The sequence below is a fragment of the Aplidium turbinatum genome, chromosome 7, assembly GCF_918807975.1.
Source record: "Aplidium turbinatum chromosome 7, kaAplTurb1.1, whole genome shotgun sequence".
Classification (NCBI taxonomy): Eukaryota; Metazoa; Chordata; class Ascidiacea; order Aplousobranchia; family Polyclinidae; genus Aplidium; species Aplidium turbinatum.
The window spans coordinates 8,668,387-8,812,565 of record NC_137478.1 but is presented as its reverse complement, the minus strand read 5'-3'; the positions used below and the strand labels follow the sequence as shown (position 1 = coordinate 8,812,565).

At 37.8% G+C, this 144,179-nt stretch overlaps 6 protein-coding genes across 6 annotated transcripts; 3 read left to right on the top strand and 3 right to left on the bottom strand.

Moving 5' to 3' along the window:
• Positions 1–1,990: 1,990 nt before the first annotated feature.
• LOC145774760 (uncharacterized) lies at positions 1,991–8,533 on the bottom strand. Its single transcript, XM_082586065.1, has 9 exons — positions 8,393–8,533; positions 8,100–8,213; positions 7,868–7,999; positions 6,879–7,010; positions 6,465–6,599; positions 4,943–5,053; positions 3,520–3,720; positions 3,264–3,353; positions 1,991–2,102 (listed from the first exon to the last, which is right to left on the bottom strand). The coding sequence occupies exons 1-9, from the start codon at positions 8,424–8,426 to the stop codon at positions 2,098–2,100; spliced, it is 954 nt and encodes a 317-aa protein (XP_082442191.1). The 5' UTR covers positions 8,427–8,533; the 3' UTR covers positions 1,991–2,097.
• Positions 8,534–16,802: 8,269 nt separating this feature from the next.
• LOC145774612 (organic solute transporter subunit alpha-like) lies at positions 16,803–34,775 on the bottom strand. The gene is made up of 8 exons (XM_082585888.1): positions 34,541–34,775; positions 31,954–32,120; positions 31,355–31,584; positions 30,040–30,151; positions 27,801–27,903; positions 27,329–27,481; positions 22,179–22,245; positions 16,803–17,586 (listed from the first exon to the last, which is right to left on the bottom strand). The coding sequence occupies exons 1-8, from the start codon at positions 34,614–34,616 to the stop codon at positions 17,367–17,369; spliced, it is 1,128 nt and encodes a 375-aa protein (XP_082442014.1). The 5' UTR covers positions 34,617–34,775; the 3' UTR covers positions 16,803–17,366.
• A 10,009-nt stretch (positions 34,776–44,784) lies between these two features.
• Positions 44,785–63,701, top strand: LOC145773724 (carbonic anhydrase-like). Its single transcript, XM_082584859.1, has 7 exons — positions 44,785–44,857; positions 52,557–52,721; positions 55,077–55,141; positions 55,522–55,698; positions 58,816–58,970; positions 63,041–63,122; positions 63,573–63,701. The coding sequence occupies exons 1-7, from the start codon at positions 44,785–44,787 to the stop codon at positions 63,699–63,701; spliced, it is 846 nt and encodes a 281-aa protein (XP_082440985.1).
• A 12,207-nt stretch (positions 63,702–75,908) lies between these two features.
• Positions 75,909–76,295, top strand: LOC145773723 (uncharacterized). The gene has a single exon (XM_082584858.1). It carries the CDS (start codon positions 75,909–75,911, stop codon positions 76,293–76,295), a length of 387 nt encoding a protein of 128 aa, XP_082440984.1.
• Positions 76,296–76,606: 311 nt separating this feature from the next.
• Positions 76,607–119,555, top strand: LOC145773722 (transmembrane protein 143-like). The gene is made up of 8 exons (XM_082584857.1): positions 76,607–76,714; positions 97,535–97,682; positions 99,297–99,613; positions 104,542–104,663; positions 115,139–115,255; positions 116,319–116,474; positions 118,779–118,960; positions 119,302–119,555. The coding sequence occupies exons 1-8, from the start codon at positions 76,607–76,609 to the stop codon at positions 119,553–119,555; spliced, it is 1,404 nt and encodes a 467-aa protein (XP_082440983.1).
• Positions 119,556–141,656: 22,101 nt separating this feature from the next.
• On the bottom strand, positions 141,657–142,163 carry LOC145773721 (uncharacterized). Its single transcript, XM_082584856.1, has 2 exons — positions 141,912–142,163; positions 141,657–141,797 (listed from the first exon to the last, which is right to left on the bottom strand). The coding sequence occupies exons 1-2, from the start codon at positions 142,161–142,163 to the stop codon at positions 141,657–141,659; spliced, it is 393 nt and encodes a 130-aa protein (XP_082440982.1).
• Between the last annotated feature and the right edge of the window lie 2,016 nt (positions 142,164–144,179).

Below are 144,179 nucleotides of genomic sequence, written 5' to 3'. Positions count from 1 at the left end.
TAAAGTTGAATGAGTTTCGCTATTAGCAGCATGATCGTTGCTTACTTCACAGTGTAGATTCAAACGATCTATTATAGCCTGATGCTGCGGGTTCTTTTTGGCAATATCAAATTACACTAGCTTTCGGAACACAGTTCCCTAGTCATGTGCTATGAATGCTAAACCAAAGAGCCACTTTAAAGAACCACTCACTGACTTCAACACCATTCGTCATAGCACATGACTAGGGAACTGTGTTCCGAAAGCTAGTGTAATTTGATATTGCCAAAAAGAATCCGCAGCATCAGGCTATAATAGATCGTTTGAATCTACACTGTGAAGTAAACGGTTTATAAACTTTAAACAAGACAGAAAAATTTTGACTTTATTGACTTTTGGTTGCCCTAGTGATTACTGTTATACATATCAATACTGGTGAATGGAACAGACATTTTGTACCACCCAAAAAAACTTTTTTATCAAAAAGTTCGAAAAACTTCCCAAAATCACTAAAAACTGTTTTTCTATTATTCTGCAAGACAAAGACTTATAATCTTTACATAACAGCTCCATATAAGATAAACGGTCAAGTAGGTGGCAGTGGCAAGCTGGTGCGATTTTTATTTTTCGAGTTACGGGGGATGGCTCAACTTACCCACTGGCTCAACTTACCTCACCTTCCCCTAATATGAACTGTTGTGTTACTTGTGTAATATGAACCCCTTGCTATTTTAACAAAACAGAAAAAAAACGTTATTTGACTTTTTTTGGTCATTCAACCATAAATTTGTTTGGTGAAACTTTTTGCTGTTTGAGAGTCATGGGCAAGACTGTATCGTCGGAATTGGAGTTGTGGAGTCGAAGGGTTTTTTACGTGTTTGAAATCGGAGTTGGAGTCGGCTATTTGTAATCGTGGAGTCGGAGTCGTATAATTTTTGTTCGATTCCACAGCTCTGTTAGGGTTATGGAGTCGAAATTGGATTTGTAGGGATCTTGGCGTGTCCGGAGTCAGAGTGGTATGTTTTTTGCCGGACTCCACATCCCTGGTTATGAGGTTATGAGGGTTTGAAGCTAGTTTGGTATTATTTTGAATATGAAAAAATTGTTGTTTTTTTATCAATATGTGAATGAATTTTTAATTTCTTGAATGATATATAATTAAATACACTTTATTATGAGCATCACAACAAGTTTTATTTTAAAAATCATTTATTTGGTTGATTATTATTATTTGCATTTTAGTTAAAACAACCACATGTGTGTTAGAAGAACTCCTACTAAATGCTTGAAGTGTTTTATAATGGTGTGATAAGTTTTTCTTGAACATAACTAGATAAAATTGTTATTGATAAAATTGAAAAAATTAATATAAACCATGTTGGTCAATTAATAAAACTAAAACAACTTTTTTATTGCACAGTAGTGGCAGATTGCATATAGTAATTAATTAATGGGAAATAGCGAAAAGATATACGTATTAGCATGCTGTCAGCTGCTGTATAAATCAACAGCCTCGTGAAATTGTAGAAGCATAGAACGAGCACATGCTTTATCAGATGTAAAGTTTATCTCCTTTTTTGCGCTACCCAAACAACATAATATTGCATAGAATCTGTAGGAAAATATAGGCTACTTGCATTCAATACTAAGAAAAACCTTGTTCGGTTGCTTTGAATGAATTGACCAAGTTTACATAATTTGATGTTTTGTAGTTGTTTTAATCAACTTTATGATAAGCATTTTCTTTTCAAAAAACGCTGTTTGGGAATGCCCCCTTTCAAGAAAAGCCTGCCTACGTCACTAAACTAAGAAGAGAATTCGGCTGAGAAAGTGTAAATTTCAATGTAAACCTCTTACTACCTTCAAATACAAAGCAGGAAACATATCATGGCTGATTGTCCGATAAGTAGCATAAAACTTTAAAACTCCACACGTGCTCTGTGTTTTTTTAACAAATGTGTGAAGAATATCTTTTGTTAGCAAAATAACTACACAAATCACGTTACAAAGCTCGTAGGATGATCAATTTTATTGTACAAATTGTTTGATTAAACTGACACAAAAATTTGAAGTAGGATGGTGACAATATTGATGGCATCTTCATGCATTTCCTCCACCTTACCCTAAAACAAAAAAAGCACGCAATGATTTATTTGCTGATAGGCATAAGTAAAAAACATTTTTTTACTGTAGAGTAAGTAAGTAACACCTTGGAAAAGAGCAAATTACCAAGTGCCATTTACTCGTTATCGACTTGAGTCGCATTTACCACTCTACCACCAAGAAAGATCACTTTAGGATAGTTCTCTCGGCCACTTTTCTTTCAACAACTAGTTCTACCTAATTTATGACATCCTGGGTAGCTGGGAGGTCTGTTTTTCAACCATCAGCTATCAGTCGAGAATGGGACAAGAATCACATGATTGGAAAGTAAGTGCCTCATCTGTTGTGGCATTCCTATTATACAGTTAGTCATAACTTCTATTTAAAAACGCTGTCAAGTCGTTTTTTTGCTGAGCAGCTTCTACAGCAGTTCGACAACATGTGGTTTGGGTTGCTTCTACATTGTCCAACTGCTGCCCAATAATTGCAACTTCTATGGCGGTTTTGACAGCTACCACCGGCAGTTTGAGACCCTGTTCAAGTAGTTCAATATAATATATACTACTGTAACTGTCTTAATTTAAAAAATAAATAATAAAAAAATAAAACTATTTAGGATCAACATTTAATATGTTTACCATTAAGATATGTGTATTTACTATAGTGGGACAATTGTTTTAACAGAAATGTTAACGTTTCAATTTACTTAGAAAACATTTTACTCTTGTTTAGACTTGCTATTAGCCTTTACAGGTAAATTGGTCCAATACTTGATTCCAAGCTTTGGATGATAAAAAGATGTTATCATTGCACTAAGAATACTAAATTATAATAATATACCATAGAATGTATATAATAATATGCTAAACAATAAATATTGTTAATACTACAAAAAGTGCTCAATACCAAGCAAAAACAAAGCAGAGCGAGTTACATCAAATATAGTTATTACTCTCTAACACGGCTACAGCATGTTTCACTACAAAAGGAAGATCATCAGAAGATCCTTATTCAAATAGAATTATATAAAAATATATGGAATCAAATTCTATTTGAATAAGGACCTTCTGATGCTCCTCCTTTTGGGGTGAAACAGGCTGTAGAGATGTTAGAGAGAAAAAACTATATATGATGCAATGATATGCTAATATGATTACACTTATTCACAAAAACTTTTTTACCTCTTGTACCGGTAGCAGTTGCAGTGCCGGTCCCAATCTCAGTTTTGATTGTAGGAAAACTTCCGGGTCTAGCACTGGCTCTTGTACGAGCTGGTTTTCCAGCAAACAAACAAAAAAATTATATTTTAAACACTAAAAATAAGACATTTCCACATAAATCTATGACATAATTTTCATTTTTTTCGTTTGATAGAGCCGTTTGAAAACAAAGAAACAATCATACAAGGTATTTTAAGAAACAGTGAGCATTCAGTACTTGTTGTTGCTTGGCAACTGTTGCAGCAGTCTGGCGTCAAGTGGGGAGGGATCTGTGTGCACGCTCCTTTTCTCCATAAGGGTTCACAAATTCTGTTTTGATCTTCACAAGAAATTTTTCCAGTTCTTGTAACGGTGTTGGTCACAATTTTAATTCCGTTATTAGTGGGTCTAAGACCAGTGACTTCAACACCTGTACCACCTAGTTTTCCAGCAAACAAACAAAAAAATTATGTTTTAGATACTGAAAATTAAATATTTTTTACCTAGATCTATTACATAATTTTCCTCTTTTTTGTTTGATAAAACCGTTTGAAAACAAAAGGAACGATCATGCGAGAGTACTTTAATAAACAGTGAGCATTCATTAGCCTACTTGTTGTTGCTTTGCAACTTTTGCAGCAGATTAAGCACATATTGCGAAGGGTCTGTGTGCACCCTCAGCTCCTCACGAAGGAGTAATAACTTCTGTGTTTATCTTCACAAGACGATTTTCCAGTCCTTGTACCGGTACCAGTTCCAGTGCCGGTTCCAGGTGAGTAAAGGTTCAGATAATTTGTCAGGACCCCAAAAAATCAAATTCCATGTTCCCTTACCAGCATGTCTTCATAGGTCTTACCAAAGACAAAGTTGCGTGCTCTTGGCTTATGTGGACCAGATATTTGATTTTCGACGACGATACTTGATTTCGACGTCACAAGGCACACGTTTCATGTCAAGTATCAGAATTAGTAACCAACAGGCTGTGTAACATTTTATTCCACTTTACAATTAAGAGGATCAAAATTTGGAAAAACTGTTTTGATGTGATGTTTTTTGCAGTTCCGCTTAAAATTTTCAATCATCACATAGAAATTGTTTTAGTCTTGATAAAGGATTTTTTTGTTGAATTGTGAACGAATTTTGGTGATTTGTGTTTCGATAAAACTCTGAGTAGCTTTCATGAAAGTTATAACATGATATCTTTCCCTCTTTACCTTGATTATGATTGGTTAAGGTTAATTTAATTCTTAACTCTGTGATGAACTTTTTAAATTAAAATTTTAGCCTACATTCTTTAGGTTTTGAAATGTAAGTAACCAAATGCCATTTTCCGTCCCTTTTTCCCCCTTCATCGCCTTGAGACTCACTTTCCCCTTATACCATTAAGATAGATGTATTTAGTATGGTGGGACAATTTGTTTTAACAGAATTGTTAAACTTTTTGAATTTACTTTGAAAATGTTTTATTTGTTTATACCAGCTGTTAGACATTACAGGTAAAACTGGTCTAATACTTGATTCCAAGCTTTTGAGGATAGAAAATGTTATCATTGCAATAAGAATATTACATTATAATAAAATACAATATAATGTACATAATAATATACTAATATGCTAATATGATTATACTTATTCACAAGAGCATTTTCTATTTCTTGTACCAGTAGAAGTTGCAGTGTTGGTCCCAATCTCAGTTTTGATCTGTTCGCCATTGCGCCATTCCATTGTCCAACTTCCGGGTCTTTGACCAGTGGGTTCAGCACTTGTACGAGCTGGATTTCCAGTAAACAAAAAACATCATTTTTCACGTAGATCTATTACATAATTTTCATCTTTTTCGTTTGATAAAACCGTTTAAAAACAAATGGAATGATCATGCGAGAGTACTTTAATAAACAGTGAGCATTCATTAGCCTACTTGTTGTTGCTTTGCAACTTTTGCAGCAGATTGAGCACATATTGCGAGGGGTCTGTGTGCACCCTCAGCTCCTCACGAAGGAGTAATAACTTCTGTGTTTATATTCACAAGACGATTTTCCAGTTCTTGTACCAGTTCCAGTGCCGGTCCCAGGTGATTAAAGGTTCAAATAATTCGTCAGGACACCAAAAAATCAACTTTCATGTCCCCTTGCAAACGTGGCTTCATAGGTCTTTCCAAAGACAAAGTTGCGTGCTCTTGGCGTATGTGGACCAGGCTCTGTTTCGACCACGGCATAAGCTCACTTACCACTGCGCCATCCAGCGGACGTTTATGAAGTGGTATACATCTTGAAACTAACATTGTATTTTTGAACAAAGCTTTTAAAAGAAGAAGGTAAGATATATTTTATTGATTTCTAGGTTGTAGAATTCGATACTTAACTTCGACGTCACAAGGGCACACGTTTCATGTCAAGCATCAGAATTAGTAACCAACAGGCTGTGTAACATTTTATTCCACTTTACAATGAAGAGGATCAAAATTTGGAAAAACCGTTTTGATGTGATGTTTTTTGCAGTTCCGCTTAAAATTTTCAATCATCACATAGAAATTGTTTTTATCCTGATAAAGGAATTTTTTGTTGAATTGTGAACGAATTTTGGTGATTTGTGTTTCGATAAAACTCTGAGTAGCTTTCATGAAAATTATAACATGATATCTTTCCACTTTACCTTGATTATGATTGGTTAAGGTTAATTTAATTCTTAACTCTGTGATGAACTTTTTGACTAAAAATTTTTAGCCTATACGTTTTAGGTTTTGAAATGTAAGTAACCAAATGCCATTTTCCCTCTCTTTCTCACCCTTCAGCGACTTGACTCACATTCCCCTTATACCATTAAGATAGGTGTATTTAGTATAGTGGGACAATTGTTTTAAGAGAAAAGTTAACAATTTTTCAATTTACTTTGAAAAAATTTTACTCTTGTTTACAGTATATCCGCTATCAGCCATTGCAGGTGAAACTGGTCTAATATTTCGTTCGAGACTCTGTTTAAGTAGTTCAACATTATAAGCTACTAACTTTCTTAAATCCAAAAAAGAAACTAAACAATACAATTATTTAGTATTAACATGTACATTTCTTTAAACATTTACCTAAGAGTAAAAGTAGAAATTCTGTTGGCTATATCAACTAAGTGTGTTCAAATATATATACAGTACATAAGGGACAGAACAGTATATTTTTATAATTTTATTACCTTGTCCCGATCGACAACTCATGCAACAAGTTCTCCTCATGGATTGAGAATATCGTGTGCAAAACCCAATGCTTGCTTGGTATTGGCAAAATTCTCTACTTTCGTCTCTACATGAACGATCTCTTCTCCTCTGAGCTAATTTATAGCAAACACAACACTGTTATGCTTTAAATATTGAAAATAAAAAGTTTTTCTCGTAGGATCATAAGCTATACATAATTTTGACTGTATTTGTTTAATGAAACGTTAGAAGACAAAGGAACAATCATGAGAGGGTAGGCTACTTGACAAAAGATTCAATAAATTGATTAAGTAGAAAATCAATAAATGTTTGCACAGGGATATCTAGAACAATGTGTTTGCAAAGTCAACAACTGAGTTTTCAAATCATTGGTTTGAAAATTACGGACTTACCTTTTAATGCTGCATATAGGGCTTTCATGGGTGAAAGCCCACGTTTACTTCTAATTTTGTCATGATGGTCTAAGTTTCTTCGTAGCATCTTTTCAACCTCATTTGTAAGAACGACATCAGCCTCAAAGAGTCCTACATGTATAGTTCAAATTGCCATTTCAAGTAATTACGTTTGTCAAGTTAGCCTAATCACCTTCAAAGTTTTACAATTTCAAAGGTTTGTGCATGGACTTCTAAATAGTAGTATCTGGACTGGAAACGCAGTGACCAACATGTGGCCAAACAGTTGGTACAACAGTTGGCCAACAGTGGGCCAACAGGGTTAGTTACTTGGCTGTTGGCCCACTGTTGGCCCACTGTTGTACCAACTGTTTGGCCACATGTTGGTCACTGCGTTTCCAGTCCAGATACTACTATTTAGAAGTCCATGGTTTGTGATTGTAATAGCATCAACAAAATTTTGATTTGCTACGTCGTGTTCCTCTTAAAAAAAGATACAATTTATTCCAGAAATTAAATGACAACTCTAGGCTATACTACACATTTTCAAATAAGGTAAAACAGGGATCTCTAACCACTGGGTCGCCACCCAGTACCTAGTCGGAAAAAAGTTGCTACCCAGTCGCGAGAGCTGTGCGTAGGGCGCTGTTTATAGCAGTGTCGATATTCTGGCAGTGAGCACTACGGCACCAGACAGGTGCACAGTACTCTGCTGAAGAGTAGACAAGAGCGAGGACCGCCATTCGCAAAGTGTCAGCCTCCTCCTGCCAGGCGATTGAATAGCGCAGCGCGGGATGTGGTAAGCTATGCAGACAGAATTTGATAAACCAGTAAAGTATAAGAAAGCAAGAAAAGATATTGAAGGATGGCGTACGTCAACAAAAATGTTAGAATTTCAAAACCTTTTTAAAAGAAGTCTGAGTCTATGATGAGAATTTCAAACAAGTCGGTCAGTCAAGAAAGTAAAACTAAACCATTTTATACTCTACCCTCGTTCCCGTCTGAAGCACAATCACAGGTTGTACAACCATATAGATCCTTGGCAAAGCCAAACAAGCATTCTCTTCCATTGCAGGAGACATCAGGACAGTTTGCAGCTTGTAATTCATTGTTTGCTGTACCTGAAGCAGATGAAAAACAACCAAACATAAATTGTACTACAATAATGCGTTGTACAGGAATCTATCGAGAAAATAATTACAACATAATCATACAGTTTACCTGCTGCACATGCCTTGATAAGAAAGAGCGAGTATTTCTGTGCATTGCCGTTTTGAATATCGGTACATACATCAACCTGATAAGAAGAATGAACGACACTCAGTAGAAAAATACCTGCATGGAAGAAAATGAGTCAATAAAGCATTATTACATGACGTACAGTATTTTGGTAGAAAAATGATTGTGCAGTTAGTTTTACGTATCTTGATGCTATTTTTACTTAACTTAAATGTTGTTTAATTGGCCAATGTTTCCGTTTATTTCGTAAGCATACCTATAAATACTGTACTCACATTGCAACCATTGCAAAGCTTTTTCAGTCTTCATTTCTTGTATTCAAGGTGTCGGTGCTTTAAAGTAGACTAAACACTTATTTGATCCGATTTTCTAAACGAACCAACTTCAAATAAAAATGTTGCTTTTTCCACCGTTACTCAGGCTATCTAATCTCTATGTTTGATTTAATGAATAACGTATTTGCAAGTAACAGATTTTTATTGAATTGGCAACAACTGCGGAAGCTTCCGTGCAACTCAAGTAAGTCTATTGAAAACAGAATGTTGATATGAGATGTACACCCCACATTGCAAGTCAGGGAAAAGTGATTTCAAAAATATTGATTTGACGTATACAAATGTTAGCCGACTTTGAATGTTTGAATGGTGATTTAAACAACACTTTGTATTTCAAATAAAACTTGTTTTTATACATTCGCTAATTTTGACTGCGTTAGCCATTTTAACAGTTTACTTGAATAGCCAAAGGTATTCTATTGAGTAATGCTTTCAACTGACATGGCCGGACGTTCGTTATTTTGCACACGCTTCTTGCAAGTCATAAAATATTCGAAAACATAAACAACAAATATCATTTATTGATTTACCGATTTGTTGGACCAACACTTTTAACAAGGTTCATGTAGTAAGCAATCTCCATTTCCTTGCAAGCCCACACATTCCTTGAAATGGAATTTGATTGAAATGAATTTGATTGAAATCAACACATGGTAGCCTATACATCAATGCCGGTTTTAGGGTATTTCGGGCCCTGTGCAGAATATCTTTTGCGGGCCCCAATGACAATGATCCAATTCAGTAGCGTAGCTAGGTATTTTTAAAGGAAGGGGGGGTTGACGGCCGGCGGGCAAGAATTTTGAAAGATTACATTGTATTTGTTGCATTCTGAGAGCATGTTCAACAAAAAATTGAGTATGAATATTACTGTAAAATGGTGCTGTCCCTGTTCGGTGGCATAACAAAACGATAAGATCACGTTTTCTTTGGCATTTTTCGGAAATACAGCTGAAGCCGCAACTGACTTTAAGGATACCGGTACTTGCTTGTGAATCGAATTGAATTTTTTCCATTGGAGATGACAAAAATTACTACATTTTCTGAGTAAATTGCGGGCCCCTTAATTTGCGGGCCCTGTGCGATCGCACGGTTTGCACACCCCAAAGACCGGCACTGCCTACATGTTACATATGCAGTAGATTAGACTACAAAGAGATCGTTTCTTAAAATAAAAATAAACTAGAGTAAATCAATTTGCAAATGAATTACATCATCTTTACAGTATATGCATCATCAAAAGTTCAAAGCTTTTTATTTTAGTGTTGACATAGCTGGAAGGGTTACCAAATTGGCATTTTAATGCTAAATTTGACATTTTTTTAAAACGTTTGGAAGGTTATTTTTGGTTTGGCTTGTTGGCATTTTATGGCGTTTTTTTGAATTTCTAATTTAGCTTTTAAGTTTAAGTCTGGAAAAAAAACATTTATCTATTTGCAGTGTTTGTAAAAAATCAAGCAGTAAATCTCAACCTCTCTTCTTTCATTTAGATCAGAGGTTCCCAACCTTTTTTACACCGTGGCCTCCTTTGAAAACTCAATGGCCCCCTCTGGCCCCTATTTTTTTCAACCTTTTGAAAAAATTAAGAAACATCATTTCAATTGGGAAAAATGAACAAAAGTCATTTAATCAAGAAAACGTCATTTCATTTAATTTAAGAAACGTCATTTAATTTAAGAAACGTCATTTATTTTGGCAAAATTTGTCATTTTGTGCAAAATGTAGGCTACTAGTATTTTTATTAAACTTTAATTTATTTCTTTTGTTATATGGTGTTGGAGTAGACTTGAAATGATCAATTAAAAAAATTATTATTTTTTAAATTTTTCCATGCCCCCCTTGAAAAAGGCTCATGGCCCACTAGGGGGCCATGGCCCCTAGGTTGGGAACCCCTGATTTTGATAATGCTTTCCATAGTCCTATTCCTATTGTATTTTCAACAGATTTTCTCAAAAGCGTTTGCCATTTTCTCGCTGATTTTCTTTGTAAGCTCATGTTGGTTGGAGGCGTGTAGCAAGAACTGATAACAGCCAACATACATGCCAACACATCAGCACATGTTTCCCTATATCAACAGGGAAAAGTTAAAAGATAGTGTAGGATATAAGGATATAAGTCCACATGAAAACGTCTCAAACGCTCGAAAAGACGTTATTTCAACATCGCTTCAGAGCAAGCGATTGTGTTCTGAAAAGATACTGAATGGCATACTAAAATAATAAGAACATCTGACTCGATCACTTTATCGGTGTTGCCAGGGCTGGCGAGTCCATTAGGCAAGCCATAGGTAGTCGCTTAGGGGGCAGCTTGCAAAGAGGCGCAGAACTTGCGTTTTATTTTGCCAGTTTCGTAACTTTTTGGAAATTCTTTTTTTAATAAAAACATTTTGTTTTTTAAATGTTAAATCTTTTATCTAATCATCCAAATTGCAAACACAAAGTTGATTTTCAGTATCTGGAATCTTTTATTCTGCTTGGATTGTGCAAACGTAGGCCTACCAAATAATATGCTTCAAATTTTTTTCCAATTTTCTAATGTTTTCTACACGATGCAAAAATTTTGCAATATTACTTTTCAGCTTAAATCAAGGATAGTTCCAAGCGACATGTCTCAGGTGGAATTTGTATCAAGCCTTTCAGTCAATGGTTCTGTGGCCACTGGCTGCGGCCCAAATCTGGGGAGTAGAGAAATTGAATTGGGACACCAAAGCCATTGCTTACAGTGTAATTGAAAGGGAACTTAAACCGAAGTAAATGAGTTTTATATGCATCGACGAAAAACGCTTAAGACGAGTTACGTGAAAAGTTGTGATTAACAGCATCGCTAAAAGAATCCCAAAAATTATGCTACCTCACGATTTGCTGTTATTTCTCGTGCAACAAAATATACAACGTGTCAAATGTTTTAATTGCTTTATGAATTCTAAGTTACGACAAGCACTGAGCAAAAATTTTATTGTTGAAACTTATCAAAACGTCTGTACATCAATGTGTCGGGATGGGCGGGAATGCGGGATGACTTAGACACGACATCTGTTTAGTCGTCTACATTAATCTACATTAATTTAGAAGTTTGTGCAGATTCCCGCAAAACTCATGGTGCAACAATTGAAACTTGCCTAGGGTGAAAAAGAACCTTTCGCCGCCTTGGTTGTAGCCCTATAGACCTTTGTAACTTATAAATGTTTCTCGACAGCCAAATTTAACAAGAATTGACAGAGATGCAAGATTTTTCGCTCATGAGGCTTGACTCATCACCGGTTGAGAGCTCTGTGGCATGAATTAGTGGTGCGGTACTAATAAGCCAAGTTGCATCATAGGCGAAACATGTGTGTTTCGCTCTCCATTTTTGCTGCACTTGACTGCCGAGAAACATTTTGTTGCTGAGAAAAGTTTTCATGGCTATCGTGGAGGCAACATTGGCATGGTTAGCACCGGGACATTGATTACGGGACGGAGAACTAAAAAACATACGGAGTTTTCCGCGGCAGAATCAGGTTGACTTTGCCACTCTAAAAGACAGTCACAAGCACGTTTTGTGCTGTACTGGACGGTGTCTTGTTTTTAGCGCTTGTTTGTAGCATTTAAGCAGGGGAAACATAATAGTTTCAGTTTATGTAAAATAATGTGAAATAAAAATGTTTTCTTTAGGGTAGTAACATCCAAGTTGAGAGTAATTTATAAACATTAGAAAAGCATTAGACCTAGATGTCTGAACAATCTAATATTTAAGAATTGGATGAGGCTGTTCACTATAGGCATTTAGTTAAATAACATGATGCGTTCTACTGGTGCAAATTAAGCTGAACTATCACAAGATGTATAAGGTGACAATGTGCTTTTATTTAGACGTTTCGTCAATCAGACACGACTGACTTCTTCAGGAGGCTAGACCAGTTATAGTGACTACCTGTCTAGCATAGCAAAACACAGGACCATGTTGCCGAAATCAACTAAACATGCATGTTGTTGATTTTAGCGACATGGTTTTACTTTATGATTTTATGCTCAATTTCAAGAATATCTGTAACAACTTTGCTAAAGAATCTTCTAGTAAATGGAAATTTTTGTGTTGCTCAGTTTGATTACATTGTGCATTTATATATCTTGGAACAAGACAAAACTTTCAAGGTGGCATGTGACTTGAAAAAAAAATCATTAAAAAGAAGCTTTAAGATCAAGCGGCGCTGATTCGACTCTCTGGATATGCGCTTCAGCAAACCGCGTTAAGGACTGCTATCCATTCAGCGGCATCTAATGGATGGAATAATTTCCCGACAACAACACTTCAATAATCGGAAACTTCACTCTGCCAATCTCAGTGGCCTCTGGGGTTCAAAGCTTCTACAAGTAGGCGAAACTTCCAGGATTAAGCTCTCAAAGAAGCTTTCCGTCCGGAGATAAAGACTCAGTCGATTTGAAAAAATGTGTCAAGTAAGCCCCCTCACTACTATTATTATTAAGCTTCAAAGAAAAATTATAATTTTGAATAATCAAAAATTGACTTTCTTTTCAGAAAAGAGAAGTCGAGTCTGAATTGTTCAGTCAAGAAACTGCAGTCAATGGGTTTTCATTTATCTCAATTTAGACAAGTGCTAAGTGACTATGGCGACCACTCAATGCTGATGAATAATATTGCATTGCCAAGATAACACAACCAGCTGCAAGATTTGGTGAACAGGTGAAGTGTAGTGAAAAGAAATTTCAAATTTGGAAGCAAATGAAAGATAATTTAACCATCAAATGGAGAAATGGCTATTTTTCAATCTCGTTTTGACAATTTGGGTGGGAAGACGGTGCAGCGAATAAGGGGTTGGCTTTCCAATAATGCAAACCTGCTTGGACACCAGCTTAAGTTAGTTGTTCATAAGCATCGCTCACCTCTACCCAGCAGGGTGCAAAAATATGGATGGGGGTAGGCCTAATTGCTGAGGGAAAGGTTCTAGTCACCCTATTCTTGTTGGTGCAGAAGACTTAAAAAGAAAAAGGATTACCATACTTTAGGCCTACTATATTTTCATCGCCTAAAAAGAGGACACGATTCTCCAGCAAGAAGAATTTTACGCTTGAAGAATCTTTTTACATGTGTTTAGATCATTACAGTAGGCCTAGGCCTACACAGCAAAAGTTACCAAAAAATAAACAAGAAAAAAGATTGACTGAACGTTAAACTTATTTTTTCGCATTTCTAGTGCTTACTTAAGACAACAAATGATTTTATATTTTTAAGAGTCAGCATAAAGTGAAAAAATAACCTAATTTTTAGACAGTATTAGTCAGACAGCAATGATCGCAAAAATCTGCAAAATGTGACAAATCAGGCACGACCTCCAGGTCAAGTCTTAATTTTTTTCAACAAGGAAGGGTTAGCCTTAACGAAATTGTTAAATTATTTTGCAAGAAATATAACTAAAACACTAGGCTGCACAGTGCACATAAGCTAACCGTTAAGGTGCTAAAAACGGTGTGAACTAAAAAGCTTTTCCTTTCCTTGCAAAGCTGTAGACCTATCCATGCCACGATTTCTTTTGCTGAAGGTTAGGTGTTATACACATTGCACTTTTAGATATTCGTTTCGATTTGTTTCAAGTAACAAACGAACCAAACTGAGTTGGTAATCAACAACGTCTACAAGCGTTGTATCAATATAAAACGTATGTGGGTAAAATAATATTTTTTTGTGAAAGTGTGAGCATGGCCTTTGAAATGTCATTTAATATCTTGCAGTGAACCAGCCAATGAAGGTTTAACAACAGTTCTATAAAATGCGCCAATTTCTTGTAGAATTTATAAATCAGCATGTTACATTGGTATATAAAATGTTTAGAAAACAAATAGCCTACAAGCCGTCACTGAAACGTCATCAAGCAATATAATCCCGTTGAAAATATAAGCATGATAACCCAAACTGTCAAAAAAGAGGATATTTGAGCATTTTTTAGTGTCCTCGGAGGACAACTCATTTTTCTTAAAAAAAGAGGACATATCCTCTTAAGAGAGGACGTATGGTAGCCCTACCATCTTCTTCTTTTATTGTCGCACTTGATTCCAAGTTCTGAAGTTGTAACAGCCATTATTATTTGGATAGAACTTGTAGTGAGAACAAATAATGTGATACTAAGCTTATAACACGGGCAGCAAAACTTACCAACTTTTCAACTGAAAATATATTATTTAATTTCACGCCGAACTGGCATATCGCTGAAAGTGCCAATCTTCACTAATGGTACAACTGAGTTTAACCGAACTGGGTTTGAAGCTAAGTTCAACCGAACGTATGTCAGCTGCAATGTTTGATTCTGTAGCTTACCAGGGTACGCTCAAGCGAGTCATGCTCCACTATGCACATTAATAGAATAAAATCTCGTGGGTGATTATGCCAGTTGGCATCCAACTGGAATTCTAACTGGCACAAACGGGTTTCTCAAAGTCGGTTGCACGAAACCTTTTGAGGTCGAATGTAAAGTTTTATAAGTGGAACGTAGTTAGACTCATGTCATGGGCAGCATAGGAGTACCAGCCATGATTCCAGGGGATTTCCTTACAGTAAAATCTGTCATTTTTCAACGAACCAGTACGAACCATGAGGGTAGGGGGGATAATTATCACTCCTGTAATCAAACATGTTGCAAGTTAGGGCAAAGTTGCTGAACAAAACGCCGCAAAATTGCGTCAATTAGAAAAATTGCAAGTTGTAGAAATGTGTACAGGGGAATTTTCATTTGTCACACTCATATTGATGTATTATTTCTTTTGAATAGTAACAAAAAAATCTCAATATTCTTTTTTAGTTTTAACTGAAAGTGCATCATCTTGATTTGGTCAGTCATAAAATATAAAATTGTTTTGAATCTGAGCAATTTGTTAATTTAAAGTTGACCAAATCAATATAATGTAGTTGTCTCAAAACCACATTCTTCATTTTTCATTTCCATGACTGTATCAAGTTGAATGCGAGAGAGGCTTATTTTGTATAATTGTTCGGTTGTATTCTAAATGATGGATCTTTGTATAACCTTTCATTGCCAATAAAATTGAAAAATCAGAGACCGAGAATGAGAGACATCAACGTCTACCTAATTAGAAATAACTTTATATACCAAACAATTTCTACAATAGTACACAATAAGCTTACATCACAATAACATACAATTGTTAACATCCACACAACATCAAATTATTAGTCAGTTGTCAATCCGTTCACGCAACTGTTCAAAGCAACAGAACGAGGTTGTCCATTTTATTGATCATGTTATGTTGTTTGAATAACTGCAAAATGGAGATTAGTTTGACATCTGATAAAACATGTTCTCGTTCAATAATTCTACAATTTTATAAGAGGTTATTAATTTGTGCAGACACCTATGCGAAATTATTTGGTAACCCTCATGCCTCTGCATAAAATACTGTAGCAGTTATACAAAAAACAGTACGGTTAGAAATTTCACTACTTCATGTTTCGTACAAAAATCACGCTCTTGTTTAAGAAGAATGAGAACAAATATCAACTTCTATATGAAACAGGAACGCTTATATGCTTTAATCGTACTCAATACTAAATTCATCATCATCGTCAGCCAGTCATGCCACTCCTGGCAGATGGCCTCCACATATGTCTCCACAACATTCTGTCTTTCGCTGTTCTCATCCACGTGATGTCAATCTTTTCTTCAATGTCATCTCGCCACCTTCTTTTCGGCCTCCTTCTAGTTCTTTTTGCATATCTTGGTATCCTTTCTGTGGCTATTTAGGCCCATCTGTTGTTTGTCATTCTTGCTACATGTCAGCCCATAGCCACTTGATTTGTTTCAATTTCAATGAAGTCTTTGATATGTGTTTTCCTTCTGATAATTTCATTTCTCATCTTGTTTTTTCTATGTATGTTTAGTTTTATTCTTTCTATGTTTCTTTGCGCTGCTGCCAGTTTTCTTGTTTGCTGTTTTGTGAGTGACCACGTTTCCGCTCCATATGTTAATGTTGGTAATAGGCTATTACTCTGTCCATAATTTTTCGTTTTAAGCTAATTGGAATGTTTTTACTCTTTAAAAGTGCTAAATTGACGAAATCTTTTCCAACCTGATATCTTTCGAGTCAGGGTCAATATTAAATATCTTCTGTGAATAAAACTACATTAGCTATAGTTGATAAAACTACCATTCAACGTTTTATAGGCAGAGAAAACTTTTTCTCAAACCATTCAAAATTTCATGATTAGATCATTGATCATGATTGAAATTTTCTATGGTTTGAGAAAAAGTTTTCTCTGTCTATAAAACGTTGAATGGTAGTTTTATCAACTATTTCTGGAAACTTCCTTGGTTTCGTATTATATTAGCTATGTATGTTGTTTACTCTTTGGGAAAGCAACATAGAAGAGAAACACGTTTTTTATTTATTGCATGTGAAATTACAATTTTATTTGAATAAGATTATGTACTGACGAAGCCACACTTGTGTGATGAAAGCTCTATAATAAACCTAAATTCGCCGATTTAATGTGGTACTCTCTATTTATTAATGGCCATATATTTGGTTTTGGCCCTTTTCTGAAACACTTTGATTTATCAAAAACTGTACTGTATACTTTATATAACTGCATACTCGGCAAATGTTTTAAGTGTTCAATAACTCGTCGTGTATCCACAACAAGCACCATTTTAGACAATCGGAGTAAAATTACGATGACTGGTACATGATGAAGAAAATGTCAAGTGAATATTTACTATATTGAGCAGTGCCGGATCCAGGAAGAACGATTGGGGAGGATCGCCCCCTCTCCCCTTAAATGTAAAAAGTAACTGTATTTACGGTGGTTTTGCAAGGTTGGATAAATGTGGACCTATGTTTCATTGTGTTTTGTTGAAATCGTCTCCTCCCTAAAACTACTTACTGAATCCGCCCCTGACAATGAGAAAGTACTAGGTAGATGTTGAACTTGTATTGTCATGATGACTCTCAGGTTTAGGGTCACCCAAATCTGCACAGCCTACAATAGTGGTTCCCGTTCCATTATAAGTGCGTGATTGTTGCTGGTGCTCTTGCTGGTAAGCATCTACTGCTGTATAAACATTCTGTTCTCCCGGTTGAAGAATAATTTCATCAGTCAAAGTCGCTTGACGTTGAATATCTGCACTGCGCCTAAAATAGAAAAATGTTTGAAATGTTTTCACAAATAGAAAGTACACCAATGATAACCACAAATAGAAAATGTTATTTAGTGACCATTAGGCTATACTAAAAATATGAATAGGCTTGATTTATTTTCCATTATGTAGCAAAGCTACACGCAAAAATAATCCAAGCAAACGTTGCCTTTTTACTGTAGGGGGGAGAGACCGGGGCAAGTTGAGCCACCGGGGCAACTTGATCTACCCTCTTTACAAGAAAACGGAGTAGATTGTTAACTCAATAGCGCCACCAATATATTCGCACGTTTATTACCAAGTTTCTGAAACTTGGTTTTCGCGTTCATTTTCGATTTAACAGCTGGAACTAGTGAAGGAAGTTTTTATGAAAATGAGGCCTTTTTGAAAAATTCTTTGAAAATATTTTTGCCATGCATTTAAGATGTATATAAGTAGCTGGTCAATGTACTTCCATCGAATAGTTAGGTGATACTTATGATAATAATTTTCCGTGGTAGCATCAGAACAGCTTAGTGCTTTTATAATAAATTATACTAAATACAAAAAGTGGCGGTAGTGGGGCAAGTTGAGCCACCTTGACTCCTTGTGGATCAACTTGCCCTGGTAAAATAGTGTGGGCTTTACAAGCATATATTAGAATAGGAAAAAGGAGGAAAGAGCGAATAAAACAAGAAAAGCCTTGCACAAACAAAAACGTCCGACAATTGCAGCAACCATCAAGTTCTGGTGACGTGAAACTTTACCAGCTGTTTTTTCGTTGTTTGATGACCACTGCTAATAATGCAAACACCTTATTGTTGATTGTGTCAATGCAAAAATAAACTGGTATGTTCACAATGCAATGTCTTTATTTTGATATTTTTAATAGAAATGGTATGTGGCTCAATTTACCCTAGTTCTTCTCTCGTGTTGTCGCTATATGTCAGAGCATCCGTTGGTTAGCCACTACCTGGTGTCGTCATCGATAGAAACTAGGCCTTCCATACCATGAGGTGGTCTGTATAGCCGGCAATCCTTGATAATGTGGGCTGCCGTCTGCATTTCACCACACTCACAAGCAGCACTTTCTGCCAAGCCCCAGCGCAACATGTCTACGCCATAGCGTCCAACACCAGTGAGCAAACGGTTACGCCTTGATGAGGCAAGTCTAGAGAGGCCATGGCCCAGCTGGTTCTCGGGCGGGGATCTGAATACTTGGCGAAGCGGGGATGTGCTGCTTGACCATTGTTCACACCATGCCGCGTGGCACCACTGTTTGCTTGGGCTTCCACCAGAGGCTGCCAGAAGGTATTGTGCAGCGCGTACAAATGGCTTTCTTGATTTTAACCGCTGCTTTGGTGGATATCTCAGCGTGGTTGCGTATAGCAGATGGCCGGGGTTTAGGGCTTTACGACTCAGGGAAAGAACAGCACGTTGGCGCCGTAGTGCAGCTGGCTCAATGTTTGCGAGGACAGGCAAGCAGTCAGTTGGAGTTGGAAGGAGGCAACCTGTGACAGTTCGCAGGCAATTGTTGATTGGCACATCGACAAGGTCAGTATGAGCGCTTCTGCACCAAGTAGCAGCACAGTATTCAGCAGGGGCGTAGACTAAGGCTAAACCACTTATTCTCAGCACTGAGGAGCTAGCACCCCACCTTGTACCAGCAAGACGTTTCAAGAGAGCAGAGCGAGCTGTCACTTTTCCGTGTAAGTGTTCTAGGTGTTTGCGGTATGTAAGAGACCGATCAAGTCGAACCCCAAAGTATGTGGGTGTGGCTTCAAAAGGAAGTGTCCGGCCGTTATTTTGGATGTTAATTTCCCTGTTTGAGTCTCTATTGCATAGGTGGAAGGCAGAAGTCACGGTCTTCGCTTCACTCAACTTGAGGCGCTATTGGTGCAGATAGGAAGATAGAATGTCCATATCTATAGTCAAGGTGTTCTGCACTGTTTCCCATTTGCGGTGAGAATAAAGAATAGCAAGGTCATCTGCGTATGCGTATTTATTAGAGGAAGTATTTGGAACGTCATAAATGTAGATGTTGAACAACATTGGGGAGAGAACAGATCCCTGCGGAACTCCATTTCTTAAACGCCTTTGTCGGTTTTTCTTTCCGTCGCTGGTTTTGAGGATGAAGCTGCGTTTGGAGATGAGTTCGACAATAAACTTAACCATGTGTCTATCTGGGATTATCTGCAGCAGTTTGTAAGTGAGGCCCCTGTGCCAAACCGTATCATATGCCGCAGTAAGGTCGAGGAAGACCGCTTCCGACTTCAAGTTGGCCTCAAACCCATCTTCGATGTTTTGTGTGAGCAACGTTACTTGGTGGACTGTTGATCTTCCTCTCCTAAACCCCGCATGTTCTTGTGGGAGTTTGGGGTCAACAACGCGTTCCATTCGTCGGTGTAAGACGCGCTCCAGTAGTTTGAATGGCACGCACAATAGGGAGATGGGACGATAGCTCTTTGGGTCAGTTACCGGTTTGTTTGGTTTTGGGACTGCAACAATCAATGCTTTCCGCCAGAGTTTAGGGATCTTTAGGGTTCGCATGCAATGAGAATAAAAGTTTCGTAGCCAATTAATTGTTTCCTTTCCTAAGTTTTGTATGAATTCGGGGTGAATCAGGTCTGGACCTGGAGCCTTCCCTGCTTTCAGTAACTTTATGGCTTCAGTCATTTCTTCGGTCGAAAAGTCTTCAGTTAGTTCGTTGTTATGCATGTCACCTTTCCACATTTCTGATGTGAGGCTTGAGATTCTACGTTGAAATTTGCTGTTTATATTTTGTTGGGCCAAAGTTACCCAAAAGTTGGGCCAAAGTTACCCTATAGCTGAGCCGAAGTTACAAAAAAATTTAAGTGAATTTTTAAGTAATATTTGTAAGTAAATATAGAAAGGCTTTGGCTAAAATTAAAGCCAAAAGATTTAGCATTATTTTGATCTAAGTTCAAACATTCTACAGAAAAAACATTTTGCAGTGGGTAAGTAGGCTATATATATCCTAAGTGGCTCAACCTGCCCCGGTCTCCCCCTACTGTACATTCAATCTTTTTGAAAAGATTGTAGCTAATGTACAAAATGTTAAACAAACTGATAGATAAGCTACACTACAGTCAGGGATATTAGACTAGAATCGCTTAAAATGATATTCCTGACTACAGTAGTGATGGAATTCTTAATAAAGGTACACTTAGCAATGAACTTCCTTAATAATGCAGTCTATATAATTAATAGTGTAGGCTAAGATAATGACATAAAGTAAGTTAAAGTAGTGAAAGATATAGTTCAGCTAATTAGTTTTTGACAGAGCTTATTATTTATGTTATTAGTTATGTAATGTGCATATTTTTCAGGGCAGACCTGTCACTAATAGAATTAGGTTAGGTTACTAATATCATTATAATAATATAATGATAATGTAACATATGATTAGAATACGATATGATATGATAATAATGTGATATGACAATAATATGATATGGTAGCAATATGATAATAATATGATATATTGATAATGTGATATGATCATAATGATGAGAATATGATGTTGGTGTGATGATGATGAGAATATGATGATAGTGTGAAGATGATGATATGACAATCTTCGTCCAGCTGCATAGGTAGTCTACAATTCTAACTTTTGCGTTTTTAAATTTGTGATAATTTTTGTTGTAGAAACCAGGATAGAAGGCCACATTGTTTATACACTCTTGAGTACACGCTCAGCTCCGAAAGCTCAGTTGGTTAGCGCGTGGCTTCGCGAACGAAAAATTTTCAAGATCAAGCAGCGCTGGTTCGACTCTCGGGTTGTGCACTTGAGCAACGCATTCCTAAGGACTGCTCTCCATTCAGCGGCACCTGATGGATGGAATAATTCCCCGGCAACAACACTTCAACAATGGGAAACTTCACTCTGTCAATCTCGGTAACCGGCCCTGCGTCAAAAGCCTCTACAAGTATGCGAAGCTACCAGGAATAACCTATCAAGGCTTTGTCAGTCTGAGGATAAAGATTTAAAACCAAAAAAACTAACGGCATCGGTCCAATTGTGCCTTTGCATATTTTTTATAGAATTAATGTAAAAATAGGAAATAATTTTTATTTTTGAAGGAATACTTTTTTGTTATAACAAAAGAATAAAAAGCACTTTAGGCTACTTACAATTTCAACGATAATTTAGCAAGCTATTTTATTCATTTTCACAAATAACACACGTTATCTTTGCATGTAGCCTAAATGTTTGTCGCAAACAGGTTGAACGTAAACCACACAGCTTTACTAGTTTTATGTTATTTCCGGTCTGGCCAGACATAGCAACTGCCAACAATCATAACAAAATATGTCTAGTGTATTGAAACGTTTGGACTACTGAAAACCATACAGAAAGTAGCCTACACCTACGTTGATTTTTATGCAACATATCTCATCTGAAGATACAATTGTACCTACGACGTCTGTTAGCGTTGTAAAATTATGCCGCCGGACGAATGTAGCAAATCTAATAATATGCTTAAGTTATTCTGAAGACTATAAGTAAGCTAGGCAATCCCTTGTTTGGCATGCTTGTGTTTATGCTACTTTCTGGGGCTATGCTATTTAAAATGAACGTACCTGAAATAGTATCTTGCCATGATGCCAAGAAAAAACATTTGCAATACCACTGCGTAGTTGAAAATCACTGAAACACAATTAAAAATACTAACTAAAAAGCATGGGCGAAACAAAAACATTCACTAGAAAAGATGATTTATCGATTGATTGTGAGAATATTTATTTTTGGACTGAGAAAATCTATTATTTAGGAGCAAGAATCACAGCAGTTATAGGCTACTTGTAAAGGCTAGCTTAAACCGTTTGAGCCACAGACAGTTTTATCGAGATTAACAGAATGAAATTTCTTTTAATGCACTGTCGTTGTCTGCAAATTACTGCATCCACACCCTAGGTGCGCTGAATGGAAAGCTGTCTTTGATTTCCGTTGCACAAACGCACACTCTGATCGTTAAACTAAAATAGATATCTTTTAAACGCTTGCACGGTTTAAAAAACCGAGGTTGACAGTAGAAAGTCTTCTAGCGATACCCAATTCTAAGGCGCAATGACAGCCATTTTGTGCAGTGATAAACCAAAATGCGCGGTTAGGGGCAGTAGATTACCGGGACGCGCAACTCCGTTGTTCCGCCAACATTAGAAGGGTAAATTGCCAATTTGACATTTTTTTTACGCTTTGCTGCTGGCTTGCTTTCAACTAAAAACTTTAAATTGCTTCAAAACCAACTTCACTCTTTTTATATAACCCATAAAAAATACATTATTTTGTAAATAAATAAAAAAATTACCCTTCTAATGTTGCGGATGAACGAAAAGCGGATGTAGTTACGCATCCCGGTAATCTACTGTCCCTATGCGCGGTGATAAAATAAGTAAGTTTTGGCCGAATAATAAACAGCGCAAACAAAACACAAAGCAGATTTTTTTTATGTTGTCAGTTTCTTTGTTTTAAAAAAGCAATCAGTGTAAAATAAATTTCGTTTAAATCGTCTGATCTATGATGTAATAATGTCAGAGATGGGCACGATCTTGAAGATCATGTTTATTTTGGTGATCTTGATTTAAGATCACTTTTCTGTGTAATATTGATCTTGAAAAAATATTAAATATGAAAACATATTTTTTTTGTATAGCTTTTGTATTTTTGTTTGAAGCGGTTTACATCTAAACGAATTTGATACCGGTAGCGGACAATAACTAAGTAGGCTATCAAGGTTGCCAGATAGGTAAATGGTGCAATAAACATTAATATAAAGATTCCAATTTGAACCAGACAAAACTTAGTAAAATATGATGCAGTTCAAAGTTTATTTTTTAATAAAAAGCATAAAACTAATTGCAAATTTTGTGACTTTTTCAGGAGGGAAAGGAAGGTGGTTTGATACACTTTTGACGTTATGACTTCTTATATGCAAATCGCTGGGCGGATAAATCTTCTTTTAGGTTTCAAAAAAAAGTAGGCTTTTTGGCAAGTTCGTGAGTAAGTTTCAATGTTCTATCTCGATTACTTTTTGTCATATTAATAGTTAAAATCTGTTATATAAATGTATCAAAAGGTGATTTGATAGAGGTAGGCTATAATCGAAGTCACCTTGATTGCCAGCGTTTGGAGCAATTTGGAGGAATTCTCCTCTTGTTCTTGTTGCCATGGTAATGAAAAAATGTATTGCCAAACTATCGGAACGCAAAAATAATGAAAAAGGCAATATAACGCAAGAGAACAACTGCACGCCCAGCAAGCTGATGCAAGAGAGAGGCCCAATTACGGATCCATAGGATGCACTGCCAAATAATTATAAATTCAAGACAAATGTACGACTAGTCCAATTGATGTCAAGTTATCTTGTTGTGTATCGCGATTTCGAATAATAAATTCTCTTCAGCACAACTTTATAACAGGCATAGTAAAATCTTCAGTAGGTCAGTTTAAGAATGCAGCAGTTAAGTTTAGAAAGAAATCAACAATAGTGTTTTTCGGTTGCTAAGAAACAAATAAATTTAGTCTGCGAGCAGTAGTGACAATATTATGTAAATTATGAAGGGAATTAAGTCATACATTAGTAAAACGGAGTGACAACGCCAGGGAGGGATTCTGGGAAGGCAAGCCATCCTCGCACAAAAGTGACACAAAATTGCCCTATAACGGATCAAATTGATACAGTCAATTATTCGTATATTGTAACGTATATCATAACATTATCATATCATAACAATTATATAACAATTATAACATATCATAACAATTATATCGTAACATTCGTATATCGGAACGCACTTTGAAATTTAGGTGCAAATCGGTGTTGCGACTGATCGATGAAACGACCCATTGCATTTACAAGCGCGTCGCGCCAGTCAGCAAATCAGTTCTTTTTTACATAGAATCAACCTATTCAGATGACATAAGTACAGTAGGCATGGTAATTTTTAGCAATGTACAATTTAGACCAGTGTTTCCTAAACTTTTTTTAATAGCGCCCCCCTGGACAACAAACATAATACCAAACGCCTCCTTCGACAAAAAAAGTAAAACCAAGTTATTTTCCATTCATCACAACTTAAAGTCCAACTCCATTGAGACAGATGAGGTTGGTGCAATGCCATCAGCCTATTGATATCGGATTTCAGTTTGGATAGGAACAATCTTAAGTCTCCCCGTCTAACTATGTCAAGAGTCAAGACAGTTTCTTTTGTTATCCAGAAGCGTTGTCATGGCACTGAAAGCACACTCCACCAAATATGAGCTGGGAAAGGCAATGATAAAAGTTTTACCCGATTCCACACGTGAGGTAAATTCTCTTTGATTTGGTTCTGTAGCCAGAACGATTGGTACGAGATACTGAACTTCGGTTTGAGTGCAAAATCGCTTTGCAATGTTATCAGTTCCTCCTCAAGAATCCATGTTCGGAAATATCACAGGATGGGTCGATTATCCAGTCATGGATTTCTAACCGGAATACATCCTTGAATCGAACTCCCATGTCTTTGTGTACTTCTTGAATATGATTGCTGTACGTCTCTACATCAACAGTAGCCTATTCCTCTGTCACTTGTATCAAATTGAAGCAAGCTTGAGAATTGGAAAAATTCTCGTCTAGCTAAATTTCACTGATACAACACGAGATTTCGTTAACCTGAAGGGATAATTTCAATTCATTAAATTTTTAAAATATGTCTGACAAGTAGACGATATCATTTCTCATAACCAGGACGTCATTCGCAAGGTCAGGGTCACAACTCTGTAGAAATTCCACGATAGTTTTAAACAGCGAATAAAATCGTGCAAGGCAATTTCTCTTGGAAAGCCATCGTACTTCGGTGTGGAGTAGTAAGCGCTCAAAAGCTTCATCATTCTCATTGCACAATCGTTTGAATAAGCGTGTATTCAGAGCGTGCGCTTTAATTTTATTCACTGCTTTGATGACAGTCTTCAAAGATAGATTTTAAGACGAACCCTCGATCAAAATACTCTCGGATTGTAAAATTGGATTTGCGTAATCGCAGTGCTTCAAATTGTCATGCGTTACGACCTCAACTAACATGGCTGAGGCAATATCTGCCACAGAGCTCTTACAGTCATCGACTCTTCTTTTGTAGGCTATTTCTTTGAAGCGAAACATGACAAAAATGCTTTGCAATCCTCTTCTTGTAACTGCCCCGATTTACTATCAGCGCCCCCCAATTGCCCACTTTATGGCCAGCGCCCCCTTCATGGTCGCAAACGCCTCCAAGGGGGCGCTGGCGCCCACTTTGGGAACCACTGATTTAGACCATACAACAACAAACTAAGGCAGATTTAGGCATATGCTGTCAGTAACACCGCATTAAACAGAAAACACGATGAGTTCCGACGTTTATTGACAATTTAGCTTGCAATAAGCAACAATATATACATATACGAAAGTTTTCTAACAACCATACATTTTATGATTTATGTTTTTGTTAAAAAAGGTGATTTGATACAATGTACCAAATGATACGATGTATCAAATCACCTTCTCCAAGATGTATCAAATCCCCTTCTCCGAAATTTTTATGGAAAATCGGTGTTTCTGCGCTGAAACACACATTTGCAAAAATTAACCTACGTAACGTTACAGCACTTACATCACACTAACAACAGACCACATTTCCATTTTTCAGAAACTTTCCTTGGTTTGTCTGGACGACGACAAAAAAACTCTAACAAATTTACAAAAATCTCCAAAAACTAAGCTTACGCCATTTTCAAAGTTTTGTGAAAAACTGAGATTCTTAAAGGTAACCCGGATGTAGTTATTTTGATCTGTCTATCAGTTAGTGGCGGTACGCCAAAAGCAGGAAAGCAAGAGTGGTTTCCAAAGGTTTTTCATAATAATGACAAAGGTGTGGTTTCAAACGAAACAAAAACAATAAATTTTAAGAAAGTTAATTTCCGCTTTTCTGCGTAAGATAACATAATGTACATTGACAGGACATCGGTTTCTTGATAACCAACCGACATATTGTATAGCTCCTATGTGCTATAAACTTCCTTTGTGTTGTTCAGAGTTGTTTTTGATGTGACATTACATCAAAAGCGGTTTTAATTAAAGCAATCAAGCCTTTAAAATGGCTTAAAAAAATTTGGAGTATGTTTTAATATTTTTCGTTTGTTTTACTTTTACGGTACTTATCAAAACGCAACTTGATTGGTTATCGCCTCTCCTCAATTTCCTAAAAAAAAATGAGATTTTACACAAATGAAACTTTGATGCATAGCAAGCAAAACCAAGAGCAAAGTCACCGGAAAAGCCGCTTTTGCTTTAGTTTGTAATTTCATAGTTTTCATGCCATATGATATGATGTAGCTGTTTTCTAAGAAAATGTGCAGTGATAAAAATTTCTTAGAATTAGGTGTGCTTCTAGCGACAGTTTGTTGAAGTACTATACTTCCTGTAAGCGACTCTATCCACTGTAAGTCACTGAATAGAAAACTGTTTGTGAAATCACCAGTCAAATTCACACTCTTAGAAGTTTACGGTACTTGCTTGACCTTGAGGTATTCCCTTCGCTTATCTTTGCGCGTTTGTTCAGCGAGTTATAGTGGATTCATTAAAGCAAAAGCATGCAGCCAATGTTATGCTTCAGTGTATTTTTATCTGTCAAACATTAGTCTATTTCGATCTCAAATACAAACCCAATAGATCCTAGCCTTCAAGTTAAAGTAAGAATTTTAAATTACAGTAGGTTACCTTTTCTTCTGCTATAAAAATTCAAGGGAGGTGTGCATGGAAAAACACCAGTTTGTGCAAGAATATTGAAAATAATTCCTTCAAACCCGGTAATAAACATCACCAATTGCATTATTCTTGTTTTTCCTTTGATCGCATGAACTTCGTCTAAACCTACAAATGAAATGTTGAAAACTAAACAAAACTTTTATGGCATATCATCAAAACAAGGCAACTAAGATTTGTAATCACAAAACTTAAAAGTAAAAAAAAAAATAATATAAAAATTGCAATTGGAAAAACAAATAACAAGTAAAAACTGTCGACAAAAAATAGGTTTCTCAAATCAAGTCATTCAGCAAATCAATAGAATCTCTACCGACGTAACAGGGCTGCTGCTAAAGCTAAACGTTACTTCAATATATAGCCTACATGCAGCAGTGAAAGTCCATGCCACATTTTTCTCTATTATTTTCATGATAATTGCTTTTACCTGGAATATTTCCGGATAGCTTTGTAATCAACTTAAATCCATACATGCAGATTAAAGTGGCCACCGCATTCAGAATCGACAGGAACAAAGATGCGCTGAGAGACTAAAACATTTGAATAGGTTTCTTGTAAGTAATGACGTAAAAAATATGTGACTAAAAGTGAAGACAGGGTGTAAAATTAGTTTTACCATCAGCCAGTCAGTAGGTAGATGGTTGACAATTGACAACCTTAACATCTGGTAGCCTACTCATAATGATCTTGACAAACATTTCAATCCTTTTAGACTGTAAAGAATTGTTTATACATGATTAGTAGAAGAAGATAAAATGCAGTACAGTACAACATGATAAATACCCTACTCAACTTACACAAAATGTTGCCTTTTTGTTGTATACAATAAGCTAAACTTAGCTAATGCACCACTTTGCTTCTGGTTTAATGTGGTTCAATAAATAGTGAGGAGTTTGGTTTCTGCTAAAACTTATTGTGTTGTTGCTTGCAATTGCGTTTTACTTTTCCATCAGTCAGCCTGACAAAACTTTATTTATTAAAAGACCTGCATGTGCGAGTCTAACGTATAGGGCATATGGTGCGATACAGTGAACGTCCTCTCCAAAGGAGCACTCTCAACAATTATAGAAATACCATATTATCTGTTGATGGAATTTGTGGGAATCATGAAACGAGACCTTTTGAAAATGTTACTCCTTCCAACATCCCATTTATTCTCTTGCCACGTGAAATCTTTCCTGAATCTCATTTGCATAGAGTCACTATTTTCAGTATTTGCAAAAACTATTGCACTTTCTTCACATATGTCAGTCTGTATCTAATGCATTTCTAGAAGACAACTCCTGCTTTAAGGCGGAAACCATTTCTTGACGATTTTCGATGATTCGAGAAGTATTTCTTGAGATTAATTGGATTATTTAGATGTGAATTGATTTGAGACTTTAGGATTTCATTTGTACCGGCCCACAATACCTTCTCATCGGCCATGCATTCTACGTCTCTTAGATGGTGTTATTATATTGTGCTTTAACTTAATTGAAAGCCATGAAGAAAGATTCGTTCCAGTTGTAATGCTTAATACCTAAGCGTAATGTTTCACATGTAAATTGCAATCACTAACAATGCAAATATATCAAGGGCCACATTAAATGTTTTCGCGTGCCTAACGTGGTCCGTCTGAGCTGCAGGATATCCCGTTGACAATTCAGCATTTAGCTTTATTCTACTCTATCTAGCAGGCCTACTCATTTACGTCTAAGAAAAATAGTCCAAATAGTAATTAGCACAAATTAGATCTACTGTTATTTTACTGTAGATTATTAGTAGCTTTGTCCGACGAGAACTGCAATCTGCTGTCAACGCCACAACACATAGCCTAATCAATTAATCATGTCACAAACTAAATGCCAGAATTTCAATAGTGCAATTAGGCTACGCAAATAGAGATACTGTATCTGCGTATTTTGTCAAAAAGCTGAATACGAAGAGAAACTGGTGCAGTGGTGCGGTAGGCACTTTGACATAGGACAGTTTTCCTTGCGAATCAGCTGTTTCAGTCATGCGACTCAGCACGTGATATTCTGACCGATCTACTCGAAAAAATTTTGATACAAAGAAAATTAAGTGAGTGTGTCGGCTGTGTCGCCACAAGCAGGGTTGCCTAATGGGTTAAGGTTAGGGCAAGGAAATAGTCATTTCGATTGCGTAGGTTCGATTCCCACCCTCTGCTAATGTTCTTTTTTCTTCTGCAACTGAACTGAGTGCAAGAAGGATCTTAATGACTGTAATCAATTGAGTTTATAAGGAAAATTGTCCTACTTTTCTTAACCAATGAGCTGCGAGGCAATAGTGGTAGCTGGTTCACTGTCCTATGTTAAAGTGACTACCCAGTGGTGCAGCCGACATTAAACCATAAAAGTTAACACATGACCATACATTTAACCAAGAAGAAAGCGAAGTATAAGCTGCAAGGAAAAAAATAGTGCGATTTTTTTTGGTTCTTATTCTTTTTTTTTTTAAATGATATTGTCTCATGTTATTTTCAGGTTTTTTTAAACCACACTCTTTTTTTTACAGATAATGCCACTTTTTCTTTCTTGTTAAATCTGTGGTCATGTCTTGACTTCTGTCACATCAAACACTGAGAAGCAAAAAAATTGCATTTAACAATTAGAAAACGCATAGTTGAAAGAGCTTTGTATTTGGTGAAAGTTGATTTGTCTTACGTTAAAACTGTATAGCTCTCCGTCCGCCTTGAGAAGCATCCCCAACGCCCCGTACAAGGGGGTAAATATGACATTTTGCAAAATCAGCCACTTTGCAATCACTGTGGTTCTCCTTTAGATAAAATAGACTGCTTATTATAATAAAGTCACATATCTGTTGATGATTACTGGGTTGCCAAACTATCATTTCATACGGTATTAGTTGATTGTAACTGTGTAAATAATTATTCTTTTGCTTCAGGAGGTATAATTCTTATAGTTGCTTACACTAGCAGCGGCTTAGGACCTCTGACACAGGCCCGGTGACAGAGTAGACAGAATAAAGTACGGTATTCAGTTGTTTTTAAAATAATGTCGTCTTTAATTTGTTTTATGTACTAGGTACCGCTTAATGGAGAGCTATTTTTGAAATGCGTTGCTCATTGCTCAAGCTCACACCCCGAGAGTCAAATTACCTTTTGCTTAGCCTTGCTGTTTCTTTGAGTTATCGGAAAGGTAATAGTGTGCAGTAAACAAAGTTGTATCATAATGAGATTCTAACTTGCGTAAACGACAGAGCACCCCTGTTATTTTGAGTACTTTTAAAGGCTTTTGCTTTATATAAATAAAGATTACATTCAATCAGTAAACTTCAGCAGAAGTCACCAAGCAAGACCCGTGAGGTAAATCAGGCATAATCACGTGAATTTCAGAATCTGGTGCAAGTCACGTAAGTTTCAAACATATCAATTTGTATTTTTGAGAGACAACGGACGAAACATAAGACCTTATGAATTACGTTTATTTTTTCATAAATGACTGGTCCTTGGACTGGGTCGTCACGGATTTGTTGATTTTAAATAATCAAATTCAGGTATTTCATTCTAATTTTGGAGTATTGGACAAAATCAATATGCTTCTCACGCTTATCAATCGTTCATCAGTTACTCAACCCGCTGTGAAAACAATTTTATGACACCTGCGGTCTTGCATAGCCGAGTAGTGAGCCTTGGTTCGATGTTTGATAAGACGCCGGTTCGACTCTGCTTAAGAGCATCTGGCCGTGGCTTTAACAAGACATTTAAAGGCATGCCATCTATTGCAGAGTGGCGCCTCTTGGACTATATAGCCCTTGATTTCGATCATGTTTATGAACAGGAGCCTACACTGCTCTAGAGAGAAATGCCTACGGCCCTTCTTAGGATTATGATCTGCTAAATTGAATGGACCCCTGGATGATAGCAGTACTAAAAGAAAAATAACTTTTACTTTTTCTTGCACTACTAAAATGTCCAATTCCCTTTTTCTATCAACATGAATAATGAAAAACACTTACGTGGAATTTTGAATTCTTGGGAGGCACACTAAGCAGCAGCAAGGAATTTGATTTAATGCGACTAGTTTGTCACGAGTTTTGTCAACGAATGATTTCGTTCCTCCAACAAACACCATGATAAGATAATAATATTTGTAAATCCCAAAGGCTACAAATATTCCGTAAATAAAAGAGAGATAAACAACAGCTCTGGGTATGAAAATAGCTATCGTTCCAATAACCATTACACCCTGGAAAAGATACGTAAGTTCAGATTCACTTTTACTACCAGACTTATGAAGCGTTATTTTTTAGACCAAACTCTCTAAGAGCTAGAAGGTCAGGGGTACAAATGTTTAGTTTAAATCATCACGACAAACATGTAAAACCACACACCAATTTTTTTTTTATCAAATATGTTACCTATATTAAAATGGTAACACTATTAGGTTAGCAATGCAGCCTAGATGGTCCCATTCTTGATACAAAACATCGCGAAATGAGATCATAAGGTTATCTTCGACACTCAGGAGAGTAGAGTGGCCAGGTTTAGTCTGCTATCGATACTTTGCATCAATTATTCGTCTCAATCATATTTCCTAAGTGTTTTCAATACATACCGGTGGAGTACCTAAAAGCCAACTGAGAGAATTAACCAATTCCTTTGAGTCTCCTTTTCTGAAAATATAATACAATTCTTCGGCATAAACTGCTAGCATAACTGCAGTTAATACACAGGGAATGGCAAGAAAGGCAACTCCTCCATAACCCCAAGCTTTAAAGACGTCTAAAAGAATAAATAACGTTTAGGCCTATGTTATACATTATACAATACTTCAAGGCAAATTTTGCAAGATATTTGTAATAGATTTAATGATATACAGTATGTTTTTTCTATGTCCTAGTCCATTTCAGACTTTACTAACACTCTAGAACTGCGGGAAAATAGTAGCTCATATCTTCTAGCGATCTTGCAAAGGGTGAAACATGCTGTAAAGGTTACTTTGATTGCAATGATTCAATCTACTAGAATTCCAGCTATGAACACGTCGATAATGTTTCATTTTCTCCTTTTCATATAAGTTAGGCTAATGTGTTGGAAGATTTGGAGTTCGGAAAAACTACTCAACCAATTTAGCAATTACTCACTTCCATGAAGATATCATAAATGAACTAAACAACAATCACATTGTGTGCTCAGTGTTTATAGATCTCAAAAAAGCATTCGATACAGTTAATCACAAAATCTTAATTGACAAATTGAATCATTATGGCGTAAGGGGAAACGTTAAAAACCTTATTCATTCATATCTAACCAATAGGCAGCAATATGTACATGGTGGGGAAATCAACTCTTCTCGCTCAAATATTACTATTGGAGTTCCTCAGGGTAGTGTACTTGGCCCCTTTTTGTTTTCAGTTTACATAAACGATCTTCCCGATTCAACTAATTTGAAAACTCTACTCTATGCTGATGACACAGTTCTCTATTTGGCTCAAAAAACTACCAGCAACCTCCAGCCGATAATGAATAAAGAATTATGCAAATTTTACACTTGGCTTGATAACAATCAGTTGACACTCAACTTGAGTAAAACTAACTACATACTCTTTAACAATAAAAATACTACACTCTCCGATATGCAAATTAAATTAAATGGTACAATAATTAAGGAAGTTGACCACACACGCTACTTAGGAATCACAATTGATAACAAACTCAACTGGAATAAACACATTGATAGTCTCTCGAAAAAACTATCCTCTTATTCAAGCGTACTAAGTAAACTTAGAAAATTTACTTCTAGAAAAGTTCTCATCAATATTTATTATAGCATTGTACACTCGCACCTACAATATGGAATTATCAACTGGGGATGCGCACCCACAAAATACTTGAATAGAATTCAAGTTAGACAAAATAAGATAATTAAAATCGTTACAGGAGCATTTGAAATGAAAACTAAATTACTGCCACTCTATCAACAAAATAAAATACTAACTGTTAATTCTACTTATAAACTAGAAATAAGCAAATTTATGTACAAATTTTATAATAATAAACTACCGGAAAACTTCAAAACTTTCTTTACATATGTATCAGCTATTCATTCGTATAACACCCGACGTTCAAGCTCCAATTCATTTTATACTAAACAGGCAAATACCCAATTATTTCAAAAAAGTTTAAATTGCATGGGAATCAAGGTATGAGACAATTTACCTCAAAATATGAAAAAAAACATGTAAAAAGGCTTCAAATTTTTCAATAAAATGTGCAAAAAACACTTCTTCAATAATCAAGAGCTATAAAAACGACATCCACTACCTGACTATGTTAATTGTTATTATTTTTTGTGGTATCTGTATTTGTTTTTGTTTTTTTTTCTGTTCTTCCTTCCTTCTTCTTTGTTGTGTCAATTTGCTACAATATTTAAAAACGCAATACTTTCTTTCGTATAACTATTTGAATGAGAGAGTGCAGACTCGACGACCTCCTACACCTTCAGGGCTACGGTCTGACCATCCATCCATCCATACCAGCCAGGAGAGATAAATACAAAAACTTGAAATGTCAAGATGTAGTCAAACTGGATAGCCCAAAAGAAAGTAGTAAAACTGCGTAGGAAACCGATTGCTGTCTCATCATGGCTTATGATGTGGCACTAGACAAGGATCGGAAGCTTAAAATGCCACAGAGGCTTGAACTTATAGTGATAAGCTTGTATCGATAAGAAAGTGATTTTACACAACTCAGTTTTCATTGCAGAAATGAGTTGCTATCAGCCCTTCACAGAGCAAGCATTGTCAAAGCAGTCATGAAAAGAGTAACCTGAATCACCCTTAATCCATTTCTTTGCTGAATGCCAAGCAAGAAGGAGATTCAATATAACTTCTTTTTATTACTCGTCGGGGTATCGAACTCATGTTTACTGACTTGTAGACACTATTGTATAATCACAAAGCCAGCCTAGCAAGACTTGCAATTAAAAAAGTAACCTACATTTGTATCATACAGTATGTCTATAATATAGATTCTATATTATGTAGGCTAACATCTTTTTTTAAATCACACATTATACAATTTGAGACCTTCTAAGTCTAAGGGGTACCATATCAGTTTTGTCAACTTATGAAGATAAAATTATCTATTTACTTTGGAAACTTACACTATTAGAAGTAGCTTACATACTAATGACTACTTACTTTCAGAAAACTGATCTGATTGAGGAGCCAGAAGGCAGCAATACGAATCGTTTATCTTTTTGCAAAATTGAGCCATTGCAAAACAAGTTTCTTGCCAATTACAAAAAAAAATCTTCTTTTTCGTATGGCTTGATCAAATGCGCTTAATTAAGTCAGAGTTGTTTGCTAGTCAATCCACATATGAAAGTTAACATCGAATTTACGATACTCAGAAGCACCTTTGTAAAACTCAAAATTTCGTAAACACCTGAGATAATAAACAAACAAAAGCAAGATTTGTCGCGATTAATTTCAAATTTAATTTCGGCAGAGTGATTGCTTTGTTAGTTGTAGTAATAGCTCCTTAGATTGCCCCTCAGAACTGCACAGAGCAATGTTTTAGGTGATTTTTTTTCTTCAGAACTACTACGCCTTGTAGATGGAAGGAAATGAAGTCAACTTTGTACCTCATAGTCTAACATCGAACTATCCACTTGTCACCTCTGAAAATCGTTGAATTTGATTAGTTGGGAAAAGTTAGCCTTAAACCTAAAAACTTCGCTGTCCATTAAACTGTTTGCTGTTATTCAAGTAAGCAGTCGAACTGTTGTTTATTGTACTGACTTCGGTTATTTCGTCATAAATTTTACTGCACTCTAGTTAAGCCGTCATATCACCGACATCGCTAAAAGCACAAATTGATGAAAAACTTCTTGTTAAGCTTTCAATATGTATTTTTTCCAAACTATGTTAATGAATAACCTACACAGTCCTGTAAACAGAATTGACGTCATTCAGCAAATAGCTTAGTATCCAAACGTTAATTGCAAGAAAATATATTTCAATTTGACGGACTGATTCGGGAGAATTTACTTAGAAAAAGTGGTTTTTCTATTCTGCCGGCTCGAAACATCAACATGAAGTAGCTCTAATACTGACTGAGCAATTAGCAAAGTCAGTGGTCTCCTTCTAACCAAAGAATAAACAAATGTTAATAGTGAAACTTAAATAAGTCCTTTCAACGTGAACATTACAGTTGTATAGGCTATGTGCAAATAGCTGATTTGAACAAACAGGAAATCAATAACTGCTGTAAGTCCTTCATCATCGGCGTATGAGTAGATCTTTCCAGGCTAGATCGGAAGGCAGAAAATCATCAGTCACTCAGCAGTTTCGTCGTCCAGGACCCTCAGACTATGCGCACCGTGTGGAGGCAGCTGGGTTAGGCAGTGGTGGATGACATGGTCTGCGGTCTGTTCAGTAGCACCACACTTGCATTCTGATGAAAGGGCCAGGCCCACTTGTGCATGTCCGAACGAAAGCGGCCGACGCCAATTTGCAAGCGGTTAAGCCTGACCCACGCAAGCCTTGCGAGGGACATCCCTGGTGGACGGGTATCGGCGTCGGGTATGAAGTGACGGAGCGTGGAGGTGTGGTTTTGCCACTCCGTGTTTCACATGTGGTTCATTCAGTGTTCCGAACTTAAACCAAGTTCTTCTGCGTTCTTAAGTAGTTGTTGTGCGGCAGGCACAAAGGGGCGTCTTGATTTCAGCCGCTGCTTTATACGTGGTGGTCACTTGAATGTTGCATGGAGGAGATGGTCGGGGTCCAGAGCGCGGCGAGCGAGATAAATCGTGGCTCCTTTACGGCGTAGCTCAGCGGGTTGGATGCCTGCTAGGATGTAGTCCGTTGGAGTGGGACGCAGGCATCCAGTCATATGGAAGCCTTAAGAATTAAACGTAACAATCCATCTGTCACCGGCAGTTATTCGCCTGTGGCTCATCGTTTGTTTGTGTGTGTTCTAACTGTTTGTCCAATACCTGTAGTTTTACACCTCATGTGATCTGTTTCCCACCGTATAATTTACTCGTAATCATTCTTGTATCATTTGTTCAGTTTGTGATTTTCAGTCCAGAGTGTCGTTACAGTTACATTCCAAAGTCAAGTTTATCTTATGATTTTTTCATTTTATGCACATTGCAAATTTAATTCCTGATGAGGACACACGTACATGTCGAAAACGTTTGAGTCATTATGTTATATATTTTGTTTTGTATGTAATACATTATGTTAAACCCGCTAAAGTTATTTCGTTTTGCTTGTCTATGGTTCAAAAATGCAAACCCCCCCCTACCAAAGCTTTATCAATTTGAAATAATAAATAACCTCTCAAAAATAATATACCTGTATAAAAAGCACAATACAGTAAAAGGAAGATTAAGCTATTGGTTTCTGGTTAAACGGTCTATTTTCATACAAGTAAAACAAAAATCAAATTAGATTTGGACTTGTCTAAACAAATCACTAGACCACGTAGCCTGCGATGATATGCTATTCAGAATTATGCTGCCTACGTATCATAAAAACTCCGGCAATATGCTTGTCCATTTTAAACCACAGCAAACTTTCCTCTCACTAAACCAGCCATTCGCATGGCAATCTCCATTAAACATCACAATGCGTTAAAGAAAGCCAAGTTTGCCCTTACGTTAAGTATAGTTTTGAAGTGTTGAGTAAGTTATGCAAATCTATTTTGCAGGTAACAATAACAGGACGTTACCCATCACAAGTTTCCGTTTGCCAATTAAATGGAACCTTTTCTCAACTGGATGATTGCTTTCAATCTAATGGTAGTCTGCAAGTGATTTTTAAAATTGAGTTCTATATTGTTGTTAACGAACTGGTCTATAGACGTAATACGTAAAGACCTATTACTTTTGTTAATCAAGTAACTTTGGAAAGCATGTAACTTAAACAGTAGTCACCTTCCTTACGATAACCTACTCTAGGAAGGTGCAAACGTTATTGTTGCTGCACCGTGCAGTTATTGACATGTTTTGCAAGGTAGCCTACCTCGAAAAAATAGACCTAACACTAAAACTTAATGCGTTGAAAGCGTCCATAATCTTTGAACATGCTGGCAGCTAAGTTCATTTTTTCGAACCGTATTAAGTGATCTTTGTAACGGAACCCCAAAAACCTGTTTGATTTTCAAGGGTTTTCACCACAGATGTTGTTATTGAAGTATATAATGCAATTGAAGAATACCTGCTAAAATCTTTCTGAAACTGCATCGTTTAGATGTCGATGTGATCTGCATCTTTACAATAAATAAATTGTAGTGTATTAATCAAGGATTGGTTGCAATAGCCTATGCCTGAAAACAGAATTGATTACATTTTCTTGCAAGCATGGGACAGAATTCCATTCTTGGAATGTACAGTATTCGATTTGAAACCAGCATCTCTTCACAGTCCGCACAGTTTTATTTGTGGGCCGCTGGCAAAGGCTTGACCTAATGATAATAAATAGATTTGAAAGATCTAACAACTCACAATGGCACTGGTAGTTTAACAGTACCAAAAACTACAGTGGGCTATGCACAAGTTTTCACAGTCATGCATTAACAAATATATAGCAGTATAATCGTCGCAAAAATATTTTAATAGAGCTATATGATCAGCAATGATACCAGGGACGAAGCCACGGAGGGGCTTGGGGAAGCGATACCCTCCCCATTTTGTTTCCCCCAAATGGGTTTCGAATAGCCTACTATTGATATTACAAGTCTATGCTGACCTTAGATTAATTTTTCAAAGTTGAGAAATTAAAAACCTTCTAAACCATTGCCGCACAGGGCGTGGTGGTTGTCACGTTTTCTTCTTTGTGCTTTTGTTTTTGTTTGTTGGTATCTAACGTCTTCATTATGTCAACTGTTGTTGTTTCAAGATAAAGGAAACAACGGAAACTTTCAAATTGAGTTCCTCCGTGATGCAAGGTGGCTGGAAGAAAACTTTTTTTTCCATTTCTGACAACGTTGTCGTTATTTAAAAATTTGTTGTTTATTTAGAGATTTTCTAAACGTCATTAGCTTTAATTTTTGAAATGGATTGAAAATGGTGAAATTGGGACTTATTTTGATTTTATTTGTGGTTTTTGGTAAAAGTTGAAACGACCAACTGTTTTCTTTATTTTTCATACATCACACCCTGTTCGAACACGTACAAGAAAACTTACACTATTACAACGTTGTAATGAGATTATATTACATGTTGAATGACATTTTATAAATATTTGGTGGTTATATTCTTAAACAAACTCTTTATTTCAAAAATTGTCTTGTTATAGCTATATCACTGACACTATCATAAAATTTTGACAACGTGAGAAAATGTATAACAACGATATCAAAAGTTGTCAAGTTCAGATGACATTGCAGTGGTGACACAGATTAAGTTTTAAGCGGAAACGATTCAAAACCAGTCTGTGTGTTTGTGGCCGTGCAAATAATATATACTATTGTGTGCGATTCGGTAAGGTAGGCCTGGTCACTAAAATATTGTACAAGGTATTATGAAATCGCATCTGCCAATATGAATGGCAAATAATGCATCATATTTTTTTAGGTCTCACAAAACTGATATGCATAGGCCTATAATAGTTAAGTTTGTTATTTTGTATGTAGCTTGAGAGGTTTTCCAAATAAGGAAGAAGGTGTTCATACTATGAGAGTAAGATAGTCTATATAGTCTTATCCATAGGCCTATAGGCACTGCTTTTCGGATTAAAACATCTTATATCGCGTGCGACTCTCGCTACATCAAACTTTATTCAGCATTCATTTGAAAACATAAAATATTTTTGCTGCCATTGTAGCGGTCCATGAGTTGCTGCTATCCAGACAAAGCCAAAGTTTCCAATTAATTTTTAAACAATTCTCATGAAAGGAACCATTTTTAATAGGCAAACACTGGCTTAACAAAGATACCACAAAAAAAAAGATTCCCAACACTTGCCCCGATCATTGATCGACATCATCGACTGGAGGTTATTAAACTAGGTTTAAAAGCCTAACCTCAGTTTGATGCGTAGTTTCTTTTCAAAAAATCCGTTTTAAGCTAATTCTTCAACTGGAATTTCAGTACTTCAGGAAATTTGAAAGTAAATCGTTTGGAAACTCTGGACTCTTTTCGTCTTCAGCGCCTTTGGTAACTCCTGGACCGTTACACCACGTCCGCCTTGGCTACATTTTGACAATGGCTAAACACAGTGAGGATAGGTCCAACAGGGTTAGATTGAACAGCGGATGTTTCAAGTGGCCCAAGCAACGATAGTTGTTATATTTTTGTGTGTCAGTCAACATCGATTATAATCAGCAGGTTACGGTTAATGCCTAAAGAAAGACATAATTTTACTAATTAAGCTGCTTAATCCAACAATTTGTTTAACCCACAGATGATCTGCTTATTAGTGCGTTTAACTCTTAAAATGCTGCTAAAAGCCGATGCAATTTTTCAATCTTTGTGTTTGTTTTTAAAAACGTTTGAAATAAAAACAAACAACCCGTTGCATTCAGTTCCGACTTTCGATGGCGTGATCCGTTTGCATATTTTGTATATTTTATGTTTCCTTTATTTATAGTTTCATGTGGAAGTTTACTAAAAAAAGTATAAGCCTAAACTCTTCATGCAATAATTTAAGTAAACCGCGCTATGATAAAAACAAAATGATGAAAATAACGCCTTCCTGTTGTTTGCATGTTCGTGACTGTTCGCATTGATTCTAGCTAAAACAGCAATAATTGGTTGGTAGTTTGCAAGGTAGCGCGTTTAAGTTGGATATAGACCTCTGAAATATGCCTTAGAAAAATACCCTGTGCTCTAAACGGGGTTCAAAAACCTACAACCATCGGAACTTTGATCAGATGTCTTTACCACTCGACAGCGCAACCTCAAAGATATCACTAGTCTATATGCTCATCTTAGATTAATTTTTCAGAGTTTAGAAATTAAAAAGAGCCTGTCTCCCTGGTCCACTCTGCCATTCTAAATTTTAGGACAGGTCATGTAGTGTTTTCAATCCGTACTCTTGCTCCACAGGTACCTAGACTCCCTAGCCTGGCCTCCGCGACCTAAGCTGGTGGACTTACCCTCCGGGTGCATTGCTACCCCAAAATCACGCCGCTTCCCAGCCGCCGCGGGGTGTGGCAGGCCGGTTTTTTTAAAGTCTCTGACTTGGATATGTTTATTGTGTTCTTCTCGCCGTGTCAATTATTTTGTACTCGTGCGCTGTTAATCAAAATAAAACAGTTCATCACCTTATAAACCATTGCTGCACAGGGCGTGGTGGTTGTCACGTTTTCTTCTTTGTGCTGTTGCTTTTGTTTGTTGGTATTTAACGTCTTTATGATGTCAACTGTTGTTGTTTCAAAACAAGGAAAGGAAACAACGGAAGCCTTCAAATTGCGTTCCTCTGTGATGCAAGGTGGCCGGAAGAAAACTTTCTTTTTTCCGTTTCCTTTTTGAGTTTATATATTTTGCTTGAAACACAATGATCATTATTTTCTGAGGCTCTACATCAGCTCCTTGGGATGATACCTCGACATTTGTCGAAGCAGAAACAAACCTGCTCGTAATTTAAGTCGCTTTGTAGCCTATCTTTTCTTCAGTATCTTTATAAAATTATATGTTGGAGACATAATACAATTTATGACTTGGTCTGTTTTTTGTTATTTATTCAGAGATTTATTAAACATCATTAGCTTTAATTTTTGAAATAGATTGAAAATGGTGAAATTGGAACTTATTTTGATTTTATTTGTGGTTTTTGGTAAGTAAAAGTTAGAGCGAAAAACTGTGTTTTCTTTATTTTTCATACATTATACCCTATTCAAACACATACAAGAAAACTTAAATTTTCATCTACAGACACTGTAGATCGGAGTTAGGAAATATTGTACTGTAGTAATTTTGTTTTTGCATTTAGTCGAAAAACACATGAGAAATTTAAAAAGAAAACAACGCCATCAGTTTCAATACAATTTATTCAATTCAATTTATTTTTCTTTGTCGAAAACAACAGCAATGACAAAGTTACAAATAGTGTGCGGGAATAAATCCAACAAAGGGAAAAGGTGGCAAAACTACAGAAGTTTAAAACGTGCATGATGCGATGCAGATTTAAAGGTTGTGTAGACGAAAATAAGGCACGGCCACCAAACCTAACAGTTTAAAATAGATGAATTAGTTGAAAGGACCAGTTGGCTCCACATACCTAAAGCAATTAGAGGTGTGCCAGTTGATGAAGCCATGTGGGGACGACTGAACCTTACAACCAATACAAAAAAAAAGAAAAATCAAAAACACCAACATTTATAAATAAAGTACTGTACCGTACTGAGCCTAAAATACAAAAAGCTGTGTACAGTGTTCTGCTTTTAAATGAAATGAAGTGAAGTATTCGCAGCAACGACAGTGGTATAATTTTAAAATAGGAATCGATAACGGGTTTAGGAATTTACATTATTATTTGAGCATGATATTAAAGTGATGATCATGAATGATGAAAAACGTAGTGAAGACGATATGAGAATGGTCTTCATGGCATGCAGTTGACTTTGGTGTCGGTAAGAGGTGGAGTTTCTTTGGAGTTTTTTAAATGAATTTCCTAACAAACTGCTGGAGAGTGATATAGCTTCATTGTTGTAGTACTCTTGCCAAACAAATTTTTGAACATTTAATATTTAAATTGATTTAAGAGGTTCAAAACAAAATTAATTCAAAACAAGAACAAATTGGGTATCGGCGTCAAAGTTCTTGGTCTTTTGAATTACGTCTTTCAGCGACAAATAAAATTTCTATCGATTGAAATTCCTTTTAACCACATTTTTAACAGCTTATGTTTCCGTTCATCCGGCGTCACAAAGGTGATCCATGTTTTACTTTTTACAGATGGCAGCAAGAAAGTATGCCAAGCTGAGTACTCAGGTTACTATTTGTACTTACAATACGATCAACTGTTAGTAGCCTAAAGACGTCCTTGCTACAATCTACTGTCATATACAACCAAGCAACCACACGGCATTTAACATAATCCATTAAAAGTTAACATAAACTATAAGCTACAAATGTTTTCGGCCATACACACGTTAGCCCTTATCAAATAACAAAAAAATAACTGCTTATCATATCTACAATGAAAATGAATAACTGATCTAAACACTGAAATTGAAAAATGAAATGCAAAATGAAATGGCAGAGCATAGGAGAAAGGCACATCACATGGCGTTTAAATTACGCGAGGCAAAGACGCATCATATGACGCATCAAGAAAAGACGTTGAGCAAATAAGAAGCGCCTGAGGCAAACAACTGTGTATTGAGGCGAGGATTGTATGATTTTATTAGCAAAGCCTCGTGGATTTTAGTGTCGAATTTGAGAGGCTTTGCTAATAAAATCATACAATCCTCGCCTCAATACACAGTTGTTTGCCTCAGGCGCTTCTTATTTACTCAACGTATTTTCTTGATGCGTCATATGATGCGTCTTTGCCTCGCGTAATTTAAACGCCATGTGAAGTGCCTTTCTCCTATGCTCTGCCGTTTCATTTTGCATTTCATTTTTCAATTTCAGTGTTTAGATCAGTTATTCAGTTTCATTGTAGATATGATAAGCAGTTATCTTTTTGTTACTTGATAAGGGCTAACGTGTGTATGGCCGAAAACGTTTGTAGCTTATAGTTTATGTTCAATTTTAATGGATTTGTTAAATGCCGTGTGGTTGCTTGGTTGTATATGTCTGTGGTTGAAGAAAGTGACCTCTTTACCAAAATTGTACAATCTACTGTAATATCAAATTAAAAGAAAATCCCTACGAAACTTATATTAATTAACATGCGCATATAGTCTACAAGCTTTGCAAGTTTTTGTAGATTAACTTATAATTATCTAAATTGGAGTTTGTGCTCACTTAAAACTTTTTAAGTTTTTTTTTTTTTTAATTCTGACTGTTAGTAATTACAGGTCTGTCAATGGTAATTAGGCCTACCATAGCCACTTGGAGTTGCGGCCTGATTTGTTACACATTGAAGATTTTGATTACCGCTACTGATAGTGTGCCTGAGTGAAATTTTTTAGGATCTTTTTAGTTTTTGCTTACTATAGTAATGATGTGACTGCTTTTTGTTGTCTTGGGGAAGCAGCAGAAAATGAGAAAAAGTCTGTTGAAAAACGTTTAATGAGACTGTTAAATAGCGACAGTTTGACTTTTTTCGAAATTGATTTTTTTTGTTTTTCTACATCTGATGATGTTAAAAACCATTGTGTAACCTAGGAAAAACAGTAAGGAATACGTTAAAATATAATTTTTAGAAGAATTCATTTAGACAGTCAGCAAAATTTTAAAGAAAAATGAAAAATTCTGCAGAATGTGACACATCAGGCCATATCTCCAGGTAGCCATGGGCCTACATACGTTGTTTGACGAGCCATACTTACACCTAGTTTTGCTTTTTTAGTTCTCTGCAGAGACACAGTGAGTGGTTTACCCTACACCGGTGGTTATTTTAGCAACCCTTCTTCCTGTAGACATTATTTTCAAGTAAGTAAATGTTTTGGTCTTTCGAAGTTAAACGTAACATTTTCGTCTACAGGGTAGCCTACAAACGTGTGATTTGATAACTCTCACGGCATCAAATCAACGCCTTTATATTCTTCACCTCAATTGCATTCTTGCGTTCTTTTCTTAGTATAAATTGTGTGACGTTTAACGTCACTTTGAGTCTACTAATGTAGTGTAATCAACTCTAATATTTTAATTCGACTTACTTTACCTGTCTTTGCCTTATTCTGTCTTTTATTAAATACAAGTCCAATAAAAATGCTACAGTAAGCTAAGAATATATTTCTGCTTAAGAAGGAACAAAACGTTTGAAATGACACGTTTTTTTTTAATGTTCTTTTTCGACACATTACAAGGATGTATGATGCATATGCACAAGCAGGCTGCAATAGTTCGCAATAAAATTAACAAGAAATACTAACAATTGATACGACTTAAGCATGTTTTAAGCGCCAGTGGGCGGCTCCTCAGTCATGATAATATAGCCTACGCTATGGTAAACCTTACGTGTACCGGTAAACCAAAATATTGTTCAAAGGTGATGGTTAGAGATTTACCATTTCTTCTCAGACCATACATGTGAAAGCAATATGTTCTAGATGTAGGCTATTATTTATTTTCTTGTAAAGTTGGGAGTTATCAACTCAACAGAATTGTATTGAAAACACTGCAGAGCTGAGATTGCATGCTAGGCTACTAACTGTAGAGCGAGTTTTAGTTTTAGCATATCAACTTTAATTTGATTTTAAAATATCACAATTTGTTCATGTCTTTGTGCAATTTTTGCAGTGCGTGCAAGGCCACTTGTTTTCACACAAATGTCGTCCAGAAGCAGGTTTTCTTAGGGGGCGATGTGTTCCTATCAGTATGGTACGTGGATGTGCCAACTTTCCAACTTACCCACCACCAGTAGCTGGGGCAGAACACTCTCTGTACGCAGGTGAATTATAAGCACCCGACTCACAATCATTCGGTTCTGGTTCGGCTTGCCAGGTGTGCGCTTGAGCAATGTATTTCAAGACTGCTCTTCTTTCAGCGGCAACTAGTTGATGGAATTATTCCCAGGAAACCACAATCGGACAACTTCACTCTACCAATCTCGGTAGGCTAATCAGCCCTGCGTCAAAAGTCTCTACAACTATGCGAAACTACCAGGAATAATTCTACCAAAGGATTTGTCAGTCCGAGAACAAAGATTCAAAAACCAACCAACTTGAACATTTGAACAACGTGCGCCAACCAATTAAAAAAAAAGGTTAAAAGTATGTTTATCGGCACGGAGATGAGAAGATGGAAAATTGCTTGTTTTTTCTAAAAATATCGTAAAATATTTCAAATAATCAGTAGGCCTATAACTATAACAGTACAACTAAAGTGGAGGTAGCCTAACTTTAAACTGGTTTCAAAGTTACCAATTTAGCGTCTGAAAACTATCATACAAAACTACAGGCTACTGTTTGTTATGTTTTTTCACTTTGTAGCCTATCTGAAAGGACGATATTATTCCTTCTTTTTCTAAAAATTTTAGATATCAACAATTTTAATGGTTCTTGCTTTGGAATGCAAAAGCTTGTACATTTTACAATAAGCCTAATGGGTAGAACTCTTCTACTTTAGATAGCTTTTTGCTTTCAAGAAAGTCACGGCTGTGTTGGCAGTGGTTGACCAGATTAGAGCTGATACTGATAGTGCTCAACAGTTTAATGCATAAGGAATTACAAGCGTTTCATTTAAAAATTGTGTATGTTTTCGCAGTGTGTTACCTTTTAATGCACAGAGAAACACAGCCGTGCCAATTTTTTTTATTAATTATCAAAACGATAGTTTTATTTTTTTAAGTTTTATTTGCTTGAGAACGTGACTATAATAACATTACGTTTGGAAGCTTTGTGACATTTTATTCATTTGAAATTTAGTGTGAGTTAAGAGATAATGAACTGTGAAAATTTAGAACCATTCATTAATTGCCCACTGCTTGAATAATAACATGTACAATAACTCCTGGAACGCACTCCTGATAGCCTACAGCTACAGCAGGGGTGGGCAAACTTTTTATCTCGAATTCAGAATCTGAATTTGTTCGATGGCTGCAGTAAAGTATAATTAAGATGATAAGCCAAAACATAAAGTCTAAAATTCTCCAAACACAAGTTTTTATTTATTTTCGAAGTGACGAAAGAAACGGGGATTTTATATACAGTAGCTTACATGTGTTACATAAAAGATATAAAAAAGTGTTTGTCTCAATTATTTATTTGAATACAACCTACATCAAGATACATAGCCGTACAAGACCAAACTATTTTTGGGGGCAGAACGTAAATTTGCGCAAATCTGCACGCTTTTATAGAAATTGCCCAAATATAATGTATGCGATGCATGATAACAGTAAAAAACTAACATAACAAGATCACCAGCTAGCTAGAATTTCAGCTACTATTTCTACATTTCTGGCAGATGTCAAATTTACAAGTGATACATGAGTGGCCTCAGTATTTTCCATATCCTTATCAGTGTTTGCTTCATTAGCAACCTCGGCAATTGTTGACTCTTAATCTGCTCTAAAGCTTGTGTCACTGCTGGAAACATTCTGAGCTCCTGTTGTATACCGATACTGAAAATTGCTGTGGATCTTCATTGCCTTTTATAAATTTAATGTTACTATCCTCACTGTGTATCCTCTTCAGGTGTTCTTTTTTGTAATCAGAGTAAAACCTTTTTTGAACACTGTACATTCTACCTTATATCTGTACGATCTTTTTCTAGAATCCATTGCTTATCTTAAAAATAACTTATCTGTGTTAGAACACCTCATTGAGTATGCATTCAAGTGCTTTAATTAATTCTCTATTGTATAATATCTATCCCAATGAGGTAATATCAAAATTAAGGTAGGCATACACATCCAGATATAATGTTTTAGGTATGTTGCTCTCTCATAGTCAAATTTCTGCAGTATTGCATGCGCTTGCGAACTGCTGACATCAGAACCAAGGGCTATACATCTGCAGTAAACTATTAGTACGGTACACAAAACCAATGCATGCCATCGTGCAGCAGAAACTGTTGAATGCTTGAGCTAAAAACTTTAAGAATATTCTTTCTACATCATCACAAGAAACACTTTCTATGCATGCAGCTTGCCAACATTTTTTTGCAACCAGAAAAAGTAGGTCAAGTTAATGCAAACAACTGGACCTGTCTCCACAGAACAGAAGTCAAGATATTAATGAAAAAAAGTGGAGCTGCCATGTTTCACACAAGATCTTGCAAAGCAAATATTTTGCCAACTTGCATGGCAGATTTTGAGTTTGGAAAGCTTTGAAATAAATGAATATATTATGATTGGTTTGAGATTATATATTTCAGCAGTAGCATTTTTAGATGTTGGTGAAATTAGCATGATACAATTGCATAAACAAACTATTTTTATTTTTTTTTATTTTGGGGCGCAACTGCATCATTTTAATTTGGGTAGTTTTATAAAAGTAACCAAACAAAGCTAAGCAACACCACAACATTAACATTACATTTAACAGGTATAACATTTTTTTTAAATGTTGTGGTGTTACTTAGCTATGTCCGTTTATGGTTGAAAAAAAAAAAAAATTGAAAAAGTACTGTAACCTCTCCACCCGAATTGTTTTATATAAGTATTCACCAGATTTATATAAATTCCCAAAGACAGGCAAGACACAACAATAACACAGGGTTGAGCATTACAACAGTATATTACATATTTACAAATAGTTCAACATATCAAACGTTTTCGACTTAACTTAAGTCCTCATCAGGAATCTGTAAATAATTATAAACTACAATAAATTTCACTTCTTGACAGTGACTACCGTAACTAACTAAAAGCATCGAGAAACACGCACGATTGAAAGCACTGGAGTGGAAAACATACAGACAGACGAAAAATTACATTAAGAAAAGGCAACTGCATGATTAAGTTACAAACGAATTTGCACCACGGAGTACGTGATACAACTAGGCTAATAAATATTAAGGAGAATGGAGGCGCCACTGGCAAATAATTGTTTGTTTAGATTTGGATTGTAGCGTTTGATTAACAACGCTTCCTGAATTTTTGTGTCAAATTGGGATTTGCCTTTGCGTAAAATTTTAAATGAGTCAGCAGAGAATTTTTGATCTGTGCAAAAAGAACAATATATGATATGGTCCTTGATGGCACTTTTCTTTAAGTCTCTAAAGTTCAGATGCTCCCGTACTCTCGTGGTCAAATGTCTGGTGGACATACCGATGTACGTCAATGCCGAATCACACGGACATGTAAAACAATATACGACATTTGAGCAGAGAGACGAAGGCGTCTGGGACTTTAGTTGAAAATACGAACTAATTTTAAATGTTTTATAAACAGGAAAAACGTCCACATCAAATTTATTTTTCATAAACTGTCCGATTTTACGAGCAAACGTTTTGGATTCTTTTCCCACAAACGGAATGGACAAGCAATGCTTCACATTTAACTCATTTTCAGCCTTTTCTTTTTGGTTGGAATTCTCAGAGATAAAACGATTCAATATTTTCTCAAAGTACAATTTTGGATAACCATTATTATAAAACATTTGTTTTAATTTCTCTATTTCAATATTAAAAAGAGCATCATTGCAGCAAATCATTTTAGCCCGAGCTAATAGGCACAAGATCAAACCAGACTTCCATTTCAATGGGCATAATGCATCAAAGTTCAAAAACAAACCAGTATGAGTTGGTTTGCGCCAAACCCAAGTATCAAATCCAGTGGCATTAATTTTAATTTCAACGTCCAAAAAAGGAAGGGTTTCACGTGCTTTTTCGATTGTAAATTTAATGTTTTTATGTTGAGAGTTCAGCATATCTAAAAAGGTTTCACATGAGGTTTCTTTATTGAATACCGCAAAAATGTCATCAATGTAACGTAAGAACAACTTCGGGTGAAATGCTAGATGTTTTTCAAATAATTTTGTTTCCAAATGTGCCAGAAAAAAATTAGCAATAGTAGGGCCCAATGGAGATCCCATGGCCACACCGTCAATTTGTTTAAACAATTGGTTTTTATACATAAATATGCCTTCGGTAGCTAAATTCATTAACTTGACAAATACGTCACGCTTGAAAGGTAATTGAGTTGGTTTTGTTTCCGAATAAATGTAGTCAGCAATGATGTTAACAGTCTCTTTCAAAGGTACGTTCGTAAACAGAGATTTAACATCAAAACTGACCATCATCTGTCCAGAAGACGGAGAATAATCTTTTAGTTTTTCTAAAAAATGACTTGTGGAGTTAAGCATATACGAATTTGGAATGTACGGTTTAATCATGCTATCTAAGAATTTTGCCAGTTCATATTCTGGAGAGCCTATCATAGAAACAACAGGCCGAAGAGGGTTACCTTCCTTGTGCACTTTTGCTCGTAAAATCTTGATGACCATGAGCAAACTCTCTCCCGAAACTATATTATATAAATTCATATTTTACAGTTGCCCAAATCAAGATGATGCATTTATGGATATTATGAAAAAAATTAATAACTTTGTAAATTTTGATGCCGTGGCAACTACATCATGCCAATTTGGGCAGTTTTATAAATAGACTATGATCAGATAGTTTCACATTTTTGTTGTTGCCCAAATCTAAACGATACAGTTATGTAGGCCTAAATGGGAAAAATTAATGAATTTGTTCATTTTGGGAAAACTGCCTCTCGCTAATTTGGGCAGTTGCATAAACAGATTAATCAGTTTCATCAGATAATTTCATGTTTTCAGCTGCCCAAATCAAAACGATGCATTTGCGAAAATTAATAAAATTAGCTATAGCCTATAGCAAATTTTGCATTTTGATTTGGGCAGATTTACAAAAGTATTAGAGACATATTTTGGTGGCTGCCCAAATTGGCATGATGCAGTTAGTTAAATGCATTTCATACTACAGTTCGATCATCATGCAATACAATACGTCAATACGGGTGTGACAAATAAAAATTTTGCCGCACATTTCTTGTGCAAATAAGAGGCTGTAGCCTAGCCTACTTAGTTTGATTGGTAAAAGTTATTAATTTATAGTTTTTCTTAATTCCTGCAATTTTGTAGCTTTTCGTATAGCAACTTTTGCCCTAATAATTGCAAGATTTTGCCCGAATTTGCGACGTTTTGAAACAATGCCCCCCTGCCCAACTGGCTCGTACGGCTATGTCAAGAATCAAGATAACACTTTGCCAGACGCACTTTGAGCGAATTAAACAAAATACATCTGTGAGCGAATTAACATCCAAGACTATAACGAAAAAGGAAGTCTCATGATGCGACAGGCTGAAGTCAGAAATTTCCATTGTGACATACCGGTAATCGGCTGTTTAGCAATGGCTGCTTTGACACTAATACTATTAGTAATAGCCTAATAGCCATGCATTCATGCAAGATCACATTGTGGCTGGGGAACCAAACTACTACAATGCGACAAAAAGAGTGTAATTTATTTTTATCAAAATGATATATAATATGAAGAAAAAGTTTAATAAAGTCATTCAGGGGTGCCGGAACGATTTTTAACTGGGGGAGCAAGATTACGAAAAAAGGGCACTTTTGTTTACTAAAAGGCCAATTTTTTTTCAAGTTTTAAGATAAGATATAGCGATAATTCTAATCTATCAGCTCACTATGTATTGAGTAATGATAGCGTACAAGTGTCTGGTATACAAAGAAGGGCATCATGCTATGTTATAATGATGTAACCTATACTGCCAAGCCTTAAAGCAGCCGGCGCCCATGGCCGCTAAGTAGTGCTTGAATGACCGCCGGTGCTACCTCCTCAATCGGCCAAGTTTGGCCGCCGGTCTCTTCTAGCCAATTATTTAATTTCGCAGTAGACTGATCGTGGATAACTGTCGAAAATACGTAGCATCAAAGAGTGACGCAGAATTAGGTCGGCGCGTCATAATCGCCACTGTTGCCTTGTGCGGGAATATTTGTTATTGATGGAATATATCCATCTGCGATCACCAGCGCTGTAAGTCTTGTTTGTAATTCCCGACGTTTATTTTAACAAAGTCTTAATCCGAAGTGCTAATTTACCTACATCGGCTGGCAATATTGTCGTTTTTATGTCGATTCGATGTTGTCGGACATTGAATCGTTGTTAAAAAGGAGAACTAGGTTAGTTGACATCCGAGGGAAAAACATTTTTTAATCATATTTTGCAAAAATTATGCTTCTTTTAGTACCGGTAATGTCCTTCACATCATTGAAATACTTATTTTATTACTTTGCCGTCATCGTCAACACATGTTGAACGTTGTTTTTCGTTGCTAAAAAGAATTCTAGGGGAGTGGCGAACTTCTTTAAAATCAGCCACATTGGAGACACTCGTGCGAGTGTTGTTAGATGGTCCCGCAGTACTGGATTACAATCCCGATAAAGCAGTTGTTGCGTGATGCAACGATTCTAGTGTAGGACGTCGCCCAGGCCCAGACTTCAACAACGCTAAGTGATCATTTTAGCATTGTTGCAAGTTTAATTCTATTTACTTGTGTTATGTTATTTTGTATTTTGGCCTCCAAGCACGCAGATTTGGCCGCCGAGAAGGAGCTCCCGGTAGGCCACGATGGCTGCCGAAAAAAAACGAGTTTTAAGGCCTGTTACCTTTGTTGCAAAAAATTTGTGCCGTAAATATTATTTTGAGGCAAAAATGAAAGATTATAATTAGGCTAAAAGCAAATAGCAGAAATTGTTATATTGCAAAATGTGCAGTAACTTACATGACTTTAAAAGGGCACCATTGCCCCCCCTGCCCCTTCATCTGCAGAAAAATTGAGGGCAGGGGGGCATCCGCCCCCCCGCTTCCAGCGCCTCTGAAGTCATTGTACTAATTAAAATTTTCTAGCAATTTTAGGATTATTTTTTTATATAATCTTCAGGCTTTCGCGGCCGCACAGAAAGTTGTTTCGGGCCGCATGCGGCTCGTAGTTTGCCCATCTCTGATCTATAGCCTATGGAAGGTTGAACCATTAATGCAGGCAGTGACATAAACATTACGTGCCTGACTCAAGATCAAGCGACACTGGTTCCGATCTCGGGGTGTGCGCTTGAGCAACGCACTTCAAAGACTGCTCTCCATTCAGCGACACTTAATGAATGGAATAATTCTTCGACAACAAAATTTCAACAATCGAATAACTGCACTTTGCCAATGTCGGTAACCGTTCTTCCGTAAAAGGCAACTGCAAGTCGGCCTATGCGAAACTACCAGAAATAACCTATCAAAGACTTTGTCAGCCGAAGGATAAAGATTTGAAAACCAAACCATTTCCAGTACAACTGTAAACTAATAGGCTTTCAATTTTCCACCAATTACATGTCGCTGAAATGAACATTCGTGGTTTGTTAGTTGATGGTCCACGCCGAAAGTTGAACCATTGTCAATTTATCCTTCTATTCTTTGCGTATAAAACCTATTACTCATCGACTTAATAGACCCGGTCTTCTTGTAGCTATAATTATCGTTATTTATTCTTAGGCTATGGTGATTCTCTTCATTTTTATAAAGTGTTCATTGTTTAATGATGCTTATGTCCACTGATTCTGATATCTGGCGCCTATAGTTGGTTGGATGAAATAAATATTATATTTTAGATCCTCCATCTTGGGGAGTAGAATACCCAGGATGTATTGGGAGAATGCAATCGCCCATAAACATATTATCTTCATCATGGGTGAATCCGCAGCTCGGGCACTTTGAAAAATCGATTTTCAGCGGCGTACCTACCCATATGAAATTAAAAAACAATGGTCACTCAGGTAAGCAAAGGTTCTTATGCCTGTTCTGTACGCTTTATACAAATTTCTTATCTTGTTTTCGTTATAACTCAGATAGCTTGTATATTTCGTAGACTGTGGTGAGAGGGTATAGTGGTAGAGACACAACAAGGTAGATTACACTAGGTAACAATTTTTCAAAAAAGTTTGTTTATCTTTATATTTTTATTGTTTCTGGATGATTTCTGGAGCTGATTTCAAAAACGCAATTAGTTTTTTTTCTATCATCGATCGATAACTGTCAGAAGGCCAATTTGTGTAAATGAGTTATGCGCTCAGCCAACTCGTTAAACTTCGCAATAAAAGCACAGTCACATTGAATACTCCCTCAACATTATTGTTGTGTAAATCGAGGTTTCCTTAACATACTTTAAAGGAAAGTCTCAAACAAATTTGATAAATTGAAAGGGGTCATCAAAAAAACTTTTAGAACCGCTGGTAGGCTATAGGCTATACCATAGCAGCGCTAGTGCCTTTTTGATAACTTCTTGTTAATGTATTTTTTACCTGATATCCTGTGGAAGTCGCAATGGTTAGTAGACAATGCAAAAAGACAACTGATTGTTTTTGTTATGTTTGTGAATATGATGATTTCACAAACAAATATTAAAAGAAGGCAAATGGGTGAACTAGACAGCATATATACTGCATTTTGAGATGCCCATTGGGGACCAGAACAAGGCCTGCTGGGCTCCCCATGTACATGGTGGCAGCTGCAATGTAAATCTAATCTTAAAGGTTGGTGACGGGTTCTGAAAGAGCTTTGTCATTTGTAAAATAACAATACAGGAATAGGCACATGGACTTCTCTGTTTACTGCGATGTGGTTCAGGATCCTTTCTATTGCAAAGATGTTAATGGTTTGATTAATGTTGTTGGAAAAGAATATGACCTAACTTAGTGCCAACTTTTTTTGGACAGTTTTACCAAAAACCTTAAAGCAGTTTTACTTCATTATTGAATAAACAACTGTCAATGCCTCTCATTTACTCAAGTAACATGAAAGACGATTGCAACAATGTCAAGCAACTATTGCTTAAAGTAAACTCTACTAAACTTAATTGGTAGGCCTATATTTGTGGTTATTTTAAGATGTTGGGGCTTTTGTTAGGTTTACAAGGTAGATTACATAGGCCGCACATAGATCTACTCATGTTTTATTGCTTGTGGACAGCGGTGCTGATGGAGAGCACTACTAAAAAAGATGTAATGGGCCCTAGGAAAAACTGACTCCTGGAAAGTACAATGTCATCAAGCAGCCGCCTGTAAACCTAGAAAAAGTTTTATAAATTACGTTTGGTAAAGCAATTTGTTAAAGCTTTGGTTTTCAAAAAGTTTTTCAAAAAATCAAAACAATATTTCCAAATTGTCGGAGGGCAAACTTATGAAAAGAGTTAAACGAATTTTTGGCCGCCAAATAACTATGCCTACCATGTTAACTGCAAGATCCCTGGAAGAAAAAAACGTCTGAAATAGAAAGGAAGGCATGGCAAACTTTTCAAGGTGTGGTTAATAAATTTTTTAGGAAACAATAAACATCCAAATTACAAAAGAGGTAGCCTAGTGAAGGTAGTGATCACGAGTTACCAACAGATAGAATGTCGCATGTCTAAACTTAATTTTTCATACTTTCATCTTGACTTCGTTCAAGAAACTTGTAGGGACTTTAGCGAGAAACATCGTGAGAGATTTCACCACGATATTCAGCCAATGCAAATACGGCATCAGGGATACTGGGGCAGTGCAATCATGGGTGATTGCATATGGTTTTTGATAAGGGAAGATACTTTTGGTCATAAAAGAAAAGCTTCTTTAACAGTAGCCTACATTTTTGAACTTTTTAAGTTCTTGAAAAGAGTGTGTCTTGATAGTTTTAGAACTTGTGATTAACCAATTGCTATTTAATTGTGATTGTCGTGTTCAAATAGATCTAACAGAAGATCACTAATTACCAGAGCAGCATGGGAGGCATAAACATGACAAACAATGCAGATTATTGGAAATAGCAAAAACTGTGATTAGGCTATATCAAAAAAGCATCGATGATACAAAACAACTAACATGATTTTTGAATTCAGGGCTCTAAAAAACAAGACGCATCGAAAAAATTACTTAAACAAAAATAGTGTGACATAGTGTTATGTTAGTTCTACCAAATTTCCATCATTCAGCAGAAAGACCTCTATTTTCCACTTTACACATAATTATGTAGGCTAAAGGTAGGCTACAATCAAGGTCTTACCTTTTCGTGAAAAATCAGGGCAAATTCTCCATGTCAAATGTTTTGCAATTTGCTGATTTGAAATCGTTAGGCTACATGTTTATTTTATTTTGCAGTTGAAATGGAATTTACAGATGGATATGTGATAGACAACCCGTCTCTTCTGCCTGGTGCTTTCAAGGTACCTTACAGTAACCTACTGTAACCTTACCTTACTTACTGTACCACCTTACTGTAAAATGTTTTAAGACAGTAGCCTATTGAGAGTACAAATAACATGCTGTATAAAGAAAATATAAATCGTTCAGCTTGTCTGTTTTTGTTAGTTATTGAGCACTCTTTGTACTGTTGTTTATGGTAAGTAATTAGGCCTACAATATAATTATGTAAAACGACAACTGTTGAAGGTTAAAGGTTAATTTATTAGTAGTATGAAAATGTACTGTAACATCTCGAATTTTAGTCTAATTTCGTATACTTGAACCGTGGCCTGAGCCAATAATTTCAAACTGAATGTTAGTGTAGGCTACCATGTTGGTAAGATAATAAATATATCTGCAGGCAGTTCAATTTCACTTTCATTGGGGAGGACCCGGCCAAAAAGGATCGGAGCACACCCTTGATGGTGTGCGCTTCTTTGGAGAAATGCACATTGTTCATTATAACACAAAATACAAAAGTATCCAGGAAGCTACACTTAAGCGGGACGGTCTCGCTGTGTTGGCGTACTTTATAAAGGTGATGTTAGAATTGATTGTTTTTTTTTTCGCACCCGTGGGTCGGATGTAACGTTTTCGGAAATTAGTTTAAACCAATTTTTCCTTGACTATCCGTTCGTCTCCCGTGCCTAGAGACTTTTTTTTATACGGGTGTGGCATAACATGAGCATTAATATTTAAAGTAGCAACTGCTGTTTATATTTTTATCTGTTTTAATTGGCTGTCTCAAATTGCCCTCAATTCTCAAGATCTTATAGGCTACTAATAAATTATAGCCTACGGTTCGCCCCGTTATATAGTAGGGTGGCTCGTTTCTGAACTTTTTTTTAAAAATCTCTCGGGGTAGTGAGGAAATGGTGCCAATGAGTGAGAAAACAATCATGACAAAATTTGAGATTTGTAACAAATTGTCTTCAGCCTCCTCATGGGGCCCAAAAATCGAAAAATGGGGTCAAAAACGCAATTTTTTCAAAAATATTTTTAGTTTAGGTAGATAGGCCTACAATATTGTTTAGATATATCTAATAAAGTCATTTGAACTATTTCTTCAGCTTCCTCACAGCTTCTGACAATTTCCATTTTGCTGAAAATTTTGCATTTTTGTGGGTGGTTACATAACTACAAACTTCGTCAGTGACGTAAATTCAAATAAAAGAAAAAGACGTCACTTTTTCCTACCAAATTAACCCAATTTCATTAAAAAATGACGCAACAGCTCAGGGCAGGTCTTTAAAGAGAAATACAATGACGTTTTATAGTTGGCAAAATGTCTAACGCAATTATGTATTATATGTAACCACCCACAAAAATGCAAAATTTTCAGCAAAATGGAAATTTTTAGAAGCTGTGAGGAAGCTGAAGGAATAGTTCAAATGACTCCAATTTTTTTTCTTAGCTTAATTAGATATATCTAAACAATATTGTCTCTACCCAAACTAATAATATTTTTGGAAAAAATTTCGTTTTTGACCCCATTTTTCGATTTTTGGGCCCCATGATGAGGCTGAAGACAATTTTTTACGAATCTCAAATTTTGTCATGATTGTTTTCTCACTCATTGGCACCATTTCCCCACTACCCCGAGAGAATTAAAAAAAAAAAAGTTCAAAAACGAGCCACCCTATTACATAGTCTGCTCCGTTAGCTCAGTGGTTTAGCGCTCGACTTTTTACACCAAGAAACTTCAAGATCAAGCAGCGCTGGTTCGGCTTTCGGGATGTGCGTTTGAGCAACGCTTTTCAGGACTGTTGTCCAATCCATGGCAACGCATGGATGGAACAATTCACAGACAACAAGACTTCCACAACAAGCCGAAACTTTACTCTGTCAATCTTAGTAACCGAGCCTGCGCCAGTAGATTAAATCATTTGCAAGTAGGTTATTCGAAACACCCATGAATAACTTACCAGATGCTTATCAGAGGACAAAGATTCAAAAACAGTCAACCAACCTCATATCGGTATGCACAAGGCTTTTAACACAACAAGACAATGCAAGAAAGCATTAGCATTGGCTGCTTAACTATTTTTGTATTTCTAAGCACAGGAAGTGTATTTACTGTACAGAATTCACTGGTAGACAGCTCCTCTCTTAATAAGAAAGTTTTGCAAGTTTTTGTATGAAACACAGTTTACACAGTGTTTCCCAACCTTTTTTTGGCTGTTACCCTAATCTCAACCGTGAAGTGAGTCAATTACCCCCACGATCAATCAAAAACAAAAGTGTTTATTGCTATGTAGGAAAGGGCTAACAATGACAATCAAAATGCAATACAATGCTGAATACAAGATAACAATGAGTGGTAAATATTCAATGCGAAGGTTTGGCCTGGACTTCAGCCGCCAGCTTTGTGATCCTGAACTTTGTGGTACTGAGGGCGATTCTTGGATCGCTTTCGACATCCAGGCGATTGCGCTTCTTTGTCTTTTGAAAACCCTTAATCACACCGATACGTTGTTGAAATAGATGTCAGGATATTTAATACCCGAGTCGTTAATGATGGAGCATTCTGGAGTCTACTAAACCAGAAGGGTTCCAAGCCTTTCCCCTTGAAATCAAGTTTCAACGCTTCGTTCATTCGGAGAGTTATAAATTCTTCTTTGGTCGGAAAGTTGTCATCATCCACCTGGCCAGGTTTTTTTTTAAGGTTTGGTTTGGGTGACCGCTAAGTAGTTTCAAGAGACCGCAAGTGTTTCATTTAAATACAAAAAAATAGCCATATTTGCTTAAGACATAGCGAAAAACAACCATTACTTTTCTACTGTAGTTGCAAGTCCAAATTTTGGGAAACCGCTGGAGAAATTTGGGGGACCGTTTCGGTCCCCCAAAACACCTTAAAGAAAACACTGCACCTGGCTGTCATCACATGTGAAGGGCTCAGTGCACCATTGGAGACTAGCCGTGTCCAAATTCGGAAAGTAGTTGTCCATCTTCTTGGCTAGCTGGCCTAAGTGGTCAGCTATGCCCTCCTTCAACGCCGCTGTCAACTCAAGTCCATTGCCTTCGAGGTACATGTCAAGCGTCTGAAACTGCGCCCTGGCTGTGCCTCTTCCAACTCGCTTGTTCCACAATTTAACCTTTGCGATAAATGCTGCTACAGCTACTTTGGTGTTGATCACAGTTACATACTTGCCTTGAATTAAAAGACTGCCTTTGTTCAATTCACCAAAGATATCAGTCAGGTAGCACAGCTGAGAAATTCACTGTTGGTTAGAGAAGTACACGAGACAGCCATCGTACTTCTGTGTGGTAGGCTACAGTAATGCTTCGTATCTTTCTCCTATCTTCTTGCACAGTTCCTTGAAAAGACGGCTGTTCATTGTTCAATTCCTTCGCTTTTATAAAGTTCACAACCTTCAATTGCTTCACTGTTTCTAAATTGGGTCTCGTTACCCTTCAAAAAAAGGCAAATTACCCCCCGGGGTAATTTACCCCCAGGTTGGGAACCACTGGTTTACTACAAACAAAATATCATGCTAGGCCTATTTGATTAGTCTGGAAAAAAGATGTCATAAAGTTTTAGTTAATTATATCATTATTACAAACTCTGCTCTGATGTATTGAGCAATTTTGTTTGTAACTGACGCTGACGCATCAGAGTTTTGGAATCACTTCAGTTTATCAACTTTCTATTCAGGAAACCAATCCCATTGGGAATTCTATATTCGAAAACCTGCTTTACCCTATCAGGAAAAATCTGCTTAAATACGACGGTACCAGCTATACTTTCCCATACCAATTTCCTATTGGGGCTTTACTACCGCATGGAAAGGGTACATATTACCGATACAGGTAAAAAAGAAGTCCAAACATTTTTCTGAAGATTGACTTGTTTCAATTGCAATATCTTTTGATTATGTTGTTATATATATGAATGTACTTAATGCAGGAAATATATATATAAACTATGGAATATCTTATTACTATAAGCCAAGAACACTGTTGCCACTCTCTTGTCATGGAAAAGTACTAGATTTGACTAAACAAAACACTAGATTCACAAAAAAAACACTAGCATCATAAATACACGATCATTTACATACATAATGTACAAAAATGACAGCCAACGGCGATAGTGAGTGTTAAAAGTCCTTAAATTTCTAAGTACAAAGTAGAACTGAATTTGAGAGCCCTGACGTCATAGCCGTAGGAGAGTAAAACATTTTGGGGGGCTAACAAAATTGTCCCGAATTTTCCTCAAATTTGGCCTTTGCAAATATATTGTCAAAAACGCAATATTACTCACAATCATCTCTGAGTTAGTGTAGTCTAAGAACTCCACACTCATCAAATGTAAGCCAACGGAACGTAAGCCTCGATTCGGTACCATATGGTAGGCTACGCTACCTACTTTAGTCTACGGTACTTTGAACACTTTTCACAGTCTTTTGTGTGTATTTTTTAAAGTATTTATGCTAAATATCTCAAATTTGGTCATCATTGGGCGTAACCAGACAAAAAACTCGCTGTCCACTTTGAAAAGCACAACAGACACATTGATGCAGACAAACAAAATATAAGTGGGCTACTTTGAACACTGTCTAAACTTATGCACACCAACATAGCGGTAAATCGCTAAAAAAAAACACTAGATAGCAAAAAAAACACTAGAACACTAGATGCAACTCAAAAACACTAGATCTAGTGAAAAAACACTAGGAGTAAGGAGTTGCACCACTGGCCAAAAATGAGAGTGTTTAATGTAAATGTTGCCAGATATTGCTAACAATTTCCACAGGTAGTGCTATTTTACAGTAGTGGAAGCGGTCCTTCCCATTCAAAATTTTAATAAAATTAACCAAAGCTTCTATCATGTCATTACAGTGAAGCTTAAAGCATAATAATATTTGCAAATTTAACCTAGACATCTATACTTGTAACCAGAATAGAAAGTAAGCCAGGGGTGTCCAACCTTTTTGGCCAAAGGGCCACATGTAGTTTACGAATGGTTGGCCGGGCCACTTGAGTATTTACTGCTAATTTGTAATCTTAAAAATGACTGTCTGATAATTTCTAATTAAAACCCTCACACCCAAATTCTAATCTTGGAAATGTGCTTGTAAATTTTATGGGTTATATAAGAAGAGGGAAGTTGGTTTTAAAGTGGTTTAAGGTTTTTAGTTGAAAGCAAGCCAGCAGCAAAGTTAACAAAATGGCAAATTGGAAATTGACCCTTCTGATGTTGCCGGAACAGCGGAGTTGCGCGTCCCGTAATGTATTGTCCGGCTGTCCCTAGGTGAATGATGTCACGAAAACTGCCAATCTATGAATCTTCTGATCTTTTTCTTAAGAAACAATTTTTTTTGTAAAATTCTAGCAATAGAAAGTTTTGAACTTCTCTCGCTAAAAGCAAGAAATACTGCTGATTGACTGACTCTTGAAGCACCAGTACTATTGTGTGGAAAAGGGTGGACGCAACAATGTGGAAAATGTGATGCGTAACAATCTGCATTGTGATACAATAAAATTAACTTGAACAGTTGCGCACCCCATGCACTAGGGATTATAGAGTAATAGAGAAAGAAAGCAAACAATAAATGCCAATTTATTAAAATGTAAGTTCGCCATAAATTACGTTGGCGATTGAGTTGATTATATAATATGTCATTTCGAAAAATATCACGCGGGCCACTCAGAATCTTTTCGCGGGCCACGGGTTGGACGCCCCTGAAGTAAGCTACAGGATTTATCAAGCGACTCTTAATTTTTTTGATGGATTTTTTTTAGTGGGTTTTGAATTTAAAAAAAAAAAATTATTTTAAATTTAAAGTCAAATAATTTGTAAACCTGCAACTTCTTTTCAGATTATTTTTTTTCATAAATTCACGAAAATTGGTGGGCCACAAAGTAATTCAAACCAAATTCTTATGACGTTCCATTTTGAACTAATTTTGAACAAACAACATTTGAGTGACTATTGGCTTTAAAATGTGCACTTCTGTGTGAAATTAAAAAAATATCTGGCAACAAGTTTTTTAAAGCACCCTTTTCTAGACATGTGACGTAGCCCGGTTGGAAGTCCTGATCTTTGACCCTTTAACATTATGAAGCAATTCATATAGGCTTGACTAGGGTAATTTTAGACCAAAACAAGGTAAATTAAATTAAGCAGCTTTATTTCATTAAAGAATTAGGCTACTTTAAGTAGCCTACGGTACCATTGCAATGATCACTGTCGTCGACAGAAATAAAAGCGCATCATTTTATAAAAGAATCGGTTTGTAGGCTAACCCACAGCTACAGTTTTACAACTTTCATGAACTCACTTGCTCAAACTAATGGCAACTATTTTTTATATTAATGATTCTCAAAGTAAGCGGCATCGTCCTTTTTGGGACGAAAAAGATACAATGAGGTGTGAAAACCGAAAAGGAGTGATTACGCATTCTCGAAATGTTAGAATGATTGCGAAACTTGTTACTATGGAACTAGGGTTTCTGAACTCCAGGTTTCAAAAGAATTTGGAAAACGAAGGAATAATTTAACTCTATCCTGGGAAAAAAAAAGGATTCTTATCGACAATACTATCAGATGGCTACCGGTACCGTAGGCCTACTTGTTCAGAACGTTCGCTTTCATGTCGAGAGATTGAAACCACTCTCGATCGGGTCAGATTAAAAGCTATCCTTTTTGGAGCCCAGTATCAAGGTGGTGCAAAGAAATAAAGGCCGTTTTGTTCAATTTGCGTTCTGTCTTTAGTCTAGTCCTGGCCCTCCTGGGCATAAACTGCAACCGATGGGTAAGACTCCGGTGTGGGAACTCTGGAGCTATGGGGAATATAGAGTCAGTGCCGGTCTTTGGGGTGTGCAAACCGTGCGATCGCACAGGGCCCGCAAATTAGGGGGCCCGCAATTTACTCAGAAAATTCAGTAATTTTGTCATTTCCAATGGAAAAATTCAACACGTGAATTCAACAAAGGAATTAGCAACAAGAAAACATAGAGACTCAACCGGTGCAACCTATTTCGTCCCCTAAATATTTCGTACCCTGAAAAAATCGAGAAAAAAAACAACATAACCGAAGTTGCTGATCGGAGTTGCGCAAACATTTCAAATTTCTCTCGATCTTTTCAGGGAACGAAATAGGTCGAAATTTGATTTTGTTACTCCGATTTCAGGGTACGAAATCGGGGTACGAATTTTTCAGGGGACGAAATAAGTTGCATCCAGATTCCAGACTCAACATAGCTTTATTTCCGAAAAATGCCAAAGAATGCATGATCTTATCCTTTTGCTATGCCACCGAACAGCACCATTTTACAGTAATATTCAAATTGTGAACATGTTCTCAGGATGTCCCAAATTCAAAGTAATTTTTCAAAATTTTCTTGGGGAGGTCCCCCAGACCCCCTGCCGCTGAGTGTCGCCTTCGGCGATCACACCGTCAGGCTTCGTCTGCCGACCGTCAAACCACCCCCTCCCATTTCAAAATACCTAGCTATGCTACTGAATTGGATCATTGTCATTGGGGCCCGCAAAGCATATTCCACACAGGGCCCGAAATACCCTAAGACCGGCACTGATAGAGTTATCCATGGACTTCTAAATAGTAGCATCTGGACTGGAAACTCAGTGGGCAACAGGAGGCCAAACAGTTGATACAACAGTTGGCCAACAGTGGGCCAACAGCCAAGTAACTAACCCTGTTGGCCCACTGTTGGCCAACTGTTGTACCAACTGTTTGGCCTCCTGTTGCCCACTGAGTTTCCAGTCCAGATGCTACTATTTAGAAGTCCATGAGTTACCCCTTAGTTTTTCAGTAGCCTACTCCCAGGTTTTTTACTTATCTAAAAAGAAAAGTAAAATCACTACTGATTTTCCGCTTCACGCAGTTTTAACTCTTTTTTTTTTATAAATTTCAGTGGTTCACTTACCACTCCTGGGTGCTTTGAAACTGTTACTTGGACGGTGTTTCAAGATCCCATCCGGATTTCCCGTGACCAGGTAGGCTAATGGTCAACTGACCAATAAATAATGTAGCCTAAATCAAAGTAGGCCTATGCAAATGAGACTGCAATTTACAATAGGCCTACAGTACGCTACGGCCTACAGGCTATTGCAAGGGTGCCCAAACTTCCCCAAGTGAATCAGTAGGCCTCAATATCTATAAAAGCATTAGTTGGGATATTGAGAATATGAAAGGATTCTACTTAGGCGCTTTGACATAGGACAGTTTTCCTTGCGAATCAGCTGATTTCAGTCATGCGACTCAGCACGTGATATTCTGACCGATCTACTCAAATGTTTTTTTATTTTTACCTGTTAATTTATACGTAGGCTATCAGTTTGTATCCTCTGTGAATCCTTTTCTTATATTACAGGCCAATACGACATATGTTTCTGGAACATCCCTTCTTTCTCTTTGAATTTTTATACATGTTTGTATTTTTCTAGGCAAATGTACTACAAACCAAGGTATTTGAGAACAAGCCAGGTTTAAGCCTGGTTCCTCTGTACAACAATTACAGACAAGTGCAACGTCCCTATGGCAGAGTGGTTCGGAAATCCCCTGATTTTCATTAATGGAAAACTCTTGAAAGAATAATTGTTTTACGTTTCGCTATGGCTGGAAAAATGTTCTTACTCAGACATTAATCAGTTTTGACTGTGTGCGTCACTTAATGTTAAAACACACTTTTACGTTTATTTGGAGTGGCCTATTTATCAGTCGAAGTTAGGCCTATATGGTTTTGAAAGACTGTATTATTTAAAGCAAATAGTTGTGAGATACTGTGTCTAAAACTTTGAAGGTTCACGTTTTGTTTAACGTTTATAAATGACAACAAAAATTTCAAAGTTTTTCCAGTGTCAGTTGGATATGCAGGGTGGATGTGTAGAGCAGTAGTTCTCAAACTGTGCGTCGCGACGCCCTGGTGCGTCGTTTCAATTTTCCAAGGGCGTCGCAGAAGAGTTTCGTTTCGTAGCTAAATTCAGTTTATATATCTTATAAAGATGAGGTTAATCCTTTGATTAGCAGTTTCAGTTGTCATCAAAGTTGTTAACTTCATTAAAACACGCCCACTGAAGTCAAGAGTTTTCAAACAACTTTGTGAAGAAATGAATGCAGCGCATCGGAGTTTGCTCTTTTAATTTTCATCCAAGTGGCTTTCGCTTAGAAAATTCTTTGAACGCTTCTACGAATTGATGGATGAACTTTAGGCTTTTTTGCAGCAAGAAAATAATCCACTTGCGGATTGTTTAGCTCAGAGCAATTTCTTATTGAAATTGGCTTACTTTACTTGTGTGATATCTTCGCCAAACTGAACATTTCTATGCAAGAGCCGAATAAAAATGACATTTCAGATAAAATTGCTGAATTCGTTAAAAAGCTGCTATTGTGGAAGGAAGATATAGCAAACCTGTCTGGAAGCTCTCGATACTTCACTTTCTTGTCCAGTTTGCTTGAAAAGAAAAGTAGGCTATGACGCTGCCTTCAAATTTGTGAAGCATATTTGGGCAACATTTGTCCAAGCTCGAGTCGAAATTTGCAAAATATACTTCCCGAAAAATTTATCAAACTACGAATGGATTCGTGATCCTTTCGTCCAACCTACTCCACTGTCTTTTACTGCAGAAGAAAAAGAAGCCTACATTGACCTTTCTTGTGACAATTCCATGAAAAGGATGTTTAATTCAGGAAATCCGGCAAATTTCTGGATTTCAATGAATGGCGATTATCCAGCTTTGGTGAAAAAAGCACTGCGAATTATTATCCCATATGTCACGTCATATTTATGTGAAGCAGGATTTTCTGCCTTGGCGGTGATAAAAAGCAAATTTCGATCACCAATAAACACAGAAAGAAAAATGCGGGTGGCAATTTCAAAAATTCTCCCAAGATTTAATGAACTTTGTAAAAACAAACAAGCCCACACGTCACATTAAATAATATGCATTGCTTTTTGTTGTTGTATCAGCAAACAAAACTTTAATAATAAGTTTCCTCATTAACTTTTATTTGCTGGTGCGTCGCAAGTCCAGAAAACTTTTCCAAAGGCGTCGCAACAAAAAAAAGTTTGAGAACCACTGGTGTAGAGTGTCAGTTGGATATGTACATTTCGGATGCTTTTCGGATACTTTGTGGCTCAAATTCTTTTTGTTGCCTGTATGTTCAGTGAATTCACCCATTTCAATTTGTTAGGAAAGTTTGTATAACTTCTGCTTGGTATTTTGCTCAATGATTTTGCAACACAATGAACATATAAACATTTTTTTCTGCAATGTTTTCATAATTGTGACGTGGTAGAGAAGTTTCAGAACTCGTCCGAGATATTCTCACTTTTTCTTGTAATTTACAACGCAGATAATGCAATTACATTATAATGGCCTGACGCCGATACTTGTGGGATGTGCCTAAAAGAATTATAACTATGGCAGGATATCTAAATAGTATTTTAAATGAGCACGTATGCGTTCGTTGTCGTATTTGATTGCAAACATTGGACTGACTCTAAGCAAGTACTGATTCCAAGCATATCTCTTTAAAACATGCAAGAAATAGCTTGCAGAGGCAAGCGCGGCCACGCAAGGGAGGGGGTAGCTCTCTGTCTCGTTTAACTTGATATGTTTGATTTTTCTTTATTTCGGATCTCTTACACCCATTATAGTCTATTTGATTTCACCAGTCTAACTTATCAACGGTTTTTGTTCAAACCGAGGTAAGGAAGCACGTATTTTGTTGTGTACCTGTGATGCAATTATAGCCAAGAAATGACCTTCTGTGAAGAAAAAAAATGCAAAAGAAATTGCTTGCTTTTATGATATGGTTTTGTTGTTTATAAGTCCAGTGACACAGTTTAAAGCAGACTGCAGCTGTCAACTCAGCCGGTTTGTTTTTGTTCGTGGTTAGTCTATGTTTAGTAAGCTACGATTTCCCTCGTTTATCGGGACAGGTCAATTTAATTTTTATATGACTAGGCTAAGTTTAGTTATATGTTAAAATTTTTTTTTAAAACAAGTTTGCTTTCTTGGATTGAAAATTATTTTGTTTTGTTTAAGTTGTAGCAATTTCATTTCGTCGTCGTCTGAGCTTCTGGGGCCGAGGGTCTATCCTTTTACCACCCCAGATTCACGATGTTCCCGGACTACACTGGAAGGCTGCTAGAGAGCAGCCAGTCTTTAGTTTCATCATCCATGACGCGCAGACCTTCCACTCCGTTAGGTGGCTTGAAGATGGTACAGTCATTGATGATGTGGTCTGCGGTCTGTTCCTTGGCACCACATTCACAGGAGAAGGAAGAAGCCATTCCCCATTGGTGCATGGTTGAGCGGAAAAGCCCGACGCCCGTACGGAGACGGTTGAGGCGCACCCATGCCTGTCTCTGTAGTGTCAGGCCGATGGGGCGTGTGTCGGCGTCGGGAATGAATGAATGGAGTCTGGTGGTGCTTGACCTCCATTCAGAATTCCATTTATGGTCCGCCCAAGTAGCCGCAGAGATGTCTTGTTTATCAGCTTCGTTGATCAGAAGCCGAGCGGCTGGCACGAATGGGTGTCTTGATTTCAGTCGGCGGAGGTGCTCGTTTGGGAAGGCAGAGATCTTGTGGTGGAGAAGATGGTTAGGCTCTAGTGCCCGTCGACCGAGGGACAGAGTGGCTTCTTCGCGACGAAGCTCAGCAGGTTGGATGCCAGCTAGAATGGGGAGATTGTCCAATGGTGTGGGACGCAGGCATCCGTTCACTGTGCGCAGGGCGCTGTTTATGGCAGTGTCGATGTTGTGGCAGTGAGCACTGCGTAGGGCTACCATATGTCCTCTTTTAAGAGGATTTGTCCTCTTTTTTGAAGAAAAATAAATTGTCCTCCGAGGACACCCAAAAATGCTCAAATGTCCTCTTTTTTACACTTTCAGTTTTCTTGCTCATATTTTCAAAAGGATTTCATTGTTATGTAACTTTTTTGCAATTTCCAACCATTTTTGTACCAATGCAACATGTTGATTTATAGATTTTCAAAACAACATTGGCGTAGACCTATTAAGTTATTTGATCTGTTGTTCTAAACAATCCTAGACACGTTCATTGAAACACTACATTGCTTTGCAATTGTCGTAGGTAGCCAAATGTCGGTCAGCGATGAGTGTAAGCGGAGCTGCAAATCTATTTGTGAGGGAATTTCCTCATTTGAGATCTGATCAACAATTTATAAAAAAGAAAAATTGGAACAAACTAAAAAAAATTGAGAAAAAAAGAGTAAATCACAAATAAAACACTAAAAAACGCAAAAACTTGCAAAAGAGTTTGACATGTTTACATTTTAAGGTCCTCCCACTTTTACAATAAATTATTGTTTTACACAGATCTATTTCATATTGATTCAGCGCTTGTAGACGTTGCTGATTACCAACTTAATAGTTTGGCTGATTTGTCAAGCGAAGCAAGTTGAAAACAATATCCAACTACAGATAGCCTATTGCAAAATAAATCCTGGCATGAATACTTGATTGATTGAATCTTTATCCTCGGACTGGGAAAGCTTCTTGCAGAGCTTAATTTTGGCAGTTTCGTATACTTGTAGAGGCTTTGAATCACTGACGCAGGCCCGGTCACCGAGATTGACAGAGTGAAGTTTCCGATTGTTGAAGTCTTGTTGCCTGGGAATTATTCCATCCATTAGATGCCGCTGAATGGAGAGCAGTCCTTAACGTGCGTTGCTCAAGCGCACAACCCGAGAGTCGAATCAGCGCCGCTTGATCTTGAAGCTTCTTCGTTCCAGAAGTGACGCGCTAACCAACTGAGCTATCGGGGAGGACTTACAACTCATGTAGGTGCAAATGTAGAATGAATTTAATCTATGATGCAGCTGCAATAGTACAAGGAAGGAAACAGCCTTTTAGTTGAGTTTGTCTTTAGCATCTCATTAACAGCTGTATACAACTTCAATTATATTTCATGCAAGTAATTTTATGATTTCGTTAAACCTGGTCCTTGTTTTTCCGAAAAAAGTTAAGGAATGGCTACCTGCAGATACTGCTTGATTTGTCACATTTTTATTACATTATTACACCACATTTTTATTTTGTCTCACGAATTTAACACATCAGCTTACAAAAAACAAATTTGTCTGTTTTTTTTGTGTCTGTTTTCTTTGCTGTAACCTTTGCTGCATAGGTTTATAATTATCTAAAAGGATGTAAAAAATTTTTCATACGTAACCTTCTACTTGTATTTTACTCGCTGGCGAAACGTGTCCTCTTTTTAGGTGATGAAAATATGGTAGGCCTAGCACTGCGGCACCAGGCAGGTGCACAGTACTCTGCAGAAGAGTAGACAAGGGCTATGGCTGCTATTCGCAAAGTGTCAGCCCTCGCCCCCCAGGTAGAGCCTGCCAGGCGCTTCAGTAGTGCAGCGCGGGATGTCAGTTTCTTGCGCAGTGACACCAAATGGTGGCGGTATGTGAGCGATCTGTCTAGTGTCACCCCAAGATACCTTGGCTCGGGGCAGAAGGACAGGGGTTTTCCGTTGTTGTGGACATGTAGCTCACGATCAGCTTCCCGACTGTGTAGGTGGAAAGCTGCCGCCACAGTTTTGGTTTCGTTGAGTTTCAGTCGCCAGTTCTGGAGATAAGCTGAGATGGTTTGCATGTCCTGGCTCAAGGTGTCTTCTAGATTTTCCCACGACTTTGTGGAGTGGAGAATTGCCAGATCGTCCGCATGAGCGTATTTTGCGGAGACCGTGGTTGGCAGGTCGTGGGTGTAGATGTTGAAAAAAAGTGGAGCCAGGACCGATCCCTGTAGGACGCCGTTTTTCAGGCGTCTCAGTCTACTTTGCCGTGGATTGCCGGTGGTGAGGGTGAAGCTTCGATTCCTGACAAGTTCCATAATCATATGGACCATATGTCGGTCAGGAAGCAGACGAAGCAGCTTGTAAGTAAGGCCGCGATGCCATACAGTATCGTAGGCAGCTATGAGATCTAGAAAGACAGCGCCGGCCTTCTTTTTTGCCTCAAAGCAGTCCTCGACGTCTTAGGTCAACAATGTGACCTGATCTCATCATCATCATCATTAAGTTCCTTCCTCTCGTCGAGGGTTGGAGGCAATGAGACGCCAAGTTTCTCTGTTTTGAGCTTTTTCTTTTGCAGTTTTGTAGTTAAGTCCTGACCAGTCTTCAATATCATTAGTCCAAATTCTTGGTGGTCTGCCCCTATTTCGTTTGCCGTTCATTTTTCCTTCTAGTAGTTGTGTTTGAATAGAATTATTGCGAATCATGTGGCCAAAATATTTCAATTTTCTTGATTTAATTGTTTGTAAAACTTCCATGTTGGTTTGTATTCTGGATAGTACATCTTTGTTTGTGATTTTATCCTTCCATGAAATTTTAAGCATTCTTCTATAAATCCACATTTCAAATGCCTCAAGTCGTTTAACCATTTGTGATGACAGTGTCCATGTTTCTGCATTGTAGAGTAGTGTAGTCCATATATAGCATTTCGCAATTCGTTTTCGAGTGTTGATGTTAATTTTGCGTGTTGTTAATGTCTTTTTCATTTTCACGAAGTTGTTTCTTGCTATTTCTATTCGTCTCAATATTTCTGTATCGCATCTGCCATTTTCAGTTATTGTGTGTCCCAGATAGGTAAAGCTTTTGACTTGTTCGACCAGCATTCCGCCAATGGTAATATTTAAACTTGGTACATTTTCTTTTCTTGTAATAATCATAGTTTTCGTCTTGTTTATGTTGATTTTCATGTTATATTCCTTTCCAATATTGTTCACTTTTTCTATTATTGTTTGGAGAGCTTCTGTTGATTCCGCCAATAAAACAGTATCGTCTGCATACCTTAGGTTGGATATGTTCATACCTCCTATGCTGATACCCTCCATTCCATCAATCTGTCTGAAAATCATTTCAGTATACAAGTTGAATAGACATGGAGATAGTATACATCCCTGGCGAACTCCACGTTTTATGTCCATTGCACCAGATAGACCATCTTCCATCTGAATAAACGCCTTTTGCGTCCAATATAGATTTGCTATTAGTCGCAGATCTTTTCCATTTAAACCTATATCAGCCAAACATTGCATCAATTTTTCGTGTTTAACTCGGTCAAAGGCCTTTTCATAGTCTATAAAGCAAGTATAAACATCTTTATTGATTTGGTTGTAACGTTCACATATAGTTCTCATATTGAAAATTCCTTCCCGTGTTCCCTTTCCAGGCATAAAACCACTTTGAGTTTCATTAATTTCATTTTCGATAATTTTTCTATTTCTTCTAAGTACAACTCTCAGCAAAATTTTTAGTATATGACTCATGAGACTAAGGGTTCTAAATTCAGTACATTGTGTGGCTTTTGGCTTCTTCGGCAGTTTGATAAGAATGGATTCATTCATTTCTGAACCTGATCTGCAGTGGATTTTTCGCGCCGAAACCCAGCTTGCTTTTTTGGAAGGAGCGGGTCGATGATTGGGTTGACGCGGGCATAGATCAGCCTTTCGAGGATTTTGAAAAGAACGCAGAGGAGGGATATCGGACGATAACTGCTTGGGTCCTCTGATGGCTTGTGAGGCTTAGGGATCGCAACTACTAGAGCTCTTCTCCAGATTTTTGGAATTGTGAGGTGGTGCAGGCAGAAAGAGAGGAATCTACGTAACCAGGACTTGAGGGCAGGGCCAGCATGGAGCACAAGCTCAGGGCAGATCTTATCCGGCCCTGGAGATTTGTGTGGTTTCACTAGAGGGCGGTGACGGAGGGCGGTGACGAATTCCTCTGAAGTGAAATCTCCAGAGATTGTTTCTTCTTGTGGTGTTACCACTCGCCACAGGGCAGACACCTCCTTGGCGACAAGGCTGGATGTCTCGCGGTCCTTTGTTTTATAGACCCCGTTCTGCACTAGCTGGGAAGCGATGGCATTTGCAGAAACGGGGCATTGGCGAGGGGAGTTTGCTGAGCGCCCAGTGAGGTTGTTGATGATGCTCCATGCTTTACGGCTTGAGTGTGAGAAGTCGATGGTTTGGACGGCTTCACTCCATCGCTCAAGCTTCTTTGCGTCCAGCCGCTCAAGTAGTCTGGTTGCGGTGGTGTTAGAAGCAGTACCCGGGGTGGCGTTTAGGTAAGAGCGATAGAGAGCTTCACACTCAGAGTCCCAGCATGGTGTATAGCTGGTTCGATGGCCACGAGGTATTGTGGCCTTTGCCGCAATTATTATAGCATTGCAGAAGTCCTGGTTTGCTTCGTCTGCGTTGCATGTTTCAGGTGGTGGTAACTTTGCAGTAGACTCATTGGTCAAGAGGCTGTATTGATTCCAATCAGCTTTTTTGAAGTTCCATCGCTTCACCGGTGAACTCGGGACAGGAGCCATAAGTTTTGGGGCGATGATGAGGGACGGCCGGTGTCGGGACCGCGGGAACTTCTCAAGCACACGTCTGTCTGGAAGAGAGCTGTCGAGACTCGCGAAGGCCAAGTCAGGGTTTGTCCATGTTTCCCAGCGGCCGGAGTGGAAACTGGCTGGTTCCTTTGGATTGAATAGGAGGGCAAGATGGTTTGTAGAGGCCCAGTCAGCCAGCAATTCTTCGTCGCTGCTTGTGTTGTTGTAGCCCCAGTCGATGTGCTGGCAGTTGAAGTCGCCAGCGTAGAGACTAGGGGAGGGGAACGTTGGAAGGGATGATGGCAACATTCGCGAGGGTGGGGTCTTGTAGATGTTGACGATGTTGTAGTCTGAGATACATATGCACACTCACTCAATCTCGGCATCAGTTGGAGATTGGTCGACAAACGTCCACTTCAGGCTCTCATGCACAAACGTGGCAATGCCGTGCTTCCTGCTTAAGGTAGACCCGGCTAGCGTGTAGTTGAGAATAGCTAGCCTATCTGCAGAAGTGCAATGGGTCTCCTGGAGGAGGATGACGAGTGCCCGGTTGGTATGGGCAAGCTGCTCCACAACTTTGGTCTTGTTTGTTGTGTAGCCTTCTATGTTGAGCTGCAGAATGGTGGGGCGTCTGAACTTATCAATTGCCCCTTGCAGCTGTGCCGTCCGGGTGGAGGCTCTTTGTTGATAAATTTCGTTTCTCATCTGGTTGAAAGCAGATGGTACTGACAGGATGGGGCAAGAGGAGCCATTTGTCGTCCATCCCATTCGTTTCGTTACGCGCTCGAAACAAATAGCCTATGAAATGCATCTTACAGTAGCCTACCTACAATGCAGAAAGTGTCATGAAGTAAAAAAATGCACGACTTTACTGTCTTAAGTATAGTGCTTGGAAAAGATATATGAAGTAGTTTTGTTTGGAAGTGTTTCAAGAAAAATATAGTCTATTTGAAAATTATTTCTTCGTTTTGTTACCACATTTCTTTACCTTCCTTTCAAATTAAACTTTTTGTGTTAAGAAATTCCTTTACCAGATTTACTTCTAATAACACTGGCTTATAGAGATTTGATCACCTTCTTAGTCAAAGCAATAAAACTTTCTTTTCAGCAGAGTAGGCCCATTGAAATACTGCAGATCAGGCGGTTTAATTTCGTCTCTGGCTATACTGGCTCAGAATAATGATGATAAAACCGAAAGATGCTGTCGAAAAATTTCTTTGGAAGTCTTTATAGTTCCAAATTAAACAGAAAACAACAGTAAAATAACACATAATATTTTGTCATTAAGAGCTTCAGACGATTGGCAAGATGGGGTTTGTGAGAAGGTTAGTCGACTGAGGACTAACTCTCTCAGGCGAAAATAACCGATTAAGTTTTCTGACACTACGCCGTACTCTAGAAAAGTTAGATTAACTGTCCGCAGCTCTACGGAATTGGTAATGCTTATTGACCAAGCCAGAGGCGTAGCAACCTCCCTCCGTATCCTCCGATCAGAGGGGGCCCGGCAAGGAATGAGGGCCCCTCCGCTGAAGTTTTTGGAAGACTATCGAAATACAGGATATAACTACGTGGTCACAAATGCACGCGAAATAGCAGAGCTTATTGGCATTGAGCACAGGCGCGAATCTAAGAGTTTTTTTCGGGGGGGGCCAGAAAATTTGAAAATCAATTAAAAAGAAAGAAAAAGCTAAACAGATATGAACAATGATACTACGACATATACGATATGCTAGAAAATAGACATTAAAACAACCATTTTCATCAATTGTGATGCCGAGGGACTAATATCAGCTGTTTAGAAGCATATCAAACCATTTGATGCGGAAACATACAATTTTTCACAAAATTTCGGGGGGGGCCCGGGCCCCCTAGGCCCCCCCCATAAATCCGCGCCTGATTGAGCAGGTGTTTTAAAAAACACGGTGCGACGTAGGAAGAGAATGTTTGGTTACGAATGTGCTGATGATTCGAGTCGTCTTTGAGCTGAAGAAAAATGCAAGTCGCAATTTTTTCTTGTTCTCACTGGTCAGGCCATGTCTTCTGTTTCTTCGAGCTTTCACCAACTCGTGGAGTGGTACAAGTTGTTTGGATTTCTGTACAACGCTAGCAGCCTGAATAAGTGTCTCAGAGAAAATAGTTGGGTTGGTTGGTTTTGCATCTTTATCCTCGGACTGACAAAGCCTTGAATTGTTATTCCTAGTAGTTTTGCATACTTGTAGAGGCTCTTGACGCAGGGCGGTTGCCGAAATTGGCAGAGTGAAGCTTTTCGATTATTGAAGTGTTGTTGCCGGAGAATTTTTTCATTCACTAGGTGCCGCTGAATAGAGAGCAGTCATGAAATACGTTGCTCAAGCGCACACCCCGAGAGTCGAACCAGCGTCGCGTGGTCTTGAGCGGGCGCGTAATCACTGAGCTAACAGGGCGGACAATGGAACTGGACAATCACCGCAAAAAAATTAAAAGAAAAATGGGAGACATTGATGCCAACGAACTAATAATGGAATTAAATCGTTTTATTTATGTCATCGAGAAAGAGAGAGGACTTGTCACGGCAAGTAGTTTTTTAACGTACAAGAACAGCCTTCAGGAGATATATCCGAATCTTTGCATTTCCACCAGAATTCTTCTGACCGACCACACCAGTTACTGTCACCAGGGCTGAAAGGACCTTCAACAGAATGAAACTGATCAAGAATATCCTACTCTCAACCATGACAGATGACAGGCTTTCTGGTCTTGCAATTACCATCGAAAGCAAGATTGCCAGATCCCTGGACTATGACCCATTGCAATTTGCGCAGAACAAGGCTCGAAAGAAGCGCTTTGCGTAATTATGGAATACATGTACACACTGTCACTGTATTCCTATGTAGGCCTATGCACAGTGGTGGGCGCAGCTAACGTAAACGTTAACTTTCAACAAAGAAATCAGCGGATTTCCAATAAATTTTCTTTCGCTAACGAGTCCGCTAAAATTTCTAAATATTAGCGAAAGTGCTAATCCGCTAACCAAAGCGTTAGCTTCGCTAATTAGCCGTTAGTGGAACTGTGCCCTCTACTATATAGCCTACACATAATATGAACCCTGCATGTTGTGTAAAATAAATACTACATTCCAGTGTCTGCGTTGTAAGGGACCCAGGACTTATGTTCGGAGGGGGCCACGTTCTTTGTTGCTACGGCCCTGGACCAAGCAATAGCAAAGTGCATCGCGGGATACTGGGTACTGGGTAGGCCTACTTTCTGGTCGTATCTTACTTGTCAAATGAAACGCAAAACTCTTCAATCTGTCAATCACACAGGTGTAGCCTATGCACCAACATCATCAACAGAGCCGAAAGTTCGGGAAGAACTTTATCGCCATCTAGATACAGCCAAACAACAATGCAAAAAATGAAATTACGACTTTTATGTGCGATATAAATGGCAAAGTAGGCGAAGGACCATGTGAAGATGTCATCGGGCCGTAGGCTATGGTCTTGGTTTCATAAACCTGGCGAAACCTGGAAAAACTGGTGAAATGCGAACGAACAGACTGTAATAAACACATGGTTACGTGATCACCCGAGAAGGCTGTGGACATGGATAAGCCCCACACCCACAGGAAACATCAAGAACCAAATTGACTAGGCTATATCACAACAAACAAACGTTTCAGAAGCGCTATCTCGAACTGTCGAGCGCACCCGGGAGCAGATTGTGACAGAGACCACAACCCCGTGGTTGTCACGCTCCGGGTAAAACTACGTAAAAACTCAATAAACAAACAACAAACTTACCAAAATTAGACTACGAGCAGTTATTTTCAAACTCCTAGTTACAATCCGACTACATAACGTATAGAGGTCAAGAACAGGTAGGCTTATGCTGCCCTGTGTGACTCAGCTATGAATAAAGAAAGCTCGGACGGCTTTTCAAAATGAACAGCTCTTCGTACTGCGATCACAGTACGCTCCGTTAGCTCAGTGGTTACGCGTCCGGCTCAAGATCACGCTGCGCTGGTTCGACACTCGGGGTGTGCGCTTGAGCAACGCATTTCAGGACTGCTCTCCATTCAGCGGTAGCCTACCTAGTGAATGGAATAAATCCCCGACAACAACACTTCAACAATCGGAAAACTTCACTCTGCCAATCTCGGCAACCGATCCTGCGTCAAGAGCTTCTACAAGTATGCAAAACTACCAGGATAACCTGCTTTGTCAGTCCGAGGATAAAGATTCAAAACCAACCAACCAATCATCCGAAGCAGTTATACCACATAAAGCAAAAGCTGCCAGTTAAAAATGGATCACCGAAGAAGTTCTAAAGCTCATGGATAAAAGAAGAGTGCCGAAGAAAAATCTAAAAAATTTAACTCACCAAATAAGGAAATCAAAATTCGATGTAAACAACTGAAAGAATGATGATGGAACCAACAATGTGGCGAGATGGAGCGAAGACCCTCTATTGCTTACGTCCAAGGGAAGAAGATGCAAAAGAACTCTGTGCATTTTTCCACAGGCTGCATCAAAGCTAATAATGGTAACATATTGCTAGAGAAGGATGAAATCCCGGAGAGATGGGCCGAATATATCAGAGATTTGTTCAACGATGCTCGTAGAAGCAAACCAGCAATATCGAAAGAGATGGATGGTCCACCGATTCTAGAAAGTGAAGTACGTCATGCTATAAAGGAAGCCAAGTTGAAAAAAGCTCCAGGACCTGACGCTGTGCATACAGAAACCCTTAAGGTTCAAGACGATTTTGTTATGAAAAAGTTGACTGAAATAGCAAACGAGATTATGACGGCGAAAAAATTCCGGAGGACCTCTTAAAATCGATCGTCATCACACTACTAAAGAAGCCCGGAGCGATTGACTGCAAACTAAGCACAATCAGTCTAATGAGTCATGTCATCAAAATTTTTCTGACTGCTTTACTCCATCGACTACGCAGATGTATCAATCCCGAAATCTCAGATGTGCAATGCGAATTTGTGAAAAACAAAGGAAATAGAGACGCCACATTCCTATTCAGGACACTTGCTGAGAGGTCGATAGAACACAGAGAAGACCTGTAGGTCTACCTCTGCTTTCTGGACTACAGCAAAGCTTTCCACCGTGTTAAACATGAGCCACTTATGGAGATGCTTGACAGCTTAGACACAGATGGTAAAGATCTCCCACTTCTCAGAAATCTCTACCGGGATCAATCAGCTGCAGTACGGAATCCGGATGGATGGCGAGCTGAGCAGGTGGACACAAACTTGGAGAGATGTTAGACAGGAGTGCGTAGTTTCACTTGATCTTTTCTCACTCCACGGCGAGATGATCTTGCGATATCTAGATGAAGAAGAAGCTTTTCGGTAGGCGGACAACATTTCAACAACATAAGATACGCAGACGACACTGTAGGCTACTAATTGCTACATCAAACTCCAGTTTACAAAACTTACTCTGCGTAGTCAGCAAAGTGAGTAGGCCTACCTAGGACTTAATTTGAATGCGACGAAAACCTTGTGCATGACCAGGGCCTCCGAGAGAAATCAGCACTGGTCGGGAAACAACACGAAAAATGGGCCCTATAATATTTTTTAGCAAATATTGCATTGCATGTTTGTGTTAAGCTGAAATTAGCCGACTTTCCTCAGCATGAAAAAAACTTCGTTCAATGTAAAAATCATCAATATATAATCACTGGATTATACTTGCAGCAAAAATGCCATTGAGGCAAACTATTTTGTCTAGAAAGCTTTGTAAACACACAATAAGCCGACAGGCAACAAAAATAGTTCAACCTAGCATTTAATTCAGGAGTGACCAAACTTTTTCCCACGCGAGCCAGATTTGATAATAAGTGTTCGCAGGCCAACAGCCACAATAATTTTTCTGAAAACTGCAAGTTGAATTTATATGATTTTTGTGTGTCTGCAGGTCAAAAATAACACATTGTACAACAACAGGCGCGAGCCATACAAAAACGTCTCGTGGGCCGGAGTTGGCCTGTGGGCCGGACTTTGGACAATCCCTGATTTAATTCAACCCTTTCTGGACTTTTTGCAGTGCAAAGTTACGGATCACAGCATCAAACGATTAAATTTTGCCACGTCTGAATTGATGCACAACATGTATAGTTAGGCTTTTCAATCGGTTTTGAGTCATAGGCCTACAACTGGAGCGCAAACAATTCTTTATAAACTTCAGTAATTGCTAAAACCACGTTCTCAAAGCACAACCGTTGGAGGTAGCTACCGGAACACAAAAAAAATCATAACAAAACTATTTAATCATAACAAAATCATAACAAAATTATTTAAAAAAACATTTCGAAAGTTACAATCAATGATTCCTTGTGTAGAGATTATGGGGTGGTTCGTTCTGGTTTGCAGCTGAAGTTTGCTGTGTGGCTTTCTGTCAAAAGTACCAACTCATCCAAAATGTCTTGAAAAATGTCATTGTTGTAGCCTACAAATGGTTTAAATTTGTCCCACATGCCCGCAACTGCACAACAGACATACGATGAAATTTTCATGGAACTTCAAACTCATCGACGATATGTTTGAGTTTGTTGATACATTTGTCAATTCCAACAACTATCGAATCCTTTGCAATGTACGGTAGAATACATTTCCTTCGAATCATTCAGCTAGTTAAGTGGAGTTATAAAAGCGTTCTGTCCTCAGAAAAACAAAGTCCTTTTCTTTTAAATTTATAATTGCCACTGCAACTTTAGCTTGCGAGTACTGTAGTAGCCTACTCTTCTCAGCTTTCTCTTACTTAGATTACATCTTCCTTTAATTTCATTAAATTCATCAGTGAATCTTGTTTAGGATCGTAATCCACATAATGCAAAGCAGTCACAAATTTAAAACTGCTAGTTGTAGGCTACTTTAGCATTGACACAGCTTTCGATCAAGCTCTTGTTGGTTCCAACTTGATCCATTTAAGAAATGTCTCTAGAGCTCCTATTGAAAAAGGATAATGTAAAGCATTTGGGTTTGACTGCACCACGCCTTGATTACTTTCTCGAAGTCAATTTTCTTTGCAAGATGATAGGACAGCTTTCTTTAGATTTTTCAGAAATTTTCCTCTGACTGGGCTATAACTTTAAAGATGCCACAAGCTTACAGATAATTTTGTTTGAGAATTATTAAAATAAAGTTCAACCAGCCTCATGTTTAAAAAGAATATATATTTCGCTACATAATGAGCATCTTCAGTTCTTATTCAAATAGAATCTATTTATTTTATTTGAATAAGAACTGAAGATGCTCATTATGTAGCGAAATATATATTCTTTTTAAACATGAGGCTGGTTGAACTTTATTTTAATAATTCTCAAACAAAATTTTCGATGTGATCAAGTCAACCGCTTCTTGCTGACGGCGTGCCAGGGTTAGGTCTCGGTGTCTCAGAAGACATTCACTTTATCAGCTTACAGATAATTAATCAATTACTTCAAAAATGATAAGACATTTGAACAACGCTGTCTGTAGGCAACATTATAAATTCCAACTAGATTTAAGCAACAACATCCATAAACAAAAAACTCAAATAAAGAAAAAACTCATTACCTTCCAAAATCACATCATGAGAAACATGACCAACAAAAGGCTACTTGACCACACGAAAACAGAAGATCTTTTAACTATGACAAAATTACATCCAATTGCAGCAATATGTTAATAAAATCAAAAGTTTTAAAACTGTTCGGCCACACTAAAAGATCACAATTCGGAATCAGCAAAGTTTGCACAGAAGGAAAAGTAGAAGGAAAAAGAAAACGTGGCAAACAACCAAAACGATGGCAAGACAACATCCAATCATGGACCGGACTCAACTTGGCGACACTGGGCGAGCTGGCTCAAAATCGCCGCTCTTGGAAGCAAATAACTCATGTTGATGCGCAATCTGCTGCAGGCGGAGATAATGACTGATGATGATGATGATCCATAAACAAAAAATATACAGGATTTACTTTCTTTAATCGTGCTTGAACTGATACCTTTAACTTTCCCAGATAACTTGTGCTGGATACAACATCCCATGCCTGGCCAACGCAGATTTTGAAGTTAAGGTTCAGTTGCCAAGCAAAAATAGTTCCCGCTTAGCTCAAACAGCACCAGTTTTCAAGTTGAAACTATCAATACAATCGAAACCGTTCAGTGATACAGAAATCATTTCAGCTTCAGATTTTACGTCTTGAAGCTGTTTAACATCGCCTACCTTAACACAAAAATGATTTGTTCTTCTTGATGAGAAGCATCGAGAGTGACATTTACAATGATCGAGAAATAGGGGAGAGCTTGTATGGTTGTAACAGCAGTATGGTTGTAACACTGTGATTTTCTCCCAACGCGGTGAACCTTTTCGTCACGTGATAACGCTATTATTAGGTATAGTCTGTGTCTGTACATGTGCATGCAGTTTGGTGAAGACCTTCGCTTCTGCAAGAAAGTTTTATCAACAAAAATCTGTTTTTCAGGTAAGAAACAAACTTTTTCAAATTTTGCTAGATTTTGTTTTGCTTCAGAAGTGTTTTGAATATGTTAAGTTCAAGCTGTTTAAGGTGTTGCTTGTAGTTTTAGCTATCAGTAGGTGTGTTTGTGGACTTCAAATTAGGCTACAAGTCGTTTAGTAGCTAAGCTCGAGGAAACATGGCTGACACCAGTGGCGTAGCCAAGGGGGGGTTTTGGGGGTTACAACCCCCCCCCCCCTTTGGCACGCATGTGACGTCACGATATTGAGAATGATGCTTTCAGTCTAAAAAAAAAGTGCCTAATTTTAAACAAAACTGCATTAAAAGAGCGAGTTTTGCCAATACCAAACATTCAAATATCTCAGCCAGGAATTAGCAACAAGAAAACCTAGAGACTTAGCTTTACTTCCGAAAAATGCCAAAGAAAACATGATCTTATTCTTTTGCTATGCCACCGGACAGCACCATTTTACAGGAATATTCATACCCACATTTTTGTTGAAAATGCTCTCAGAATGCACCAAATTCAAAGTAATTTTTCAAAATTTTCTGGGGGAGGCCCCCCCAGACCCCCCGCCGATGGGTCGTCAAAACCCCTCCATTCTAAATTCCTGGCTACGCTACTGGCTGACACACTTGGGTATGGTTGTAACACGGTGTTACAACCATACCGCAAATATTTTTGAATTGTTTGTTACCATATAGCCTAACACATGAAAAATGCTCACCCACATATAAGAACATCAATACTTGTATTTTGTTTTACATAGTATGCCACGATGGTCAAAAAGGAAAACTGAACGTGGAGTACCTCCTGATGTGCTAATAAAAGCTTAATTAACTTCATGTCAGCCAAACTAGTTTACAAGCTTTGCAACACTGCTGCTTCGCCTTTAAAAATACCAGTTCAAGTGTGACTAATGTTGTCAAATTCGTTCTTTGTGTTTGTTAGTATTTGGCTAGCTCAATAAAATTACTAACTGTATGTTTGTTTTGTACTTAAATTTTAACACATTCAGCATGCTGTTACAACCATACCGCCCATTTGTTACAACCATACCCACTGTTGGGTATGGTTGTAACAAATGGGTGCCTCTGATGTAGCACCTTCCCGTGGGTGACACATAGGCGACATAGAGAAGACAAGGACTACATGTCGTAGCGTAAGAAAATACGAATCAAGTGTCAAACTTTCAAAAGTCTCTAATGAAAATCCTTTGAGATATTTCTTTTTTTGCAAAAAGTGTTACTACCATACCAGCTCTCCCCTACTTGGAACTACGCACTTCATTTAAGAATTTGTTGATTATTTAGTTGGTACATTTTTACTTTAGTTCTAAAAATGGGCCCCCCTCAAAAGTGCAAAAACAAAAAACTACTCGTTTTTCCTTTACAATGTTTTGCTAGGGGGGAAACTGGCCCGACTTTCCCCCCCTCTCGGAGCCACTGTGCATGACTATTTCATCAAAGGAAGTAACACCGTATGCACAATCACAGCAAACACCGGTCTCACAAGCAAATAGTTTCAACTATCTGGGTTCGAAAATTACTTCGAATGGTCGATGCTGGAGCGATGCAAAACAAGAATTGCACAATCCAAACAAACTTTCACGAAAATGGTCAAAATACTGAATCTAACTCAATCTCTCTATAAACACTAGAATAAGAATTTTACATGTGTAGCGTACGTTTGGTCAGTTCTGCTATAACTTATAGCTGTGAATCCTGGACTACTGTAATAGGCTAGCCTATTATTATTATTTATTTGCGTCAGGCAAAGCTGTCTCTATCCAAAACAAAACGAAACAATACACAAACTGCAAATGCACAAAGGTCAGACATAGGCGCCGATCCCTATAGGACAGCGGGACATGTCCCCACCATCTTTTTACATGTCCCCACCATCTTTTTACATTATTTTTATAACGTAAAAGGGAAAATATTAACCGAATGTCACAATTTTATTAGTCAGACGTTTAAAATCTATTGAAAGGAAGAAATAACGTTTTATTATGCGGAGAAATTGCTCATTTCACCAGCCAGCTAGTGTTCAGCTGAACGGTCATTTTCAACTTTGCGACGTGTCGAAACTTAATTATGATCTAGCCTACCATGACACAGAAACGACCAAATCATGCAATATGGTCTGCCATGTGCAGAACAAAGTTTTGAATTCAATCAACCTCCATGACCTCTCCAAGGACCAAGGAATGGGATGGGATGGAAGATGGAAGACAGATTTTGGGATGGAAGAAGGAAAATGTCAAGGATGGAAAGGAATGGAAGATCTTGATGATGGGATGGAAGACAATCTTCTATCCCAATTCCATCATTAACTTTCTAACGCTTTATCAAGACATGCAAAATATTACGTTGCTTGCTGAAATAATTCGATTTTCGGTTCGTAACCAACGGGACTGTTGCCTGACGGGTATTTGTCAAACCTACTGTCGTTAAGCAGAATTGACCAATCATAAAGCAATAAACGATTCACACTTCTCCCAACTTCTAACACCAAACGGTAGGCTACATAATCCTTACGAAAATACTACTGTTAAATTTTTAGCTTAAATTTAGCCTATGGTTTTTAGGTTTATTTGTGGCATATTCAACGCGGAGATCACAAAATGTGAAGATGGAATGGAAGATATTTCTGAGATGGAATGGAAGATTTCTAAGATAGAATGGAAAAAAATCTCAGGATGGAAGATGGAAAAAACGTCTTCCATCCCATACCTTGCCAAGGACTTTGTTCTTAATTCGCCGGAGACTCGTTGCCGAGTGTTTGGACGTCTGCTGTCCAATGCTGACACTGACAATTAAATATATATACATCGCATTAGACCCTACCTACTGTAAGCTTATTTGTTTTTTTGTCAGAACAGACCTCGGATTTTTCTAGCTTGCTTCGCTCGTCGCCCCTTTCTAGCTTTCCTAGTAAATGTCCCCACCAATTTTAGAAAGCGATCAGCGCCCATGGTCACAGAGAGCCTTTGGATGTCATCAGTAAGAGCTCACTAAACATCTACTGTTACAAATTTACATACAATGAGCGTTAGAAGAGTTGAAAGTATTCAGAACGATAAAAACAATCCGATGACACAAGGTCTGCTATAAACTGATTTGAGGAGTGTAAGTTATTCAACGATAAATAAACGAAAACATATTTTTCCTCAATAAAGCATCAAACGTTGTTATATTATTCCTTGCTTGATATTCACAGGCACTGACATAACGAGGCAAATTGTGCAATATTCTGAGAGAATCATTGTAAGCAACACGTAATCGTTTTATACTAGAAGATCTAAACTTGTTCCACAACTGGGATGCGTAAAACAACATAGGCCTATGCTACAATAAGAACGAAATGCAATGTTTTTTACAGCGGGTAAGCGTTTAGAAAAATGAAATTTTGCACTGTTTGCAGCACAGTAGGCCTACTGAGAGCGTACCTTGAGATATCATTTTCATCAGAGAGAGAACTCTCAATAAATACACCCAGGTATTTTAAAGTGCACACAACTTCAGTGTCTGTGCACACAACTTCAGTGTCTGTGCACACAACTTCAGATTTACCTAGATGTAGAGGTGGGCATCCGTTACTTTTAAAGTAGCGCGCTACCCGCTACCGCTACTTGGGCCAAAATAGCGCGCGCTACCGCTACCCGCTACCAATTTACAAAAGTAGTGCGTTACCCGCCACCACTACTCGGACCAAAGTAGCGCGCGCTACCGCTACTTTTTCCGCTACTTTTGTCTAAAATGACACTAGGAAACACTCAAATCCCTTGTGACGCAAAAACGACCTTGAAAACGAATGTTATCATTCGTTTACGCTGTCATTTTAACGTCGTTATAAAAACACATCTTAAAGGAAATTTGTTGTTACGCATCTTTCAAAAATGCGAGCATTTCAAAATGAAAGTCACTAAGTCCAGCCCGCTTTGACTGGTATGTTATAAGCACATCTTTTCCAACAGAGAAAAGTCTCTCCACCGCAGCATTGGAAAGAATGGGGGTGTTGTAGTTAATGAACAGATGTTTTAACTCGGTATTCGAAAAGCTTAAGTACTTGCTCGAGTACGAAAAAAAGGCGTCCACAATTGCTGCTTACTTCTGCACCGATGTTTCACGGGATGGCGCCAACACACCAAAAATATTATCCTTGGAGTCGTGACTGGTGTTGGTGTCACTCTTCTCGGTATCAACCTGGCTTGATGTCTCCCGCAACAGTCGAATTAGCCTACATCTGTCTTGACTTTTTCTCGCAATGCGTCAGCATCATCCGTGGAAACGTAGTGCAGAAATTGTAGCCACGACGTCTTGAAGGAGGGATGAAGACATGATGCCATAACGCATTTCATGTCGTTGAAGCACTTGTTGAATCGTTTCTTCACTCCTTCAAGGACTTTCACTTTCAACTCCTCACAGCCTCACAAGATCACTGATCTCGGTCAACTTCTTCGCGCAAGTTGTAATAGTTGGAAGAAAGACTCCGTAATACGCCTTGGACTCGCCCTGGAGAATGTCTAAAGCCTGGCAGATAGGCTTCATCACACGGAGATATTCGCCGAAGAAGTTGACGTCAGCTAGAAAACACCGAAACTTTGCAACCAAACCGATTATACAGTTGCTTGTAGAGATGCAGCAAACCCAAAATTTTTATCCCCACACCGCACGGCAACTGACTCATCTATCCGCGCACCGCACCGCACACCGCAATTTATCTGGAACTTTGACACTGCACCGCACCGCAAATTACAAAATTTTTAAAAAATATTTTAACGCGTTATTTTTTAGAAAGTCAATTGTAGCAAAAAGCACCCATGGCATATAACTGGTAACCTACGGTACCAGTACAGTTGTGCAGTAATTGGCTAGGCTAACCAGATCATATTCTCTTATCAGCAATGCATCTAAGCGTTCCAGACAATTGTTCACCAAATCAAACGTCATATAAAACCTTTCAGGTCTACTGAATCTTAGCGTATTACGTAATGGAATATTTCTAAAAAATGAGCAGATTACACCATCGTTTGCAAGACCTGTAAAACATTGCAGCTGCAGCATAACATTACATCATCGTTAAATCTTGAATTACGAGACAGGTGTAAGCCAAACTTGAACAGGTGTAAGCCAAACTTGAACAAGTGCTTGAATAGCTCCATAATGCATATCACTATTACGTCACAGAAACTGCTTACGTGCGTTTGAAATATTGCAATCTATTCTCGTCATTCTTAAAATTGTTGCTTGAAAGTTGGACGAAATTTCCGTCTTTATCTCAGTAATTTGTAGTGTAGTGACAAGTTTTAGTGGCGTACGGTGTTGCGTTCCAATTTCGACAGCCTTGAGGCTAATTTTACAGAAATACAATTCTTAAATAGACGTTTTCAGAAGAGTGTTTCTTTTCGGTCATTGCATACAGACGAACGGATCCGGAAATCTTATGTTACAATTTTCCCACGAAGAGGAATGGTTCACCGTTGTGACCATTAAGTTCTAAGACATAATACAAACTAAGACAAATGGAATGTTCCTGGATCCAGTATCAGGACTTTTAAACACTTTTTGTAAGCAATAATGCAATTTTAATGTCAGTGGCTATATGAACTACACACACAAGAGTAAAACTTATAGCCTGAACTCACTGGGCTAACTGTTATAGTAACTAATGCGGTAGTTGCGCTAGGCCTATAACCTGGTAACTGAGCTAATCAGCTAGGCTATTAACCAAAAACATTCGTACAGCTTCCCAGACAAGCCAGCCCCGAAACCCTGTCAACTGCAAGACATTGGCAATTTGCATAGCTTTCCAGCTTAAGGTTTCAGAAGGAAAAAAAGTGATCCGTGTTTCCAATTAAAATTTGAAGTTTCATAACTGATTTTCTTGAAAAGTTGAAAGTTTACGTTTACGAAAGTTTAATTTCTTGAAAGTTTACGCGGCAAGCGGCGCGGCTTTGTCATTTCAACCTTCTACGCGGCGCGGCACGCGGCGAAAAAGTCAAAAGCGGCCGCGTAGCCTACGCGGCTTGCATCACTAGTTGCCTGACCACTCCAGTGTTACCAAAAAACAAGCATTTTTTCAATTTAAATTAAAAGATTTATAGCCGGAGTGCGACTTATAGCCGGAGTGCGACTGAAAAAAGTCTCCCGCTACCGCTACTTTAGAAAAGAATAGCGCCGCTTCTGCAGCCGCTACTCCAACTAAAAAGTAGCGCCGCTACCGCTACTTTTACCAAAAAAGTAGCGCGCTACTGCCCACCTCTGCCTAGATGTTGCAGAGGAGCAGGAGAAAGATAAAAGTTTTTTGGAGAGAATAACATACCAAATGACTTTTTGAATTGAAGGTAATTTCATGTTCAACAGCATAGCTTACGGCACGTTACGCGTTATAGGGGATGTGTGGGACCTATGGAACGCTGGGACCTATGGAACACCAGATTTGCTCCCAAACCAAAAGTGGATTTAAAAAAATATTTATATTTGGAAACACCGTTTTGACATGTAAGCAGAAATCAACTTCGAAAATTCTGGAAAGGGCTGTTTTGAAAGACGCAAACGCTTTTTATGTTTTTGAGCTTGAAAATGTACCTTTGAGGTCTAACTTTGTAAAAATTCTTCAGGAGTTTAGGGCAAGCAGGACTCTTTGCGCAGAATCTCCGATGAAACCATTTATTTAAACAGTATATAGACAAGAATGCAGCACAGTGAAGTGCATCATTTCAAACTTACAACCAGTTATCTAAACATCATAGCTATGTGGGACCTATGGAACACTGTTTCACATAGGTGTTCCATAGGTAAGGGTCGCTATCATTATTCTGGCTGGATTTGTCATTTAAATGGTAAAAAAACTAAGAAAGAGACACTGCGGTTTTAAATAAGCTCTGCATGCAGTCGTTGCCGAAATGTTACTGTTCAATGTGAACCCTATTACCCAAAATTTGTTAGTGGCAACACTGTTCAATACATAATGTTCGTTGCATAGTGTTTCTACTGCAAACTTCGGAATAAGGAATTCACTTTGAAAGGTGATATCTTGGAAACGCCTGCACTTCAGTAAGAAAGTTTAAATTTGGAGGGGTAGAGTTTTTAGGTTTTTAATATTTTTAGTAGCCTAACAACTTTACCACGTGACTTTATTTTGTGGGTTTCATTTTTTGTTATTTTTCTGTATTCGTTTTTTTCGATTGGTGTTGAACGTTTTCCGTGGTGCTTTGTTAAAAATCTAGATTTTGCTTGACAATGAGCAGTGCTTTTAGCTCTAATGCAATAGCGTTTCATAGGTCCCATCGAGTGTTCCATTAGTCCCATAGGGGTGGGATCAATGGAACATTTCGCATAATTTCTGTTTTTTCTCGTAACAAGCTAACCAATCAACATATTTTTATTTCGCTTTATCATAAATTAAAACCACCCATCAGCATAATATAATCCAAAATTTAGGTTGTTTGAAGTTAAAATACAAAAGTTATGACCATTTCAAAAAAAGTGTTTCATATAGGTCCCACACTTTCCCTAAGCGTTTTAAACAATAAATGATGATTGACTTTCTCGAAGGCTTTTGAAGCATTCAAAAAGACAGAATATTGGCTATGCTTGCAGATAGAAAAGAAGATCAACTGTAGGCCCACTGGAATTTGGTTTATACGGAGAATAATAAAAATTAACTGGATGGATAAGATCACTAACGAAGAAGTGTGGAGACGCTTTGGGTGTACCCCTGGCGTCTTCATCACAACTATCAAAAAAAGAAAATGGCATTTATCGGCATGTCTACCGCAAACGCGGTGTTGAACATTCGGCAGTGATGGGGTTTCCTGGTCAGAGGCACCGGGAGCGTCCCTGTTTAGAAATTTTCCAAAATCTTTCAACATGGAAAAACCAAGATTTTGTAAACCTAATAAGAACTATGGACAATCGATCATTGTGGAGACTAACGGTAGCCGACACCTTATTCAGGAATGGCTGATGATGATGATGATGATAAAATGTTTTAGTGGCGCCCAATTATATAGCCTACAATCTTGTTAGGACAAAATTTTGCTGAAAGTTTTTGTTTGCTTATTTTACAAACAGAACTATACGCGATTTATTTCATTCCACTAAAATGCAAAGTTGCTGAACATAACTCCGAATCCACTCCATCGAAACTGAACTGAAACTTTGTAAAAAATGAAACTCCAAATTCACTCCATTTCTGAAAATCGGAAAAACTTCGGCTCCCCTATATTCTCAACTCTAACAGCAGTATAGTGTTGTCAACTGCGTAGCCTACTCTGCAATGCAACCGCACAGAAAAAATCTGCTTATTAAACCAAAACTGTACAAATAGGGTAGCCTAAATTATTTAAAATTAACATGTGCTCATTTGGCAAACCTTTTTTTTCATCTGGCGACGTTATCTCTTCTGTCACTTTGCAACTGTTTGCTAGGATTGCCAGATTGGGTGCTTTTACGCCCAATTATTGGGCTACTTTTGATTTGTCCAGGCGCCAAAAATTTGCATTGGGCGCGCTTTTTTGGCTGGCGCCCAATTGAGCTACTTTTTTTTAAATACAATACAACTTTTTATGTAAAAATTGTATCATGTTTAGCAAAAACTATGCAAAATATAATGACTGAATTCTAGGTTTAACTTCTTATTATTTTTATCACGTCTATTTTAACTTGAAAATTACTGTATTCGTGACTAGAATTACTCGTAACGCTTGTGAGTAGTCTAAGTCCTCACCAAACCGCATGTCTTGCCTATAAATGCCAATTGACGCAAACGCTTCTGTCAGAAACAATCACTGAGGCTCCAGGTAAGCAACTATCAAACTTGCTTTCCCAGATTCAAAAATGTCAAAAAACGCCTTCGTTTTAACCAATCCTCACCCGTTTTGCAAAACGTCACCAGCTGCTTAGCCAATCAGATGTGTTATGGTTATGGTAGGTTAGTTGTGCTTTCTCAGTGACGTCAATGCGTACATTCGCTAGAGCGACTAGACCAACTCGTCAGAATGGTATCTCGTCACGGTACACGCACAACATCATAATGCCAATAAGCTTGTTGCTGTTTTTTGATGTCTCCTTGCCATGTACTTTAGCCTACTGTACTAGCTTTCATAGTCATGCCTTTGCCCTTTTTACAGCGTTGATATAACGTTACTTCGCCAATGAACGTTCAGGTGCGGATGCAATATATAGTTTGTTAAGCTTCTATACGCAAAAGGCAAACTTATCCAGCTTTCTGTACAAATTGCTTGCGGTTGTAATGTTTAGGCCTAAGTGTTAGTTTCTGTAGTGTAGGCTTAACTGAATATCTGAGAATGAACATTCATGACAAATTAAACATTTAGACAACTATTATTCCATGTCTAACACAGGATTTTGGTCCTGCAACGTTAAAATTAAGATTGTTCATGACTTCTAAACATTAAATGGATGTATGATCACGACATAGGCGAAGCACAATTTGACAGATTTTTATTTTTGATTTGTTTTGGAAATGCTCTCAGAGCGCCCCAAATTGGAAGTGTTTTTCAAAATTTTCTGGCGGAGGCCCCCCAGACCCCCCGCTGGAAGTGTTGCCTTTGGCAACACGCCTTCGGGCTTCGCCCGACGGTTACGCCCTTCGTGCCTACTACCTTGCTGCAGCATATTTCCAAGTTGCTTTCCCAACGGTTTAAGCCACCGAACGTCACTGACAATAGCTATAAATAAAGAGCAGGTTTTATGTTTTGAGACTGTATTGTAATTAGCTGCTTAGCCTATTAGTTATTTCCTTGTAGAAACACAAGCATTTCAAAACGTTTGTCTGACAATCTGCTGCGTTTGGGACGACTAATGTCTTTTCCAAGTGAAAAAATGCGTTCCACAGCAGCGCTGGATGGTATTGGTGTGTTGTATTTCAAAAACAAGCCTTGAAAACGTTTACTCGGAAAGGTAACACTGTTCCAAACGTACTGTGATGGCTTAGCATATATAGCCTAAGTCTTTTAACTAGGTCCACTGCACCAGCATCTCTCTTTTCAGGGACATAGAGCTCTTGAAATGAACTATCTTCAACCTCCGCGATGACATTCATTGATTTTTCGCTTTCTCTTGCTGATCCCTCGTTCTCGATACTGCTCACGATATGAGTGATCACAACCTGGCGAACTTCTTCCGCTTGTATTCCAGGTAACCATTCCAACCAACGCGAAAGCGGGTAATTCAAATGAGTCGCGCTGGCCAGAATACATTGTGAAACTCTCATTGTGAAACAAGATTTTCCATTAAAACAAAAAATGACGCATAGCGCGTGACGCTTAAAATCGGCAAAATATTTGACAACGCTATCACTTCCGTCAACTAAAAAATAAACTGACGGGGCTAGCCTCAGCGTCAACAAAAATTAACGCCGTCAAATTGACGACGTCAACATACAACACTGGATAGTTGCTATGTTGATCAACCTTGGTAGGTTATCAAAACTGTTGATGGTCTTGAGGGGAACATTCTTGATGCGTTAGCTCAGCACGAAAAGCAATTAAACCATTTTTTCTATTGAGGTATTTGTTTGTAGTTATTTTACCAAACAGTTGAGTGAATGCATGGTTGCCAATCTGTCTGAAAGATGTGAAAAACTGGAAAAACACTTATAATTTGGGACTGATGATGAATCGCTCTGAAAGAATTTTGTGTAATAGCCTATCTTTTTGCTTGGGCTCCATTTTGGGCTCCATTTTAGAACCCCCATAAAATTGGGCTACTTTTGGTCTACTTTTTGCATAAGCTTGGGCTCTTTTTTATATTTACCTCTGGCAACTCTACTGTTGGCAATCTACCTGGCACCTGGCAACCTTACCTGGCAACTTTGCATCAGTGTTGCCGTTTGGTACTCTGGAGTACCAAAAAGTTAAAAAATTGGTACTATTTTGGTTGCATTGGTACCCTAAAAAATGATTTGGTACTATTTTGGTTGCATTGGTACCCTAAAAAATGATTTAGTCCTCTGCAAAAATTTGGTACTATTTGTAATTTTTAGTTTTTATTATTCGTATTGTACTTTTTTTCAATATCGGAAAAGTTTGACTACCTGACAATGAGCAAAGCGCTAGGTTGACATTGGGTCTTTTGTTTGTCTTTGGTCTTTATTTTGCCTTTGGTATTGCCTGGTAATGGTAAGGGCGGACGTGTTTTTATTTTGTCTCGTAAAAAAAATTTTTTGTAAAAAATAGCTGCCAGATGAGGGTTTTAACGGGTAATTTGACAGCGAAGTTGGTAATTTGACAGCGAAGTTGGTAATGACGGGTAATTTGAGGGTTTTAACGGGTAATTTGACAGCGAAGTTGGTAATTTGACAGCGAAGTTTGCAGGGAAGCACGAATTTGCTGAAAAGAAGGTAGGCCTACATGTTAATACTGAAGTTGGTAAGAGTGAAAGGTTTTTGCTGTGGAGAAGGTGAAAGGGGTACCTATTGACGTGTTGGTAGCCTGTTGAAGTAGGTGACTGGATTGGCTGTGACGGTTGAAGGTTTCCGCTGAAGAAGAGCTTTGCAGCAGATAAATATCTAATGAACTGCAGGTGAAGTTAGATTCAGCTGAATAAAAGAAAGCCGGCTGAAAGAACTGAACTTTAAAGTAGCCTAATTTTCTTTGTTCAATCAATCCATCAGTTTATTTATTTATCACATTTTTGTCACATCACACATTTGTTCTGATTAATTATAATCTATGATTTTAAATAAACTGTACGGTATGCCTACATGTTTAAAACTTGGGCCATGGCAGTTGCAAACTTTAAAACTGACTGTTTTGAACCGATACGGTAACATCGATATTTGAGTATCGGTACACCCAGTGTTGGGCGCGATAACTCATTTTTCAGTTAAGCGATAACGATAATCGATAAACGAAAAATGCCTAAAGCGATAACGATAAACGATAAATCAAAAAAAAGTTAAGCGATAACGATAAACGATAAATTATCGCCGATAATGTCCGATAACGATAATTTTTTTTTTTTCTTGATTAGCACTGCCCCATCCCATGCAGCACGAACTGTTTTCATCAACATGACGAAAAATCGAACATAATATAAGCTACTGTAAAGGGACAAAACTTTTTGTAAGTTATGCATGAATAGAATCGTAACAGCGGCAGTAGGTATCGAATCTTCAACCTCTTGATCCAGAATCAAACCACTGAGGTAACCGCCGTGCTTACAATTATACCTTCAGATACCAGTTGGATGCTTTTATCAATTGAGTTACACTGCCGCTTACGTGCAGTAGGCAAAATAATTAAATCAAATGAAAATACCATAAAAAATTCCAAACTTTGTATTTTGGTTTCTGCTTAAAGGGCTGTTTACAGCAAAGTCAGCAATAATTGAAAAAATTCCAAAAAACGCAAAATGCTTGAAAATTTATCAGTAATCTTAAGCGTTATTGGTAGTAAAAATGTGCATACTGTGAAATCCATCAAGCTTGTCAAATTAGTCGTGTTTGCTTAAGAACAATAACATAATTATCGTAATTTACTGATAATTTCAGATATTTTTTTTTGTTTTCTTTGTGAACACCATCATTAAAGCAATAGCAGAACGCTGAGTTGTTAAGATAAGAATTACAATATAGCATAGGCACTGTATTATTGAGAATAAAAATATTTCATTGAGGTAGGCTATGTCGCATAGGTAAATGAGAAAGGTTATACTGTATTTAGCATAATTTTACCACGCAATTCGATGCGCCTGTTGTGTTACTTTGCTAATTTTCATCTTCATATTTTATAAACTTTTATTTCAATAAAATGCTTGATGACAATAATGACATGACAAGACATGAACAAGACATTTCCCATTTATCACTTTGAGCGATAAGTAAAACGTAGATAACGCTTAAGCATTACGCACAAGAAACTTGTGAAATGTGATAACGGATTTGCCTTGCGTCTTATATACAGTATATAGGACGGCTTTTTTCTCAAAAAGTACAAACACAATTAGGAAAAAAATAATTGTGATATGTTTTTTAGGTCATAATTCGGCTATGCAATATTTAAATTTTCCGAAAATTTTTTTAAGTACTTTCACTTTCGGCACAAATGGGTTAACTTTTTAAGTTAAAAGGCACTTACGCATTTGGTTATTATTTTTGGATTAAAGTTAAATCGCCAAGCTAGAAAAATCGATCTTATAGTCTATAAATAACCGATCTTGTGTTGTTATTGTGTGTGAATTTTGTCTTTTAAACAGAGTTTGTGACGTAACCGCACGTCTCAAGGCAAGTTCTTGCAATTTTAGTTAATCTACTCATCTAAAGATTTAATGCGCTTAAAACAATAAATTTCATGTTTTGACGAGAGATTTTATTTTTTTACGACAATTACTAAAAACTAATACTTCCAACGAAACAAGAAAACACAAGAATAAAATAGTTGATCGTGAGGTGGCGCGAAAGACCATGTTTCCGATGTAAAAGCGGCCTCGTATTGCGACACTTTCACAAACCACTTGCCAATTTCTTTCGCTTCGCTTCAAAGGAATGTGTACCGCCTGTGCGCTTACATTTTAATTGTAAAATTCACTCGCGATTGCCGCTTGCAGCAAAACAACAAGAGACTTGTTGCATGCATTTCATTGCATTGCAATTTGCAACTCTAAAAATTATTGTGTTGTCAGGGCCGTCGCTGCAGGGGGGGTGACCTCTCCCCTGACAATGACCTGTGCACACACTTCAGGCACTGACGAAGAACGGTTTTAATTTTAGTTTCATTAACTTGGTGGCTAGTCAAAATATTACTTTTCATGGTCTTTCCACGTGTGTTGATCCGAAATAAAATTTATCGGCGATTAATTATCGTCGATAATCAAATATTGCCTTTGGCGATAACGATAAACGATAACTGAAAAAATAATTGAGCAATAACGATAAGCGATAAAAATTTATCGCCGATAATTATCGCCGATAAATTATCGCCGATAATGCCCATCACTGGGTACACCACTAATTTGTAGACCTACTGCGCCAGTATCTAAATAAATAGTGTAGCCAACTATAGCTTAAAACAGAAATAATTTTAACGTAGTTGCAGTAATAGCCTTTTTCAGAAAACATTGGCTAGACCTGCTATATTAACGATTAATAGTCTAATTGTATTAAACTGCTTATTTCTGTGCACCAATGGGTGACTCTGCGACCATTGCAGTGTTACTTCTAATTTGATTTGCTGCATGGTAGGCTATATGGCAAAAGCAACCAAATGCTATCATAAAAATAGCATTTGAAACATGGGAAGTTGAATTCACTTGGTCGTGCAGCCCACCTGAGTCTAGCCTGGTAAATAACAAAGATAAAAAGATTTCAGATACCGGTACTGTAAAGTTTGTAACTTTCTCGTCAATCCACATCGATCTAACGTGGTTTGACACGATAAAAGCAAATTGCACAAAAAAAGATCATAATTTGATAATGATCATAATTTTGTTCTGCGCTAATAAAGTTGATAAAAGTTTTGCTATTTTTAAAGGTGAAAAAAAAATTTGGTACTCTGTTTATCAATTTGGTACCCATTTAGAAAAAAATTGGTACCCATTCATTAAGTGTGGTTGGCAACACTGCTTTGCATTGCAATCTGCAACTGCAAAGTTGCCAGGTTCAATCAATCAATCAATGTTTTATTTGTCAGTAACAGGAACATAGGTACATCTTTGAAATATGCAATATACACAGTACAAAAGTTACACAAGTTCCCATACCGACAGGGAGACAACGAGACGACCATACGGTCTACTAGTCAATTGCCACCCTACGGAAATTACGATTTTGCCATTTAAAATAAGCTTACAAGAGAAAAATAATAATTGAAACGTTCCCGCGCTTCAACAACAGCATACGCACAAAAAAAAAAAAAAACATATTGATGATAACGTAGGCCAAAAAATTGCCAGTTTTCAGGTTGCCGGTTTTCTTACCAAATTTGGCTTTCTTTTGACCTTGGCTGGCGTTTTATTTTACGGTTTGGGTTATTCTTGTGCAAATTATTTGGAATTAAATCCTGTCGGTTTGAATATAAGCTATTTTAAGTGGAAATCATGAAATTTATATAGGTTGTTATCAGCCTTTTTTTTAAGAAGAAGTACGGTACCGTACTACCGTAATAAGTTGGATTTAGGCACTTATGGGCCTTAAGCCATGTTTTCACTGCATTCACTTCATCATTAAGTTTAGTTGCAATAAATTTAAATTTTTAGCTTTAACAATACTACCACTTAGTTTGATTAATTCTGTTTAATATTTTTGTGGCACTTCTTCATCAACAGGGTCAGGGTTGAACTAAAAAAGAAAATCAGTTTCCAGATCCTTGAAGTTAGCAATTTTTTCTTTGAATGTGTTGACTATTGTTTTGCTATTGTGACGGTACTTTTCTGTTGCAATGCAGTTTTCCTTGTTTTGCAAGGTTTTAAAAGTGGAAAGTATTTAACTGACAAAACTGTAAAGGAGAATTCACAGTTGATGCGGCTACCTTGCCATTGCCATCCGGCCAACGTCGCCAGATTCTGAGCAATCCTTTGCTTTTGAAGATATTAAGGAAAGAAAAATATCTGATCGCATCAATGGCATAAAAACAAAAACAGTTCCTGGATTCGATGGTATTTCCACTAAAACTGTTAAACTACTGGTAACTAAATGTGTCATCATTCTTGTCTTGGTCAACTTATGTTGCATTTAATTAGGCCTACTGTATATCTTTATTTTTATTTGCTTTTTTTTCTGAATTTGCATGGTCACACTGAGCCGGTTTCCTGCAATTTTTACCTTTCTGAGTCTTTCATGGGTGCAACCTACTTCGTACCCTGAACAGTTTATACCCTGAAATAATCGAGAGAAAAAATTTGAAAAAGCTGAAGTCGCTGATCGCAGTTTCCGCAAACATTTAAAAATTTTTCCCCCGAAAAAATCAAGAGAAAAACGCAGTTTCCGCAAACAAACTGAAAAGATTGATAGAAAAAAATAAAACAAAGCCGAAGTCGCTGATTGGAGTTTCCGTTTTTCCGCAAACATTTTAAATTTTCTGGTAATGATCCTAAGAGTTTGCCGAAGTCGCTGATCGCAGTTTCAGCAAACCTTTGAAAAGGGTTAGGAAAAGATCGAGAAGAAGAAATTAAAAATAGCCGAAGTCGCTGATCGGAGTTTCTGCGAACAAACAAACTGAAAAGATCAAGAGAGAAAATTGAACCGTTTTTCCGCAGTTTCCGCAAACATTTTAAAATTTCCAGTAATGATCCTTAGAGTTTGCCAAAGTCGCTGATCGCAGTTTCAGCAAACATTTTAAAAGGGTTAGGGTTGATCAGAGTTTCCGCAAACATTTTAAAATTTCCGGTAATGATCCTAAGAGTTTTTGTTTGTTTGCGGAAACTGCGATCAGCAACTTCGGCTTTTTTTTATGTTTTCTCTTGATCTTTTTAGGGTACGAACTGTTCAAGGTACGAACTAGGTTGCATCCGTTTTTCATGACATCACAAGTAAGTTTTTTTTAAGAGGAATTGATCCTCTGGTTGCTAGTTTGACACTCCTGATTTACAAGACTTGAAATTAACACAGACCTACTTTGCAGAACTGTTTCAGATCAAAACACTATCTGATTGCTACAATGGTTATTGCGTTTGTTTTATGGAGTGATCACCAGTTATTGCACAGTTCTTCATAAAAGCTGTTTACTGACAACTGAGCACATTTTTGCCCATTGCCCAAGACAGGTTCAACCTAGTTCGTACCCTGAAAAGACCAAGAGAAAAATTTTTAAAAAAACCGAAGTAGCTGATCGCAGTTTCCGCAAACATTTTAAAATTTCCCCCCCAGAAAAGATCGAGACAAAAAAATAGCACAAAGCCGAAGTCGCTGATCAGAGTTTTTGTTTTTCCGCAAACATTTTAAAATTTCCGGTAATGATCCTAAGAGTTTGCCAAAGTCACTGATCAAAGTTTTAGCAAACCTTTTAAAAGGGTTAGGGTTAGGAAAAGACCGAGAAGAAAAATTAAAAGTAGCCGAAGGAGTTTTCGCAAACTGATCAGAGTTTCCGCAAACAAACAAACTGAAAAGATCAAGTGAAAAAAATATAACAAAGCCGAAGTCGCTGATCGGAGTTTCCGCAAACAAACAAACTGAAAAGATCGAGAGAAAAAATAGAACCGTTTTTCCGCAATTTCCGCAAACCATTTAAAATTTCCAGTAGTGATCCTAAGAGTTTGCCGAAGTCGCTGATTGCAGTTTCCGCAAACATTTTAAAAGGGTTAGGGTTGATCCGAGTTTCTGCAAACATTTTAAAATTTCCGGTAAGGATCCTAAGAGTTTTTGTTTGTTTGCCGAAACTGCAATCAGCGACTTCGGTATTTTTTAATTTTTTCTCTCAATCTTTTCAAGGTACGAACTAGGTTGCATCCGCCCAAGACATCATGCTAACTGTGTGCTGGTTGATCCAACAATATTATAAACAATGTTTAAATTACCCTCACCTTTTATTTTTCCTTCAGGTTAAAGATGAGTACGTTCCTAGTGTTAAAAAAGTTAAGCTTTTTTGGTGTTCACAGTTTTTTATAAAGTATGTTGTTGAATGTGCAGCAACTACGAAAGTTGTCTTACTATGCAACAAAATCTGTTGCAACAACTTTTTCTGCAAAGCCGGATTTAATTTCTTTGAGAAGAGCAGAGCTTGTCCAGGAACTTTGTAAAGCATATGGAGCTTCTCATCAACATGATAATCAATCAGGTTACAAGTTTTTATACTTTATTTACAGCTAACAGCTACATCTTAAAAAATTTAACTTGAACTTAAAAAAGCTGTAAATCTATTTTTGGAGACAGCAGTATGATATTCTCAAAATTATTGCAAGTGATCCTAACCACCTTTTGTCACATGCCTTAAGTGCGGTATGCTCTACATTATTTTACTCATTCGAATATGTGTGTAGTCTTACTTCCAACTTTTCTGTACTATACTATGCTTGGACATTTTAACGTATTTTGGAAGACTCACGACAGGTCGATTGTGATCAGTTGCCTCGCGACAAGTCAGTCGCTACAGAATGTCTTGATTCCATTACAACATCAGTTTCAGTGACTTGCAGGATTTTTCCTAAGAAATCATGTTTTAGTAAACTAAAGAAATATTATATTTTTGAAATTGCTATGTTCTTCACCACTCCCCAGAGACCAGACCCTCCACTTTCCACTGAGTGGAGAGTCTGGTAAGTGGTGAAGATAAATCGGACCAGGCCTCGAAATTCACGGCGGACATGCCCGCCATCACCGCATGTGATATCCGCGAGAAGTACCAATTAGATCGGTCATATTTGTCCGCCGAGAAATAAAACAGGAACTAGTGATACAAATCGTCATTGCGTAGCACAAACAAGTCGAACAATTGTTGCAAGAATATAATTTCACACGCATTCTAGCGCGCATCTAGAAAATGTGAATACTGTATCCATTAGCCTCCAGCCAGCCCTCCATTCAAGCAGAAAAACTTTTGATTTTTATGTTGCTTCAACAATTAATGATAATGAATCAGCGCAACAAGGGTGAATTCTTCGCTAAGAAGCGGTGGGAGTACCAGTACCAGTACTTCTACACTAATCATGCACAACTTAGTTCAAGTCTTACGTCACAATGTCTGGCTTTGATCTCCGAGTAATATTGATAAGGCAAGGTTAGTTACAAAATTTGTTAAGTTTTCGTATTACAGTAAGAAAGAAAAGACCCAGGGAAAATTCACTTTTGCTCACATGACACGCAAAAATAAAACCTAAAAAAAAGCCTAGTGAAACTTTGCACAGCAGAAAATTGTAGCGTTAGTGTAGAAGTTTTCTGATTCGTGCCCAGAGCATTGTGACGCAAGAAGCCACACGACCTCGTTCGGTGGAAGTTATTTAGTTATGTGACGCATTAAGCAGCTACACGGCGCTTTGACTCTTCAAGCGCACGTCATTGGTCTGACGAAAGCCTTTCAGAGTGACTTCGCTGAAATTTTAAAAAGCCTTCTAAACCGTAGCTATAGTTTTCAAATAGTGAAGAGTTAACAAGATAAAGTGATTAAGCATGATGATCGACGCTAAAACTGGTGTGTCCGCCGTGAGACTTAATTTGTCAGCCGAGATAGCTGCTCAGACCGGACACATCTGTCCGTCGTCATTAAAAACGAATTTCGAGGCCTGCGGACCATCCTTATATCGACCAAATGAACCAGAAGGAAAAGGGTGAGCTCTTGCTTACGAAAGCTTACAATGATGACCACTCAGTAGTAAAAGTTATGATGCAGACAGTTGCACAGTAGTCTTGCTAGTTTATGTGTGATTTTTCAACTAGATTCCTTTTTTTTACGTAGGTCCTTGTGCTGAGACATGGGCAAGCAAATTCATAACGTCTGCACATCTCCTGGAGAGTTTTATGTTGCTGCGTCACCATAAAGAAGCTAAAACTCTAATGTACAAATTCCGCTCCATTGATCCTGATAGAGGTGAAAGATACACCACAGAGGATAGTGAAGTCATGGACAAAAATGAGAACAAACATCAAAACTTGGACGAACTATCATTTCTCACTCATTTTGCTTATGTGTTGAAGTCCGCTGGTTATGAAGAGGTTCCACAGGATATTGTCAAGAGCTGTTTGATGGATAATCATAAATATGAAAATATTGAAGTAAGAGAAAGTTGTATTGATAGTGTCAACGAATAATATTGTATATATATATAAATGTTTAATATGTGCTAATCATACATTTTTTATGAGCTGTCAGTTTACAATTGGTGTGTAGTTCATATTATGTGCTATATATGTATATATATATATATATCACATTCACACATAGCACAGGTTACAAGGTAAGCGGTGATCATAATGTTTGGTCAGTCGACCTATCCACAATTCACATGCACACATCAGCATGTCACCATGCACTTTTGTTTATGTCATGATATGTGATGTTGAATTCATACAGTACCTATATACGGAATGGCCCGTTTCGGCGAGTCCGATTCGACGAGTCCGATTCGACTAGTCCGATTCGGCGAGTTCCCTATTCGGCGAGAGCCTTTTTCGGCGAGTGCCCTATTCGGCGAGTTTTTGAAATTTTTAAAAGGAAATTATCGGGTACCCTAGCCTCATAGGCGCCGACTTTTCATAAAACCTTAGGGCGAGAAAGGTGATGACGTCATAACCGTAACGCTATTTTACTCAATTAAAATAGTCTTTGATTAAGCTTAGTGTCTTGTTTATATTGACAAATAGGTCGCAAACCGAGTTTATTAGAACCGCTGCTTGAAAGGATTAGTTTTACGTATAGTCGTAAAAATGTTGATATTGTTAGCTCATAATTGGAACTGTTGGAAAACAAGCCGATTCATTTCCTTTTCGTGCGAGTGAACAACAACGATCAAGACAGTGAAGTTATCGAAATAAAACGCAAAAAATCATGATCTCAAGCAGAGTGGAAACCCGCTATCAGTTTTATTAACTTCGTTTCGCTAATTACTTACTTTCAAAGTGTTAACAACGGCGAAGTGTTTTCTCTTCTGTTTTTTATCAAAAGTCTTTGTAGTCTTTTATTGAATACAGTAGGGCAGTAGGATATATATTCGAGTAAAGGTCTAGATGTTCGCAAGTGATTTTCACCTCAAAAAGGCAAGTTCAACTAACACAGGACATGCTGTTGTCTCCAGCTCGGCAGTTTTCAAAATGAACGCACTAAAAATCATTGTCGACGTAGATTACGGATTGTGAAATCGCGTTGGCCTAAGTAAAAGTTTTGAATACGTTTATTTGCAGTGATTCAAACTTAATTTTCAAATTCAATGATTTTTTGTCAATTCTAAACTTTATGCACTTGTTGAGCTATATGCAAAGCTCACGAAACAAAACAGAAAGAGCTGTTTTAAGAAATCATTTTTTTATTTTTGCGTGTAGGATATAATCGTTCTTATTATTACGTAACATTCCATGATCGTTAAAGTCGATGTCAAACCTTAGCGGCCGCATAAAACAATGTCAGGTTGGCTAGGTGATAATAGCGGTAAGAGACGTCGTTAATGCAGGCAATATCTGCGACCAAGACCATTAAACACCTTTTCTTTTTATCGGTTTTCGATTTAATTCTCACACATTGCGAAGAAAACAATGCGTTCTGTTGAATCATAATTGTCTCACAGCGGAAAGACCTCGTTGAAAATAGCGCGTCTAATTTAGCTGGTTTACTGAATATTGCCGTGAATAGTTACGTGACTATTCCAGCAGCGTAAGTTACTCTACCATCTGCTTTTAATTTCCATACCGTGTGAGAAAGCCATGCGATCAGCTGCTGTTTTGCGGGCAAGAGCAACGCAGGCTTTTCTTGCTTTCGGCATTCTTTAAGTCCGTTTAAATTATCTAAATCTCTTTCGCGAAGTGTTTTAACTTTAAAACACCACTTGTAATCACCATTTTTGTTGCCCCTCAACCATAAATTTACGGGGGGCGCCGGCCCCCCGGCCCCCCCGGAAGTCGGCGCGTATGCCTAGCCTAATTACAACTGCCGTTTTTACATAGTTTTAACGTCGCTAAACGTTGAAATCGTGCAGAAAGGAATAAAAATAAAATGTTTGAACTATTAAATTAAAATTCGTCATGTCAGTTCAGTTGTTTTTATTTTTGACCATCATATCAAAAACAATACACGTCGACATAGCAAAGGTGTAGAAAAAGGTAGAAGCGACAAAACGCGAACGTTAAAACGTGCTTGTGACCGAAGTATCATAATTATTGAGTTGAAAGAAATTTGGCACGGTCGCAACACCTTCAGAAAAATTTAAGATATGAAGGGAAAATAAAACAAAGAAAATGTTACAAAAAAAATCATGCTTATGTGTATAAGTTAGTACTTTTGAATAGTTAAAATGATTAGTTTGGATCAACAAATGAGAACCCATTGTAGTAACAGAATGAAAAGGCTAACCAAATGTGTGGCCTATCGTTTTAACGTCGCTAAACGTTGAAATCCTGTAGAAAAGAGAACTTTGCTGACTAGGATACGTTGAAACTGAAAAACATTCACAGAAGCCCTACGATACGTTGCATTTTTAAGATAATGTATTCAGACGTTGAATCAATGTACAAATAAAATGTTATGCTAAATGGGTTCTTGGAACAATTCGAAGGGCTTCTGTGAATGTTTCTCAGCTTCAACGTATCCTAGTCAGCAAAGTTCTCTTTTCTACACGATTTCAACAGTTAGCGACGTTAAAACGATGTAAAAACGGAAATTTTTGCTGGTTGGGATAACTGGGCTACGGTACCCGATAATTTCTTTTAAATCCAAGCTGTAGGCCACACATTTGTTGATCCAAACTAATCATTTTAACTATTCAAAAGTGCTAACTTACAGACATAAACATGATTTATTTATTTATTTTTTTGTAACATTTTCTTTGTTTTATTTTCCCTTCATATCTTAAATTTTTCTGAAGGTGTTGCGACCGTGCCAAATTTCTTTCCATAGGCGCCGACTTTTCAAAAAACCTTGGGGGGCGAGAAAGGTGATAACGTCATAACCATAGCGCTATTTACTCGGTTAAAATAGTCTTTGATTAAGCTTAGTGTCGTGTTTATATTAACAAATAGGTCGCAAACCGAATTTATTAGAACCGCTGCTTGAAAGGATTAGTTTTACGCACGCAGTACGCCTAGTCATAAAAATTTTGATATTGTTAGCTCATAATTGGAACTGTTGGAAAACAAGCCGATTCATGTCCTTTTCGTGCGAGTGAACAACAACGATCAAGACAGTGAAGTTATCGAAATAAAACGCAAAAAATCATGATCTCAAGCAGAGTGAAAACCCGGTATCAGTTTTATTAACCTCGTTTCGCTAATTACTTACTTTCAAAGCGTTGACAACGGCGAAGTGTTTTCTCTTCTGTTTTTTATCGAAAGTCTTTATAGTCTTTTATTGAATACAGTAGGCTATACTCGAGTAAAGATCGAGATGTTCGCAAGTGATTTTCACCTCAAAAAGACAAGTTCAACTAACACGGGACAAGCTGTTGTCTCCAGCTCAGCAATTTTCAAAATGAACGCACTAAAAATCATTGTCGACGTAGATTACGGATTGTGAAATCGCGTCGGCTTAAGTGAAAGTTTTGAATACGTTTATTTGCAGTGATTCAAACTTAATTTTCAAATTCAATGATTTCTTGTCAATTCTAAACTTTGTGCACTTGTTGAGCAATATGCAAAGCTCACGAGACAAAACAGAAAGAGATCATTTTTTTATTTTTGCGTGTAGGATATAATCGTTCTTATTATTACGTAACATTCCATGATCGTTAAAGTCGATGTCAAACCTTAGCGGCCGCATAAAACAATGATGTCAGGTTAGCTAGGTGATAATAGCGGTAAGAGACGTCGTTAATGCAGGCAATATCTGCGACCAAGACCATTAAACACCTTTTCTTTTATCGGTTTTCGATTTAATTCTCACACATTGCAAAAACAATGCGTTCTGTTGAATCATAATTGATCTCACAGAGGGAAGATCTCGTTGAAAATAGCGCGTCAAGCCGTCTAATTTAGCTGGTTTACTTAATATTGCAGTGAATAGTTACGTGACTATTCCAGCAGTACTCTACCATCTACTTTGAAATTTCCATACCGTATGAGATAGCCATGCGAGCTGCTGTTTTGCGGGCAAGAGCAACGTAGGCTTTTCTTGCTTTCCGCATTTTTTAAGTCCGTTTAAATTATCTAAATCTCCTTCGCGAAGTGTTTTATCTTTGAAACACCACTTGTCATCACCATTTTTGTTGCCCCTCAACCATAAATTTACGGGGGGCGCCGGCCCCCCCTGAAGTCGGCGCGTATGTTTCTTTCAACTCAATAACTTACTCCGGTCACAAGCACGTTTTAACGTTCGCGTTTTGTCGCTTCTACCTTTTTTACACCTTTGCTATGTTGACGTGTATTGTTTTTCATATGATGGTCAGAAATAAAAACAACTGAACTGACATGACGAATTTTAATTTAATAGTTCAAACATTTTATTTTTATTCCTTTCTGCACAATTTCAACGTTTAGCGACGTTAAAACTATGTAAAAACGGCAATTATAATTAGGCTACGGTACCCGATAATTTCCTTTCAAAAATTTCAAAAACTCGCCGAATAGGGCACTCGCCGAAAAAGGCTCTCGCCGAATAGGGAACTCGCCGAATCGGACTAGTCGAATCGGACTCGCCGAATCGGACTCGCCGAATAGTAGCAGACCCACCTATATATGTCTTGTAACATTAGATCTGTGCATATTATATATAATTATTCATTGAACATTAATAAGTCTCAAAAACAGTTGAAGTGTGGATATGCAATTTACAGTAACCTGTTTTTTTTGGGTTTCTTGTTCCATCCTAGCTGATTTTGTAGAAATGATAAGTGAAGCTCACATATAGAAACAGTTATAGCCTGAATACCTAGTAACAAATCTATTTTGTTTTAGTATTGCTTTAGTTTTGAAATGAAACCAAGGTGAAAAGTTTTGCCTTGAAATGATCTGATTTTGCTTTGAACATCCCTAAAACAGCATCCCAACATTTTTATTGCTAGCTTGAAGTTCAGCAAAAGAATTATAGGTTTGTTCGGTTCTGGGTGAATGGTCGAAAAGAAGTTAGTGAAGAAAAATCAGAATCCACCTGGAAACCAATGTTCAGTGATGAAGTATCCAAAAGGTAAATGAATAAGCTTTTTTATTGAATGACAATCATAACACAAGCCAACAAAAAAAATTTTTTTTTAAAGGCACGACATGTTAGAGTCATTTTAGGGTATTTCGAGGCCACTAATTCCGAAAAGGCACTTGTTTCTTTCAAATTGGCTCTAGTTTTTGAGATACAGCAAAAACATTTTTTCGCAATTTTGAGCCCCTATAGATTTAACCTCGTGTCGTTTATTACTTAGACTAAGGATGTGCCGATTAATCGGCATCGGAATCGGCAGGTATCGGCAATTTTTGGAGAATCGGCATCAGAAAAAACTTCCGATTCTTTCCGATTCATTATCAAAGCTTCCTAATCAAAAGTAGCGCGAGCGCGTGGAAATACCGATCAAAGAACGGCTTCTTTGAACAACCGCATCAGCCTCAACTAGCATTCGGAGAGCGGTAGTCTAAATTAGAGATGTACCGATATATCGGTATCGGCATCGGTATCGGTGATATCGGCCATTTTTTGAGTATCGGTATCGGCATCGGTATCGGCAAAAGTTGGCCGATACTGTGGCCGATACTAAACATGTAAAAAAAAGGCGTTTGCTGGGGATTTTCTGCAGAAGCACAGATATAGATTTTTTAAAGTTGTAACTAACGTTACATTGATGTAGAAAAATAAAAACCTATTCAAATTTTTGATACCTCACGTCCTCACACTCCCATGACTTCATGCGCGCACCTTTTGGCATTGTCTGCTTACAGTGATTCTTTCACTCAAACAAAACGTTTTGTTTCAGCAGTTTTGCGTTGTTCTATTCTTAAGTTGTGAAGGAGACTCAATTTCTCCAATATTTATCATTTGTGTTTCTCTTTTACTCTTATCAGAGGATAAAACCAGGCCAGGACTGCCCAGGTGGTGGAAATGTGTAATTTTGCATCGTTCTAGCGTTGCTGGACGTTTGGGGGACCCGTGTAACTTGGTTGTTTTTGGTGGTCTGGTTCTGTCGGTTTGTGATTTGGTTTCCACCTTTCGTTGTGGTGGACTCGCCAAGCTTGGGCAATGTCGTGGCGGAGTGAGTGGGAGCGGTGGACTGCGAGTCCTCGCTGGGCTGGTCAATAAGTGGCCTTGTTGCGCCTGGGATGGCGGCCTCGTTGTGGGGGGAGTGTTCTTCCCGGCTGTCGGCGCGGGGCGCTCACTGGTGCGGCGGGCTGTTGCGGTTCGCTGGCCATAGCGGTGTGGCTTCCACTCTAGCCATTTAGACCATCCAATCAACTATATGTTTCTCGGCAGCCATTTTGTAGCAAGAATTGACATCGACAAGAATTGAAATGGCTAGTGTGGAAGCTGCACCGTTGTGGTTGGCGGGTCGCGGCTGCTCGCTGTGCTGGTGGGTGCTCGGCCTTGTGCTGGTGGCCGGGAGGGGCGCTCCTTTCTTTGCGGTGGGGTTGTCGTATTGGGCGCGGCAGGACCGTTTTGATCGGTTTGGTGAGGATTCGTGGTCCCATTGCTTTCGTTTTGGGCCTGCTTGTTCTGCCGTGGCATTGTTTGAGCTTGGTTGGTTTGTTGCAGCGAGGGGTGGAAGTTGGGTCACGGACTGGTGGTGCCGGCTTGCTGGGGGTTGCAAGGGTTTTTTGGACCTTTAGCAGTGTGGGGGCGATGTGGGATTGTGCATTTTTGCTGCCTGGGTGGTCTTGGCCTGGCAAAAGCTTTTCAACCAAACGACAAGCGCCCTTAGGTTGCACATTACTTGTCGAATAGTTTTTGTACTACTACACAAATTACTTGGTTTACATTTTACAATATCTTATTATCAATTATGATTGCCTATATGGAGAGACTGCCGAATGGATCAGAAATCAAACGAAATTAAGAGATATATTGAGCACAATCAAGAAACTAAAATGGTCCTGGGCAGGTCATATAGCAAGATATCAGGACAATAGATGGACTAAAAAATTAACAACATGGACACCACGAGAAACCAAAAGAAAGAAAGGAAAACCAAAAGTAAGATGGAGGGACGACATTGACAAACAATGCAATACAACCAATTGGTACCAACTAGCACATAATCATGTAAATTGGCATGAAAAGGGGAAGGCTTACGCTCTGCAGTGGGCTCTCACAGGCTGAAAATGATGATGATGATATGGAGAGTAGGGTGACCCAAAAAAAACTAAATTTTGATTTTTAAACTTTTTCTTGTTTAGACCTCTGCATTGTGGTCCAAAATGACACCTTGCCAAGTTTGGTTGAGATTGGTCTACATTTGACGCCCTAGCACTGGGCCGGTACCCACCGCCGAGTCAAAATTGGCCAATCTGGCTGTATCTCAGCAACCGGTAGGCCTAGAATGCTCAAACTTGGCTTTAAAGAAGCAGAATGCATGGTTTCCTATCTAACTTCCAGAGGATTTTGGGGTCTAAAACATTTAGTTTATAAAAAAATTGTAAAAAACACATTTTTGACCAAATGCGGCACCCCTAAACGTGTAATGGTCAACTTTTAGTGTAATATACATCACCAATAACACAAAATTTAAAATACAAGCAACTTTTGTTTTATCACAGACAAGTTTTATTGTTTTGCACTTTGGTTTACCACTTAAATCTTAATATTTTTTTCAAATGACCACTCCCAGTCTCTTTATTTAAAACATTCAGTAGCCTACCACTGCAAACTGGCTTCTTTTTTTTTCACTCTTTCGTCTTTTTCCTTAGTGTCTTGCCATCCCAGTGGAGCATCCACACACTCCCTTTATTTTGTATTGTTTTCACCAATTTATTTGACATAAAATTGTCTTATTTTTGTAACTTAGATCAGGGTTGCCAATTTGGAAAATTCTCTGCCAAATTTGTAAAATCTGGCAGTTTTTTTTGTAAAAATGGCACTTTCAACTTTCAGCAAAATCTAAAACTATACTTTTTAATATTATGCCATTTTCAGATTTCTGTGGTATCATTGTGATAAAAGTTAAGTTACCGGTATTATCATAAAATGCAAACTAGACGTGAAACGTGTTTGTAGCCCTTTAGAAGATCTTTGTATCCTTGTGATGACGATTTTTCATATCAAGGAAGATTGCCTCCAACTGTTGAAGATGATCTGTTTAACTTTTGTTCAAGGCACCAAAAACAACAAGAACTAACTTCCAGGCAGTCTTCTCTCACAGATGCAGCAAAAGGAACAGTGAAAGAAATTCAAAATTGGTGGATAAAGGCTGGGTACAAGTGTAAATCGGAACATAAACTTGTGTTGCAAATACTAGACCTCGATAAAACTTGGAAGCAACTAACCCAAGTTTACAATAAGATAACGAATAAAACTAGAAAACTAACTCCTGCCACTCACAAGAAGCAAAAAAAGTTTCTTAAAGACAGTAAAAAGACTTTTCAAGTGGTTACCAAGGCATACGAAGAATACTTGAAACTATCTCTATCAACCACAACTGATCCTAAAGCTAAAGAAAGATTTCAAGCAGACTATCAATACTTGGTGAATATGCATCGCCTTAATGGTGACGAAAGATATGGAAGTCTTGGTTCCAAAGATGTGACACTTGCTTCTGCTAAAAAGAAAGCTGATGAAAGAAAGGCAAAGCACATAATCACAAGCTCAAACCCTCTGGGTGAGGAAACTCCACACTGTTCTGGAAGTCTGACTGACGATAGCTCTTCAGACACTGGGACTGAAACATCGATTTCATCATCGGATGAGTCGGTATGCATACCCATAGCAAAAAAGAAAAAGATAGAAAAAAACACGATGACTCTCACCCTAAGCAAAGATATGTTGAAAACAGTAAGCTTACAAGCTGATGTGTATGGTTTAAGTACACGCCAGCAGTTGAAATATACAGCCAATTTAATCGAAGGTGCAGGTGGAGACATAAATGACATCAGCTTGTCTCAAACCAGTCTTTTGAGGTATAGAAAAGAAGCTCGACAGAAAAAGGTTAAACAAATTGACGATGAAAATGCAGCTTTGTTACAAAATGAAGAGAGTGTGTGGGTGCTCCACTGGGACGGCAAGACACTCAAGAAAAAGACACATACAGGAAAAAAGAAGCCAGTTCTTGCAGTGGTACTGAAATGTTTAAATAATGAGGCAGAAGTGTTGGTTGATGTGATAAACATGACGGACTCAAGTGGATCAAAAAATGAAACAAGAAAGGTGATTGAAGCACTGAATGCTGTCAATTTTGACATAAAAACAGTTTTGGGTCTTGTTTTTGACACAACTGCAGTAAATAGTGGTTATAAAACTGGCGTCACCGTTCAACTTCAAAGCCATATAGGACACAGTATCCTTCAACTAGCATGCAGGCATCATATCATGGAGCTTGTTTGTGGTGGAGCAGCTTCAGTGGTCTATGGTGACACAGAATCACCACATGAAGCTGTATTTAAAAGCTTTGCAGAAGTTTGCGTGAACATAAACGTTCACGTTTATGAAACTTTCCAAACGAACAACAGAAAATTAAATGGGATCAAAGAGTCAGTTCTAGATTTCTTGTTCAGTTGGCTTCAAAATGGGAAGAACATACGAGAAGATTACAAAAAGTTGGCTGAATTGTCCATTTTTTTTCTTGGTGGTACTTTCCCACTTGGATACAATTATACGTTCAAGGCTCCAAGTGCATTTCATCATGCACGTTGGATGGCGAAGATCGTTTATACCATTCAAATTGAATTGTTCAAGCAGCAGTTATCAGAAAATCCGGCTTTTACCAAAGATTGTGACCTTGGGAATATATATTCACTGGCTGCTTTTTTAACACTTTTTTATGTTAAATATTGGTTTACATCCAAAAGTTTGACAAATGCTGCAGTGAATGACTTAGAAATGTGGAACGCTCTCACAAATGCCATTCAGCTCATCTCTAAAAGAAGCAGCTTAGGCTACCCTGACCTTTTCCTTGAAATGACTGTTGCTGCTCGTGCAAAACTCAACCTGCACCTGTGGTACCTCACTGAGCGCCATGTTGTGTTTGCTTTTGCAAGTGATCGTGTGAGCATATCCACCAAAGTACGAACGTGGCAAAAGATGCAAACATTTCGATCAAGTTCCGAGAGAGCCGTTATTGGAAAGGGCTTAGTTCAAATGCCTTCTATTCAAAACTCCACTCGCTTGCCGGACTTGATTGGACCAGACTCTTTTGAACTGTTTAGAGTTTTGCCTAAGTTTGAATGTTTAACTCGTGAAAGTCCCAGATCTTGGCACCATATGGAGGAGTTTTCATCATTCAAAGCTCTGCTACAGAACATGCCTTGTACAAATGATGTTGTGGAGAGAGTTTTGGGCATGGTCACTGATGTTGAGGAAAGGGTTTCTGCCCCAAGAAGTGAGAAAGAGTTGAACAAAGCAATTAAAGTCACTCATGCTTACCGTTCCAAAGTTCGAGATATGGCCAAGAAGTCGTTGTCCACCAAAAAGCTGGACACAACCACAAAATCATTTTTAAGAAATGTTAAGTGGTAAACTAATATGAAAAAAAAACTGTCTTGAATTATTTAATGGGTAATTACAGTGGCCAGTGGTTGAGAGTTAAGTGGTAAACCAAAGTGCAAAAACAATAAAGCTTGTCTGTGATTAAACAAAAGTTGCTTGTATTTTAAATTTTGTGTTATTGGTGATGTATATTACACTAAAAGTTGACTATTACGCGTTTAGGGAGGCCACATTTGGTCAAAAATGTGTTTTTTGCATTTTTTTCATAAACTAAATGTTTTAGACCCCAAAACCCTCTGGAAGTTAGATAGGAAACCATGCATTCTGCTTCTTTAAAGCCAAGTTTGAGAATTCTAGGCCTACCAGTTGCTGAGATACAGCCAGATTGGCCGATTTTGACCCGGCGGGGGGTACCGGCCCACTGCTAGGGCGTCAAATGTAGACCAATCTCAACAAAACTTGGCAAGGTGTCATTTTGGACCACAACGCAGAGGTCTAAACAAGAAAAAGTTTAAAAATCAAAATTTAGTTTTTTTTGGGTCACCCTAATGGAGAGTTTGCGCAAACACTTTATTTAATTTTTCAGAAACCCCAATTATGATGTAATGTTTCTTCCCTTATACCCCAGTCCTCAATTATGGTGGCCTTTCATTACTAAAACCTACTATTATGACACAACAATGCGGTTGAGATTGGATTCTTGAATCTTTAATAAATAATGCCAATTGAAAGCTTTTTTTAATAGTTTTATGCAAATAAGGTAAAACTTAGCATTTGATATAATTCCTTGCAAATACCAAAATTGCTTCTTTTTGTAACACCAAAGTATCGGCCAAAATATCGGTATCAGTATCGGTATCGGCCTAAAAAAGTGATATCGGTATCGGGATCGGTATCGGCCAAAATATTGGTATCGGTACATCTCTAGTCTAAATTATGACGATTGTCCGCCATTTTGTAAACTCTTGTTTAGTAGGCACGAGATCAAAATACTTTCTTTCTTTGAAATGACGAAAAACATTCAAAGAGAAAATCAGACCAGATAAAATATAAAAGTTGAATGATTACACAACGGTTAGAAGTTAAAGGAGAAATGGATTATTACGTAATAGTTATTAGCTTGCAGTATGCGAGGCGCAAAAAGCAAGAAGAGAAAAAGCGAGGGAGTATAAACTGCTAAGAAAATGAGAGCAACTGTCTGAAAGATTCAAAACGCTTTAGAAAAAAACAAAGGGCGTCAATGGAAAACAACGTGTGAAGTTGCAAGTTATATATTTTCAGACGCTGAATTGCAGTGAATTAATCTTGTCACTTAGTAAACACGTGAAAAAAGATTACCTCGTTTGCGCAATAATCACTCGATTGTTTGTTCAACTAGGGACGGTACATTACGGGACGTGCAACTCCGTTGTTCCTTCAACATTAGAAGGGTCAATTGCCAATTTGACATTTCTTTTACGCTTTACTGCTGGCTTGCTTTCAACTAAAAACCTTAAATTACTTTAAAACCAACTTCACTCTTCTTATATAACCCATAAAAAGTAAAATATTTTGTAAATTACAAAAAAACGTAACCCTTCTAGTGTTGCGGATAAGCCAAAAGCGGATGAAGTTTCGCATCCCTATGATCTACAATCCCTAGTTCAACCCATGAAACGGACTATGTTACAGCCAAATGCTGTCCCAGCTCTAGTCGGCATTCGGCAAAATTAGGGAGTTTTCTTTGATTTGTAGAATATACCTTAATGCAGACATTTTTAGCGCAGCAAAAAGAGAAATGACATCGTGTACAGTTAGAAGTTGTCATTGTTTTGAAACATTGTAGACATCAATTTATTATGTTCTTGTTCGATTATTTTCTCCTATATCAATCACCTGCTTTAAGTTATGTAACGGAAAGGAAATCTTAGTTTATTTCGTCATCCCCGCACTGGCTACATAAATCTATCATTGTTAAAAATTGCAAATAAATTGCTTTCGTCACCACCATCGTCGATCGAAAGCGAACGAATTTTTAGCACAAGTGGCAACATTTTTACGCCTCAACGGACCAGACTTACTGCAGCAACTGGAGAAAAGTTGATGTTATTGCATTTTAATTTACGTGCCTTTAATTTTGAATATCAAAAAGCGGTAATGTTCTTTGTAATTATTGTTTAATCGTTGTAAAATTCGTAGTCACTGAAAGTTGCTTAATGTTAATTTACGAAGCAGAGGGAAGTAAATTCCAAGTATAGGCCTATTACGCTTAATGCGTTCAACAAACAATCATGTGATTGCGCAAACGTAATCAAACCAGCTACCCGGTAATCTTCACGTGTTTGCTAAGCAACAAGATTGTCTGCAACTCTACGTTCGAAAACAATAGTAATTTCTTCACAAGATGTTTTTCTTTTTTCGTCTATTGATGCACTTTGAATGCAAGGCTAGTGTGTTACTTTTTTAAAGGTTTTTGTGTATTCAATACCGCTGCGTTCATTTTCTTTTACACTCTGGTCTTTTTTTCTTCTTGCTTTTGGCACCTTCTTGAAATCTGCGAGAAAAATACTGCAAACCGCACAAGATAATATTTTGCACAATGCGTTAAGCTACGTTTATTTTGCACTCTGTGAGCGATGGCGATTTTTCTCTTTTGACTGATTTTCGCGACAAATAAAACGCGTGTCTATCAACACTTTGTAGCGCGCAAGAAGTAAAGAACTACGGTACCGTAAAAAATCACGCTGTCTAGAGCAGGCGACAAAGTGAACGCTTTTAGACACTTCAAAGGCAGCAACTTGTAACAAAATCGCAACCACTTGTAAAGCGCCAACTAAAAGCAGCTTTAATCATTTAACCAAAGAATCGGTATCGGCATCGGAATCGGCAGATATTTAAGAATCGGAATCGGCATCGGCAAAAATTCTGTAATCGGCACATCCCTAACTTAGACAAAACTGAAAGTAATTCCAGGCACTTTTCTGAGTTGAATAAACGCTATTTGGAACCAATCACGTTGATTACATCCCAAACAAACAGCTATTTAGCGTTTACTGGCCCAGTAACAATCAAAATACGACCTGAAGCAAGCCTGAGGATACAAGATGTAGAATCCATGTAAACATGATGTTCCCAACTTCCTTTGTGACGACTTCATTCGAACATGTGCACTGTACAGAAGTATCAATAAGATGATTCCACGGCTCTCTACACCACGCACTCTGAACTTCTTCTTAGCCTTGAGCCCAGAAACGGGTTTGAGTGCAATGTTTGCATACTTTAGGAGGAACCCAGGACTTATCTTGATCAACCAGTTTCATGTCAAAGTAATAATAATAATGCTTTTTTTATGTAGCGCTGTATCCATCGCAGAATGCGTTGCTCCTCAGCGCTATACAAAGCAGACATTGTCAATGCAGCCGCATAGAGGACAGCATCCTACTCCAGGCCTTAAAACTCGTGTTTTTTTTCGGCAGCCATCGTGGCCTACCGAGAGCTCCTTCTCGGCGGCCAAGTCTGCGTGCTTGGAGGCCAAAATACAATAACGATAGCACAAGTAAATAGCATTAAACTTGCAACAATGTTAAAATGATCACTTAGCGTTGTTGAAGTCTGGGCGACGTCCTGCAATAGAATCGTTGTACCACGCATTAAATGCTTTATCGGGATTGTAATCCGGTATTGCGGGACCATCTAACGACCCTAAATTGTTTTAACTGCTCGCAGCTCAGTAAATTGTTTCAACTGCATACCGCCTTTCATAAAACCTGACCATTTATTCCGTTATGATGTCACCACTGAGGGTCTGAAGTCACTAACCCACAGCGTTCTCAACTATGAAGACACGTGTTTTACCCACGGATGTCAACTAACATAGTTATCCTTTTTAACAACGATTCAATATCCGACAACATTGAATCGATATAAAAACGACAATATTGCCAGCCGATGTAAATTAGCACTTCGGATTAACACTTCGTTAAAATAAACATCGGGAATTGCAAACAAGACTTACAGCGCTGGTGATCGCAGCTGGATATATTCAATACAACAGTAGTGACTATGATGCGCTGACCTAATTCTGCGTCACTCTTTGATACTACATATTTTCGACATTCAATCCACGATCATTCTATTGCGAAATTAAATAATTGGCTAGCTAGAAGAAACCGGCGGCCAAACTTGGCCGACGGAGGAGGTAGCACAGGCGGTCATTCAAGCACTACTTAGCGGCCATGGCCGCCGTCTGCTTTAAGGCTTGCTACTCGTCAAAGAAGTATTTTATTAGCCTATAGATAAAAAAAAACTTCTTGCAGCAAAGACTTGGCCTTAGCAAAGGCTTAGAATAAAATTTCATTTGTGCATGTATCCATTTCAGTAGGCCTACCTTTTTAATATAAAGCTGCATTCATAAACACATGACTTTCGGCCTTTTCAGGCTATTTTTCTGGTGAGGTACTGATTCACAACTGTTTTCATTGAATATTCATGTCTCCCTTACATTAATCACAATTCATTTCTACCCGCTTGCGTTTTGAAGTTTCGTACAATATCAATCAATTGAACTGGACAAGTGCAATTATGACATCACAATGTTAAGCAGGGCTGAAAATAAGTAATGTGCCAATTGAAAGCTTTTGAGTAACAATTTCAAAAATATTTTTATTGTCGAATATCTCGAAAACTAGGGCCAATTCGAAAAAACTAAGTGCATTTTCGGAATCAGGGGCCCTGAAATACTCTAAAATGACTCTCACCTTTTGTGCCAAAAATTTTTTTGTTGGCCTGTGATAATTACTCCTTGCTATATGCTTAGAAAGCAAGATATTAAATAAAAAAACGTTTTATTAATATATAATTATTATTATGTTATATATATATGATTTTATTTGAATACTGCCTTTCAATGATCCTAAAAAAGTGAAACAGCCTGTTAAGGTTTTTAATTAGTAACTGAACTTTATGTAATTCGCTCTGCTTGGCATTGAGCATTTTTTGTAGTATTAATAGCAATTTATTGTCTAAATAGACTATGTTTTAGTTTAAAAGACGTCACTTTTCAACAGGGTTCTGTACGAACGTGTAATAGTTGCATCAAGAAGCAAGTTGTCAAATAACATGATTTTAAAAGGGTTCAAGGACATCCCGATCAATCATTTTGAAGTTTTACTCCCTGAAGCAAGGTAGGCTGCTTGTTACATAGATATTCGTGATGCATGCAATGTCAGTAAAAAAGATTCATATTCATTTTGCTTTCTTCAAGCGTTTACTTGCTAATTCATCTACTGGGCGCATGGAATCAAACTTGTGTTAATGCTGCTTAACGATTTGTTTACATCTTTGTTTAATGTTTAGTCCTGGCTACAAGAGGTGCACGTCTGCAGACGTTAAATCAATATAAAAATGATAGATTTTGCAGCCTGGCAAAAGTCATTAATTTTTGAAATGTCTCATCACGGATGCAAATCTTTCTATTTTTGTTGTTTACTTATGTTTTAAAATCATTCAGTTTTACATTAGTTCAACGTCTGCATACGTGATCAATACAAATAAAAATGATGGCGTTAATTAGGCGTTTTTGTGACATCTTTAGCTGATTTGTTTTATGTTAGCACAATCACATTTTAAAGACCAATGGCTAATGTAGGCTACAACTACAAGTACAACCATTTACTTCGTATTGTATACATCGGATAGCTATAAATACAAACATCATCGATTATGAAACCCGTCAATATAAACCCTTTTTTTTCTCGAAAATATAGCAAAGCTTACTGTGAAAATATTTTATTTTTCCCCTTGATGAAGCATGGTGTATTTGTTATTAGCAAATTAATTTTCTATTCCTGGCGCGTGTGCTTCAACAATTAACATAAAAGCGAACAATTACGAAAAGTATCTATATATATATTATTAAAAAACTCATTGAAGTGTACTTGTGTTATTCGGGCTTGTGTCTGTGGGGTGAACAATGAACATTTAATGTAGATTTGGTGGCCGTGGAAACCAATCTTTGTGTTCTTTCAAATACTCTTAAGACTAAGTACCTTGCCAAAGCACAGCTGCGTTGTCTCGGTAGATGCTGAATCCCCAACCTTTCCAACCTCAGATGCACAAATACCCTGTTTATTCGGCAACACACGGACTGTATTTGGACTACGGTTAAAAGTTTGAATAACAATAGAATACTTAAGAAATATTGAACTTGTTTTCTGTTTTTCGCTTGAATGGTTTTCACTTTTACAGGGTTCGAATTCCACGCATGCGAAAGTTCATATTGAATTCTTTTCTCACAATAACCGGCATCATAGCTTTTTTTAACGTTGGCATGGTTGTCCTCACAGACTTTCATTTGCAAATTTACTGGATGCTCATGTTTTTCAGTGGATTTTTCGCTTACAGGTAACAACTATTTTTGTAGCCTACTTTTACAGCTAGCAGGTCAATGCTTTAGAATTAAACAATAAATTTCTAATATTCGTCTGTGGGAGCCAAATTATTGCATTAAAAGGGGGCTGGCAATCCGAAACCTTTCTCCGTCACTTTAAGCAGCACACTAGAGTGCAGAATCACGAACTGTCAGATTCGATGATGGGCAGTTTGGAAGAACGCTGTTAATGGTGTCCGGACACGCCTAAATAAATGATGGTGATGAAAACTTTCTCAGCTAAAAACACACACACTTAATGACACAAAGATAGCATGCCACCACGGCTAAACATACTGATAGCGACAATCCTTTAGTCATATGCACCCCGACAGATTAACAATAAAGGATACAGTGAAGTGACTTTCCAATACTGTCAAGGTGTGTTGTCATCGTAGAGGCCTTTTTCATTGATGGTATATCTGGAGCCCCCTTATGAAACCATCCTGATTTCAATGCGAAGCACGCTATTTGTATGGAATAGAGATTAAAACGCCAAAACTAATAGAGCTATTTGTGATTTCAACTTGCAACAGATTCTAACACGTGCCAACGTTTATTGCTTGGCTTGCCATTGGTGTGGGGTAGTACAGTAGTACACACCAATAGAGCAAGTCGTTTAGGCGCAGACAGTTAGACGCTGGTCAAATAGGCGCGCACACTGTGGCGTCTGGATATTTAGGTGCGGAGCACTGTGGCGCCCGGTCATTTAGGTGCTATTCCTAGTAAAGTCTGCAGATTGTATCAGCTTGCCAGAAAATTATATCATTGCTTCCGTGAGTGAAGCTGCTTAAACTGACAATGCTTTTCACACAAAATGTTATATTAAGCAGAAAAATATATGAGTAAAGCTGCTTAAACCGGCAATGCTTTTTCACACAAAATGTTATATTAAACAGAAAAATATATGAGTGAAGCTGCTTAAACCGGCAATGCTTTTTCACACAAAATGTTATATTAAACAGAAAAATATATGGGTGAAGCAGCTGAAGCTGCTTAAACCGGCAATGCGTTTCACACAAAATGTTATATTAAACAGAAAAATATATGAGTGAAGCTGATTAAACCGGCAATGCTTTTCACACAAAATGTTATATTGAACAGAAAAATATGTTATGGCTTCCGTGAGTGAAGCTGCTTAAACCGGCAATGATTTTCACATAAAATGTTATATTATATGTTATAAGGCTAATAATACAACCATGTTCCCAACTCTCTATACAATGTGACTTTTTCCCACGTTTTTTCTACTGTAGACTAGGCCTTCAAAGCCACATCCCAGACAGCAAAATCCGTCGTTTTACATTGATTTAACATCTGCAGACGTTGAATCGATGTAAAATTGACGGATTTTGTTGTCCGGGATACGACTTGAAAACAAAACCAATGCTCGGACACGAACTGGAGCCTACGACGACTATTTGTGCGAGTCAGCGTTTTAACGTTGATGAACAGACACCATCAAAACTAAGCAACGTTGAAACCGCCTTGGGACCAGCATTATCCAATTGAGCCATGGCTGGACTTGCTTTGTAGCAAAAAAACGGTCGCATCCATCTGAATAATTGTGTTTGGTTCTTTGTTTTGTTTCCAGTAGGCAGTCATTGAGTACCGTTGTTTGAAAACCTTTCCATCAATATCACAAATGTAGGCTATATTTCGCTCTGTTTATCATTTTAACTGTATTGGGTCGCAGAAAACTTTAAGAGATTAAAAGGGGTCGCGAGCAAAAAAGTTTGTGAAGCCCTGGGCTACAGTATGTTTTTTTTTACTGATGTTTAGGCCTAGTGTAGTTATTATTTGACTTAACTAACTAGGTGAACTCAATAATGTTCGGAAGCTTGAATAATTTATTGATAAAGCTTTCACCAACGCAAACCTGGACTAACAACAAATAAATGCCGAACACGCGCAATAAAAAAACAATATATTTTTCTGCTCAATATAACATTTTGTGTGAAAAGCATTGTCGGTTTAAGCAGCTTCACTCCCGGAAGCCATGATATAATTTTCTGGCAAGCTGATACAATCTGCAGACTTTACTAGGAATAGCACCTAAATGACCGGGCGCCACAGTGCTCTGCACCTAAATATCCAGACGCCACAGTGTGCGCGCCTATTTGACCAGCGCCTAACTGTCTGCGCCTAAAAGACTTGCTCCCTTGGTGTGTACTACTGTGTAGCGTACTTCACTATTCAATTTATGAACTTTTTTTGGTCAAGTTCTTTTGGCTCAATATAGCCTACATCTCAGTTTTACTCCTATTTTCTTTGTGCAGGATATCATCTGTATACCGATCTCAAAGAAATAAATACATCCTAGCATGGAAGGGGATGCTGTATTATAAAAGCACTGCCAACAACTCTGGTTTAGTGCTTGATACAATTAACCGCGCTCACGAACAATCGTTGAAGGAAGTCATACTTCTCTATGGAATCGCGTTGAGCTCAGCAAATGATGGTATGATCATTTGAGTTTTGTTATCATTGTTTTGAAAATAATTCTCCGAAAGTTTCGTTGAAGTTGATATTCAAAATATGCTTATTTGGTTTTTCAAGCAAGCCACACTTGGTGCGAAAGTAGCCTACGTTGTTTTTTGTTACTATCATATAGCAATAAGTAGCCTAGTTATTTAAACAGCTTTAATCAATGGGCCACAAACACAACAGTCAAAACGAACGATTTTATACGAATGGCAAATGACAAATAAGTTTGGAAGACCATGATCGCCAACGTCTGTATCAGATCAGGCACACAATCAACATCATATAGCTTAGTTTGTATCACTGTGTGTGTTTCAGAAAAACTTGTGAACGAGAAAGAAGTTTCCGAAGCTGCTTGTGAATTTTTGTCGACTAGAAATTATAATAATGAAGAAGAGAAGGACGTTGAAAACGTTGATTTCTCCTCGTCTTTTTCCTTTCTACAAAGACTAGGTCTTTTGCATCTCTCTTCTCCCGGTGAGCAATCCAAAGGTTCCGACTTCTACGTTTTGGAGCCTGAAGAAGCCTCTGACCGATTGTCACAACTTGTGTCGGAAGTAGCTGGAGAATAAGATTGTAAGATATTTGCCTAGTTAATGGAGTGATTCTAAGTTTCATTGACATTCGAAGCGCTACTGGTTCAATTTCTGAGCTTGGCAAAATTTTAATATGCAATGCAAACCTACTGCCTCACACCAGCATTGTTCTCAATGCACTTTTGAAATACTCCTCCAAATATCCTTCAAGTAGATAAGCAGTTTCGTCGTAGAGCAAAATGGTTAGAACACTTGGTGTTTTGTTCATTTATACAGTATATTCAAATTAGAGCTAGAATTCCACACGATTCAATAAAGGTTACGAAAGCTATAGACTACTGTTTTCATCTTACAATTCTAAATTCAGTTGTATTGTTAACTGACCTACTTACGATAAAACACAACTAAATTGGTGCACTGAAGTTGAAATCGGTGTGTTTTGAAAACTTTGCTGGCCTATGTGTGCATTTTCTGAATTTTATTTCGGGTCACATGATATAAAACCAAATTCAAATTTCCATTTCAAAGATTTTAAAGTAAACTTACTGTCAGCAATTTATTTTTTATTAGCAATATGATCTTTATTATTGTTAATTTTATTACAGTTTGTTTGATCTGTTGATTCTACATATAGGGGAGATGTGGCACCAGTGGGTCACTTTTGACATTTTTCCATGTGCAGGTGTTATTTGCCTCGCAAAATGGGATTTAGAAGTCTTAACATGAACTTTAAATCTATCCTTCAACATACCACAGCATATAACTCAAAATGTAAGGAGAAAAAGGCTGTTTATTTTGCTTGCAAAAAATGCAACTCAAGTGAACCATTGGTTCACAACATCTTGTTGAAGAAGAACCCAAGCACCATCCAATACAAATGCAATTTTCATCTGCATTATTTGCTTGTTCATTTTTATTACTATTTACATGGTCTTGCAGTTTAATTTATATTTCTAGCAACCAAAATATATCAGGAAATTAAAGTACTATGTCCTTAGAAGCCATTTTGACGTCTTCACTATCGAGTTTATGATTGCATAGTGGTCTGTTAATACGTTTAAGGCTACAACCAACTTTAAAGTTTGGAGATGCCGTAAAAGATGTTGAGAAATTTGCTTATCTCTGTGGTTTATTTACACGGTAGGCGAACAATATTCAGCTGATTCAGTAGTCAGTTGGCCTACCAACTAAACAAAGCATCGAGATAGGCCAGTTTTTCAACAACTAAGTCATTTCTAGCCTTTAAAGTTGGTGCTTAGCCTTAAAACCTAAGGACAGACCACCATGTAATCATAAACTCGATAGATGTCACAACGGATTTCATAGGACACAGGTCCTTTAAGATATCAGCAGGCTACTAATTAAAACAGCAGGATGTAGTACGATTAAACAATAAAACAGTTTAAATTCCAAAATAGATCTCACATAGGGATACCGAGGCGATAGGTGAAATTACAGGCCATGGCTCAACAAGTCAGTTTCAAAGTTCAAAATACCAAACAGTCTTTTTGTGGTTGCAACTGGCATTAGTGGCAGTAGAATAGCTATGACGGCGCTCTTGCCGACAGAAGCCAAGCCTTCTTCCAGAAATAAATAGCCTTGATTGATTGTCCAATTATTTGAGAAATTTCACTTTCAGTTAATCCCCTTCGTCATCTGGTCCATCAGTAATCTGGGCTATAGAATTGCTATGGTTCATGGCCGCTAATGTAGGCCTAACCTTCACTACAACAAAGGTACTGAGGGGTATAGGATGCTGAATGTTAACCTTCACAGATTCATCATCGTCACTGCTAGTAAATTCTTCCTCACCACTCTCTGTGTCACTATAAATAGATATTATGTCATCTTCACTGCTACTACTTGGCTGTGCTGTTTAAAGTTTTGTAGACTGGTTTGGTTTGAAAAAAATTGCAATATTTTGTTTTTCAGGAGTGTCTGTAATTATGGATGACTTGGTCTTCCTTCTGTTAGAACTTTTGGCGGTGGATGCTATTCGTGGAAATGGGCGAAGTGAGACAAAAGCAGCTGAATCTTCGTAAGATAAACATTGATCCAAGTATGGTGTTCGGTCAGACACACCATGCCAGTTAGGATTGAAATTTTCATCCTGCGATGGCATTATGGATGGAACACTTTCCTCATTTTGTTGCTGAGGTATATCTGTGACCTGGAAAGGAAGAAATGCATCATCTGTGAATATATCCACGTTTAAAGGATAGATCCCTGTAGGTTTGAAAGCAGATAAAATGTTTTCTTTAATGAAGGATTTAGTGAAAGCCTGGCAAACAAATTGTGCCACCTGGTATCTACAAAGGACACTTCCTTCATCGCCTGTCATCCAGGAATCAGCAAACGATGAAAAGAAACGCTTGAATGATCCGTATACTGCAACATCAAGAGACTGCAGTGAGGAGGGAAGGTCATAATTGCCAAGCCATTTTCATGTGCAATATCAATTGCTGCAATGGATAAATGGCTGATGTGGTTATCAAGGAACAGTAGCCTATCCCAGGATTAGCCTTTGAAACATTCATGAACTTGACAAAGTGACTTAAGACTTGTGGAAACAGTTCACTGTTCATGTAACCTGACTGCCATGCCAAGCCTAAGCTTCCAGGGGGTGCGCCACTTAGCATGTGATCTTTGAAGTGCACTCGAGGCAGGGTTGCAGGTTGATATTGAAAAAAAGTAGGAGATAAATCGATATCGACAGTCAAACAAAAAAGTAGACAAATATCCGATTTCGATAGCCTCCCAAAAAAGTAGAGAATAAAGAATAGACTAATCGATAGTAAGTGCAATTCAAAAAAATACAAATGAAGTACAGTATCTGATTTTATACTGCCTAGCAGTGTTCCCTCTGAATTTAGCCAAGGAGACAATCGCCTGGTTGGGTTTATTTCCCAACTAATCCAAATTTGAGTTCTCTGCATGCAGTGCCGCAGTGGTTCCCTAGACATCACGGTTCAAAGTGAACCCTTTTACCCACACTATTTAAGTGGCAACATGATTTAATGAATATTTTGTATTGAACAGTGTTGCCACAAAAATATTGTGGGTAAAAGAGTTCATTTCAACATCGAAATATTACATTTACATCAATACTTCAAGATCAAAATATCACTACACGATCAAAATGTTCTACACGATCTTCAGTGCAGAGCAACAAGATTTGCAGTAAAAAACAAATAATTCATGCCTTGCATGCAATTAGCACAAGCTTTTAACAGATTGAGCTAACATCACCATTTTTTCAAAATTGACCTTGCCAATTTGATTTTTTCCTAAAGAAAAAAAATCTTTCCACAGGAGCAGAGGATTGGTAATGTTGTATTGCACACAACAAAAGGGTTTTATAGCCTAGTTCTCTTGGCAAATCATCACTGGTGCAGTGGTGCTGCACCATACCAACCACAACCGACTCAGAGTTCCATCTCCAGGTTCTTTCCTTGCTCTTGCCCTTTGCTCAAATCTCCAAAAGAAAGACTGCTCGGAACAACTTGCTGTCATTGCAGAAGTAGAGCTGCTTCCTGCTGTAGCTGCAGTGGCACTGGAATTAAGTTGCTCAAAAGCTGACAAAGCACTTTCAACTGCTGATATTGTTGCCACTCTTTCACTTTCACTGATCCAGTTTAAGCGAAATTTCAGGTGAATGCCAGCAGCAACTTGGAAATATGAAGACTACATCTCTTTTGCAAATCTTTTGGCAAGACCTGCTTGAAGATGTTTGACAAGGCAACTGTAATAGATCAAACCAGAATCTACAGCGCAGTTCCACTCTCCTTGAACGTTCCTCAAGATGGGTAACATATACGCAGTAGAAACGCATTCTCCTTGCAAAATGTCGAGTGCAATAGATGTTGGTTTCATAACAGTCAGACACTCTTTCAAAAAGGCTTGTTCAACTTCATTAATTGGCAGGAGGTCCAAATCAATAAAAATGGTTGACATAGAAAGCTTTTGATTCTAAAGAAACTCACCAACTCCAGCCGTTGGATCAGAAGTGGAGTTCCAGCGAGTTGCATTAGGAATTACGAAAAGTTTTCTTAAACTTTCTGATATTTTGTGACTGCTCAGAACTGATGATGACTGCTTGTTCCAAACTGCACTTAACTTTGCAGTCAAACTCCGATAAACTGCCTTGTATTTTGAATCTGAAAGAGCTGAAGTAGCATCTTTTGTAGCAATTAAATTAATTCGGTGTGCTGAACATCTGAAGTAAGATGGCAAGTTGTAACCTTTGTTGTTGATGTTATTTTCTATGTTGCACTGTTGCAAGCCTGGCAAAACTTGTTTGTGACAAAATATGTTGGTTTCTCAGAAAGGTTACGAGCACTCACTACTGGCACATCAGAGTTTGCATTGGATTCTTCGCTTTCTTCATCTTCGCTTTCAACTACACTAACTACAGTAATAAAAGCAATTTTATGAAATATTGGATACATAATTCAGTAATTAGGCCAACTACAAAAGTACCCTAAACTGTAATATTGTTTAGAATTGCTTAATATTATTCTCTAAATTGCAAAAACTTTTTTTAATGAATTTATTTTTATTTAACTATGTAAGGTGGCAGGCGGGGGCCTAAAAGCATCATGTCAAAAAATTAAAAAAAAGAACAATACAATAATAGACAACATAATTACATAAGCAGCAGTAGCAGCAGGAACACTTTCAGAAAAAATTAAAGATTTTAAATAATTAAAATGTTAAACTCTTCTCTTACTGCTATATGACCAGGGCTTGTGACCCATAATTCCTCAAATTGAGATCACTGCATTTTTCATTCAATTGATCTCTAGAGTTAGCAATTTGATGAATAAAGTCGATAAATCCTTTAGCCTACTTCTACACTTTTTTGTGGAGATGCAACTTGAGAAGGACTAATCTGTATTGGTCTATAGTTGGTCTATTACTCTATAATAAAATCTATAGTTCTGGTTAGAAATAGACAAAAATGTATGCCTTTGGTCTAAAAATACATAAATATACACACTTCAGATTTCTTGAAATTCCCGAAATATTTTTCCTGCATTCCGGATCGAAAAAAGTCCGGGAAATCGCGGACGGGAATTTGGTGATAGTGGCAAGTGGAACCCTAGTTGCCATTCGCCAGCATCACCATTTTCTCAAAGTTTGAGTCTGATATTTTAGTCCGAGTACTGCTCATTACTTATTTTCCAAGTGAAAAAGTCTTTCTACCGGAGCAGAAGAGGGTAGCGTGGTATTGAAGTCGATAAATGGTTGTTGTAATTGTTTTGGCAGATCCTCATTTGTATCACACCATGCAAACCAGACGTGACAGGAAAATTGCCCGTCTTTGAGTAAGAAATAGCTGCAAAAAAATCCAGCTGTGAGTCTGTATTGAACCATTGTTCCTCAAATAGTCTAAACTTAGCACCCTTACAACCAGATTGGTGCCACTAGATTTAGATATCACGTTTTGACACTGATCTTTGTCATGTATTAAGCGAAATTCATGAAGTAGCCTACTTTAATCTGTAGCAAACTTGAAAATGTACATTAGGTAATTCACAGTAATAGAGGCACATCACATCATAAATTTATCATTTAGACATTGAAAGTAGCAACAACTTTCATGCGGAAATGACAAGTATGGGGAAGGTTTAATTGATATCAGAAATTTACACGATTACTATTGTTGCTCATGACATGAGCAACAATTGTGTTAACCAAAGCGAGCATACAGAAGGCAAATGATGAGAATACATCCATCAAAACACCCGGACGATTTCATGATAATATACAAAGTGTAAAACAATTAAAAAGGGTGGCAACATAACAGTTCGTGTCATGTGCGTTATGCATGGCAGATCAGCAAGTTTTCACTTCATAGTTAACAATACCAACATCAATTACAGGGATTTACAAAGGCATGATGTTGAAGCCTAGTGGGGGTTACTTTAAAAATTTAAAATGTATGCATATTATAGGCCACACTTCTTAAATATGACATTTTATCATTACTATCATATTTTGAAATAAGATTTCTAAGCTGGACATCTAAGTCTCGGTATTTTTTTCGCATGGGAAGTGTATCCCCTCTTTCCAATTGAATTCTCGCATGGGCTAAACCTTCTTCACTTTTTAAGGCATTGATTAAATTTCAAATATTAGGATGAGTACAGCAAACGGATTTATTTAAAGAATTGTGAAAGGCCTCGACGCTCTTATTGGTACTGGCAATGAATTTTCAAAATAAGTATAAACATTCCAACTAGCAATGGGGAATTGCGCTAGGTCCCTCCTCCTATTTTGTCGAGTTCCCCTTTCAATTCCTATATAGGTGAATTCAAAATAGGATAAAAATTCAGGAGGGATTTCTTCATCATCGGAGAGTTCATCAAAAGCTTTAATAACATCTTGAGTGGGAACAAACCCGAGAGCAGAAAAATAACGCATCTTCAAACTGAAGCTTTTATTATCATGGTATTCATGTGTTGCTCCTATGGCAGCAAGTTTTCTGTAATGAGCTTGGCAGAAATGGAAGAAACAGCCATAATGAGTAGCATCAGGGAAGACTTGTTTTACTGCATTCATTGAAGCCTTTTCAAAATCACTTGTCCCATGCTTTGGAGCATCACCAACCAGTTTCTTAATTTTGGCATAAACCGCTTCATATGTAACCTCGGTTTTATTTGGTAAAAGGCCAAATATTCGTGGAATTATTATATTAGCGATTTCAATATGAACAATAAGAATTTGATAGTAAATGTCTGGAGCGACCTTAAAAGTCCTATCTACCGCCCAGGCCCCAGTTCTTGTACTTTTTGAGCTCTTCGAGCCCTTTATCTGATGCAAACATTAATATTCTATTAGCCTCATGTACTCCAGAGTCGTATTGTAGAAATCTTGCACCTGAAGCAAGACTTTGAAATTGCAATTGAATATCATAGCCGCTTCTTACAGTCAGAACAGGTGAAAAATTACATGTTTTTTGTCTCCAATTCCTAACATTTCTACTGATGTGATTTAAACTTGGCATTTGGGAAAGTGCATATTTATGCCTTTTATCACAGCTGGATGCTAAGTTTAAACTATTAGAGGAACAATGGTTCAATACAGACTCACAGCTGGAATTTTTTCACAGCTATTTCTTAGTCAAAGACGGGCAATTTTCCGGGTGGCAATTTTTTCGACGGCATTGTTCCCACATGGGCAATTTTCTGACGGGCAATTTTCCTAGTGCCCAAACCAGATACTGCTTAAATGCCTGAACCCTTGTTGGGCTTTTTCTTTAGCTTTTTGCTCAAATCGCCAAAAGAAGGATTTCTTTTCTGTTGCACTTGTGGGCTGAGAATGAGATGAATTTCGTTGTTCATACTTTGAAAGTGCAAGTTGCACACATGACACAATGCTAGGTTTATCTTCATGAAACACCCAGTTTAGGCGAAATTCAGGGTGTAATGCAGCTGCAGTCTTAAATATGAAGAGTTGATTTCATTTTCAAACCTCGCTTTAAGGCTATCCTGTAATTTTTTCACATGATGATCACATTACATCAACTGCGATGAACATAGACATTTCCGCTCTTCTGTTATGCTAGTGAGGGTTGGCAGCAGATACCCTGCGGTAGAAAATTGTTAATCCTGCAGAATATCTATCGCCATTGCAAGTGGCTGCAACGCTGCATTACCTTCAAGAACCCTCTTAAGAAATATTCTTCAGCATGTGTTAGAGAGCGAATTCCTAACTCGACAAAAAGCGATGCCGTTTCAGTCTTGCTTGCTCTCCCCCATAAACATTGGCTCGTGGAAAACACGAGAAATACACGTGTCCTTTTACCCCGGTTTCTCGTGCAAAACTTGTGACGTGCACCCGTGTATTACACGGGTTGCACAAACGCAACCCGTGTTTTTACACGACATCAAACCCGAGTTTTTACACGACATCAAACCCGAGTTTTTACACGACATTAAACCCGTGTTTTTACACGACATCAAACCTGTGTTTTACACGACATTAAACCTGTGTTTTTACACGACATCAAACCCGTGTTTTACACGACATCAAACCCGAGTTTAAAATAGCAATTTATTTACAATCAAAACCTCATGACAAAAAATACAGATATAACTGAAGACAATGCAGCTTACTCATCATCAGTATCCTTGCAACTGACTGTCTTGGTCTCTTTTCTGCTGATTTGAGAAACTCTTGCACAACGGCTTTAACGTCGCCTATTTTTGTGTGCTTTGTGTAAGTGCATGTTCGAACTGATGCTGTAAGCAAGCAGAAAGCAAAAAAGTAGTTAGTGCTTAGTCACAAAAGCAATAGGCTAGCAATAGATATATAGAATCCTTCACCTTTGAACTGAATAAATTATAAAGAGACGAAGTGAAGAATTATAAATAAAACTACATCACTAAGATCACCACACCGATGCAGCTGAGCAATTGTTGAGCGAAGTTAATCGAACAAGTTTCAAGATTTTAATTTAACCATGTGCAAACCTTCACTCTGCAACGTAACGAATTCTTCACGAGATATGTTTTTAGTCACTTTATGTGTAGTGTCGATTGCAACAATTAACTGATTGTGATCCAAGTGAAAATCATCCAATTTCCCAAAAACAACACCTAAAAATTGTCAAATTTTAGAATTATCATAATGGTTATCATATCGATAATGAGTGATTAAAGTGTTTGTTTACTTACAGTAATGATATTATCTGACTCCAGTGAGTCACGTTCATCTGTATATGCAATCCTCAAAGGCAACCGGCAATGCCTGCATTCATAATTTGAAAACGGTTACTTTAGCTAGATGTCATGCTTGTCCTTGCTTATATGTTGCAGTTCTAATTTGTAGTAGTGTAGTCATTAAGTACATTACATATTGATATCTCGTCAACATAAACATATTTTGCATACACAACTAATCAACATGCAATAAATGTAGTGATGCATGGGTGTATCTTAAAAGATTAGCTTATATTTGCATCGCGGTGTTGTCAGGTATAATATAACAAGCCAAAAGATATTTACATTAGATACAATTAATACAACAATGTTACAAAAACGTTATATACAACTGCCACGTTAGTGTAACTGTGACTTCAATGCAATAAGTTACTATAATGCAAAGTACTGTCATGCACCCATGTATTACAAATAAGTTAAGAAAGGGTAAAATTGGTTTGGAACAGTTAAGATCAAAATCAAATGAAGAAATATCAGGGAAAAATGAATGCATTTTATACCGCTTTCTTTTTTTCGATTTAGGTTGTCTACTATCATTTACTTCTTCACTAGCTGCCGTTGAAGCTAAAGCAGAAGTATTTTCAGCATGTTGTAACTTTAACAGTGCTTTGGCCAAATCATCTGTTGCGAAATTTTAACACGTCATCTTCTCATAACAGTGATCAAGCTTAGTAAAAACGATACACTGAAGAATAAGATCTCATGCATATGAAATAATAACAACCTGCTAAAGCGGTTAAATGAAAATTACACACCGAAAAATTGACAGCTAACTATGACAAGCAGCCGTGCTGCAACAGAAACAACATAGCAAACATAAATTTTGTTGCACAAAACTCCATATATTGGAAAACAATTTCATGTTGAATGAAACAACCTTAACGCTTGGCAACATAAATTGGTAAGAGAAATCATAAGGCCAGTAAATTCCAACTCTTAATACAAAGTCATGTCACTATAATTATATATACTGTCAGCCATTGGGTACTCTACTGGAAAGGTTCTACCCCTGATTGTTTCCAACTTTTATTTATGTATAACTTAATGGGTATTATAAATTAAGTATTATTAATGTTTACCTGTTTTGTACATAATTTGTACACGATACTTTTTCCAATTTGGATTGACATCTAAACTTTGTAGGCATAACTGGCGAACCTTGTAGCCGGGAAGCTCAGGCCAATAACATTTCAAAACATCATTATCATGAAATATCCATTTCTCTAGTCTAGGATAAGATCAACTTCACCTCTTGATATAAAGTCAACGACTGCAAATGCTCTCATAGTCTTCATATTTTTAATCTACAGAGCACATAATAGACTGCACTTATTTAACATAGACACCCCATGGCGACCACTTGCACTTGCCATCACCTTACTAAAAGGCAATGAGAATTTTTCTTATTAAACCACATTCCATAAGTACTTTGCTCTAGTACAAAATACAAATTCTATTAGATTTGAAAACTTTACTTTTTTGCCTCAAAAATTGTTTTATTGTCTCAAATCTTACGCAGACTTCTGTCTTGTTCAAAAACTCGTAGACAAAGATGGCGTTGCATCTCGATACCACAGTCAAAATTTCAAATATCTATTTTAAATGGAAAGAGGATACAAGCTCCTGAGTCACTGGTCCCACATCTCCCCTAGTCTATGTGAAGCGATGCAATGTAGTTGTCATTTTTTTGTGCTGATAGGAAATGTTAACAAGAGCTGTTGCCCATAACCTACACAGAAAATATTGATTTGTGTCACTTAACTGTCTTCCTCAGCTTATTCTGTTTTATTATTTAAGCACGTTAAGAAAAACGAATAAAACTTTAGTGCGGCATCCGTGGTTGAAATCAAAGGATATAATAACACTGCTTTCTTTACATCAAGTGTAGGCTACTTTTAAACTATGTTCTTATTTATGGTTTAAAAAAGTTACCTCTCTACCCAAAATGTTCTGATTTTATAACTAAACTAACATCTTGCACTGGCCGCTAACATCCGCCAAACTATGCATGTCCAGGTCGACAATGTTTTATGTGTACTCCTGAGAAGTAATGGCTTTTCTGCACAAGGCATCAGCTTGTTGGGAAACTTCGACTTTTTTAGTAATTTGTTACCTTCTCAGCTAGTTTTGGATTAATCTTTCTTCAAATTGTATTACAGTACTTTAAAGTATTTCTAGATGGTTATTGCTCACATTAAGCTAAGCAACATTCCTAAACAGATCTTGGATAAAGTATGGTGCAACTTTGACAAGATTTATTGGCCGTCTACTGTAGCCATCTTTATATTGATATTATACTGTAGTTATTATTTATATTAGGTGTGTAAGGATGGTTTTACTGAGATTTTAAATGTTAGTTGGCTGTCTAATGAAATTCTGCTGCTGGCTGATGAATATTCTAAATAATTTGACTATCTAACTCCATTAAACTATTTCCACACAATTGTTACACAAACTATAATTTTAAGTTATCAGAAGGTGTTCGTATAATATTATAGGTCTATAACAAAAATGAATTTAAACATTACAGAATAACAAAACAATAAGAGATTACGAATTATCACATTTCAGCAGTCATCCAAATGTATATGTTCTAATTTTTATTCTCTCTCGTGTCGCTGTTTGTTTCTCTCTGTCAAAGGGCGAATGTGAACAATTTTATTTTCTGTTCCCTTTTTTCTATTTAAAGCAGCTTAGATGAAAAAATACAAAATGTTTAGAAAATGACGTAGGCCTATGGGTAAAAATGGTTCACTTGTTAGGAAGGAAAACGTGTTTGGCATTGCTTTATGTGTGTACAATACGTATTGTACAAAATGTACAATATAAGCTTGTTTTATTGGAGTCTATCAGAGATTGTAATGTTCATATCAAAATAGCTATTTTCTTGTTTTAACCTACCTAAGTCAAGACCTTTTCACCAAAATCAACGACCATTTGAAAGTCGCATTTGAACTGTGGTGAATTTTTTTATGATCCAAGGCCTGAACTGAAGAAAGCCATTTGACTGTCCTGTGTCAACAAGGTGATTACTTAGCATAGAAGGTATTGCATCTTTTCATCGACCATATCTCACTCTTAAATTCTAGTTTCAGAGTTGTATTTTGCATGCTTACATATCAGAATCATCATCTTACATATTTTAGCGACAGTATAAGCTTTAATGCCGTGTGATCGTGTTATCAAAAGTTCTTGTTGGATTGTTGTACTGTGATATGATGAGTTGATTATAAGACAACAAACTGTGTCCGGTGTGTCCTTGTTTAGTGTGATAGCTACAAATCGTTGTTTACGGTTCTGGCGTGATAGCATAGTAGTCGTAACGCAGAGTTATGTTGGTCCCTTGGAAACACTAGAGGCCACCTTTTGACAAGATACTGCAGTCATTTTATTCGACTGCGCTTTCATCCGGTTGGAGATACTTGTTCGTAGCCTATTACGAGGTCAGTGAATAGCGATATCCGCCTGTCGGTAATAGCGAGAAACCTTTATCATTCCATCACGGGATGGGAGGAAATGGATTTGTCTTTTTGATCTTCCATTTTATCCGAAAAATATCTTCCAGTAACGCATATTGTTATTTTAACATTCGTAGGCCTACAACACCAAATGCCACCTTCACAAACAGCTACAATTTTGCGCTAAACTTTTACCGCAATATTTTTCAATTGAAGAAACGCAGTACGGTAGTGTAGGTGACGCTTTGTAATTTCACACTTACGATACGGTACCTCAGTTGTTGCTTTGTGGTTGTCTATTACTTTTAAACAGCAAATATTGAAATTTCGTTCAATCTTTTAGTTTGGACCATGTCTGCCACTCAGAAAACTGAAAAAGAAATGGTGCGGAAGAAAACTAGAAAACAACTTAGCCTATGTTAAATACATTAGACGAACTAGGGCGCAGTCTTTAAGGGGGCGCAAAACTTTGTTTTCTTAGAATTATTTTTTTAATTTTTAAAGTTACTTTGCCTTGAATAAACTAATAAAGATATCTTAATGTTTCGAATATTGTCTCACGAACTGCAGGTCTATACAAGATATACGAGAAACTTGCTCTGATGCATTAAAACCACAAGTTTGATGAGCTTATCTGGAAGTACGAACGTGCAAAGTCGTTGCAAGAGCTTAAGATTGTTGCAATTTCTGCAAAACTTGGTGCAATCAAGCAGGCATATTGACTCCAATAAGTTGAATGTTAAATTCCCAAAAACTGACACCTGAAGATGTGGTATCGCTTTTGGTGCAATGAAAACTTTTAGACAATTCGTCAAATGCTTCAATGATTTGCATGTTCCCCTGGCGCTTCAAGCAACTGTGGCAAACGCTGAGCGAAGCATATCAAAGCTGGTTGGTTGGTTTTGAATCTTTATCCTCGGCCTTGATTGGTTATTCCTGGTAGTTTCGCATACTTGTAGAGGCTCTTGACGCAGGGCCGGTTACCGAGATTGGCAGAGTGAACTATTCCGTGTTGTTGGCGGGAAATTAGTCCATTCACTAGGTGCCGCTGAGTAAAGAGCTGTCTTAATAGTGCGTTACTCAAGCGCGTACCCCGAGAGTCGAACCAGCGCCGCGTGATCTTGAGTCGGACGTGTAACCACTGAGCGGACAAAACTGAAGCTGAAACTCATCAAAAGAGTTGTAGGCTACGCTCTACAATGTTTCAGGGTAGGATTGCTTAGCCAACAAATCAGTTCTTTTTTTTTACACTCTAGCCTACAACGTCAGACGTTGAATCAATGCAAAAGAAACTGATTTGCTTTCTGGATGATGAATTACACTAGCTACGACGAGGGCCGCTGAGAAAACAAGTCAGCCTGGAACCAAGTGTAACTTAATTTGGACCTTCTCTGAAAAAACTAACAAAAAATTTCCAAGGAAAATTTAGGTGTTTGCTTGTAAGAAAGGACACCTCAACTATTAGAGTGCAAAAACGAGAACATTTATACAGTAGAATTCGCCTATAACGGCACCTCTAGGGGATTGCAAAAACTGACGTTATAGCCGAATTGACGTTATAGACGAACTAACGCAAACTATTCCAAAACTGTCCTTTGATTAAAGAAAGAGGTGTAGCCTATAATCCAGTCAGGTTTAGTAGTACTGTGTACCACCAAACTGACAAAAGTCAAGCAGAAAATACAGCAAACAAAGAGCTTTAAAGATCTCTTTTGACAACTGTACTGTGTATGTAACACTGCTGCTTCTAATTTATACAGTAGGCTACTGCACGTACAACTGCTGCTTTGAGTTGTTTAACGGTCAGTTGCAAAGCTGCTTTTTACACGTGACAGTTTTTCATGCGGGAAAAAAGTTAATTCAGTTAATTAATGTCTCTGCTGCGAACGACGCAGGAAACTAAAGGAAACAAATTTTGCAAGCAGCAGCGCTAACTGGATTAAAACACTGTGGTTAGCGTTGTCAACGGCAGCAGTGGCCGAGTGGTTAGCGCGTTGGGCTCGCAGTCGAGAGTCTGTATGTTCGACTCCAGCCACCCGCACTTGCTGTTGTTTCTCTGGGCAAGAAACTTTACGATAATTGCCTCTACCCAGTGATCGATTTCGAGTAATGGGTAGTACCAAATTTAAGTCATAAGTAGAGTAGACAACCGGAAACAGACATTACCGTCGGCTGCAGCGTGGGTCAGGTGTACGTCGGAAGGCGTACACCGATGCATAGCGCTCAAGTCCGCTTTCCCGCAATGCAGGATAGAGATATGAAAAACAAACAAACAAACTGACCGTTCGTGGTGAAGGTGATGGCTTAAAGTGACGTTATAAACGAACAAAAGACGTCTGGGGACCAATAAAGGGTGCTGTTACATCCGAATTGACGTTATTGGCAATGCTGTTGTAGCCGAACTACAATGTACGTAAAAGATAGGAATTCTGCCGGGACCGAGCGAAATGTGACGTAATAGGCGAATTGACGTTATAAACGAAGCCGTTATAGGCGAATTCTACTGTAAAATATTTCCAGGTTTTCAAAAAATTTCTATAGGTAGACTATATACTTAAAATGATCTCGAGCTCTGGTTCAAAAATACGCTAGAAGCTACAATATAGCCTAGGCATCGGCACTCAACACTGCTTCGGCACTCAACATGGCGAAATTGGTCACGAAACTCGCAAATGGAATCGTAAGCATAAAAAGTGATATTGTGATGTAGCCCAATCTGTATTAGGCCTAGAGTAGTGTCATGTAATTTTGAACTGCTACTGATTGGACAAAATACTGAAATCTAATTCAATCTCTCTAAACACTAGAATAAGAATTTTACATGTGTACATTTGGTCAGTTCTGCTATATGGCTGTGAATCCTGGACTGTATGCCCGAAGATAGAGAAGAAGATCAACAGTGCTGAAATTTGGTTCATTCGTAGAATGATGGGAATTAACTGGATGGATAAAATCACTAACGAAGAAGTGTGGAGACGCTCTGGGTGCACCCCTGGCGTCCTCATCACAACTATCAAAAAAAGGCAAATGACATTTATCGGGCATGTCTACCGCAAACGCGAAATTGAACACTCGGTAATGATGGGGCGATTTCCTGGTCAGAGGCACCGGGGACGTCCACGTTTGGAAATCTTCAAAAATCTTTCAACATGGACAAACCAAAATTTTGAAAACCTAATTAGAAGTATGGACAATCGATCGTTGTGGAGACTCACGGTAGCCGACGCCTTATTCAGGCATGGCCGATGATGATGATGATGACTGGTTGCTGTAAAATAATTTAACCAACAAGGCAACAACAGTATGAATTACCGAAACGGAAAAAATTCATAACAGTTATTCACTTAGGCCCTAATCACTTCTTACAGTGAAATGTTAAGCCAATGTTAAACACTAGTCAAACTAACAAATTTCTTGCGAAACACTTGACGACCCTCTCGGGTGCATAGCCGAATGGTGAGAACGTCTGCGCGCGACGTTCGAAAGGACGTGGGTTCGACTCCGCTACAGAGCATGCGGCTGTGTCTAGGCCAGTGATTCTCAAACTTTTTCAAAAAATTTGTTGAACGGCCCCTTGCGATTTTTTTAACGACTCACGGTCCACCACAAACTTAAGGCAAATTAGCGCAAAAACGGTAGGCTAAATAATAATTTATTTGTTACATGCAATTAAAAATGCACCCGTCAATAAAATGGGTGCACCTGCTTGGGTGTTATCAGTTCTATGTTAGGTTCCGTTTGGGTCAATATGATCTTGATATTATGTAGTACATCTACTGTAACATGCTTTGAGCTAGGTATCAATGTGACATTGACTTCTGTATCTTTGACACCACCTGCGACAAAATGTTTTCCGATAGCTCAGATATTCTCCTACTCACAGTGTCGTTTGACAGAGACAGTTGCTTCAGCTTTTGAACTTCAGATTCTCCCAAAACGTTTGATACAATAACTTGGCAACAAGGCAAGATCAGTTGTTTTCCGATAGTGTGAAGCTTCTTAGCGATAGCTATTGTTCTTGCAACTTCGTAGGAGGCCCCCCTGCAGTGTTTTTCTTCCATTGATCACTAGTGCTATCTATCAAATCTTAACCTAACTAAACTATTAGATTGCCGTTTAAAAAAAATCTGCATCTTTGTTTTGATAATCTGGATGATGTGCTACCAAATGTCTTTTCAGCTTGCTGGGTTTTAGAGCAGAGCTTGCTCAAACTTTACAGCATAACACTCACTGCGGCTTTTCTTCTCCAGAATGTATCACAGTGAAACCAAATTGAACATAGGAATCATTGGATCTAATTTTTTTTTTCGAAGATGAGCCATTTTCACTTTTTATACTCAAATTTAAGTTAAAAATTCAATTAGTAAAGTTAAAAAGTTGTTAATTTTTGGCTAAATTGACTTATGCTAAAAAGCTAAAAGTTCGGAAAGACATTCAATTCAAAACTTAAATCAATAAAAATAACCAGCCTTAATCAACTTCGCTTAACTCCTTTTTAGTCAAGTACACTATATTTCGTAACTCTTTGTTCTTAATCTGGTAAACACGAGTGTTGTAGGCAGTGGCGTAGCCAAGGGAGGGGTTTTGGGGGTTACAACCCCTCCTTTGGCACGCGTATGACGTCACGATATTGAAAATAATGCTTTCAGTCTAAAAAAAAATTGCCTAATTTTAAACAAAATTGCATTAAAAGAGCGAGTTTTGCCAATACCAAACATCTCAGCCAGGAATTAGCAACAAGAAAACATAGAGACTTTGCTTTATTTCCGAAAAATGACGAAGAAAACATGATCTTATGCTTTTGCTATGCCACCAGACACCACCATTTTACAGGAATATTTGCAACCACATTTTTGTTGAAAATGCTCTCAGAATGCACCAAATTCAAAGTAATTTTTCAAAATTTTCTGGGGGAGGCCCCCCAGACCCCCCGCCGCTGGGTAGTCAAAACCCCCCCCCCCCCTTTCAAAATTCCTGGCTACGCTACTGGTTGTAGGAGTACGTCACCACTGTGCACGCCATGATGTCACAAAGGCGATAGAAACGAAACAAAGGCTATCACAATAAAACGAAAGGCCAGGTTTAAAAAACTGTATGGAGGGATGCCAAGCCAGCTTACTAAAATATATCTTTTAACTTTGGTTTGGAAAATAAGTTGCCTGAAAATTTTTACTTTTCACAAAAAAATTTTTTCCGGACCGTGTTAATTTTTTGGAAGGTGCTTTGCGGTCCCAGAAAATTGTCTCGCGGACCCCAAAAAGACCGCGGACCCCAGTTTGAGAACCACTGGTCGAGGCAAAGACACTTAATGGCAAGCCAAAATAAGGGCAGCAGTTGGTCTACCTGTCGTCTGTTGTATCGCATTGTTACGGCCAATCTCTGTACAAATCAAACGTCATATAAAACCGTTCAGGTCTACTGAATCTTACGTCATGGAAATTCCTAAAACATGAACAGAGATTGCACCATCGTTCGTAAGACTTGTATCACACCTGTTGAGAATTACTTCACAATGCATATGGATTATTGCGTCACATAACTGCGTACGTGAGTTTGAGATATTGCCATGTATTCTGATCATTCGTAAAATTGTTGCTTGAAGTTAGTCGCAAATTTAACTGTTTCGCTTAGTGCTGCTAGCTGGACAAAATTTCCGTCTTTTATCCAAGTAATCTGTTCTGTAGTGGCAAGTTTTAGTGGTGTACGGCGTTGCATTCCATTTTCGACAGCCAGGTGGCTAATTTTACAGAAATACAATTTTGAATAGACGTTTCAAAGGAGTGTTTCTTTTTCGGTCATTACATGCAGACGAACGGATTCGGGAATCTTATGTTACAATTTTCCCACGAAGAGATTATGGTTTACCGCTGTGAACATAAAAAATAAAAGACGTGACTTGTTAGCTGGTAGGCCAAGAAGCACTAGAAACACAGAAAAGATAAAAGACGTGACTTGTTAGCTGGTAGGCCAAGAAGCACTAGAAGCACAAAAAAAATAAAGACGGAGTTGTTGGTTGGTATAGGCTACAGAAGCAAAGAAATAATAAAAGAAGATCTTGTTGGTTGGTAGTCTACAGAAGCAAAAGAAAATTAAAGACATTTCTTCTCAGTTGGTACTGAAGAACTTCAAGCTAAAAATTAAAGGCGTTTCTTTGTTGGTTCTGAAGGAAAACAACTTTGACATTCATTGGCAAGAAAGAAGATTTTAGACAATCGATCTGTGCTTGAAGATTCAAGTGAACGAATCCAAGCAAGTTTTGTGGAACTTTAGGACTTCATATACCCGTACAACTACGGTATTGTGCATTTAAATTCTTTTTGTATTTTTACGGTCTTTGGAGTTAAGTTTTTTATAACTTAATTTTGTGTGTTTGTGTAACTTAATTTTTTAATTGTTAAATTTACCCCCAACAATTAATATGTCTACACTCGGTGGCGACAGGGACTCGGCCGCCGTCGATTCGACTGAGTTTAAGCCTGATGATGTTCTTTGCGGTCGGGCAGGTCATTCTGGGGAGGAACCCAGTAACGATGAGGCTAAGTCAGTTCGAGAGGCCCGGCATCTTAGAAGGAATATTTTGACTCAAGTTGTGGAACTTTCTGTAGCCCTAGGTTATTTGAGTGATAAGCAGGAACTGTTAATTTTTAGATCTAAGTTCTCTACTTTGGAAGAGGATTTACGGCATTTCCATGCTCTTTTGACTAAAATTTTTAACTCTGCAGTCTTGGCAGAACTTCGTGATAGGGTAGATCCCGAATTTAACTCGTTAAAAAATTACTTCGAACAAAAAGAAAGTGAGTTCTCAAATATGTTGGATGCTGACATACATCCTGAGGATAGCGCCTCAAATGTAAGCACTAGTATGTCTAGGAGTTCGTCTCGGATAGTGGCACAAATTAACCTACAGCTAAGACGAGAGGAGCTCCAGATACAAGCCGAAGCCGAAGCGATAGCTGCTGAGGCTGCCATGAGAGCGGAGGCCATACGAGCAGAGGCCGCAGCGAGAGCTGAGGCCATACGAGCTGAGGCTGCCGCGAGAGCTGAGGCCATACGAGTTGAGGCTGCTGCGAGAGCTGAGGCCGAAGCGAGAGCTGCTGAGGCCGCCGCGAGAGCTGAGGCCGTACGAACTGAGGCTGCCGCGAAAGCCGAAGCGAGAGTTGCTGAGTTCGCACTCAAAGACGCACAGTTGAGGGCTGAACAACGTAAGGAGGTAGCTTTAGCTGAATATCGATCAGAGGTGGGCTCCCGGCGTAGCTCTAAGAAGGGATCTTCTAGGCATTCCAGAAGTGAACATCAATCACAGTTTAATTTACATAACCTTTTCCAGACGCCTGTTCAATCTGTAAGTGGACCAGTGCAATCCACATGTTTTCAAACTGTTTCAGGAGGTCTCCGGGCCGCAGCTCAGGATCTTCCAAAGGATCTAAAGCCAAAGCCTGTGAATTTTAGCCGAACTCTTCCCCCAGAGCGTACAGGTCACGGGGCCGCTGATAGCAGTAATGCTTTGCCCCCTTCACAATTTTCTGCGCCGCTAGTTTTTGATCGCCCAGCTACACGTAATTTGGGTGGTTGTGAGAGGCGTATCGCGTCTCCTGATTTTAACGTGTGTGAGGATCGTGATCGGGCTGTGCATGTGACTGAGCCCCCTCAGTCCCTTAAGGGATATAGCTTGTCTTCTCCCGCTAAATCGAGTTCTCAACAACAGGATTGCTTTTTGAATACCAAAATAGTAGGACGTTTTTTGATAAGGCAGCCTTGATTGGTTACGATGGTAATAATATGCCATTTATCTTCTTTAAAAATCGTGTCACGGCCTTGATGGCAGCTTCGCCCTTTAAAGGAACTCGTTTGACTTTGTTACAAGCAGCTTGTGTTAGGACAGCTGCTCAAACGATTGCTAATTTGGTTTCTGTACGGCGTTGCATTCCATTTTCGACAGCCAGGTGGCTAATTTTACAGAAATACATTTTTGAATAGACGTTTCAAAGGAGTGTTTCTTTTTCGGTCATTACATGCAGACGAACAGATTCGGGAATCTTATGTTACAATTTTCCCACGAAGAGATTATGGTTTACCGCTGTGACCACGCATGTGTGATCACAGTCAGGCCCGGATTAAGGTCAAATGGGGCTCCTGTGCTAATGAATTTTATGGGGCCCTTACCAGCTTACGTGGAGCGTAATGGAAGTAAGCTGGTTTCGCTTGCAGAGGAAACCGAGCCTTGCTTGGGTAAGTTAGATAACTTATGTTTACGTTGTCAACAATGTTTACGTTATAATGGATGCAAAATCACACACTGTCACAATCAAGGTGCAATGCCTCGCGATGGCTTGCTTGGTATCTTCAACAAGCGTGTTGTTTTCATTATGGAATTCTGGTGCGTTGTGTTATTATCGGTTATGACCTGAAGTAACCTCTGATTGAGAAATTTGTATTATGTAACGTATTTCTGGAATCATCTGTAAGCATGCAAATCTAGAAGGTTCTGTTGTTTTTCATGATTTCTGAGCGTCGTTTGTCATGACGTCATAAGGTTGTTTATCTGTAAATGTCCGATTGCAAAATCGTTGTTATGTAAGAATCTTCTTGCGAACGTGACATTCTTTAGAATTCTATAAGCTTCTGCTTGTTGAAATTTAAATGCTACGTGACCGAGCGATGGTTCTTTATGATGTAACCTTCTCGAAGTTACTGGACTGAACAGCCCACTATAAATAGTGGTGTAGTTTGTGTAATGTTTATTTCTGAGATTCTGAGATTATTATTATGGTGATTGTTACGAGTTGATTATGAGAGTTGTGCTATGAGTTGTGAATTGGTAGTTGATGCAGAAATTAGAGTTATTTGAGAAGCCGTTCGTTAAAGTTCTTCAAGAAGTCAGATTATCATTTCACTAGTAGAATTATTCGACATTCAATTGACTGCTTTTCGGTTTGACCCATTAAACTACGTCATTGAACCTTTCCAAGTCTTTTTCCTGGTAAGAGATAGAAAGAAATCGTGACACACACATTAAATCAACGAAACCGTGCAAGGGAAAACATTGTAGCAAGGGACCACTGTTAGTACGGTACTGCACACTACACTGCAAATTGCAATGAAAGGTTATTCTGAATTTCTATTCTAAACTGCTCTTTCGGTCACTACTAACTACCAATAGGATTTAGAAAACTAACATGAAATTCAGCCGAACGACTTTTTTCTGTCTTTCTTTGCTGCAAAGTCTGTAAGGGTGGCATCCAAATTGAGAAGTCGCAGTTTATCACACTCTATGCTGAGAAGGTTCAGATTAGCCAACTGCTCTTGTGTCATTGTAGACCGAAGTACGTTTTTGATTCTTTTCAGCTTAGAGAATGATCTTTCTCCAGAACAGTTAGTGACCATCATACAAAGAAACAATCTAAGAATTGTTTCTACATTTGGGAAAGCAGCTTCAACTTTGTCATTCTTTATTATCTGGTATATGTTTTCATGACTAAAACTTGCTTTATTTCCATAAGCCTTTTTAAGATAATAATTTAAAAGTATAATATTTTTAGATTAATGTTCTATTTATTTCATTTTTAGGAAAAGTGGGGCCCTCTGTCTGCGGGGCCCCTGTGCTTTAGCACACCCTAGCACAATGGTTAATCCAGGCCTGAATTCACAGTGTACTGTATGTTATCGCAATGGACGCAAAAAAAAGATGATTACCCTGCACGGAACACCGATTGAAATGCACTGTTCTAGGAGTAGCAAACCACTAAAGATATGGCAATTAAGGGATATGGCAATACGCGTTTATGATCACACGTGGTGCGTTTGGGTAGCCAGTATAGACTATACATTGTTTCCCAACCTTTTCAATTCGCGGACTATTTTTGCAATAGCCCAAACTTTTGCGGACTCATGTTACAGCAATTACAAAAGAACTTGTTTTAGCGAAATTTGTTTATTGCTCACATTTTCAAATTTCAATGGGAACCTTGTCCCTGAACTTGCTTCACCAGTTCATGGAAGTTGGGGTTGATGGTCGTTGAGGTACATCGTTGAGGTGCTGAAAAACCGGCTTCACAAAGATACGTTGTCGGAAAGGGCAAAAGAGCTCTTGTTGCCTGCAAACAGAATTCAGATAGATTGGGTTCCATTACTTAGACGTTGGCCCAAAATTGAGTCAGAGAAACATTTTTGTATTTCTCTTTCCACAGCTGTCGACTTTGCAGCATAACCAGTTGTTCACCAATGCAATCTATTTCCGCATGAACCAGTAGTGCTGAAACCGCGAAGGGATTTCGCACCCACTTAAACTCTTTGTTAAAATTGTGGGAAGGAATATATCTGTCCAGCTCGAACATAAATGAAGTGAGGTGCTCAAGAAAAATTCCACCGATGCTCTTCAAATCAAATTCTTCCAAAACTGCGTTTAAAGCACGAAAAGCAGCTATCTTCCCACTTTCCAATCGATGCATCCACAATTTCATTTTTATCTTTAAATACGACAATGTCTTCCGATACATCCAAAAAGGTTTTATTTCTTCCCTGCGTAGTAGTGTTCAGCTGGTTTAAATGGCTTAAAAAATCAGATAAGAACAGCAATTTGGCAATCCACTTGTTGTCGCTGAATCGCTTGGCAAGTTTATGATTCTGCTCTTTTAAAAAAGCAGCGATTTCATTGCGTAGGCTAGCCACTAGGGTGGCTCGTTTTTGAACTTTTGTTTTAATTTTCTCGGAGTAGTAGGAAAAGGTGCCAATGAGTGAGAAAAACTCATGACAAAAGTTGATATTCGTAACAAATTGTCTTCAGCCTCCTAATGGGGCTCAAAAATCGAAAAATGGGGTCAAACACGCAATTTTTTCCAAAAATATTTTTAATTTGTGTAGATACAATATTGTTTAGATATAGCTATCTAATTAACCTAAGAAAAAAAATTGGAATCATTTAAACTATTCCTTCAGCTTCCTCACAGCTTCTGAAAATTTCCATTTTGCTGAAAATTTCGCATTTTTGTAGGTGGTTACACAATACATAAGTGCGTTAGACATTTTGCCAACTATAAAACGTCATTGCATTTCTCTTTATAGACCTGCACTGAGCTGTTGCGTCATTTGTTAATGAAATTGGGTTAATTTGGTAGGAAAAAGTGACGTATTTTATTTGAATTTACGTCACTGACGAAGTTTGTAGTTATGCCACTCTCTCTAACACTTTTCCTCGTGACGGACGTTCGAATGAAATAAAAGCCCAGTGTGCTCCGCACCCATCTCGTCACACAACGCTCGAAATATATGAGTAAATAAAGGGCCGGATTTGATATAATTAACAACAGATGCGTAATTAAATAAACAATTCCGTTGAGTTACATCAGAGTTGCATTGAAACACATATTGCTTACATATATGATTGTGCTTGCGGACTCATCCAGAGCCTTCCGCGGACTCAAATGAGTCCGCGGACTCGGGTTGGGAAACACTCTATAACATATTTGTCAAACTCCCGGCCCGCAGGCCAAATCCGGTCCGCAATACAACATTTTTTGGCCCTCAGGATGGTATTAAATTCCTTTTAAATCTGGCCCGCCGATATGCTGCATCACAAACAACTTCAAGTTTTAATCAATAATAAACTTACATAACTAAAATAAACAATAATGAAGTTATAGCCTATACGCGATTAAAACTTCATAAATGTTTAGTTTATAAGTAGCCTACTATACAGTGCATATTTGCACGAGCCAAAGTCCTCAATATGCTTCATCAAAGGACATTCTGGGTAGACCATATTGACGAATTTATTGCCAAAATCAAGAAATCTGGCGATTTTTGAAGAAAAGAAACAAAAATTCACACAGGAGTCGCCTTACTGATGAACACCTGTCTTCAATCATGAGGATTTCTTCAGCTGAGAGCTTGACCTCAAACATTGATAAACTTGCATCCACAATGAGAAGCCAAGTATCGGGGTTAAAGTACCGTAGTCCGTAGGCTATGCGTTACAAATGCGAAAAGTAAACTTTCGTGTAGGTTTTTCCTTGCTTTATAGAGGCATGTTTGTGTTTTTCGGTATTAGTTTGAATGTTGTTTTCCTTCACTGCTCTGAAAAGGCTGTACTGAAAGCCATAAGCAAGGAATACAACTGATATTTTTCTTTATTAAATAGCTCTATCTTGACTTTAGATATGACTTGACCTGAGTTTACTTTTTTTAAACTTTAATCATGTTTCGGTACATGCGCAACCCATATGCTCAAAATCGCTGGCAAAACCTCCTATGGTTGCAAAGTCGGAAGTTCCTTGAAATATATTTTGCAATAAATATTGAACTAGTCTGGCCCGCGACTTGTACTGACTTTTTAAATTTGGCCCGAGGTGCATTTGAGTTTGACACCCCTGGTCACAACGGTAAACCATAATCTCTTCGTGGGAAAATTGTAACATAAATTTTCTGGATCCGTTCGTCTGTATGCAATGACCGAAAGAAACACTCTTCTGAAAACGTTT

What these genes read in the sequence shown, in the direction of transcription:
- LOC145774760 (XM_082586065.1), bottom strand. Translation starts at nt 8,426, where the DNA reads ATGAAGACTGAAAAAGCTTTGCAATGGTTGCAAT. An exon ending in CAACACTGCAACTTCTACTG is followed by an intron (nt 3,721 to 4,942) that starts GTACAAGAAATA and finishes CTGGAAAACTAG; the next exon opens with GTGGTACAGGTGTTGAAGTC. An exon ending in CAGTTGCCAAGCAACAACAA is followed by an intron (nt 3,354 to 3,519) that starts GTACTGAATGCT and finishes CTGGAAAACCAG; the next exon opens with CTCGTACAAGAGCCAGTGCT.
- LOC145774612 (XM_082585888.1), bottom strand. Translation starts at nt 34,616, where the DNA reads ATGGCTCAATTTTGCAAAAAGATAAACGATTCGTATTGCTGCCTTCTG. An exon ending in GCTATCCGGAAATATTCCAG is followed by an intron (nt 27,482 to 27,800) that starts GTAAAAGCAATT and finishes TTTCATTTGTAG; the next exon opens with GTTTAGACGAAGTTCATGCG. An exon ending in TTTTTATAGCAGAAGAAAAG is followed by an intron (nt 22,246 to 27,328) that starts GTAACCTACTGT and finishes ATTGTGTTTCAG; the next exon opens with TGATTTTCAACTACGCAGTG.
- LOC145773724 (XM_082584859.1), top strand. Translation starts at nt 44,785, where the DNA reads ATGGTACGTGGATGTGCCAACTTTCCAACTTACCCACCACCAGTAGCT. An exon ending in AGAACACTCTCTGTACGCAG is followed by an intron (nt 44,858 to 52,556) that starts GTGAATTATAAG and finishes ATTATATTTTAG; the next exon opens with ATCCTCCATCTTGGGGAGTA. An exon ending in GGTACATATTACCGATACAG is followed by an intron (nt 58,971 to 63,040) that starts GTAAAAAAGAAG and finishes TATAAATTTCAG; the next exon opens with TGGTTCACTTACCACTCCTG.
- LOC145773723 (XM_082584858.1), top strand. Translation starts at nt 75,909, where the DNA reads ATGGAGCGAAGACCCTCTATTGCTTACGTCCAAGGGAAGAAGATGCAA.
- LOC145773722 (XM_082584857.1), top strand. Translation starts at nt 76,607, where the DNA reads ATGCTTGACAGCTTAGACACAGATGGTAAAGATCTCCCACTTCTCAGA. An exon ending in TCAACATGATAATCAATCAG is followed by an intron (nt 97,683 to 99,296) that starts GTTACAAGTTTT and finishes TTTTTTACGTAG; the next exon opens with GTCCTTGTGCTGAGACATGG. An exon ending in AGTGATGAAGTATCCAAAAG is followed by an intron (nt 104,664 to 115,138) that starts GTAAATGAATAA and finishes ACTTTTCAACAG; the next exon opens with GGTTCTGTACGAACGTGTAA.
- LOC145773721 (XM_082584856.1), bottom strand. Translation starts at nt 142,163, where the DNA reads ATGAAATTGTGGATGCATCGATTGGAAAGTGGGAAGATAGCTGCTTTT. An exon ending in ATTGCATTGGTGAACAACTG is followed by an intron (nt 141,798 to 141,911) that starts GTTATGCTGCAA and finishes TTCTGTTTGCAG; the next exon opens with GCAACAAGAGCTCTTTTGCC.